A 123,700-nucleotide genomic window follows, 5' to 3' on the forward strand; every position below is an offset into this window, starting at 1 on the left:
AAAATTAAAATAAAATGTTAGTCTTTATTAAAAGCTGCACAAAAACACATACAATCTGAGCACCGATGATCAAACAACGAAAAATGAAAAGGAAGAGAATCCGACTTAAGGAAGTGTTCAGGGCGTGTGCAGTTTCACTAGCTTGGATCATGTCGGGTTTTATTCCGGTCGTGATGTTAAGTGTGAGCTCAGAGCTCTGCTACTGACAGCTGAGGTTGAAATGGTTAGATCTCGACTTTTTGCTCCCCCAAGCCTGGAGTAGCGTCAGCTAAAAAAAAGTCGACATGAACGAAGAAACTACGGTTATGAGTGAAAAAAAAAAATACTGCAGCTTTTTCAAAATCTAGCTTCTTTTTTAAAAATTTTGAAACATTCTCAATATCCTTTTCATTCCATTAAACTAAACGTTCAGGATTGTTTACGGGTCCAGACTTTGCGTTTCTTACACTCTTCACTTAACACCGTACTTTTAGCTTTACTGGAGTTACTGTAGTTAATACGTTATGCTTTAAAATAAATAAAAGTATAAGACCGAGACGATGGCTCAGCGAGACAGCTGGTTAAAATGCTCACATCACATCTTTTTTTTTTTTCTTCTACTCAACAGGGTTCGTGTGCTCAGCTGTGCCGTGACTCTTCTGCAATTATGATGTAAAATTATTAACCAAAGGAGGAAAAAAAAAACTTAAAAGATTTGGGGCTGTATTTAGAGATAATTATCAGGCATTTACTCCGCAGACTGAACTCACTATTAAAGATTCTGAACTTGCATGGCATCGACTCTGTATTTGTGTCTCAATGAGCCATAGGAAATAAAACACAAATACTTTATGGGAGTCTGAATAGGCAAAATAAACACAATACAGGCACAAAAAAGATACATTTTAGTTTCAAAACACGCATGACTTACGGTGTATAACCAGACTAGAAGTATTGGCTAAGATTTATATATGCATTAATCCTATTTGCTTGTGCCTCTGTACTCTCAGCTGTGCACAGAAATAAATACTAGAGATGTGACTTGCAGGTAAACAGCTGATTTGATTACATTTTTCGCCACTGCAATTTTGATTTGATTCAATATTGATATATTATTAAATTATTACAAGCAGCTACAGTATATTTCTTACAGGTTTTTAAATGCTGTGTACGTTGCTGATTATTTAAATGTAATGTATACAAATAAGAATAACCTGTTTTTTGGAGCACAAGATTGTCTGTATACAAAAAAAAAAAGATTATTCTTATTTGTACAGTAAATGGTGGTATTGTACTGTACCTTTCCCTACCGCACATAAATGGGAAAAAAGAAGCGATATTTTTCGCAAAATGCGAGTATGAGTGTAAATTGATTTAGAAATAAAAGAAAACCAAGAAAAGATGATTCTAAGGTGATTGCAGACATTTTGTCTGGTTAAATACTAAAGAAGGGAGAAAGAGTAATGTATTGCGATTCTTTTGTTTGGTAATTCATGTATTATCGCCACACTAAATCCAATACTGTTTTTTTTTAAATACATTTTGAATTTATCCGTGTTCGCATTCGAAGCTGAAAAATGTTGCAGTTTGTTTAGAATCCTGCAGGTGGAGCTCTTTAAACTATTAACATGGCACAGCATCCTGTATGGTAGGAGCAAATTATCCACCAAGTTTGTTTAGAATCGTAGCCAAATAAAGAAAAAAAAAGACACTTTTCATGCATATTTGCACACATAAAGCCATTTTTCTTCATTTTTCTTATTTACACTAAATTTCTATATTTTTCTATATTGTACAGAATGTCTTTATTTGTACAGAATATATCTATTTTTATCCTAGGTAAATTTATTTTCTATTTTATTTCTTTTTTATTCATATTTATTTCTTATCTATAAGCTTTTATTTTTAAGGTCACAGACGGACGTATAAGCATTGCACTGCATATCGTACTGTGTATGACTCTACGTGCCAAATAAAAATTTAATTTGAATTAATAATATTGAATCTAGACTTTCATAAAATCGTTTTATTTACAAAATCGCAATATAAATCGAATCGTTACCTAAATATCGTGTTTATTTATCTGGTTTATCTATCTGCTGATGCCCTTGATTATTACACAGCACACACACAAAAAAAAAAAAAAAACATACACATGCAGTCACATTAGTGTTTAAATCGCACTGATCCGGTCAAGTAAGAGAAAAAAATACACGTGTGATGTGAGCCAGCTAGATGCTGATTTCCAAGAACACCGAAGTTATGTAGTGATGATGGAATTGCAATTCAAATTCTTTATATCTGAGTCAGTTTGGTGAGAATAACAAAAAGAGGGAAGGGTTTGGGAGGTCAATAAGTGAACCCACAGTAAAATCAGCGAAACAGCCCAGACTAACAGTTGCCTCTAGTTCCTCCAGTTTTGAATCTGCAGCTGTTAAAGGAATTCTCCTACACGGTTTCAACCAAAACTCATGGACATGTCATTAGAACTAACTAACTTTTTTTTTTTATGTTTACTCACCACTCACTTATAATAGAACAAATTCGAGCACTGCAGTAAATATTATAAATGCACAACTGGATACCGCGACTACAGCGTAGGACCATAAATAACCTGAATATATCTGTTTTGTGAAAAAAAAATTTAAGTGTGTTTTTTTAAAGAATGCTTCAAAAACAATTCTAGAGTGAAGGATCCTCATGAGTCCTCATGGTTTCATGGTTCCCAGGTGCCGTCAAATACATTAACGACAGCTCTGAGACGGTTCTACTGTACGTGAACCGGATTCCCTTTAAAGCACCGGTCCTGAAAGGTTTAGTGCTCTAACAAATGTGATTCAATTAGTCAGCTAATTAACAGCCCTTCCTGCGTGGAAGAGGCAGGAAAGACACGGAAACATGCAGAATTCTTCAGGACCAAGGATGGGAGCTGTATAGAAAAAAAAGAAAAAAGAAAAAGAGAGATAACATGTAGAACTTCTAATGTGTGTTAATTACATTAGAGAGAAGGTTGAAAGATGCTGGAGATTTCCTTTAGGTTAATTCTGCTAAATTTGCTATAATTCCCAAGCAGCCAATCCGCTTCCTGGAGGTCGACTTTCCGAGCGTAATGTATTTGAATAATCTCTGATTTCTCAGTACCTTCAGGAGGACATGATTAGCTGAATCAGCTGTATTCACACTACACCGTGTAGGAAAGTCGATCTCCAGGTCAAGCGTTGGTGCAATTACTATACAAGTACAACACCCTTCCTTCATCATTTTCCCTCCTTCTCTCCGTCTCACTGGCCGAGGAAGTCGATGCTGGCCTTGACGGTGCGGTTGGTAGCCACGTCAATGGCCATTGCTCGGATCTCGGTGTCGCCGAACTGCATGAGCGTCTGGATCTCGCGGCGCACCCCAGGCGCCGGACTCTCCGTGCCGCTGACGTCGAGACGCAGGGTGCCGCACTTTCGCACGCCCGCATCCGAGATGAAGCCTACGCGCTCCCGCTCTGAGCAGTACACGTGGATGACGATGACCTGCTGCGAGGGCTTGGCCGGCGTGTAGCTGCGCTTTACCGTCTCCCCCAGCGCCACCGACTGGTCGGCTGATATGAACGTGTCGAAGACATCGGTGCACCAGCGTGTGCCGTCGCGGACCAGCAGCTTCTCGGGCGGGTGCTTTCCCTCCACGAAGCGGTTGAGCACACCCACGCCGTAGGTGAGCGGCGAGCGGCGTACCTTGATCACGCTCGGGTCCAGGCCGAATAGCACGGCTCCCTTCAGGATGGTCAGACCCACGTCGTGCGGGATGATGATGCGGCTCTGGCCCTGCAACATGTCCTGCACCGCCTTCTGCAGGAGCGGCGACTCGGCGAAACCACCCACCAAGAACAGGAACTTGATGTCTGTTACTTCAGGCCTCTCAAACAGCTCCTCTGTGATGAAGATAAAAACAGGAATTTACAGTTTGTTTGTTTTTTTGTTGTTTTTTTTACAGCTAAAGCTAACATGGAATCCTTCTTGGATTTATTTCACCTGTCCCTAAAACAGATTAGGAACAAACAGACTTTAAATATGCATCATCGCATATGGATTACAAGTTAGAAAAATGCAATGCAGTGGTGCGTCTGTTTTAGTTTAGTTAAAGCCCAGTGAGAAGTAGAGTGACCCATATCTTGACCGACTTACTGAACTGGATGATCACACACAGCGAACACATGCATTACACAGTGTAAATAAAAATAGTGCATTCATCTGTTGTATGTGGTTGGAAACAAAAACCTTTATTTTGAATATTTTAACTCCAACTTGATCTATCCTCAGCAGAAACGTTCCTGAAAGTGGAGAAATTTGCTCAGTTTAATCTCTTTGTACGATAAGTCGATAAGCAAGTTGAGGCAAAAAAACAATCGACTCCATCTAGGATAAAGGAAAAAAGAAAAATCCTCTTGGGCATCTTATTAACATTTTTCCTAATAGAGAGGTTTAATAGAGAGGTTTCCAAAACCCTTACATGTCATTAAATAAATTGAATGCAATTTATTTAATTGAACATAAAGCTTTTTGAAGCAATGAAAAATGCATGCTCATGGAAACCTTTAGTAAAGACAGACTAGGAAAAGTCAGTGCCGGTCCCAAGCCCGGTTAGTAAAATGGGAGTGTTGCATCAGGAAGGGCATCCAGTGTAAAAACCTGTGCCAAGATGTGTGCGGATCAGATGGTCCGCTGTGGCGAGCCCATGAGGGGAGCAGACGGAAAAAAAAAGGATATTATTGAAATGATAATACTGCTAGTACAAAATCTGCTTTTCTTCAATGGGCCTGTGTGTCCCCTTCAAAGGGACTGTATCCTTTTAAATCTGATTAAAGGATCGAAATCTGAATCAAATAGTTAGTCAGTCGTCAGCTCTCTCAGGATGGATTTTCTAGCACCTACCCAAAGATTTCTACCCATCATCTTGCATTAAATAGTTTTTTCATAGCATAAAATTATAATGTTTGATATTGTGCACAATTAATCGCATAAAAATGATCACAAAATGATCACAGTTATTGACCTGTGCAATTATTTTGTTGGCAAAATGGTGTAATTTATTACAGGTAAAATATGCATAGTCAGGGATATGTGTAGGTGGAAATTTAAACAGTGTGAGAATTATTTTATATATAAAGGAGTTATTTCTACTCTCTTGCTCTCTTTCTCATAGATCTGATATTAACGTGTTAAATCTTTCCTGATGCAATCTTCCCGTCTCCTCCTGCATCTGCTCTTAAAGGTGTGAACGCTCCCACGCTCACCTTCCCATTCTCTCTCTCTCTCCCCCCCTCTGTCTCCTTGCCCCTCTCCCCCTAACTCGAGCCAACATCTTGTGATCTGTCTCTGGACGGACACCTCTCTATCTTCCTCTCCTTTGATTCTTCAGGATCTCACCAGGACATTTACAGTGGTTCATGTTCTTTGTAGTAACATATGTCTACGGCACAGGCGTTTGGTCAAACCCCATCTTTTGCTGTTAATAAACAGAGAGACTTTTCTGCCAGACAACATGTGTGTGTGTGTGTGTGTGTGTGTGTTTGACTGAGTCTCTCCTGGCGCCAGAACAGCTTACCGAAGCACAGCGGAAAGACCGAGCAACTCGCCTCTTCAACTACGCAACTTTAAAAACTTTACAAACAGTAATTTAAGATTTTTTTTTAGTTCTTAAAATATTTTTGCAAACATCCTCTTAATGATATGCAATTATTTGATCGCAAAATATATGCATAGTCGAGAATGTGTGTAGAGTTTGTCTATATCTTTTTTACTTAAATAAATCCTCTTAATGAATTCATCTGTCCTTCTTTTTTGTATTAGTGTAGAAAAATGTTTGCAAACAAACATTCTTATTGCATTTTTATTGCATTTAATAATTCAATTGCATTCGTAATAAGCGCCAAACTAATCTCAATGTGATTTCTTTTTAATCTAATCGTTCAGCCCTACTTTGGCCAGGGGTAGCTCAGTGGTTAAGGCATTGGACTACGGTTTGGAAGGTCCCAGGTTCAAACCCCACAACCACCAAGTTGCCACTGTTGGGCCCCTGAGCAAGGCCCTTAACCCTCAACTGCTCAGATGTATAATAAAATAAAAATGTAAGTCGCTCTGGATAAGAGCGTCTGCCAAATGCCTAAATGTACTCTAAATCTTTCTCATCAGTAGTGGATCTCTGAGTGCTGCCAAATAAATAAAATATATTCAGCTTTAGCGCAGTACTAGCCCAAGTACTATTTATAGATATTGATCTTGAAAGCTGTAATCCCTTAAAAGTAGTCACTGCACTATTGTTCACACTAAATGAGAAACCACTGGGCTTATAAAGGCAAGTAGTGACTTTTTTTATAAGAAGGAGTCTTTAGATGGAGACTTACTGAGGTGCTGGATGATGTGGTCGATGGTGGGCTTGAACAGAGCGTTCATGGCATCAGGGCTCATCCTCAACATGCCCTGAGACGACCACTTAACAAAGTCCACACTACACACACAGACAGAAATATTCACTTAACTGTAATTAATGTTACATAATTTGATTAATGAAAATTCTTGGATATGTAATAGAATGCTGGATCTGTGCACATCCTCAGTTATTAAGGCTGTATTAAGGTGTTATACCAAGATAGTGATCTGACTGCATGTTATTATTCCAGACGCTCACTGGATTTGCATGAAATTGTTCTGTTTCTGACTGTAATTAAGCTGCCTGTTTATTTCCTCTTTATATTAATAGTCAGATTTGCAGATAGAAGTCAATCAGACCGTTGAATTTAAATAACATGAATCTCACTAACCTTCAGATTGTATTTTTTTTATACAATATTACAAACTTTATATTTTCATTTTGGATATTTGCGCTGATTTCTTTTTTTTTTTTTTTCCTATTTAATGCTCCTTGAAGTCAGATTTTAAACCTTCATTATTCTTCTTTCCAAAGCCATTATCCCAAACCTCCTTCGTTAATGGTTTAAAACTAAAGGGCAGAAACCCATGCTGCGTTATCTTTAAACGCCTGAGCAGAGCTGCTTTAGACGCAGCGGGGCCTGACACAGCTGACCGCATCTATAATCATGGAGCATTTGACAAACTCATTTGCCACGCAGCCCACGAGTCAGCAAGAGAGGACAGCTGTGATCACACGCTTTGGACAAATTGTCTGCAATGAAGCAATTTTGGAAGTGTGGCTGGGAGTGGACACTTTATCTGAGACAGAAAACAAGGAATAAATTTCTCATTTAATCCCATTATCGTGATGAATTTTTTTTTTAGATGGTTTTCACAGCAGCGTTCCTTTAATGCACCGCTGAATGATGATTGCATCAAACAACTTAAAGTTAAAATGTTGCAGCTTGAGTTACTTATTTGTTCAGACACAATCCACGGATTTTAGACCATTTACGCAAATGATACAAGTGATGACATAATCGCAGAGACCCCGTGACTCCGCCCACTCACTTGCTCTTGCGCAGCGCGTGCTCCACGCTGTGGCCGCGGAACTTCTTGTAGTAGTCGATGAAAGAGAAAGGCAGGTTGATGTTGAGCGGGTTGGAGCGGTCGGGGGCTGCGGCTCTCTTGCGCGACTCGAACGCTATCATCAGGTCCACCCATGCAGCCGGTCTCTTTATCTTGAACTGATCGATGAAGTCCTGACCAAAGATCTTGTAGAGCAGCATCTCAAATTCGTAGTCCACGCCGATCGAACCGTATGGACCCCCTGCACCCAGAGACAGAGACAGAGACAGATCAATATTAACCGTCTTATAGGCACCGCTCGGTGAGGGCAATGCGTCTTTTCCATTTTTCCTTCACCAAATAGTGTATCCTTACTATTTGCTGTAAATCAGTCATGCAGTTTGCTTTAAAACTATTGGCACCCTCAGTACACATGGCTTTAAAAAATGTGGAAAAAAATGTCTGTTTGATTACACAGTTTATGTTTAATCTCATACTAAAAACACAAAAGAACTCTAACCTTTTCTGAAAAATTATTATTATTATAGATCTCAGATGATACAAAGAATTATTTGGACGGTTTATGATTTAAGAACAAATGATTTTATAAGAACACAAACCCACGAGCTCCGACCAAGTACTAAGTGCATAAATGAACATAATTCTGTTGGACATTTCTGTATAATAAATCCCTTTTTTTGCAAGCCAAAATCAATTAAATTAAAATAAAAAAGGCTTGAAATATTTAACTTTATGTGCAATAAGTCTAGAATATCTGAGAGTATCACTTCAAGTTAAGCTCTTATATATTCTAGATTTATTGCACATAAAGTTATCAATTTCTGTGCAATAAATCTAGAGATAAATAAAGAGATCATAAAGAAAATAAATAAATAAAAATAAGACCACGAAAAAAAGAAAGAACTTTCACAATATTAAAATATGAAATAAACAACAAGAACTAAACCAAAAACTTGCTAATAACCAATGAGATAAAAATGATCACCCATCAAGGTCACATAAGGACAGCTATGCATAAGGACCAGTTTTTAATAGTTGTTTTTAAGCCCCTAAATTATCCATTTAAATTGTGTTGTGCATTTGCGACTGCATTCCCTTTCTCCTTTGCACAGCATCCTGTTTGAGCTTGAATTCTTCAATAACACAATGTCTTTTGTTGTATACAAGTTAACAATTATTATTATTTTTTTATTGAACTACCGTTAACATTAATAAATTCAACCTTCTTATACCGCAGTCTACAGTAATATTTTTGTGACAGGTTTACTAAATAAACGTGACTCACCTGAGGCCTTATAGAGCTCCTTCAGGTGACCTTCAGGCATGCGGATCTGGTGCACCGTCAGGTCCACCGTCCCTCCTCCACAATCCACCACCACGTATCTGTCACCTGCGAACAGGAAACACAAGTCATAAGAGGTCGTTTGTGGTTATAAATGTCCAGCATAGGCCTGAAAGCACGCTAGATGTATCCAACAACAGTAAAATAAAGCATCGCGAAATCTGCTCCTATGACCAGTGTATAGTATTGTGTACATATTTGTCTAGTGTACTAAAGCACAGAATTTCCCATGTATCTTTAGATCATGCAAACCCGAGGCAAAAATGTATCATTTCAGCAGACAATTGTAATAAGTGATAAAGAAGATAAGCGCTAATTCTAAGAAAATTTAAACATTATAAATTGATGTTCAGCTAGGCCACGACCTTCTAAAATTAAAATATTGTCCTTTTAACCTTATCATTTGAATATTGGACTTGTGAAAATGAAATAAAGAAAGTTCAAATATTTAAAATGAGGATAAAAACGCTAATGTCAGAGTTCTCGGGGCAGTTCCCGAACCTGGTTCTCCTCATTTTAGGTGGTTAAAGTTAATTTTTAAAGTACATAGAGAAATAAATCATGATTTATTGGTGAATAAAGTGTCTGACTATCTGTGAATCCAACTGTCCATCCATTAACCTACTGTATCTTCCAGTCCATCTACCCATATCTACCACTTATCTTTAACTATCCATCCATTCACTAATGTGCCTGCGAGTGCCTTTAACAGACAGGTGGTGGGAAATATTTGATTTTCAAATGAAAAATACAAATCCTCCTCTTTACCAGGGACTTACATATTAAAACCATTTATTTGTGCCTTTTCTTTAGTTTCTTATCCTATGTGAAACTGTTTTATTCTGATGGGTGACTCCGCCCCCATCCACAGGGCAGGAGGGCACACCAGGATCAAAATCATACACTATGGCCTACATGTTCATCAGATCTCAACCCCTACTGGAGATTCTGGAGTGATACTTTTGCTTTCTCCACCACCGTCATATGAATATACCCGAGAGGATTTTTTTTTTTTTTGATGAATGGTATTGCTCTCTCCAGTACATTTTCAGAAACTCATACCGAAGCTGTTCTTGAGGCTTGTGCTGCTCTAGCACCATATTAACTCTAATATATTGAGGTTTTTTTTTTCATTTAATCTGTATGTCTGTTCAAATCTATATCATCCTGCCCAAACGGTCTATCACTCCCTCTATCTGTCTGACCTTCCATCCATCCACCCACTATACTTAGTGGACCTGTACTTAGTGGTCATTTTATTAGGAGCATCTGGTCATTCATTAAATCGTACAATCAAGAAATCATCTGGCAGGAGCACAAAATGAAATAACATCATGCAGATACAGGTCAAGAGCGTATGCAAATGTTCACATCAAACATCGAAAGGAGAGAAAATGTGTGATCTTGGTGACTTTGACCATGACATGGGTGTTGGTGCCAGATGGGCTGGTTTTAATGAATTTCTGAATCTAGGGATCTTCTAGCTTTTTTTTTTTTTTTACACGCAGCAGTCTATATGCTTTACCAAAAAAAAAAAAAAAATGGTAATAAATAAATAAATTAATTAATAAATGCATGGCATGATTGTAAGAGAAGACTGAAGAGAATGGGCAGACGTGTCCAAGCTGACAGGACGGCTATAGTAACTTAAATAACCACATTTTACAACTGTGGTAAGCAGAAAAGCATGTCCGAATGTGCAGTACTCGAAGTCTTGAAGCAGATTTGGCAATAACAGCATGCTGTAGGACTGTGTTAGGTTCCACTCCTGTCATCCAAGAACAGGAATCCGAGGCCACGACGGGTACGGGGTCACCGAAAATGGACAGTTGAAGATTGGGAAATTATTGACCGAATTATTATCTGTCTTTGTCCAATCTGGTCCGAAATGTTCAATTCTGTTGCATAAAATCATGCATGATATGAGTCACATGAGACCTCAGAATTGGGGAGAAAATATCATCTTAAATGTGACTTCAAACACTGCTGCCACATGGTAATGCGATGGTATGATGAGTTTCCAGATGTTCCTAATAAAGTGAGTGAGTGAGTGCATCTATCTGGGTTTATTCTGCAAGAGACTGGCATTAGGGAAAAACATTGTGACAGCAAGAGCGGGATTCAAATGAACATGAATGAAGAAAAAAGAGAGAAAAATCTAACAGAGAGAGAGAGAGAGAGAGAGAGAGAGAGAGAGAGAGAGACACTCTACCTTCACTGAGTTCGGACCAGAGCTCTCCTACGACATTTTCCACCAGAAAGGTGCGACTCTGCCGGTTGCGGCGCACGTGTTCCTTGGCTGGTTGTTGACATTGAGAGAGAGAGAGAGAGAGAGAGAGACAGAGAGGGAGAGAGGGAGTGTGTGTGAGGATGTGGTAGAAAAAAGTGCTTATGAAGCTGTTTATGTTGGTGTAACATTAGAGCAGCAAGACAACAGGATGGTGGCAGAGAAACAGGAGAAGCATCATCTGATCTACTGGAATGACTGTCCTGTAAACGTTCATTAGTGTCGAATCTTGTATATTCAGAATCGTACAGATTTCTTGTACAGGCAGCAAAAGTCACAAGGATTCCAAGTATAAAAATGGGTCATCTGTACCAAGCAAGCATGTCAAATAAACTGGGACCAGTACGAGTATCGGTGCGTATAGAAAGTGCCGTGAGCTGGAATTTCCGATCAGTTTAACACTCAGGGCTGCAAATGGAAATCTTACACAGGCTTTTCCATGAGCTCAGTAAGGAAACGGAAAGTGGATGACTTGATCACATGACACTACCTTTTCCACAGTTACACGTTTATATACAGTAAAGCGGAGCGACATGCTGCTCTTAAACCCGACACATCATAATAACACAGGAAAAAAACATAAGGCTGTCTGTAACTGTCCTGAGAGAGGAAGTGTAAACTGTAGGAAAAGCAAGGACTGATATTCCCGGTAACACAGTGTATATCTTTTCCTTCCTCGTCATGACGAGTCAATCAGGGGCAAAAGTACAGTACAGTAGTTCTGAGAATTAATTCTAGGATAAATATTTAATGTCGGGTACGACCCATGCATTCATTTACAATATCGCTCATAATGTTCAGATATGCAGCAGCTCTTTTTATTTAGTCTTTGAAATGGTAAAGTTTGGATTATGAGGACGAGGAAACCAGAAACTACAGTTATTGATTTTTTTTTTTTTTTTTTTTTATAAAATGTGCAGAGCATGGAGTCCTCCTGGACTAGCGTGAAGAAGGACAGTCATAGACAGCACTAAAATATTTGAGAAAATCCGAAACTAAGCTCCTAACCATGACGCGTACAAAATGTTAGCGATATAGTGAATAATTAACTGTTTATTTAGCAAAAACAAATGAACTAGTACGTATTTTAAAACGGCCAATTCTTTATGCTTGAAGGGGCTTTTGTCAGGATTTATACTGTTACAGCTACACTTTGTACCTTACTGTAAATGTAAATGTTGTTTAACCCGTTACTAAAGCCAATAATCGTGTTAGCTGCTTCTTAACTATACAATTCAAGTGAAACTGGGACTTTTTTCATAAGAGTGGGCCAAAATTCCTCCAAGGGTGTTCCAACTGGTTATTAGGTTTGGGGGCAATTACTTTTTCACATAGGGAGAGGGAAGCACATTTGGACAGATTTTTGACCTTAACCAATGAAATCATCATCTAAAAACGGCATTGTGTATTTATTCGAGTTATCCTTGTGTAATATTAAAATGTGTTTGATGATTTCAATTATTTAAGTGTGACAAATATGCAAAACAAAAAAAAGAAGGGGGGGGGGGGGTTACTTTATCACAGCACTGTATTCCGCTGCTACACTAATGCACTTATCACTTCAAGGTAGAAAGTTTTATCAGTACACCAGAGCCATGATCGGACTGCCTGCTTTACGTCTGAAACGCCGGCCTCCCAGGAACTCCATTAATGGCCCAAACATGTGGAAATGACCTGGAGTGAGGTCAGGACTGGACGGGGGATGTGGTGATAACTTCCAGCCGTGTTCCTGTAATGTGCAAGTGGTGTTGGTGAATGATTGTGTGTACAGTTCACACGGACAGATGCGTCTCTTCTGCACGACTGGTAATTCTGTAGTTGTGCAGGTCTAGGCTGTAAGTCACTTCTTAACAGTTAATGTAATAAAGCTTATGATTGTTTCCAGAGTCTTTCAATCACTGCTCTCTGTCCCTATATCCAGTCTAAATAATTACACTCTGAATAAGGAAGAAATTTCAGACTAATCTTATTTTGCTTTTTAATGAATAATCATTTCATTTTAATTTCTAACATTCTTAATAGATAACATGGCATTTTGCACTGATTTATCATTTTTCTATATTCCTGATTCATTACCCTTGCTATTGTGTGTGATTTATTATATTGTTCTGCACCGGCCACTCCTTGTGCACTTTATGTCAATAGAGTAGCTGTTCTGTAAACCTTATCAGTTTAGTTATTTGTGGTTCGCAACACCTCCACGCTCTCAAGTCAACCTCATGACACATCTCTACCAGGAACATGCCGTGTCCAGTGAACGCTGTCCGATCTTACCACCAAGGATGCATATCATCATATTTCGCGGATGCAAAAATCCCAGTCAACACTAACGAGATTCAGCAGCACTACACTGGATGTATTCTGAATAAATACTGTTATAGAGAAAAGAAAATCATTTCAATCAATGCCGTCTGGAAATCCGCACTTTTAGAAATGCACTTCAGGGGCTGAAGGCTCTCTCGACACAGACTGCCAGTGATTTGCTTCATCTGAGCCGTGTGTGTGTGTATGATTTTGAGCAGCATTGTGACATAAAGGAAGGAATCAACACTACATGAATATTTAACCTTCTTCACATCTCCCCTTTCTCCTTCCATTCTCTACATTAATACACTATTTTTGTTGAGTTTTTTTCTGCTCCGCTGCATCTGTAAAGTACATGTGATCACCAACAATGCATGCTTTTACACATTTCCTTGTTCAGAAATCTCTTTTCCTAACTCACTTATAACAGTTTAAAAGTCTAAGGGCAGTCTAATTTTAAAAAGTTGAACAGTGAATTACGCAAATCTCATTTGTTGCTTGAGCTCTGAATCTGTATAAATAATCTTCCATAGACAGAATTACGTTTTTTCAGATGGAAGAAGCTTTGGTTATTTTTCTTATTTTACACTGTTACACTCTATTACACATGTTATAGTACAGTGGCTTGCAAAAGTATTCATACCCCTTGAACCTTTACACATTCTGTCATGTTAAAACCACAAATTCAGTTTTTTACTGGGATTTTGTGATGGATCAACACAAAGTGGCGCATACAGTAATGGTGAACTGGAAAGAAAATAAAAGAAAAATTGTTTTAATTTTTTTTTTTTTTTACAAATGAAAATCTGAAAAGTCTGGTTTGCATTTGTATTCAGACCCCTTTACTCTGATTTATCACTTCCCTTTCACTTCACAATTATCTATCATTTTGTGTTGCTCCATCACATACAGTACAATCCCAATAAAATACATTTACTTTGGAGTTATAACGTAACAAAATGTGGGTATGAATGCTGTATATACTGGAAGGCACTGTATATTTACGGTACTGTGCAAAAATCCCAAGCCACTGCTCATTTCTTCACTTTAAATGAAATTAAATCACGTAGATTAAATTAAAGAAATGAGAAAAAATGTTTTTTTCGTTTTTTTTTTAAGAAGAAAAGTGCCCAAAAATACAGTCTGTTCCAACCACTCAGCATTCGGCATCAGCAGAAACTAATCATTATCTTATCATCTGTACCTGCCTCAAGTTAGATGATTTCCTTAATGCTTAAATAATTCATAGGTCACTGTGTGGCTTAACAAAAAAAAAAACATCGTTCCTCTCTGGTTCAGGGACTGGAGGGAAAATGAGAGACAAAAAAAAGTGAAGCTTTCCAGTGAAGCTTTACTCGGAGCATCGCTGTGTCTCAGTCGGCTCGCCCACTGTACATCTTATCAAAATTCATAGTAATTTCTATCTGATGCTGATATTAAGAACACTCCTACTCATGTCATACTGCTTAAATGTGTTGCAAATATTTCGAAGAAAAACTACACACGCTCTTAGTGATCTGTCGAGAGAACTGTGAGGGGTTTAAAAAAAAATAAGTCATCTGAACAGTAGAACATACACATTACATAATGTCACAACTTTTTAATTCATTTTATACCCAAAGATAAAAGGATAAATATTAACAATGTAACTTCTAAACTAAATAAATCAAATCTAAATCTGTTTTTAATTTTAAAATGTAAATAAAATATCATTCATTCCTAAATGACACAGGATATAGGATTTCCCCATCAACCCTCGCTCTTTTTTCCTTCTCTCTTTCTCCCTCTCTGTCCTGAGGTTTAGGGTGAATGTACGTAACGCACGGCTCCACGATCGATGAGCTCATCTCTCTACCGGGTGACACAACGTCTCTCTGAGGCAGTAAAAAACCCCTGGAGCTGCTGATATAATCAGGTTTCAGACATCAGACCTGACACCGGCATCTGCAGGGCAAACTGATTTACAAACCGTGTTTAAAACCGAGAAAGAAATGATGTCGTCCTTCACCATGCTGTATATTGTACATCCATCACCAGTACGTGTCATCAGGAGGGGGAGATCACGGTGTCACCAGGGTAATACATCAGCAGTAATGATTAATTGTTTAAAAACTTTATTTGTTAATCTTTCACATGGTTTAGTTTACTCTGAATACGAACATCAGAATGTCTGTTTCTACGTGTGTTTGGTTTAACAAACCTCTTGCATATACTTGCTTTTAAGCTTTATTAAGTAATGGACTCACGAACGCCCCAACTCACAAAAAAGGAACTGAAATTTTGCCAGAAATTTGACTCAACACACGACGCATTTTCGGCAAGAAAAGCAAATGAACCAGGCCAAACCAAACGCCAGCTAAGTCGCGCGGAAGTCCTGGAGCCGTAAAAAGCTTGTTTGCGTCAATAAAAAGTCAATCCGAAGCCGGTTTCCATATTTTTAGGTTGTTTCATTTTTTTTTTTGCCTTTTGTGCAAGATTAAAGACAGAGCACCACAGGTTAAAGACCTGTTAGGTTTTTAAAGCAGCCGGTGCCGGAGAAGAATCATTAATCAAGGTTAAGTGAAGTATGATGTCTATTTATTTTATATTTTATTTTATTTACATGTTTTTTCTAATTGTTTCGATTGTTTTTATATGCAAAAATATTGATTATAGTGTTAAAAATTAGTAATATTAATGATATTTTTGCATGGCTGGAACGGATTATTTACATGCATTTACATTTATATGAGCATTTAAAGTGCTCGCTCTATCATCCGGAGATCGCGGGTTCGATTCCCGGGTGATGCTGTAACCTCTCGCAGCCGGAGGTCTAGAGAGAGCTGATTGGCCGAGCTCTCTCAGAGGGGAGGGATGAGAGGTACTTAGTGCTCCCACATTAATCACGGCAGTCAATCAGGGGCGCCTGTGAGCTCACGCACGCGGAAGGAGCGGATAGTGCTATCCTCTGAGTGTGTAACGCCGCCCCCAACGGTGCATTTCGAAAAGATGAGGTTGGCTGGGGTCACGCGATTCAGAGGGAACAAGGATAGTCTTCGGCCCTCCCGACTGAGTGGTAGTAGTAGCCTAAATGTGGGAGCCCCCTAGTGACGGGGAGGAAGTGGAAACATATAAATTAAGGAAAAAATAGAAGAAAAAAAAAAAAGGAAAAAAAAAAGGCTAAGGTACCACTTTTATTAAGTTTCTGGACTTATATCCAAGAGAAAGAAATAACTAAAATAAATAAATAAATAAATAAATAAATAAAAAAAACTGTGGTGAATTGTACAAAAAATTTTAAATAACCCAGCATCCAACTTTTAAAAATGTCTAAAACTCAACAGTTCTGTAAGCTAAACGAGAATTTTCTAGCAAAATAATTACTTAACAAATGTGCTTTTAAACATAAAATATGATTCTAAAACTTTATTTTAAGAGCAATACTGTACAATTCATCTTTTGCTTTTGTCTGTCGATAAATGATGCTATATATAAAATGTTCTTACTATTAATCTAAAATGTAACTAGGTGCACATGTGACTTACTGACATCCTTAAACATCCTCTCAGGGTTTATTTAACACAGGTGTGTAAAGCAGGAGGTACAGACCTTGTCCCATACTGGCCCCGACGTTCTCGGGAGGGTTGTAGCCGTTGATGGACGTCTTATCGCCGAGGTCGACCATCTGATGTAGGCGGAGCTTGCGGCAGTAGATGGAGGCGGCCTCGGGTTCCAGTGAGATGATGAGCTGTTCGGGGTTGTCTCGTGAAGCCAGACCCGCCTGTACACACCCACAAGAACACACGCAGGAATAATTATATTATTATTTGCCCTTTATTTCATTGGTGTGAGCGGGTTTTCTGCGCTGTCTATGTGGGATTTAAATCAGTGTGATCTGGCAACCCAAATCACTTGTGGGGAATTTTCTAGTCGGCCCTCCATAAGTTCTTCCACCATAATGTTCCACTTCATGCTGCTAACTTTCCCTCCACTAATCCACTGCTTTTCCCCCCACACACATTCACACACACACACACACACACACACTGTATGGAGCAGCTACAGTGCTCTTCATTATAGACAGGCAGAGTGCGAGAGCTTTACACCAGAGTGCAGTTCTCACTTTCCATCCCTCTCTCTCTCTCCCGTTCGTTCTTTATCTCCTTCTCACTGCAACACCCTCCCCTTCCTCTGTGCAAGCATCTAGGACACGGCCACGCCTTACACTCCTCTACACACGGCATGATCTTATGTTTTGTCCTTCCATACGTCCCTTTATCCATCTGTCCATTCGGTAATTCACCCAATCTGTCTTTGCTTCCTTCTTTTTTTAATCTGTGGGACGATTTCTCAGTGAGTCAGTGAGGCTCTGTGTGTGTGTGTGTGTGTGTGTGTGTGTGTGTGTTTTCTTTATTAATATGGCACAAAAGAGATTTTAGCACCCCTCCCTCATCCTTTTGTCTTTCACAATGATACTTTTCTCTTTTCTTCCCCACCACTCATCCTTCCTCTTTTGTTCTCTCATTCAGTCCAGCATACCCTCCCATCTTTTCCCTCTCATCCATACCTCTCTCTCTCTCTCTCATGCACTCACCTGCTAATCATCCCTTTATTTTTCTTCCTTTATTTACTCTTTTTTGTCCATACCTGCTTAGTATTCCCTTTCCTCTAACTCTGTCTCCTACCCCACCCCGCCATACACACATAGCAGCGCAGCCCGACAGTGTGTGCATGTGTGTGTGTGTGTGTGTGCATGTGGAGGAGGGATGTTTCCTGTCTAAGAGAGTGTCCCAAAAGGGTGAGATCACTGTCTATTAAACTCCTTATCCCGCTCATCTCGTCTTACGTCTTTCTTTCCCTCTCTATTTTATTATTATTATTTTTTCCTTTGGATCACTCCATATCTCTCTCTCTCTCTCTCTCTCTCTCTCTTTTAGACATTTACTCTCATATCTCCTCTAACTCCCACGTTTAAAAGATTAGCGCACTGTAGCGCTTTCACTCAACAGCTTTAAAGAATCCTACAGAAAAAGCTACAGGGTGGCTGCAATGCCAAAACCCTCCACTAGGGAATGTATTTGCAACAAATGCAGCGCTGACAATACAGATAAGATACGAGATACCTTATACGCAGCCTCTCTCATGAACTGCTTCGCCGGCATTTTCCAGATGGCCGGAACAGTGATGACCCATCTGACGTCAGCGTTATCGAACTCCGCCCCCGCCTGGTCGCTCAGCTCCTGCAGCCAATCGGAGCACAGTGTGTGACAGACATTAGGAAAATAATGAACAATCCCTGCGGACGGATAAACGGTACAAGGTGAATTACTTTGAGAGCCTGTTCCTTGAAGAAGGCCAGGGCGTAGGCGAATATATCCAAAGCCTTCACTTTCTTCCCGTTGGCTGCGTGGAGGTCGGTGTCGATGGACAGATTCTGGGGAGGAAAATAAACAAGTAAACACACGGACAAAAAACAACTTATGATGATTCAGGGTCAGTCAGGATACAGCGCCCCCTAGAGCAGACCGGGTTAAGAGCCTTGCTCAAGGGCGCAACAATGGCAACTTGTTAATATCATCATCCATCCATCCTGTATAAAAGGTCGTGGGGGGCTTGGAGCCTATCCCAGGGAACTTAGGGCACACGGCGGGGTATACCTTGGGCAAAAGGCCCAATACATCACAGGGCACACACACACACACACACGCTCGTGCACTCACTACGGTCCACACTACGGGCAATTTGGAAACACCAATTAGCCCAATCTGCATGTCTGCATGGTGCTAACCACTACACCACCGTGCCGCCCTTATTAATATCTATACGTTACTATTATTAATATGTATATAGGTTATTTTCTAGAAGGGAACTAAAAATTTGATTAAAATAATATTTTTTCTCATAAAAACCACCTGAATTTGATTACGTCAAAATTAAATGTCATGACTTGAGGGGCGTTTAAGTCCAACCGGGACTTTTGAACACAGCTATGAGAGTAAAATCTCCCTTTATTTCTCTATATAATCCCCTGCTACACTAATGCACTTATCCCAGTAATGAAGCACTGGCCCCCCAGGAATTCCAGACATGTGGAAACTGTACAGGGGTCGTGGCACTACCTCGCAGTCGAGTTCCTGTAACGTGAAAGTGGTGTTGGTGAATGATTGTGTGTAGAGTTCAGACAGACAGATATCTGTTGATTCTCAGGGATCAGGCAGTGGATCAGGAACATCTGATCAGGGATGTTTGTCTCATCACTGTAGTGTGCTTGAAGTTTTCTGTAAATGCATTTCATTACAAGTCCTGGTATGACGTGAACTTCCCATAAAGCATTTTTTTCCTGTGTGTGTGTGTGTGTGTGTGCATGCGTGCGCGCGCAGGCGTACCGCAGTCGTGTGAAGTTTCATTTTAAACTTCTCCAGGTAGAGCCACTGCTTTGACTCGGTGGGGTCCAGGTCGTGGTAGAAGTCTCTCGCCGCGTAACCAAAGCTGTGGAACTTCTTGTCGGGACTCAGCAGAATGGTGGTCGGCGTCTTCTGATTGGACACGCCCGGGTCTCCGCCCTCCCAGCGCCTAGCAACAGGAACACATCCACCGATCGGAATCAGTTTGGAACCGATCGGAATTAGTATTTGACTGTTTGTGTGTGTGCAAACATTTTACAACATTGGACAGAAGACAACGGGACAATAAGTGATGCAATAAATAAAGATCCTGAAATTACAGTCAATAATTGTGTGTATTACCCATAATGCTTCAATCTGGTTTAAGTTTAAAATAAATATTAGAGATGCTATTTACAACCTATAATTTTTAACCATGTTTACTTGAATATAATACATTAGTGACACACACACACACACACACACACACACACACACACACACACACACACAACCAGGCTCTGAATTATTCAAGGCTTTTGCCTTGGAGGAAGAGAAATCGTTTCCATCTGAATGGCCACTGCAGCATCCAGTCATGACAGAACTGTAAATTCATCATCATCTGAACCTACATGACAGCTTTAACGCCTTACACATCGTATACATCATATACTGTACGTTAGCACCTAATGGATCAGAAACACTTTCTAAAAACAATACTGTAATAAATGAAATACGAAATCATGTACAATTCTTCTTCTCACTCACTGACACTCATCATCTACACCACTTTATCCTGTATTCAGAATGGCGGGGGGCCTGGAGCCTATCCCAGGAGACAGGAGGCATGAGGCAGGGTACACCCCGGACAGGAAGCCAATCCATCACAATGTGGGAACGCCGATTAGCCTAATCTGCATGTCTTTGGACTGTGGGGGGAAACCAGAGTACCCGGAGGGAACCTAACTAAGCACTGGGAGACCAGGCACACAGATTCTGAGGTGGGAATCAAACCTGGAACCTGAAGCTGCAAGTTGCCACAGTGCTGCCTAATGTAATTCGTATTCTAATTTATAATACGCTTGTTTAAACCACGCCTTCCTTAAAAGCTATATATTTGGGGAACATCCTGTTCCCACACTGTTTTAAAACTGTGAACACGTCAGATATTTTAGCAGACGTTCCTGAGGAAGGATGGATGATGCCACGCCGTTGAACGAAGCGATGTTTCCTCTACGATTAGTCCGGATTCTGAACCTCTAGTCTGATTCTGGGTCGAGTTCCTGGTGAACCACAGAAAGTCCTCCTTAAAAGCTCGAGGAAGAAACGCTGTGATTTAGGGGTCAGTTTGTTTAATCTTCAGCACTTCAGGAGCTCCAAGCTCTGCGTGTGTGTGTCTGTGATCCGTGCCAGCTTTCTGTCCTCTGAGGGAGAACTAAAGACTCGGGGCAATAGACGACTGAATGAGCATGCTGTGTTTGTTTGTGTGTGTGTGTGTGTGTGTACAAGAGAGGGAATTTGTGTGTGGGCGTGCACACACACACAGTTTTGACTCAGAGCAGGAAACACTTTAACTGACCTTTTGTTGTGATGAATTTTTGATGTGCTACTATTTTTTCTTCTTTTCCTATTTTCCTGCAAACTGCAGCTCATCACATCTGTGTTCTGTTGGTGCAGCGGAATCTTTAAACCCACTGTTACACGATTCTGCTCGTTACCGCCACATTGCATCCTCTTTCGTCACAGCCAAACACTAAAATGGAATTTTATTACGCAGAACTCACTTTTTGGTCAGGGTTAGACATTCAGATGGATCTCCAGTGTGTGTACACTAATGAAAAAGCACGAGAGAATAAACATCTCTGGCATTTTTGGATTAATTGAGTCTTAAACAAGCTAACAGACCACCCCTAATGTAACCTCATATAAGAAGATCGTCCTTCCCTAAATTACTCCTCAGCTCTGGGGTTTGTGGAGGGGCGCGGCTCAGCACTAGTACACAGACACTGAAACAGCATGTTCTTAGGACAACTGCAACAGAGTATCCTGTGTTAACTTGTTAAAGAAACAGTATCATATGGGACCTTTAAGCAAAAAGTATAAAAATGTAATTATGACATCATTTTGTGGATGTTTCAAATTTATGACGTTAAACTTGCTGTATTTCATTTAAATGCTAACTAAAAAAACATTGTGATTTACTAAGTCTCCGACTGACTAAATCACAAAAGGTGTTCAAGTCAAACCGGAACTTTTGGTTGCGTAGAATAAACAAAAACAAAAAAACTTCATTGTTTTCTCTATATAATCTCCTGCTACACCAACGCTCTTGCTCAATGCCACTAGTGCTTGGACACCATCAATGTAGAAAGTTTTCTCCATGATCGGACCATCTGTCTGATTCATGTCTAATACTCTGGCCCCCAGGAATTCCTTTAAGGCCCCACACATGTAGAAATCTTGTTAAGTTGTGCGGTGGGCAGTATGACGTTGTCCATTGTCCTGTAAAAACATAACACCTTGGGTGAGCAAACTAGGCTATATTTTTTTTTTTCCCCACTACAAGGATAAAGCTGGATAGGTAGTTCCTGGGAGGCCGGCGTGATCATGGCTCCGGCGTACTGAGAAAACTTCCCACCTTGATGGTGTCCAAGCACTAGTGAAACACTGGGATAAGTGCATTAGTGTAGCAGGGGATTATATTGGGAAATAAAGGAAGTTTTTACTCTCAGAACTGTGTTTTGTGCTCGCCTTATCATCTGGAGATTGCGAGTTCAAATCCCGGATGATGCTGTACACTGTAAAAATTAGCCGAGCTCTCTCAGAGGGGAGGGATGAGAGGTACTTAGTGCTCCCACATTAATTAAGCTCTACAGCCAATCAGGGGGGTAAGCTGTAAAGCTCACAGAGACGTAAGGAGCGGATAGCACTGTCCTCCGAGTGTGTTACGCCACCCCCAACGGTGCGTGAGCGAGCAGTTCGAAAAGACGCACCCGGCTGGCGTCACGTGGTTCGGAGGAAACATGTGATAGTCTTCGCCCCTCCTGACCGAGTGGTAGTAGTAGCCTTAATGTGGGAGCTCCCTAGTGCACAGCGAACATCGTATAATTAACAGACTGAACTGAATAGCGGAAAAAATAATGAAATGTCACAAACAGGAAACGTATCGCCCTCTCAGTAGAACATGAATCAGAAGATTCGCCGTACGTTCCTTTAGCCGGCTGATTATTTCCACCAATAAAACATCCATATAAAATCTGGAAGTAGAATCTAATCTTATGATATATCACCAGGAGGACGCCAGTGCGCTGAGCTCGGAGCTCACGCTGGGGTGTTAAAGGGAAGGAGAGGAGCCGACTGAATCGCGGCGGCACAGCACAATCTCATCTCGTACTAATGTACGTTTTATTTTAACCTGCACATTTCATAATTACGCTGCTCTTCATCCAGTGATCATGCCCTGAAGATGATGAGTAAATGGAAAACAATTTATCCACACCCACTCACTCAATCAAGTGCTTTATTTTATGGATATGCAGTCACTAGCTTAACCCTGGAAACTCGAATCTGTTTCTTTATTTAACCTTTTTAATGAGCCAATCGGGATGTGATCACTTGTGAGATATTTTAATTTTAAAACATAGTTCGTTAAACCTTTTCAATATGTGGTACATGGAATAGTTCCGAAAATTCTGAATAGAAAATTCACTTTGTCTTCAATTATATATATTCGTTCAATTGTAAAACATCTCCCTTTGTACAAACCTTACACATGACTTACAGAACAAACCTAAACTATTTGGGCAGATATACAGTAGGCCCCTCTGTGGAATTTACTTGAATAAATCAAGACCTGACTTTTTTTCATTTTCTTTTTATGTACACTACCCTTTAAAAGTTTGGGGTCACTTTCTAACTCCATGATGGTTCCTGATTTTTATTTCTTTCTACATTGTAAAGGAATGCTGAAGGCGTCTAAAAATGCATTAATCTCCTTTGAACAGTTAATGGTGAGATGTTTCTGCTACTTCTGCTCTGTAAAGACTTCATAACGCCTCTAATCTGAGGTGCTGGTTGTTAATTGGTCATTTTTCAGGCTGATAACTCTAAATGAACCTCTCGTCTGCAGCAGAGGTAGGTTTTGGTCTCGCCCTCCTGGGACGGCCTTCATGAGAGCCAGTTTCATTATGGTGCTGGACGGATTTTGCACTTGACAATACTGTTCTTGCAAAACTATTACAGAAAGGCTGACCTCTGTGTCTTCAAATAACAACTAACTGTTGTTTTTGTTGTTGTTATGTAATTACCTAATTCCATATGTGTTATTTTATACTTTTGAAATCCCCAGTATTGTTTTAGAATGTAGAAAATAAATCACTAAACAAAAACCAAGACATTTGCCCCCAAGTGACCCCAAAATTCTAGTGTAGATTTAAAATGGCTGAAGCTTAAACAAGCTAATTAGAATTTCCCCCCTAATGTGACCTCATATAAGAGGATAACCCTCACCTGCAAAGTGAAGGGGTTAGGGGCCTTGTCCAGGGGCCCAACAGGGGCAACTTTGTGGTTGTAGGGTTTGACCCTGAGAGCCACAGTCCAATGAATTCTTTCCCATATTTTTTTTCTTTTCCTGGACTGTCTTGCCTTTATATTGTAACTCTTTCATATTCACAATATACTCGTACTGCTTACTGTATTTAAACATCTGCTGTGGGTGGTCTTTTGTATATTAATCTTTTGTTTTGTTTGATAAGTGCTAATAAGAAATAAATAAAATATACAATAAAAAAAAAGCAACTTTGGTTTGACTCAATGTGATTTAACTCACTGTTCATCAGATCACAGATGACACAAGCAGGCAAAAATACGTTTCTAGAAATAGAGAATTCCAAACATTATTTACATTCCTGGCTAATGCCAGTTACTGGAATGCCATCTGTCCATCCGTATATAACACCTCGTCTCTTTATTGTCCTGTTCAGCTGTTTGTTTATCTGTTTGAGGAAATTCACTGGTGCCAAACTGACCTCTGCAGGGCAAAGGGGGCAAAGGTTAGGTGAACCTTGGGGTGCAGATGATGGGCTGATTCTGGATATGCACGTCCTCCACCCTCTCTCTCTCACACACACACACACACACACACACACACACACACACACACACACACACACAGGTGTCTATAAATAAATCTGTAATAGAGTGTGCAGGTGCTTAAAGAGACAAATGAGAAAGACTGAAATAGAGACTGAACCAGAAGCTGGGTTAAAATGTTACAATAGTGCAATAGAGAGAGAGAGAGAGAGAGAGAGAGAGAAACACGGAGAGGAACTGAAGAAACTGCATGAAAGGAAGACTGAACTGAATGAACAGAGTTAAGCGCCATCCTAAACAACTGCTGATTTATTCCTGCCTTATTTTATATTTATAGCAGCCGCGAAATTAACCCAAACTTGTCTTTGTCGTCATGGTGACAGAACGAGGTCATCCCAAGACTCACTGGTTCTTGATTCCAGACCAGCAGTATTTTGTTCTGCATCCCGAATACCGGATCAGTTTTAACTAGAAAAGGATGGGAAAAGCGCCAGACTGAACTGGTTCCTGTAATCGAACCGCCGCTATCGTCACCTGCTTCTCCTGGCCGGGTTTCTCTCACCTCATGGTGTGGATACACTCCGGCTCTTTGGTGAAAGCGTAGGCATAGCCGCTGGACGTGGTGCCGAAGTCGATGGCTACTACCACCACGAAGGAGTGACTCGCCGGCTCGTTCTGCTCCGCATCCTGCTACAGAGAGAGAGAGAGAGAGAGAGTTAATTCTCACACTACACAAGGCCTTATAAAATTCCTCTCTGCAAACGTTACTATTCTATCATCTTAAAATTTAGACCAGAAGTCTCACTTGCAATAACACGTATTACAAATGTGTGCGCACGTGTCTAAAAAAAGCTCCCGTTAACTACTGTTATTATCACAGCCCCAGAGAAAGCAGCTCACCATTATGTGTGTAGGAGAGAGAGGCGTGATGCCTGGGTCGCCAATACTCTTTGCTGGCGACGGGGCAGCCATTGCATCTGAAAAAACAAAACAAAACACACGCATAAATCAGATTAATGGTCGAGTTTGTCTCCGAGTGTGACATGCAAGATGTCGGCTGAACCGATACTTGTATCGACCGATCAGAAAGCAGCTGTGTGTGAATGTGGTATCACGCTGCATGTTCTATCCATCCATACTGTAAATATCCATCCAGCTAACAATCCACGTCTATCTGTTCATCTGTCCACCATCTCATCTCGATCAAGCTCATTATCTCTCTATATTTGTCTATTTATCGATCTATCCATCCATCCGTCTCCGTCCCTATCCATACACCCGTCTAGACGCATCTACAGAGGCTGCATGTTAAACCCCCTGATAATTTCACTTGATGTTCAACACGTCCTTGTGAAAATGCTCCACATTCATCAAACATTCATCAGTCATTCCACAGGATTTGGACAGGATTTAGATCTGGGCTCTGACTCGGCCATTCCAGAGCGCTGATCATCATCTTCTGAAGCTGTTGCTTTGTTGATTTAGATTTGTGCTTTGGATCGTTCTGCCAAAACAGATGATTCCCCCCACTGTTTCTTGCCAGCTGAAAAGACGTAGCATCAGAGCAAGCACAGCTGCTCTCACCATGGGTATGATGTTCTTTGGGTAATATGTTGTCTTTTTAGTTTTAATAAGATTCCGAAAAAGTTACACCTTGGTCTCATCACAATATATAATATATAACACATTTCCACACATGGTTTGGGGTGATTTAAGGATCTAAGGATTTGGATGTAGTTATAGATGTTCCAGCTTCTGTCTACAAACAATTACAGCCAGTCTCTTGGTCGAGTTTGACTTACGGACAACTCGGACGTACTGTATGGACGGGCAGTAGTTAGTTTACATGCAGTTGTTTGTAATAATGAAAAAACGCACAATTTTGTGACGTGCATGAAAACCCTGTACAGCTTCAGCGGTTCATTGGCTCGCGGAAAGAGAACGCTAATCGCCGTCACTTTTAGTCGTATAACATCTATCCGCTGATGGAGCAGCAACGAAAAACCTTAAAATAATAAAAAGATCAGACAGCCTGATGATGATGATTATTATTATCTTTAGGAGCATATTTGCTAACGTTAAGTGTTTTACATTGAAAAAAAGTAAAATACGTACTAGAGATTGTTAAACTAAATTAATTCTGTCATGTATCGCAGTTCAACTCCCAGATCGCTTTTTTAAAATTCATTTTTAATTCATGCATGTTTTAATTTCCTCCATGTGGTGCACTAAAAATTATTTGCACCATATTGTCCTGTGTGGTAGAAGCGAATTATTTGCCAAGTTTGTTTGGAATTGTAACAAAATTGTGAAAAAAATTATATTAAACTGGGACATTTATAAAATCCTGATACGTACAGAATCGCAATACAGACTGCATCGGCTTCTGGGTATCGTGATCATATCGTATCTGTTGGCCCCTGATGATTCCCATCCCTAATATTTACCACATGCTCGGAGAAACATTCGGCACATTAAATATAAAAACATATTTCAAATTCGACTTAGTAAAAAAATATCGCTCTGACATCTTGTGTTGTTTATTTCATTTTTTTTATTTTCAAATTATGGAAACTCGATCCTTCCTCCGCTTTAATCTGTCTATCAGTGTTTTCCACAGGCGTGAAACATACCTGTGATGTTAGCCAGCGGTACGGGCCGGTGTTACATTCCAGCACTACATACAACAAACATCAAATACATGCATACATACAAATACATTTAACACAATGTTTTTAATTATTTGATATTTGTATTCATTTTCCATTTCAGAGATCCAGCCTTCAAACCCTCCCATCCATCTACCCGTATGCGTAGAGTACGAATTCTTAGAATAGAAAAAACTTTAGCAGAGCATTTTAGACGTTTTTTTTTTTTTTGTTGCATTAATATGTTTTAATAATTATATCTAAGGGTCAGGATCGTGCAGTAGAGTTATGCATTTTTCAGCAACACCAAGGCAACATGAAATACAAACATGCCTGAGCAAAACCAAATAATAATAAGAATTATAATAATAATATTAATAATAATAATAATAATATGCTCATTCCTATATTCCAGTGGCAGTAAAATTTACACGTTTTAAAAGTAATAAAAACTTCTTTCTATACGTCAAAGCCCAGTGTGATGTCTGAAGCCTGCTCCGTCGACACACACTGGCAGGACGTCCGTATAAAAATTTATTCATTTATTCATTAATTTATTTATTTTGCCGTGTGATTGAGCTGTGCTGTGTTGAGTTTTAAGGGCTGACCTTCCTGGGTTTTATAAAGAAGAGCCGATCACCGTGTGAAACCGTGTGTCTCTGCAGAGCACGTCTGTCAGTACAGCCTCCTTATTCTTTTGCCCTCGTACTGCTCTCGCGGTACTGCTCTCGCACCTGATCACTCTGCTAGCGCGAGAGCCGTGTGCTGTCCGCGTCTGATGATTTGATCGCGGATGATATATCGTTATATCTCGGACGGATTTTTAAAAAGGATCGGGAAATATACTATACCTGGGAAGTCGTCAATATACCCGAGGGGCCCGGCCAAGAATTCTGTACTGTATGTGTGGGAAATGCTGCAAATGCACAATTAATACAACTATTGGCACCCCTATAAAGCAGGTTCTCAAAATTGAATATGATTTAAAATAAAAATAGATTTTAGTGTGACAGGCTGAAGTATAAGCATCAAAACAACACACACACACACACACACGTGGCAATCCTTCATCTTCACATTTTATATTATCTGACCACCGAAAAAAAAGCATCAAATCTTTTAAAAGCTTTATCCAGCTAATGCAGGCCCTCTTCTCGCCGATGACATTTGAGTCGAATTAGAGCTTGTATTTATCCCAAAGCCATCATCCTCATTAGTGTGGTCTAATAGAAGCAAAGTGAGTCACCGCGTTTTTATCGCTCGCCAGGAGGTCTCCTAATCTCCTCGGGATTTTTTTTTTGAAACCCTAAACACTTGTCCTTTTTTTTTTTCTTTTGGCACCCCATACTGTGCTAAAACGTGCTCAGACGCTCTTCGGTTTGTAATTACGGCCTGAGTGACTGGCTGCCTGTGGCTTAACACTCTCACACACACAACTCGGGTACTACGGCATCATCGATTTAAAAAATATATATATAATAAATCAACACAGGAAAATGACTGTCTGTAATGACAAACACCTGTAAGTGGAGCGTTATTCCTCTGACGTCCGCTTCGATACCTCCCAGTCTTCACGTTTGCGGGTTAAGAAAGTAGAGTCTGTTTATACGGAGGCGATGTCGTTCCAGCTGATTGAGTGCGGCTTGATTAGTGCGCTCATTACCGACTATTTGTTTGAGCAAATTATAGCCGAGCTTCTATTGAAGACGCAAGTTTTCACCTCTTGTTACGTAACGTGAGGCAGAAAACAAACATATTATCACCAAATCTCCCGTACAGTCCTGACCTCGCTTCAAGCCATTTCCGCACGTTTGGACCATTAAAGGAGTTCCTGGGAGGCCGGTGTGTTTCAGACTCGAATAAAACACCCAGTGTGATTATGGCTCCTGCGTACTGAGAAAAACTTTCTACCTTGATGGTCTTCAAGCGCTAGAAACTTTTTAACTCTTACAAGTGTGTTCTGTTATTCTGCGCCCAGGTCCCGGTTTGACCTGAACACCCGTTGTATTTTATCAGTAATTTATTTCATGACGTCACTTCTTCCTCATTTGTTTCATTTCAAGTTTTGTCTGCAGTTTCTTTTGTTTCGTCGTCTGTCTGTTATTTATTTCTTTCTGTATCGTCTTTAGTTGGTTTGTTGATGACTGAAAACATTCACCTGTTACAAATCAGCACGACTTTACATTTCCATTATCCTTTTTAAAGTATAATATGCATCTTATACAAATCTCAGTAACTTTTTACCCACAAATAAGGGATCTCTGGGGGCAGGAGGGTACATCAACGCTTCGACAGGCAGTGAAGTCTGTATCTACATTTATGAATTTATGATGGACAATTAATTGCATAAAAAAACAAAATTGTGATATGGGCGTGTGCAATTATTATCCATGCAGGAACCTCTGAGGTCCAACTAGGAACCATGGAGGTCAATGATGATGACGATGGTATTTATTACCATTTTACAACCGTGCTCGGACCTCCGGTTGACCCTCGTTGAGTTTTATGCAGAGTTTGTCAATAATTTAGGCATTCGTTTGTTTTATAATCATTATTAACATAAATTGAGCTTTATTATAACTGTAAACATCCTCTTAATGAGATCATACGTCAAATTATTTGCTGTTAATAAAATAAATGTTGAATGAATAAATAAATGAATACAAAATGTTACATTTAATAGTTAAACATCACAGTTTAAATCACAATTACATCTCAATGTGTGTTAAAATAATAATGTATGTCTATCTGAAATGTGTTTAAAAATGAATTAAAAAAAATAATAATCCAGATTCCAGACAATAGTAAAAATAAACCGTCATTTTTCAACTCGTCTTTAAAATGTGGTCGTGTCCTTGGCTTATTTCCGTCTGTAGTTTATTTTATTCTGTATTCGGCCTGTAGTTCGTTTTCGTCTCTAATGTGTTTTATTCTGTGTTTTTTTTTTTTTTCTACTCTGGATTTTGTCCAACACTTACCGCCTTCTGTGTTTCATCCACAGCTTGTGTCATTCTGCATCGTTTCTGTAATTATTGCAGTCTGTGTTTCTCTACATTTCAGGTTAGATCTTGTTCATGATCTATTGTGACCCGTATTTAACCTGTTGTCTGCGCCGTGTTGGATTTATTTTGGTCTGTAGTTGATTTTGCATTTTCTCCATGGGTTATTTCGGACTATAGAGCCTTGAGTTTCGATTAAAAAGGTTTTTGTGTGGGCAAAATGTGAACAAATCACATGATTAACGTCAGACAACAAGTAAACAAGACAATACGGACCAGCGATATTCCTTACAACAGGGATGATGGAGTCATTATACGAATCCTAACAGACGTGGAGAGACGTAACGTTCCGGCTGGCAGGTAGAGCAGACTGAGGATGTTTTGTCTGGATTTTATTTATTTTTTGCTCTGTAGAATGAAAAAAAAAACAAAAAAACATGGTTCTTAGATCCTGTGCGAGAACACACGTGCACAGACGCACATGTGCACAATCCTGGAATGTGACAAATTCTCACAGGACGCAGCAGAGGTCAGAGGTCAGACCTCCAGTAAGGAAGTCTACGGAAATACAAGCAGCATGAAATGCATTTCAGAAAGGTAGGAGCGGCGAGTCTGTGTCTCTCTCTCTCTCTCTCACACACACACACACACACACACACACACACAGAATTTATACTCAAAACCAAAAGGTCTGCAAACTATTATCTGTAAAATGTGAAACATGCTGCAGTCACGCCCATCACAAATACGCCGTATATTTCTTTAATATATAAAAAAAAGATCATTGCATGATTTATAACACATCTCGATCCTCAAGTTTTTTCTCAGACTACACCTACACACATCTACACACACTCCATTATTCTCCCAATAGCGTTTGCTGCTGCTTCATCAATCCTGCTGCGTTTGTCTCCTCATACTGATCCAGGGTTTTATCCGGATGACTGACGCACCCCAAAACAAAAAGGACAAATTTGATCAAATCATCAGCGCAACACAAAATAACGATCACACCTGCCTAAACGGGGTGGAAAATGGCACCAAAATTTCTGACGAATCCCTTCGTCCTTACTTTTCAGTCTGGTGGAGGTGGGGGACGCTGGAGGGGAAATAACTTGATATAAAGTTACAAAGAATATTCTCACCATGTGTGTGTATGTGGGCAGAGGGAGAGAGAGAGAGAGAGAGAGAGAGAGAGATGGGGGTGGGAAAGGAAAAGAAAAACGAGAGGTCAAAACGAGAAAGAGATGCAACGACGAGGTCACTGAAGCGGCTCTCTTTATAGAAGCGTTTCGCATTCCAACCAATTTCCACCAGCGTCTCTGAGCGAGCGCGTTTCCTGAAGTGCAACGTGAAACTAATAACAGCTGAGGATTGATTAGAACTTTCATGTTTTGCTTCAACTCCTTACGGACATTCTTCAGGCATCAATAAAAGCCAAGTGACAAAAAGAAAGAAAGATGAGCTGTGGAGGGAGGATGAGATGATCTCGAAAGAGAATTCGACTACATTTAATTAACCTCCTACTGCATGTTCTGCAACTCCCAATAACCATCCAGGCATATTTTATATATATATATATATATATATATATATATATATATATATATATATATATATATAATGTGCTACTGCGTTCATCGCACGAACGCTTCCTGTACTTCAACGCCACCTATTATGCAAAATGTTAGGGTTAGATTAGCCAGTTAGATTACCGCACTTAATTTGATCTCATATAAAAAAGAACCTCCCCCGGCTCGCTTCTCAACTCTGCTGTTCTCTGGACGGGCGTGGCTCAGCAGTAGCTCATTTACATAAACACTAAAACTGCATGTTTGGAGGAGGAGTGAAATAAAATGTGTTTGACATGTAAAAATTTCAATTGGAGACTTAACACACACATTCGGATGAAGCTCGGAGAGCCGTGTTAACTTAAACTTTAACCTGTGTAGCCAAAAGTGAAGGCTTTACAGAGCATACATCTCAATATCGACTGTTCGTAGGAGATTATTGCATATCTCGGACGCCTTCAGAATTGTTTTATAGTGTGCATAGAAACAAAAATCAGGAAAAGACACCAGCTGTAGTTCTAAATGCAAACAGAAAACTTTAGAAAGACATTTTGTGCAATTAAATTCCAATTCCAAACTTTAGGTATTATATTTTTGCACACAACAAGCTCACTAGTTATTATTAAACATATAACATGACCATAAATGACCTTCCACATCCCTTAAAATAGAACGGATTTACTGTTGAACAGATATGGTCTACACAAGAACTGAGCTTTATTTCATTTTATGCTACTAACAATCACGCTTCACGTGACTAGCATGACATCAGTCACGACAACAGACGGCAGATTTACGTGAGTCTGCTATGTATTTTCATCGATAATTACGTCTTGGATGTATTTAGGAGCCAAAAAAGTAACAAAGTTTGCCTGATGACCTGATGCTGTGTCACACAGATACGCGTAACCCAGTGATCGCACCTGGACTCAGTGTTTGCTAACATTAGCGTTAGCGCACTCAATGCTTCTGTTGCGAACGAGACGATGCTATGTGCCTTACGCTTCATAAAAGAATGTGCACGTAACGTTGACTAATACTGATAGCCTAATTAATATCTAACCAGCTGTTCCAGCTGTGTAGGGTGTACGTTCCCTTATTCCACACACCAAGTAGTGCCTTTTGTTAAAAGCTAGTTAGCTTTGAAGCATAACGCGGACGCTTCATAGGCGATTCAGAGCAGTTTAAAAGCAGACAAAGGGGACAAGGTGTCGTTTGAGATGACATCAGATGTTTTGGCGCTGGTATCCGATAAATAACCTTCCTTCAGCAATCAAGAAGTAGACAACAGAAGTTGAGCACCACCCGACTAACCCCACTTAAGATCATGAGATAAGATGTCATGATCTTAAGTTAATGAGACAGGGAAAAAAAATATGATAACTTGACCTCTGTCGGTTCATGGAGGGTCTCAGTGCAGACGTTTTTTATGATTATTACAGGAATATATCCATAATGGTATTAATATTTAATCTAGCTCACTGATATAAAACTCCACAGGGAGAGAGAGAGAGAGAGAGAGAGAGAGAGAGAGACTGAAACGCAATTAGAGAGAGAAAAAAAGAGCAGGGAATCAACATGAGATCATTTCAACCGTAACTCGATACGCTTCTCGTACATTTCCTTTTTGCCCCAATTACTCCACTGGACGAAACCAAAGCAAACCCGGAATAGCGTCCTGACTCCCACAAAAACGATAAATTCCAATGATGAAATTTCTAATGATGATTTCTAAAGACATGGTGTGAGGAGAAGATCTAAAGCCAATGAGCATGAAGAAAATACACACACACCCATGTATATATATATATATATATACGACTTACGGCTGGCCCTATTCTTACACTCTTTCTCTCTTTCTCTCTCTCTCTATTTCTCCCTGGCACAGATAAAAGTGCCACTCAACAGCTGGGGCTGCCTCACTCTTAATAGAACATCCATTCTTTCATCTCTTTTTAGCAACTACACACATCCTTTACTGCGAGAAAAACAAAAAAATACATCAATAGAATGTCACAAAGATAGAGCTAGAGAAGCTGAGAAAGCTTAAAGGAGGGAACGACAGAGACATAGTGCGAGTGATGGATAGAGAGAGATAAACTGGAGACAGAGATGTAGTCAGGCTTGACAGCTTTCCATCAGGATTAGGCTGAGAAGCTGTAAAACACTCAGACTCACACACTCATGCTGAATGTGCCAGTGCGTGATCGTGCCGTTTACAACAGACCATATGTCAGACAAGAAGCTTTAGAGGATTTCACAGGTCTGGACGGGTGAGCTGACTGCGTACACCCCTGCTGACCGCACATCTGTCTGCCGATACACCGGAAAAGACGTATGATATAGAGGATTTGTACAGAACAATTAGATACTAAATCTAGCCTGTGGTGTTCAGCCCTTGACGTGATGATAACAGTAGCCAGCTAGGTTACCGCGACAACAACGGTTAGCTGGTTATTTAGCAAAGCATGTGTGCGAGATGCGATGGTGTTGAGTGTGTAGAAATAGCTCGCAAGCAAAACAAAACTGCAAGTCAGACTGATCGGCTTTCGCATTGCTTTGTTAAACATCTGTTTTATCCCCTTCATCCTCCTCTAAGAAGAAAAATGTGGTCAACATTACTGAGTGTTTTTCTCCAAACTCACTTAATCCCAGATACACACCTGCGGCCTTCTATGCAGCCATGCTTAAGGAACAGGGATTGGACTGAGGTGAAGTCATTTCTCTGATGAATCGCCTTCACGATTGTTTCGAAAAAGTGAGCGCTACCATCAGTCCTGTGCCATGCCAACAGTAAAGCATCCTGAAACCATTCATGTCCGGGATTGCACAGCCATGAATAAAGAATGGTCCAAAAACATGCTACGAGAGCAACTTCTCCCAACCATCCAGGCATAATTTGGGGATGAACAATGCCTTCTGCAGCATGATGGATCACCTCGCCCCAGACCTTAACCCTATTGGGAACTTGTGGTCAGTCCTTAAAAGGCGGATGAACAAACAAAAACCCGCAAATTCTGACAAACTCCAAGCATTGATTATGCAAAAATATGCTGCCATCAGTCAGGATGTGGCCCAGAAGTTGATTGAGAGCATTCCAGGGCGAATTACAGAGGTCTTGAAAAAGAAGGGTCAACACTGCAAATATTTACTCTTTGTATAATCTTAATGTGATCATCAATAAAAGCCTTAGTCACTAATGAAATGCTTGTAATTATACGTCAGTATACCAGAGTAACATCTGACACAAAGATCTAAAACCACTGAAGCAGCAGACTTTGTGAAAATGTATATTTTCTTTCTCAAATCTTTTGCCCATGGCTCTACATCAGGATATGATAAGCACTGGACTCTGCTGCAAGAAATAAATCTTAATAAAACTGAGGGGAAAATGTGCATCTGGTTCGACAGTAACACCATTGGGGTGGAACGGGAGAGTCACGTAATTGATGTGCAGCCGACAAATCCGCAGTAACTCTGTTGATGTTCTCAGGTCAATATGGAGCAAAATCTCTAAGCAACATTTCAAGCGATAAAGAATTAAGGCAGTTCTGAAGGCAAATAGAAACCAACCCAGGGCAGTTCTCTGGGTGAAAATGCCTTGATGATGCCAGGGGTCAGAGGAGAATGACCAGACTGGTTTGACAGTAACACTCTCACGTAACACATTGGTTCCTTCCTACCAATTAAACAAAGGTAAAAGGTAAAATCTGCTGCTGAAATTGGTTTCTTGGACATAACAATGAGGTCACTGTTCTCAAATGGCTTCCACGGTCACCAGATCTCAATCCAATAGAGCACCATTGGGGTGGAATGGTGCAGTTAGTTTAGGAGTAAAATCTCTAAGAAACGTTTCAAGCAATAAAGCCAGTGCTGGAGGCAAAAGGGAACCAACCAAGGAACAGTTTGCATCTAAAAAAGTGGCTGGTTAGCTTTCACTCACTCACTTACTCGTTGTCTATATGGCTTCATCCTGTATTCAGGGTCGCAGGGACCTGGAGCCTATCCCAGGAGACTTAGGGCACGAGGCAGGGTACACCCTGGACAGGGTGCCAATCCATCACAGGGCACACATACCCATTCACACGCTCACATTCCCATTCACACAATATGGGGAATTTGGGAATGCCAATTAGCCTAACCTCCATATCCTTGGACTGTGGGAGGAAACCGGAGTACCCGGAGGAAACCCACCAAGCACGGGGAGAACATTCGGTTAGCATACAATTGAGTGTTAATGTGTTAAGAAAAATGTTGCAAAGCACTGGCACTGGAGACTCCTTCAAAGATTTCCTAATAAGTAAACATTTACACATGTTCCTCTCCAGAGCAAGAGCCTTAATGTAATCCTGTGGAGGAAAAGTGCCAAGAAATCAGTGATAAGCAGTAAAGGGCTAGGTCTAAACAGAGCCTAATCTGCAGCTGACCAGATTGTCCAGAGTGCTTGGGTACAGCACAGCAGAAATCCTGAAGGACAATAGAGAAAGCCTCGTGAGAGGGACGGGGTGTACGCATGAAACCGTTTGTGTCCTTAAGGATATTGTTAAAGCCTCTCAGGATAAGAATAGCTTTCCTTCCTGAGGGTCTGGTCTGGGATTCTCACAATAGGGTGAGACAACTTCGCAGAAAACAGTCCAAACACCACCACCACCACCACGAAACCCCCTCCCCCTTTCATCCAAGAGCACAATCTCACCCTGAGCACTAGGAAGGGGAAGAAAATGAAACACGACCAGAGCTAGTGCTGAGATTCAGATGTGGATCTTATCCTTTTTAAAGCCATATTTAACCCTGGACTTTTCTTGAGCAGGTCAGGTTGTACTGGTTACATGTTTCCAGATCTGTCTCATGGACAGTCACTCACACAATACTGTTCGATGCAACGATCGACATTAAGGAGGAGTCGGCTTTCGCGTGTCCTTTAACAGAGTCCACTGGGAATCCGCTTAAAATAGCGCATGAGGAATCTAAAGCACGATTGTTCTACTTCCCAGGTCTTTCTACATACTCTACTATATCGGATTTCTTACCTTACGGGATGTCTTAACGTTACAACCGAACATCAGTACTACTCTGGAGCTTTCCCAGCACGCTCACAATTAATGTTTTTTGGTAAGCGCATCACTTAAAAAGGCTTGACAGCCTGGAAATGACAACAAACTCTCATTTATGTCATAATGTGCCGTATTTCCAAAATTTCAGTCCAATCGTCATAAATAAATGGAAAGCTAAAAACCCAGCAGAAGGCTAAAAACCCTGTACGAGTAAAAGCCTCTTTTCATTCTATAATAAGGCTGTAGATGGCTTTAGGACAGGAATCTGAATTATTTAAGAACTGCAGAATAATTCAGGTTTTCTTCCCGGCTGTGTGAGGAGCGCTCGTGAAGTACAACACGCCTGAGATCTCAGTGGTCAGATCTGGGTTGGAACTGAGCCACGAAAAGTGAGTCCTCGGCTGCCTGATGGATGCGAGTAATTATTGCATCAAATAAACACGAAGATCAGGTTTGTATGAACAGTGTCGTAAGGGATCGAGGCACGCAGTTGTTCAGCGAGGCGAGATGTGAACAGAAGATGAAATGATAAGTGATGATGTTATGTTGAAAATGACGCTTAAGCAGGAACAGACATGGAGGGAAAAAATTAGCAATGATCGGTAATGATAAGCAATTAGCTTATCTCACATGTCAAATCCTGAGAAAGTGAAAAATGCGTACACGCGTAAGCATTTAAAAAATTAGGGCTTGGAAAATATGATAATATAATAATACTCATCACACATCTTCTATATCACTTTATCCTGTATTTAGGCTCGCAGGAACCTGGAGTCTATCTCAGGAGGCTTAGCTCAAAAAAAGTTGTGAGATCGAGCTACCCTTAAGGGAAACGATTTTAACAAGAATACAGATAAAAGGATGCATTAAGGTTAAACCTCTTCTGCAAGTGGTTGATCAGGTGTCTAAGGTTCTAAGTTGCTGGTTTTCGGATCTGAGGTTCCTGGTTCGAACCCTGCCGTCGATGGGTTGCCACACCCCCATTCTAAAGATTATAATATAACATTTGTTAAACCTCTTGTTTGTGATGTCACACCTGGTCCAGAACCAAACCAGCTGGCAGTCTGACGTCATGTGTGTCTACGGTTTTGCTGAGGGACACAGACACCTGGTCAGCAGGGGGGCCTTGCACCTCCAGGGCAGTGGGTTTGAATCTCATCTCTGTTCTGTGTGTGTGTGTGTCAGTGTTTGGATTTTGCATGTTCTCCCAGTGCTTGCTGAGTTTCTTCCGGTTTCCTCCCACACTTTGCAGATATGCGGTGTGGGCTGATTGCCCATAGTGTGATTGGGTGTGTGTGTCTTTCTGTGTGTGTGTGTGTGTACTTGACACCTCATGCAGGGTTTTCCTTGTGCTCCGAGTTTCCTGGGATAGGCTCCAGTCCCCCACACCCCCCTGAGGATAAGCGCTACAGACAATGAAAGGATTTACAATGATTGTTGTGCATGGTGATGCCAAAACAGACGAGGTCAAAACCCTGGAAGACGAGTTTATCTGCTTCCCACTGACAAAAAGAAAAGAGATTTGTAGTTATCAGCTTTTCAGTGGGAAAATGAGGCTAATCCCGGTCAAGGATTAGTCCCTAAACTCTGGTGCTTGTGTAGTGACCATTTTATCTTTGGGAACAATCACGGCACAAATGTTTAATAAATTGTACACAATAAAAATCCAATATACATGACGGACTTGTGATACGTTGGCACGGTGGCATAGGGATTACCACTATCACCTTGCACCTCCAGGGTCAAGGGTTCGATTCCTGCCTCGGGGTCTGTGTGCATGGAGTTTGCATGTTCCCCCCGTGCCTTGTGGGTTTCCTCTGGGTACTCCCGTTTCCTCCCAAACTCCAAAGACATCCAGATTAGACTAATTGGTGTTTCCAAATTGTCTGTAATGTGTGTCTGGGAGTGTGTGCCCTGAGTCTTGTAGAATAGGCTACAGCATCGCTGTTGGCCGAGCCAAGCGCTCTCAGCAGGGTGGGATGGGAGGAACTTGGGGCTCTTGGATCAATCACGGCTTTACAACCAATCATGGGCATCTATAAGCTCACGCAAGCGTAAGAAGCAGATATCTGTCCTATGTGTGTTACGCCGCCCCCAATAGTGCGTGAGCGAGCAGTTCGGAAACATGCAGTCGGCTTGCGTCATGTGGTTTAGAGGAAAATTGATAGTCTTCGTCCTTAATAAGTAGTAGCCTTATTGTGGGGGCCGCTAGTGACGGGTGGGAATTTGATACGACTAAATTAGAAAGGAAAAAAAACCTTGCTACTTTCAGAATCAAATCGGCACATTAGTATCATGATAATATTGTTTTGCATGGTCCCCGTCTATGGTGTAGATGATTTCCAACTCTAATACGCATCAGTAAGATCCACAGACTACAACATACACTGTTACCTGGTCTCTCGTCGGGTTGTTGGTGTGTATGTGCGTTGTTATTTCACTAGGTATCATCATTTGGCCTGGCGTTATTATCTGTAGCGGGTATGATCGCCAGACAAAATGGCGGGATGTTTTGATTTGGGATTGCGTTATCGCAAACGCTCTATATATTTATGTGACTGTAAATATTCCCTATCATACGTCCCCACCACATATATATATATTTCCCTTGTATTTTCCTCAAAAGTACTACATGGTCCCTTCTAATCACAGCAGCCAAACAGCTGTTTTGTTTACTGGACTAACGGGGGGAAAAGTCATTTTTTACATTTCAGCACATTCTGCAGTGGAATGAAAAGAGCCAAGAAACAAAGTGCGCTAAAAACAGCCCAGGAACAGAGATTAATATGATCATTAAGCAGACTATTTCGTTCAACACTACACCATCTAAAGGTTGTCACTGTTAATGAGAGTCGTAAACTCATAACTGCATCAGCATCAGAACTGAATTTCTGCCACTGAGCTACTAATGTACCAAGAATGCATGAAAAAAATGACTAAAATGATGAAGTCGGTGCCTTGAAGAAAGACAGACTGCTGCTACCCGACACCCTGAGCCGGCCACATCCTCGCCTTCAAGTGGAAAAGGTTTGGCATTAACGAAACGCCCAGCCACTCCTGCTTCTGCGTAACCTCGTTCCCCTTTTCTCTCCGCCTGTCCCTTAGGGAAGGTTGTCGTCTCTGGCCGATACCTAAAGCATGAAGTAATGCTGGAATCGAATTTTTCAGGAGCGCCCTTGAATCCTCCGAAATCCACATGCTTTTCTTCGTTCCCATTTTCCGCCCTGGAAATATTCATTCTGTGCAGAATAATAACCGTGCAATCCAACAAGCGGTAGGTGAGTTACAGGATCTGCAGGATTTCTTTGAATTCTGATTCTCAGCATTGCTTGACTTTTATTTTTCTACACTATAATGATCTGCAATCTCACGCCATGGAGTCACCCAGGAGCAGGGTTTTTCTCTTAGGATTTATTCTTCATGAAGTTTCTGGGTGTTTTCCATGGCCATTCTCACCTTTGACCTGTTTATCACTAATCTCAATCTACTTCCAGATATCTGTAAATCGTCTGTCTCAAGCCGCTTCAATAGCAAATATTCAATTAGAAAGTTTTACAGCAAAGCTGCGCGTACAGATTTCCTTCTTAAGCGTGAAAAAAGCCAGCAAGCGAGACACAGACCTTCGGCTGACCTCAATCTGACACGAATGTTTCTCCTCAAACCCACCCACACAAACGCACACGGAGAGTAGACCGCTCCTTCTAGATCGACACCATCCCTCGCAGAATTAAAACATGAACTAACATGAACTACTGCTGCTGAGCTTTTCTGCTCTTATTCGAACACCGAGCCCTTTTTACTAACTGCCTGGGCATCACGCACACACGTAGCCATGACAGGATGATTTAGGAGGATGGAGGAAACCAAAATACTCAGTTAAACCTCAAATACGCAAGAGGGACGTGCCCAAACCGAGCACAGGTGGAGCAGATTAACCCAAGTTCTACTGAAGTATGCGCAGAGCAAACCACTGCGCTTTTTTAGGGCAACTCCAGACTGTGCAAGCTTTCCCCAAAGTAAATATTTCTCCTACACGTCAAATCCTGCAATGACCATCTGCACACAGAATTTCTCGCAAGCATGAATGTGTGTGTGTTAGTTGTTAAAGCATATGGATTTGATACAGCTGGGATAAGAATTCTCTAAAAACATTGCTCAATATGCACATGACTTTTTCTTCCCCTCCATATATTAAATCATGATGCTGCTCGAAACAGAAGCCAGAGGTTGGAGATGCGGTTCATTTCTCACCGACGCGACATGGAAGCGGTTCCCGGATCAGCTCGGGTCAAGGTCAAGGCTCAGGCTGGCTCCGTGTTTGGTTTTTGCATCTCGTCTGATAATAAATCAGCTCCTGATGAAAAAAGTATTCTGTGCAGCCCTGAACTTCTGAGCAGATGCTTTTATTCAAAGTTAAAGCAACATAATTTAAGGTTGCCAAGGTGACAGTTAAAAGCTGCGGATCATTCCCAGACTCTCGACTTGACTTTTGCACACTGTGATTTTCAACTTTATGAGTTGTCTCAAGCAGCTTTATTTCTTGCAGATTATGAAGTATTAAAAAATACCAACTGTGCTGTTGATTGCTTTAGTGTCATGTCTCATACTAAGCAATATCTTTTTTCCTTCTAATTTTTCTATGTTCTTATTGTATCTTAACTTTCCTTTTAGGTCATGGATGGGGTGTATAAGACTGTCACTGCATGTTATACTGTGTACAGATGTGTATGTGATCAATTTAAATAAAAGATAAATGTAATAATCCTCTGCTCCACACTCCAGTCCAGTAGGTGGCGGTAAAAAAAATGTACCAACTGTTATAAACTCAAAGGAAGAAGAAGAGAATGACTTTGCAAAATATGAGTGTTTTGCAAATGTTTAGCAGAAGATTTTAGCAAGCAGTTTGCATTTTCTATAAACTTGTCAAGGAATTTCACTTTTACAGCATTTTATGGTTGTAAGATGACCTTAAAAACGTTACAAGTGTGAATCGAAAACACAACGATTCTCTACTATATAACAGGAGCTAAAACTTCTGCCGAACAAACTGTATCATGATTTTATAGAAAAAAAATTCTGATTTTCTTACAAGTCTAAATGAACTTGCCACACAGGATTCTGTTCTGCTTGCCTATTGGAATAGTTTAGAGTGCACCACCTGTAGGATAATAGAGGAACTGCAATAAATTAACACCTCAAAAGCAAACATACATTAAACATAATATCTATATAAATACACAATCACGATACATCTTAGAAATGTTAATTCCCCCCATACAGGTCAAATCAACTGAAATGTTCACATTCCTCAGTCTAGATTCTCCCCCACACACTCACACTATGTAACCCATTAGCAGACATGACGTCTGATGACCGATAACCACTTGAACACTGCACAGTATTCCTGACATGAACCTAGTGATTATGACTAAGCATCCAGAAATGTGTTTTGTGAGATCATATAACAGAGTAATATTACTACATGCTTAGTGCTTAGCGGCTGCTTTAGTCACAAATCAAATTTCCGACAGATGAGCAGTTCTGAGAAAATGCGACGTTTGCACTCTCAGCCTCTCAGTGTCTGCACACACTTAGCATCAGCAAAACGCTGCATTTGTTGTCGATGTCATTTGTTCCAGAGAAATATCGCAAATCATGAAAGAAATTCAACTGAACACAAAATAACAGCTGGATCATTTTGGGTTAAGCATTACAGATGGTAAATAGCGCATGTTTGTTCTCATAAGAGCAAGCTCTTGTGCAAGAAGAATGATCTACAGTACCAGACTGGCGCCTGACCTCTGACGAGTGGGGAAAATGAAGGACACGTTGATCCGAGACATTAAAATGCAGATCGTGAAAGAACGAAGAGGAATCGATTTGCACTGCCAAGTCCTGGATGTTTTCACGTCACTAAATGTTATTTATTATTTGCAAAATCGCTGGACTAACACGGGATGAAGCAATTACTCTACAAATCATTCCCAGTCCTTGCGCTAGCACTTGATGGGGTTTTGTGATGTTTTTTTATGGAGAGAATCAGGACCACCAAGGGATGGGGGTTTCCTCACAACCGCACCCTGACAGCATGATGTCCTTCTGCACGGTGCGCTGCCGAGTGCATGGACGTGGCCGCACCCTACCACTGAGAACGTGGACCATATCTCGCTCACTTACGACTTTGTAAGTTACGTTTACGCCCATAACCTATTAAAAACATAGTGGACCTCTGACCGTGTGTGTGTGTATGGTCTATACAGGCACCTGTCCATGTGTGTGTGTAAGAGAGAGTGAGCTGCATTGCTGCAGAGATGATCCCTCTTACACGCTGACTCAGCAGTCATTACACAGCCATTGTCCGGACCACGTGCTGCCTTCGGTGCACGTTCATCACAATGCTTTCAGGCATCCTGACGGATTAAACGCAGCAATCGTGTCAACGTAAAGGGCAACAGAACAAAAAAACTGCAGGCTCAACATGCCAAAGCTACAACATGCTTAGCTTTGTTCAGATCAAGTCATTCACACCATCATAACTGCTAGGAAACTGCAAACTCTCAGAGGAAACATTTCTCTTTTTTCAACATGGCTACAGAAAACATTTTCAACATTAACACTATGAATATGCAAATCAGAAACTTCCCTCTTCCCCTGCAGAAAAGTGTAATAAAAGACTATATTTGCATACTCTAAGCGGATTGGAGCTTTTGGAGCCTCGCTTTTATGATGAAACAACACTAGGTGTGTTTACATGGGCCATAAAATTCCACCAGTAATAGGAAAAATAACACAATCAGAATAAAAATTTTAATAAACTACCACAATTAGAACAGACTGATCCAATCCAGCACAGTTCATTTTACAATTTTAAATCCAAACACTTGATTCGATTGGATGCCTCATGTTGAGGTGACAGGTTTCCCAGAGGAAGGTTTTAGCAGTGTAGTTCAGCTCTAAAGGTCCATTGCACTCAAAATCGCATTGCTGCTTAATTGAGAAAGAACAGCGGAAAATCAAATACTGTTCCTATAACATGATGTGGATTCGCCTGGGTCATCTTCTTCTATTAAATAATTTGAATTATCTTAAACAAGGTTGCCAGATCTCACAGTGAAATCCTGCTTAGGCAGTGCAAAGAAAAAAAAAGAAAAAAAAACACACTGCAGTTTAAAAGAAACAAACAAAAGAAATAATATAATTAATAGACCTCATACAGTAGCTCAGGTATATATGCACACACTTTGTTTTGCAAAAAATGCTTCTTTTTTTTTTTTTATTACCTGTGCAAAAGATTTTTCATGCCCAAGCTGACCTTGATACAAACAGTCTAACTCACCATTAAATTATGGAAAGCAAGCCATATATATATGCAAAAGTGAAAGATTTTACATCCCATCCCCATAAAAGAATTGTATTTTATCATGAAGTCACGTGACGTAACAGCTGTCAACCTGCCTAGCTAATGTTAGAAGTATGTTTTTATATTATATGGTTTATATTCTATAACCAAGAAGTCACATGATGTAAAGGGAAAAAGTTTAAGTTTACCGGTGCAGATGATGTCTTCTTCACTTAAATTAATTCTGAAAATTTCCAGTCATAAGTGTAAATTGACATTTATGGCATTTCGCAGATGCCCTTATCCACTTAATTACTTACATTTTTATATAAGAACCAGAGCAACACCCCGAGCCTTAGAGCTGCCTCCAACTTGTCACTCAAAGAAAGTGACAGACGTGGTGGCTATTTATTTCAGGTACTATGACTCAGCTGAAATGCTCAGTTATATGAAATGGTTTGTATCTATGGAAGTTCCTCTGCACACGTGAAACATTACTGACCTGTCTAACGAAACAAAACTCAGTGTACCTCTCACTCAACTCACTATGTGAGGATACACACCGCCTCGGAGGCCATCCTCCCCCAAACCCCCCGGAAACAAAGAGGGCCTTTATGCCCGGTGGCCAAAAGTGCCACTGTGGGAAACGGGGCTGTTTTTCTCCTGCTGGCGTCTTTATTTAGGCCGGATCCCAAATGACTCCCGTCTCCCTCCCTGCATCGCTGTATTACACAGAAGAAGGTATAATGGCTTTTGCATCACCCTGGGTCAGTGTTTTCCATTCTAGTTGACATCCCCAACACTGCCCTAGGTAGTGCACAACAGGAAGGCATTTGGGATTCAGCCTCACCAGTCAAGGTTATAAAGGGGCATGACGGGTAGGTGACAAGGACTCGCAGGCGCGTATGCAAAGAGTCGCAATTAGCGCGCGGGTGTCAGCTTGTGAACATTGCCATGCAACATCTGGAGAGCTGGAACGACATGCAGATGCGCAGTTCATGTAACATGCAAAGGCGTCAAGGTTGCCTCAAGGTGCAAAGCTTTTACAATGTGTCCATAATGAATAGCCTGTGTGTGTGTGTGTGTGTGTAACATGTTACCATCCTGACTCCAACATGTTCCGACGCCGGCTACGTAACGCACGCGCAAGGCATGATCCCGCGCGCCGGACACGCGCGCGCCCCTCCCTCATTCCATCAGATTACACCATTCTGGCTGCCTCCGAAATCGCCCCCTAATAGTGAACTACATAGTGAGCAGACCCTATTCCAGACGAAATTTGGGATGCGACCCGTGCGCCCTGAAGGACAGACGCGTTTGCCGCACCGAACCGAACCGCACCGCACCGCATGCACCGAACCTGAACCTGCAACTGTCACAAAGCATCACAAACAGAAGAACAACTGCACGTTATTCCTACCGAGCAAGAAGTCACAACTGTTTGTTTGTTTGTTTGTTTGTTTTCCGCGTGAGAGATGCAGAAGATGCAGCCCAGTGTAAAAACAGTTACCTCCCATAAAACCAACGGTCTCAGCTATGAGGAAGCGGCCGCTGCGCCATGCGTTTAGCTCGGATTCGGGCTCTGATCCTACCTCTTTGCGCTCTCGCCGGGGATGAGGATGATGATGATGATGGAGGTGACGGCGGTAATGAGGCACGCGGACTTTTTGCTGCATTGACTCAGCGCTCTCCTGCACTGTACCACGTGACCCCCGCGCTGCGCCGCTCAGGGATGGCCATCACGACTCACTCACAGAACCGACTCTCACAAACAAATCCGAACCGAATCGTTTGATTCATCGCTAAAGCATCGTTGAGGAAAAAAAAGTGTTAAAGCAGGACAGTGAGAGGTTTCTGAGGATAAAATCATGAGGTTTGATGTTTCAGTTTTGAGACAGGACTAGTAATCTGACTGTGCTTTATATAAAATCACAACATATATTTCTCCATCAATATTTAGGAACCTCTGTAGTCCACTGGGCACCGTAGAGCCCAATGGTGTTTACCATTGTATTTATTCCCATCTTACGATTATGTTAGAACGCACACAACCGGCAGTTTGGGAACATGGGAGAACACACATGGGAGTGTAGGAGAAAACCGGAGTACCCTGAGGATATATATAGATATTAGGGCTGTGCAAAAATATCGATACATCTAACTATCGCGATAATTTCTTTTACGATAGTGTATCGATAGTCAAACCTCAAGTATCGGTACTACACTTAAGTTTCTAATAGTTTGGAGGCAAGAGAGTTTTCGGTCTAACAGTTTGGTGACATTGAATACCTCATATTAGAGCATTATGTTCCAGTTTTATGTTTACTTGATGAACTTAAATTTTTTTGCTTAAATTTATTTTAGTTTTATAAATTGTTTATTTAATTTATATGTAACTTTAGTGGCATATAAATTTTAGTTGAATGTTGAAGTGTTAAGTGTTTTATAACAATATGGACTTCAATCACACTGTGCCGTTCTAATGAATTGGAATGGATGGAAAATAAATTGGAATAGGAATTTTAATTCATCTGCCTACACACATACTAATACAAACTATTGCAATATATCACAATATGTATTGTATCGCAATATATCATGATTTATCGTATCGTGACCCATGTATCGTGATACGTATCGTATCGTGAGGCCCTTGCCAATACACAGCCCTAATAGATATATATATAGAGCATGCAAACTCTCCGCACACAGACCAGAGGTGGGAATCGAACCCTCGACCCTTGCAATTCATTCATCTCTTTTCATCTTTCATACTAATTAAATTAAATTTTATTTGTATAGTGCTTTTAACAATTGTCATTGTCGCAAAGCAGCTTTACACAATCAAAAGAGTTATGGATGTTTGTATGAAATGTGAATGTGTATGAATCAAAATGATCAAATCTGTGTAAATCGTCCCTGATGAGCAAGCCAAGGGTGACGGCGACCACTTATCCCATACAGCCTGGAGCCAATCCCAGGACACTTTGGGCACAATGCCAATCCGGACAAATTTTGGGACCAATGCAATCCTTCACAATCTGTGTAAATCTATTGCAGGGCACACACATACACACGACGGCCAATTTGGGAACGCCAAATTGTGTGTGTGTGTGTGTGTGTGTGTGTGTATAAAAATAATATGTATACATACTACAAAATTTTTAGAAGAAACATAATACTACACATTGCTGCCATAATTAAATTCGAGTTTTAAAAAAGGGCATAGATAACAACTGTTGATGTGTGTTTCTATTTTGGGCCCCATGGGTGTGCATATGTGTATGTACTTGTTTTTGTGTGTGCCCTATGACGGATTGGCATACCTCACCTCATGCCCAAATCCTCCAGGGACAAGGTCCAGGCTCCCACATCTTCATCATCTTGAAGAATAATATCTCACATTATATGGACCTTAAGATTTTCATCAGAGGACAAAAGAACAATTTTTGTTGTTTATCTTATTTTATTTATTTATTTTTTGTTGTTGTTTCTAATTAATAACATTTTATTTGTCGCATTGCAATGCGTCTTTGTAGATTTAAAAAAAGCGTACAACAGTGCAGAGAAAGGAGCTGGGGTGTTGTATGAGGAAGGCTAGAGTGGCAAAGAAGTATGTTAGAGTGGTGCAGGACATGTATGAGAGCTGTAAGACAGTGGTGAAATGTGCTGCAGGTGTGAAAGAAGAGCTCAAGGTGGAGGTGGGTCTGCATCAAGGATCGGCTCTAAGCCCCTTTTTACGTTTGCTCTGTTAATGGACAGGATGACAGATGAAGTAAGACAGGAGTCTCCATGGACTATGATGTTTGCAGATGACATTGTGATTTGTAGCGAGAGCAGGAAACAGGTGGAGGGAAATTTGGAGAGGTGGAGGTACGCTCTGGAAAGCAGAGGCATGAAGGTTAGCCGCAGCAAGACGGAATACATGTGTGAATGAGGGAACCTAAGTGGGACGGTAAGGCTACAGGGAGCAGAGGTAAAGAGAGTGCAAGACTTTAAGTACTTAGAGTCAACGGTCCAGAGCAACGAAGAGTGTGGGAAGGAGGTGAAGAGGCGGGTACAGGCAGGTTGGAACGGGTGGAGAAAAGTGTCAGTTGTGTTGTGCGAGTATCAGCGAGAGTGAAAGGAAAGGTGTACAGGACAGTGGTAAGACCAGTGATGCTCTACGGCTTAGAGACAGTGGCATTAAAGAAAAGACAGGAGGCAGAGCTGGAGGTAGCATAGATGAAGATGTTGAGGTTCTCTTTGGAAGTGACAAGGGTGGAAAGGATCAAGAATGAGTTCATCAGAGGGACAATGCCCCTAGATTAGATGTTTTGGAGATAAACTCAGAGAGGCCAGATTGAGGTGGTTTGGACATTTTCAGAGGAGCGATTGTCAATATATCAGCAGAAGGATGCTGAGGTTGGAACTGCCGACAGGAAGTCTAGAGAAAGACCAAAGAGGAGATTTATGGATGCAGTGAGAGAGGACATGAAGTTAGTTGGTGTGAGAGAAGAAGATGCCGAGGATAGGGTTAGATGGAGGAAGATGATTCGCTGTGGCGACCCCTGAAAAGGAAGAAGAAGATGCATATCAGGCCATGCATATTGGCTAAAAATCTCATACTGGGGAGTTAAATCTCATCTCCAGTCTGCGCTGTGTTGTGTGTCTAGTTTGCCTGTTCTTTCTGTGCTTTGTGGGTTTTTTCCACGTACGCTACTTTTACCCACAGTCCAAAGACATGCATTGTAGGCTAACGTTTATGTCCAAATTGCACAAAGTGTACAAGTTCCAGAAAATATATGAAATCGATGAGTTTCTTTATATTGATCTTTATACTTTAATCATAGAGGACAAAAAGTTCAATGTCTAATTTTCTCTGATTCTTTATCTAAATAATTTTTTTTTCAAAAAGGTTTTGTCTGTACATTGGGCTCTTGTATCAATCACTCTTAATTATATCTTTATGTTTTATACATTGGAGGACCTGAAACCAGTCACAGAGAAATTTCTTTCTGACTGAATGGATGTTTGTGTGGATGTATGTCTGTTCAGTCAGATTTTATCACAGGATCATGCAAAACTGGCTGGACAGAATTTAATGAAACTTTGCCAGTCCTTAGGTATTCGCCTAAAGTTAAACCTGTGGCATAATTGAAATCAAAATGTTGAATAGAAGGAAAGTTATGAGCAGTTATGTGCCAGATTATAAACCGCACATTTTGACAGTGTACTGGGCATGCCTCGACTGTAGGCGCGTCTTAAAGTCGACTAATGGATAGAATTTAGTGAAACTTTTGCGGTCTTTTGTTGAGTAAAAGTGATGTTATGAACAGTTATGTCGCAGATTTAATAATCTACTTTTAAATAAGCTACTAATGCACTACTTGCTCAATGTAAACAAACACTTAATAGGTATTAATTAGAAAAGTATTATTAGTTGAATATTTGTATTGGGATTAGTTCATATTTTCACTGCTGAAATAACAGCACTGAAGTGGAATAAGTAAATTTTAACACACTGGAGTCATTTTAAGACAAAACTTTATCTTTATTCGATCTACTTTTTTGATTTCTCATCTGTGATTCACTCTCCGATTACGTAACAGGGAGTGTATTTGACTGACGACGAAAAAAGTACAACTTAGTGTAATCAAGGCGTAAGATATTCAACCTTACAGAATGTGATTTTTTTTGTATTAATAAATAGACAGAGAGTTCTGCTGTACAGAAAGACAGACAGACATGTATGTAGGGTTCAACCTGAAATAATAATATCACTATTACCTTAATGCTCATCAGATTATTTTTAGATTTAACATTTTAACTATGGGTGGCATGGTGGCATAGTGGTTACCACTGTCGCCTTGCACCTCCAGGTTCTTGATTCTGTGTGTATACAGTTTGCATGTTCTCCCTGTGCTTGGTGGGTTCCCTCCGGGTTTCCTCCCACGGTCCAAAAACATGCAGATTAGGCTAATTTCTCATTAATGCAATTATCTAATCAACCAATCACATGGCAGTTGCTACAATGCATTTAGGGGTGTGGTCCTGGTCAAGACAATCTCCTGAACTCCAAACTGAATGTCAGAATGGGAAAGAAAGGTGATTTAAGCAATTTTGAGCGTGGCATGGTTGTTGGTGCCAGACGGGCCGGTCTGAGTATTTCACAATCTGCTCAGTTACTGGGATTTTCACGCACAACCATTTCTAGGGTTTACAAAGAATGGTGTGAAAAGAGAAAAACATCCAGTATGCGGCAGTCCTGTGGGCGAAAATGCCTTGATGATGCTAGAGGTCAAAGGAAAATGGGCCGACTGATTCAAGCTGATAGAAGAGCAACTTTGACTTAAATAACCACTCGTTACAACCGAGGTATGCAGCAAAGCATTTGTAAAGCCACAACACACACAACCTTGAGGTGGATGGGCTACGACAGCAGAAGACCCCACCGGGTACCACTCATCTCCACTACAAATAGGAAAAAGAGGCTACAAATGCACGAGCTCACCAAAATTGGACAGTTGAAGACGGGAAAACCGTTGCCTGGTCTGATGAGTCTCGATTTCTGTTGAGACATTCAAATGATAGAGTCAGAATTTGGCGTAAACAGAATGAGAACATGGATCCATCATGCCTTGTTACCACTGTGCAGGCTGGTGGTGGTGGTGTAATGGTGTGGGGGATGTTTTCTTGGCACACTTTAGGCCCCTTAGTGCCAATTGGGCATCGTTTAAATGCCACGGGCTACCTGAGCATTGTTTCTAACCATCTCCATCCCTTTATGACCACCATGTACCCATCCTCTGATGAATATTTCCAGCAGAATAATGCACCATGTCACAAAGCTCGAATCATTTCAAATTGGTTTCTTGACCATGACAATGAGTTCACTGTACTAAAATGGCCCCCACAGTCACCAGATCTCAACCCAATAGAGCATCTTTTTGGGATGTGGTGGAACGGGAGCTTCGTGCCCTGGATGTGCATCCCACAAATCTCCATCAACTGCAAGATGCTATCCTATCAATATGGGCCAACATTTGCCACGTAGAATTAAGGCAGTTCTGAAGGTGAAAGGGGGTCAAACCCCGTATTAGTATAGTGTTTCTAATAATCCTTTAGGTAAGTGTATATATACTGCAGGTTGGAGGGGAGCACAATCCAAGAAGCCCTTAAACTTAATATAACAGCATGTAGAATGAGATAAGGAGTAGAAATTGCATCTCAAGATTTGAGTAGTTTAAAACGAACCGAACAGCTCACGAGTCGCTCATCATCATCATCATCATCATCATCACCACAGCTGGAAAGCACTGCGTGTTTGCTCTTTTAGCCCAGTCCTGCTCAGGAACCAAAGTTAAAGGCTGTGATTGAGCCACGGCGCCAGGACTCCAGGAGTTTAATAAGCCGTATACAGCATGTTCAGAAACTCCAACCCAAAACAGGGAGGAGGAAGTGTTTAAAGTGTAACTTCATTTCCGCTCACATCTGTATCCTTTCCAGGAAACACAGCCAGAACAACCACTACTATAAACACACACACACACACACACACACACACACACAATAACTAAGTGAACTAAACACACTGCGTCCTAAGCCACAAACTACTACAGAGTGAACAGTAGTGGCGGTTTGGGACGCAGCCCACAGTCTGATACACAGCGAGTCGCATCTCAGAGCAACTAAAGGAAAATGTAAGCAAGTGACCGTTACCGCGTTTCCTTACCTGCTGCGATGTCGTCCGTTACTTCTTCTTTATCAAACATTGTATCCATTGTATCCTCGTGGGAGGGGTTTTATCTTTTTTTTTTAAATTCTAAATCAAAAGATCACCAGACCCCACTTTCTACTTTGAACACAGCAACTCATTGAGTGTTTTTTTTTGTTTCTTTGTTTTAAAGTCCTGTTTGAGATTTTAAATGCGACTCTCTTTTTTTTTTTATTCTACTATTAAACCACACATTCAAAATAGTTCCGGACAGGACAGCAAGCTTGTTTTTTTGCCGACTTTCCCTCCTTCCCTCTCCCTCTCTCTCTCTCTCTCTTTGCCCTGGATATCTGGCACTTTGAAGAGAGGAAGTGTGGACTCGCCGTCCCGCCCCTCACGCGACCCTCCCGGTGCTCCACTGACCTAATGAGCGTTTAATCTGCGCAAATCGAGCGCAGCCACACTGGACCAGGCGAACATCTGTACTGCAGAGTGTAGAGGCAGGAAACATGATACTTAACTCTTAAACTTAAAAAAAAAAAAAAAAACAATAAAAACAGCTAATTTACATAAGGCAGGATTAACTCTGTTTAATTTTCATCAGATAATCACGAGAAAAAAAAAGATGATGTCATTTAGTGAGCGCCCCACACACACACACAACTCTGGTCCATGCTCTAAGAGTTGACTTTAATGCTGATACACCTATCAGCCATAACATTATAACCAACCCATCCATCCAGGAACCTTGGTTCTCCCACTAGGAAATCTGGAATCAACACTCATACACACATTCACACACTACAGGCAATTTGGGAACATTATGCCCAGCTGCCTAATATTGAGTCGGTCCCCCTTTTGCCACCATAACAGTGATGCATTGTGTGTTCTGACACCTTTCTTTCACAACCAGCATTAATCTTTTCCTCAATGTGATTCTATTGAATCACTCCCCATGTGCATCAGTGAGCCTCGGCCTTCCTTGGATCACTTTGGGTACTGTACGTCCTGAACACTGCAGACCGGAAACAATCCCACTAGAACTGCAGATTTGGAGTTGCTCTGACTCAGTCCTCTAGCCATCAAAATCTAGCTCTTCTTACAGTAGGTACTGTACATTTTCAGTAACTCTTTACAGTGGCAGCTGGAAGCTAAGCAGCAAATGAACCTTGTTTGCCCTGAAGTTAATGTGTTGGAAGCAGGAAAAATGGGCGTTTTCTCATTTGGGAGATACCAGTTAGCGCTATCACTGTATGCTATATAGTCAAAAAAGGCAATTAGCCTATATTAAAAAAAATCATGTTCTGTAGCATAAAGTCTGCTTTATTGAGGTTACCAAGTATTAATGGATGGAGGCTTGGTTGTAAATTTTTATTTAGTATTTTACAAATACAGTTTCTACCTTCTGTGGCATGGTGGCTTAGTGGGTAGCACTGTCTCCTTTCACCTCCAGGGTCTGGGTTCAATTCCCAGCCATATTCGATTCCTGCCTTTGTGTGCATACGGTTTGCATTTTCGCCCTGTACTTGGTGGGTTTCCTCCGTGTACTTTGATTTCCTCCCACAGTCCAAAGACATGCAGATTAATATCATTCATGTTCCCAAATTGCCCATAGTGTGTGAATGAGTGTGTGTGCACTACACTGGATTGTCACCCCAACCAGGGTGTACCTCTGACTCATTCCCTAAGCTTCCTGGGATAGGGTCCAAGCCCCCCATAACTCTGTATACAAGATTAAGTGGTATAGATGATGAGTAAGTGAGTGAGTTTCTACCTTTCGTACAGCTACATTCCATTGCATAAGGGATATTTTCATAACTGGGAAGCTATTGGAATTTGGGATATTTTGTTAAAAATACAGTATGCATAGAGAAGTAAAAGATTTTTTAAGGTGTCCTTCACAACAACCTCTGTGCATGCCGCATATAAAAATGTTTTAAATCGTAAATAAACACTATAAAATCCAAAGCATTTACAAAAAAAAAGGATTTGGTGTGCCTCAATGTCCTGTTATGACACGTAACCTTGAAATATAGGCTAATAATTAAATTATTAATAACAGTTATTATGTTTAACATCTCATGCTTGAAACACTATTTTTACAAGTTTAGTTCACTTAACCCTTTCATGTCCTGGAAAGAATCTTCAATTTCTAAAATTGTCTATGAAGTCCTGCAAGCATAGCTCTATTACCGAAATGATAAATAAATAAAAAAAATACATTTCAACAAACAATGCTAATACTAATTTATGGTAAAAGGTAGCAGGAATAACAACAAAAGGTTAAAAAGTAACAATGTATGTTACTGTATCTGCAAGTTCTTTTTTTGTGAACTTGACTTCCAAAAGTGATTGGAAAATATGGGAATAACATCACATTTTCCATCACATTGCCATGATCAACCTGCCTGCTTCACGTCTGAAATGCTGGCCTCCCGGGAACTCCTTTAATGACCCAAACATTGTCTTGGAGTGAGGTCAGGACTGTACAGGGGATTTGGCAATAACTCCCAACCGAGTTCCTGCAATGTGCAAGTGGTGCTGGTGTGTACAGTTCCCACAGACAGATTCGTCTCCTCCACAAGTTATCTTGTCGATTTTCAAGGATTCTCCACTCGCTGAATGTTCACAGGAACGACTGCATTGATCTAATTTATCTACACACCTTAAGCAAGGATACAACTGGTCATGGCATTTGAGAGATGACGAGACATGTCCAGAGAGGATAAGACACTATAAGTCAGCTTTTTACCCCATCTAGTGGTCACTTCTAACCTGACCCTCTTTGTAAGACCCTTCACTTAGCAGAAGAACAAAACAGGAACAGAGAATTTCAACAAAGTGGTCAACCCTGCTACCGTACATACGGTAAGCCAGAGTCCGGGACGTGATTAGTCCTACTGCGGTCTGTCCATTCTGCTAAGGTGTCCCGCAACATACTGAAGTATAACTGATGTTCACGCAGTACTAAGCTCAGCTCTGCACCAGACCTGAGCTTCCACTTTAAGCTTTCAGCATGACTCAACCTTTTAAAATAAATTATAAATTATTATAAATAATTACAAAAATAATAAGAAATGTTGCACTAACTGATCTCTTACAGAATGTTTGCCTTTGAAATAATTCCTTGAATGACTCCAAAAGGATGTGATGTGGTTTTAGGTGAATTGTAAAGGCATTTAGACCTTGCAAATTTTAAAGATGAACCTTAATGCTGTGGACAGCACTGCTTCTCACACTGTGCAAGGCGACACTGCTAACCACTGAGCCACTGAACCGCTGAGCCACAGTGCTGCCATGTATAAAGCCTATGTCCTGAAGTATGCACATAGGATATTTTAACACCCTACCTGTGTTTTAAATGTCTTTTATATGTACATTACATATATATTAGTAAAAACAATAGTAACTTAGATATCACCCAATTATGGAGTCCACCTTTCTTTATGGAGATTACAATATGCTTTAAAAAGAACTGTTAAATTTTAGGGTACAAAAACATTTCCGAGATCCTGTAGTGTGTAAGTGGTGTGGGTGAACGATTGTGTGTACAGTTCACACAGATAGATGCGTTTCTTCTGCAAGTTGGCGACAAGTTATCCGTCAGTATACAAAGATCAGGCTCCGGACGACTCTCGTCATTCACGAAAGTATGGCCTTCTTTTTCCATTTTACTGGTTAAATCTTTAAAATGACATGTATGTAATAAGACATAATGTACATCATAGGACCACAGTTGTTCCTTTAAAGCTACTTAGACCGATACACTAAACTCAGATTAAAAGATATAAAAAAACAAAAAGAGGCACAAAAAATGTACTCTTAATTGTAGCACCCTATAAACAAGACAATGCACAGTTTATTACCTTTATTTCTAAGAGTTTATTGATTGATTGATTGATTGATATATTTTCCTGGTTTGTGTTTGTCACGTCCTAGCAGGTAGCATCAGGCATTAATAGTTTCTACATTGTATAAGCTAATATACAGCCGCAAGACTAGACATCTGAAATAAAATCATTTCTGTAAACAGACGTGTGTTACGCATGCTCTGTATGAATCGGGCCTTGCTGCAGCCCAGGTGGTGACAGAAATCCTGAACTGGAGTCCACAAGGGGGGAGTGTGGATACAGAAAGCTGGAAACCGGCACCAGACTTGCGGTTTGTACTTGTGGATTTAAATTTTGATGTTTGTTTCCCTTTATGAAGTTGACAGGATTAATCATTTAAACGAGAAACAATAAACAGTGAAGAATTAATGAAACAATTTGGCTGACTTGCTGGATTTAGGCCTACGGTGAGAAAATAAATGAAATACTTGATAAATAACTCATAGCAATGTCGTGCAAAATAATAGTCAAAAATTTACTTTTGAAAAACTTTTAATGTGGTTTAATTTTTTTATTGGCTGGTGTAAAGCATATTATTATTATTATTATTATTATTATTATTATTATTATTATTATTTTCTGAGGACAATTTTGACACCTGCTTTATCCTATAATGCATATCCATTAGTTACATATATTCCTGAAGGATATAAAAAGAGAATAAGTTCTTCCTAAAATGTTGAACTTTCTAACCAATCCACATATTTGTTTGAACGGATCAGTGTGGTTAGTGCTGTATAAACTAACAAATGCAAATCAGTTCGTTCAAAATAATTAATTTTTCACTTGTATAGACTGAAAGTCAGTTATGTCTTTTGTACAAACTATTATATAAATAAAGTGGAATTTAACTTTAATAATATTTTTAAAGACCAATGTTGCATTATGATCAATGCATTGACATGTCCTGTAGTAACCTACCTCTGCAGTTTTCTTGTTGTTGAGATTTTAGGATTTTGCACGGATATTTTATCGACAATTACTAATCTGTCCATTCTTTTTGCCTTTTTTTTTTTTTTACAGCTTGGCTATTTCCCAACAGACTAAAAGCCACAGTGTTAAAATTAGCACCAGATGGTCTTGAACAAACTCGAGGTGTTAATTCAGCACTTGGGATCTAACTGCTTGTTTAAACACTGGAATCCATCAGGATCCTTCTTTCCTTAGTCACTTTGCCTTATGTAGGCTATTAATAAAAATTCTTGCAAACTGTACTGTATAATACTGTCCTGATGCAATCTTTGTAATCTTTTTTCTTTCCCTTTTTTTTTTTTACCTAAAGCTTATACCTTAAAGGGGTTAAATGACACTTGCCACTCACTTTAGTGCTCATCTCAGCAGGAGAATTGCACCTACTCATAATATGCAAAGGTCAAGGGTTTGCACTTGCACTCACGCATTAGCCAGATGGCCACAAGCGAAGAAAAATTCCGCACGCCGCGCTCGACCTGTCCGTGAACTCTCTTAAAGGGCTTAAAGCAGAGAGAGAATGCCTGAAAAGCGAAAACGGCCCAAAACATTCATTAAGAAAGTCTTAAGAGAGTGCTTTAGTCACGCTGCTAATCTTCTGGTTTTTATATGAGAGAGCAGCAGTTATGTTCAGGGCAAGCCTGCTCTCAGTCGACTCTATTCATGCTGAAGCGTATTTAGGTCGGCTACAATAATCTGATTAATGATATTAGGATTAAGGTATGGGAGATTCGTGAAAAGTCAGCGGAAAAGACAAAAACAAGGTCGTATTCATTAATTTCTTTTCCATACCGCGCCTTCTGTGTGGGGTCACAGAGGGACTGAGGGAACTCAGGGCATGAGGTAGGGCACAAGCACACACACGGGCAATCGTACAGCCAATTTAGAAATCACTCTATGACACCGAAAAAAAAAAGAACGACCCAGAGTGAACCTGTAATGCACAGGGAGACAATGACATCAGCGTGCACATAGACCAGAGGTGAGATTCAACTCACCCCCAACCCTGAAGGTGCGGCATGACAGTGCTAACCGCTGAGCCAACATGCCCTCCCAGAAGGCCTTTTTCTTAGCCTGGAATTCCTTAACAAGCTTTATAACATATTCCACATATCAATAGGCTGGTGTAGGATGAACATAGTGAAAGTTATTCGGCATTAACGATATGCATAAAAGGTTCAGTACTGAATGACAATTGTGTCTCAGTGTGTCTTATTAACTATGCATGTGTTTCTGGCTATATGCAATTACAGTGAGTAAAGAGGCGAACATTCTTAGTTAAAGTTATTAAGACATTAACTTATTTAATGGAAGAATGGGTAGATGAATGAGTTTGGATTTGAATGAAAATCATTTGCAGACAGTCAGCAGGCATTCCTCCCCGGGCCCTCCTCACGCTGCAGCTGAGATGAAGCTGCTGGAGGTCTCGCATCCTCCTCCATTCATCAGACACCTGGTCAAGTTTGAAAACACGAGCGGACGAGCGCGAGCCTCCGGGCCAATTAAAAACCCGCTCAAACACTCCCGCGCGCATCTGGGCGCTTCAGGCTCGGGAGGAAAAAGCCGTGCTAATTAGGCCCAAACGGCGGCCTTTCTCTCCCTGCCGTGACCCGGTGCGACCCCGGGCTAAGCTGTTTAACGTTATTATCTGAGCACTTAAAACGCGTGAATGCAAATGTGCACACATTATATCCGCGAGCTGCTCGAGCGCGGGTCACAATGAGCGCGAAGGCGAATTAACATTAGCATTAACATCAACACGGCGCGGACGGGTGGCTAATTGTACGTTAGCTTTACTGACGAGGGGTGCAACAAGTGCGCTCTCGCTCTCGCTCGCTCTGTGTGTGTGTGTGCACACAGCCTGTAAACACTCATTAAACTGCTTGTGCTTATTATTGTCTCTTATTCACTAGCAAACGAACTTTCACACCGTGCTCATTTGTGCTTTACGTATCAAAGAATTTAAACATTTCAGTCAGCTTATTTTTTGCAACTAGTGACAGATCCGGTAGCGTAAGCATGCAATGATTCAGTGTGCGGGTTAAATGAATGAAACGTTTTTTTTTTTTCTTTCATAAAAAACTTATCAGATAATTCAGTGCATAACGCTTTAAAATAATTAAGACGACAAATGAACTGGGCGTGTCAGATTCTCCTAATAAAATGAACGATGTGTTGTTTGGCCTTGGCATGAGCCACCTATACAGAGGGATGTTGGTGCACATGGATGCTCTTACTAATGACTATTTATAACACTTGTACCGGGCCCCACATTCTTCTTGACGGTCTTCACTGAAGAATGCTCCGGAAATGTAAGTGAACATGTCGGTTTGTATAAACTAATTGCTTAAATGCATGTGCCAAGTTTAGTTTTATATCACAGCAATTCTCAAATGCATTGTTTCATCAGAAAAATAATGAAACAATGCACTTAACAATTTGAAGTTGTATAAGCTCTATTCATGCATTGCAGTCCACTGTGGTAGTGTAGAGTTTCACAATTACAGTCATGACCGGATGGTGGCGACTGTGTTTCAGCTCTGGTGCATTAGGGGAGTTTTTCCCCATGCGTCACAAATCACGCAGGAGCATCAAGAGTCGTAAATCCTCTAACTTAAAAAAAAAATGCTAAAACAAAAACTATGCATAACTTTTTTTTTCTCTAAAAAAATTTAAATAAAAAGGTGTCACAAATGAAGACTGCTCCTAAATCATTCTGATTAAAATGGAATCTGGCAGGTATAAAATATACTCTGTGTGTGTGTGTGTGTGTGTGTGTTTTGCTCCACCCTGTTTTAAGAAGTAAAAAAAAAAAAAATCCTGCCCATGATATCAGTTATATCACTTATTCCTGTTTGCGCCGTGCAGACTGCGGTGCGTTTGCTTTGCTCTGTTTTGTGCGATATTATTATATTATAAGTGCACCCGATCGTGGGCATGCGCACCAATACGCGTGTGTACTCGAGTGACGACACTCCCTCCCGGTAACGTCCTGTCCCGGAGCGACTGACCTCCGCGTGAACCCCGTGAGCGCCAATCTGAGCAAACGCGGCTTACAACTAATAAACTCACACAGCATGTTTAGTTCAGGTGAAGGTGCAAATAGATGCAGAAAAAATATATATAAATAACGTATAAAGCTGGAAAATACAGTATTATTCATAATGATAATAATAATAATAATAACACATATTTATTTATTTTAATAAATGTGTCTGTTACTAAGTATAAACCATAACGAGAGTTGAACATTTAATTTTTTTTAGATTTGTATTCCTGTAAGATTATCTTTAGTTTTGAAAATGTTTATTTATTTTATTTGAATGCTTAAACTATCTTTGCATTCGATATTAATCGCATTATTCCAGTGTTCACCTGCCGCACACTCCTGTACTCAAGACAATAATGTAAAAACAAAACTAAATATCTTTAGTTATTTTTTTGCATATTACTGCATGGATGTTTTATATTATTTTAAGTAATCTCATATTTTGAAGAAGGTAAACACAGGACTAATTAAAGTATTTTTGAGTATGAGTGACAGCTGGAGTGAAATGATCGCGACATTATAATTTAAACGTACGAGAAAATACTAAACAGCTTAAAAAGAAAGAAAAATAAAGCTCATAGGGGGAAAACAAAGTCTAACCGGACTAGTGGGTATTTATTTATTTATTTATTTATTTATTCCCTCCAACATGGGGAACATTAGAACTTAAAAACTATTTATAAAATACACTTTGTGCGTGTACACAAAACAGCCTGAAATTACAATCCAGTGTTGCTTATTTCATTTCGCGCTGAAACGCGTCTGAAGTGCATTTTATACACACCTTAGCATTTAATCCTGCATTGGTTATTTTAGATATCACATATTTCCAGATGTGCAGTAACACTAATATTATTTTGCAGCAAAAAGATAAATGGGATCAAAAACCAGAATAAGTCAATTAAATGTATTATTATTATTATTATTATTATATTCTTTTATATAATGAAATAAAATGTATTTATATAATGAAATAAATATATAACTTAATAAAAAATAAATAAAATGTAAAAACTATTTTATAGCCTAATCATTTAAAACGACAACAACAACAAAAACAAACAAAAACAAATGCTATTTGTATAGATAAAAGTGTTCAATATTATTAAGAGTTTGATGAGAGAGGTGGTGTGTATCATCAAAGTAAAAGTGAAGACAGCTCGCGCGCGTTGGGGCCTCTCCGCGTGCTCATCAGCGTCTTAGAAATTAAAATAATATTATCTTACAATTATATTATCTTAATTATATTGTTTCAGACTATTGAAACAGTTTGCAGTGATTTACAAATATTGAAAAAAATGCAAAAGTATTTAAAAATTTGAATAATTATGACAATATTCTTAGTCAATATTCTTGACTCAATTTATTCTCAGTAATTAATCTTAGTCGTGGGCTAATAAAATTTGTCCACATATGGAAACAAAAACTTGAAACTGAAAACTATGAAATCTATCTATCTATCTATCTATCTATCTATCTATCTATCTATCTATCTATCTATCTGAAATCTGAATTCGCTCTATCCATTCATTTCAATGTGCTTTTCGTTAGTGTGGATATTTGTCCTTCCTTTACATCGGAATTGTATTGAAAGCAGATTCAGATTGAACACTACAGGCTCAAGGTCGCTAAAAATCTGCGTCTGGCCTGAAATTATGTTCTTTTTTCTGCCTTGAAGTAAATAATATTCAACAAAAATTAAACTTAAATATTTATGAATTATATAATATAACTTTCTCGCCGTTTCGTATTTTCATTTCTTTCATTTTTTTTCTTATATTTCTTTTTCTGTGTTTATTTAAATGATCTAAAGATCAACCAAGCAGTTCTTTAATTAATCGGATAAATCAGAGCGAGATCTGTATCTGACCAGGACATGAACTTCACACGCACACACGCAGCACGGCTGATCGCAGCTCATCTGCAAAGCCATGGACCGACTGTCTTTAACCAAAGTCGTGTTTAAGGAGGAGAGACACGATGAGCTCAGGCAGCCATAGCGGGATCACACAGCACGTGACCCCAAAATAATATAATAAAATCACCAGTTAACGAGTTATAATAAATGTATTTTTCTTTAAATATGTTTTAAATATTTGATGTATTTAATGGATTAATGCAAAAACAAATGGTTGCTGTAATCGATGTAGGTTTTATACGCACACAGTGTGGGATGTTAACAGTGTACGAGTTTGTTTTTAATAATTTGATAAATTAATTCGAAGCCTATATTTGGCCTCAAAAAATAATCATAATAATAATAATAGTAATTAGCCTAAATTAAAATTTATAATTATTATTTTAGTATTATTATATTATTGTTATTAATATAATGTAGCTTGTCGATAAAATAACTAAAAGGCCTGCTTATATTATTTGAATTTAGATCGCATTTATGTAATTACTTTTAGCTACTTTTTCAGTACTAATAATTATTAGCCATCACAGTTATAGTTAATAGTTGTGAGTTGCTGTGTGCCACTCTACTCAGATACATGTAATGAATTCCAGCAGTTTCTGAACAGAATTGAAATGTTTACAAAAATATTTTATGCCCTGATTCATTGTTTACTGCGCTGCATTTAATTAACATACGTCGTATAATACACATATTTCTTAATTTTAATTATATCAAAAACATTGGACAGGTTTCAATAAAGTGTATTCATATAGAACATGCTTTTTATGTAATAAATTAAAAATATGCAAAATATTTCATTAGAAATATTATTTAAAGCGTGTATAATAGGCAAAGAAATCGCATATTTATTACCTGAATGTTTATATTAACTGAAAAAAAATGTAATTAACCTAGATTTTAGTTAAACGAGCACGCGACGGGGTTTTTGTTTAGAAATATTTGAACACATTGATTAAGAGGAAGCCATGGAAACCAATCAGAGAGCGATTACACAGAACGCGTTGCTATGGAAACAACGCGCGCGTAAAAAAAAAAAAGAAAAAAAAATAATTAAATAGGGTAATTAAAGAGTTGAATGACACACAGTTGCTCGTGCACTTATAGATGACCTTATATGGACTCTATATAAGAGAACTATAGTCAGTAACCAGGTTATATGAATATAATGTTATTTATAAATAAAATAGAACAAACAAACAAACAATACAAACGGCTGTACGGTATAAGACTACAGTAGTATTTCGACTTATTATATTCAAACATTCTGGCTGACTCCAAATCTCGCGATATTACAGCAGAAGGCATGTGAGCAGTACTGTGACGTGACCAAAATCTCGCGATGTTACAGTCAGCGTTGCCAAGCAACCACAGTACATAAACGGCACTTCTTCCACCGAGGGCTGGATGTAAACCGAGCTTATTAAAAAAATATATACTGGATGTAAACCGAGCTTATTAAAAAATATATATAAATAAAAAAACACACACACAGCAGCAAAATGTCATTTAAAGACTTTTTGAGCTCCAAAAGTAAATTATGCAAAGAGGATAAAGAGTTTTATGAGTTGAAGAACAAAGCAGCGGAGTTTTACCGAGCAAACGGCATGCCTCAGAAGCTAGAAACTGTCCTCAATGAGATGTTTTTTGCCAAGCCGAATGATCTGTATGGATCTCTGGTAACGTTATGCCTGCAAGTCTGTTTGTCTAAGCTGGTTAATGAAGTCGTGTTAACGATTTGAATTAGCATTTATCTGTGGCATCAATCGGAAATTCTAATTAAATCTAATTAGAAATAATTACAAATAATTTAATTGCCTAGAGAGAGACACGTAAAGATGAATGAGAAACTGCTTTCCACTAAACAGATCAGATCAGCTCGAGATCCAGGAAATACTTAGTGTAACTTTAGTTATTATATTTTAATAGAATTATTCCAAAAGTATCCATACTTAGTGGAAATATACATAAAACACAATGTATAATAATAATAATAATAATAATACTTTAAGCCGTCATAACTTAGTTTATGGACTGATTACTTTTTTAAAGGTAATCCCAAAAAAAAAGAGAGCTACAGTATAAAGAAAGTTTTTTTTTTTTTCTACACAATTGGTCAGACCAAAAAACAGTCTCAGAAAATATTTTGTCACAGGATCATGCAAAACTGGCTGGACAGAATTTAATGAAACTTTGGCAGTACTTAATACTTAAGTTAAACCTGTGTCCTAAATAAAACAAAAATGTTTAGTAGAAGAAAAGTTATAAGCAGATATGTGCCTGATTAGAAACTGCCAGTTCGTACAGCATACTGCACATACATCAACCTGAAACTGAAACTGACCCCTAGACAGAATTTAATGACCCTTTTGCAGTACTTAGATACCTGCCCGAAGTTTAACCTGCATCATAAGTGAAATCAAATTGGTGAATAAAAGTGATGTTATGGATGTGGCAGATATGATAATCGAATTTAAAATAGGCTACAGTACTAATAAGTTTCTTGCTTAATGTAAACAAGCATTAGATATTAATTAGAAAAAAATAAACTGAATATTTTTACTCTGATTAGTTCATATATTTTTTTTACCGCTGAAATAACAGTGCTGGAGTGGTATAAGTAAAGTTTAACGCACTGTGATCGTTTTAAGATGAAACTTAACCTTTGTCTGATCTACTTTTTCAAATTCTTACCTGTGATTCAATCTCCGATTACTGATGAAAGAAGTACAACTTACTGTAAATAAGGTGTAAGATAACAAACTCCAACCGTCAACGATGTGTACTTACTTCAGTTTAATGTAAAAATACACATGAAAACTTTTTGGTGAACATTTTGCTTAAATGTTCCTCTTAAAAGTATCCGCTAAAAATGGATATGCCCTGTAGTTACAGCTGCAAGAGAAGTTGCTAATCTAAAAGATTTTGTCTTAAATAAATACAGTGGAAACAATTCCCAAACTTTTGCTGTAGCTGCCGATCCCACTTTATTTAGTTCATACAAATATGTTGAGGATCACTATTTCTGGTATTTCATAAACAAACACCTATCTTCAGGCCATGCCATCGCATTATCATTTTGTTAAGCCATGGACTTAATCCACTCACAAGCTCTATGCTTAATCAGGGCTTGTGTAACAATGAGTAAATTAGTTAATTTGTACTGATCTGTACTTTTCTATGTCAGGCAAACTACTTCTCCAGCTTTTCACACACACCCGTGATTAGTGCAGTGGTGGGCAGGGAGGTGTATGATGGCAGGGCGGAAGCGGCCTTACAGGTGGATGTTTACTGCATCGTCAGGAATGAGGAGAAGGTACAGTAGGCTGAGATTTTTTTCCTATCTAAGTGTTTTCCATGCTTTGAATGGAAATGTGATAAAGCAAATGATGGTGATTACTTGTGTGTTATTCAGTTTGTCGGTAATGCAGTCGTTACTGGTGTGTATGGCGATGACACGGAGACAGGGACTGTGGTCGCCAATGGTAACCAACATCAAGCGTCTGTAAGGGTGGCGATGGAGTGGATCAAAGATAAGCTGAACTCTATGTTGCATGGGTTTAACCCCGCCCACCAAATACACCTGGACAAACTGCTTAGGTAGACAAACTCACCCCCCAAGCCACCCCGCCCTTTTTGTGAAAAGAATTTAGGATGATCTTTAGGGTGTGTCTTGCAGTGATTTCTACATGGCCCGTTATCTTGAGGACCAAGATGTTCGTAACAGTGAAGAGAAAGTTGAAGAAGAGGAGAAGACTGAAACAACACCTGAAAGCACGATGCCTCACGTACCTGAATCAGGCAAAAACAAGAAGGGTGGAGAGAAAGGTAAAGTGAAGATAAACACAAGCTGGTGTTAATGCTGATGTAGGGGTATTGATTCTGTTTGTATTGGTGTTGATGCTGTTGAATTGACATTGACTATTATCGTGCTGTTGTGTTTCCAGGTAAGAAAGGCGGCGCCCCCGAGAAGCCACTCCCTCCTCCCGAGAAGCCGGAGCCCGTGTTGCCGGGGGCGATGGTAGTGGGCGCTCTGTCGATGGCAGCAGCCAAATCTGCAGCGAGTCTCACATCCATGCCCCTGTATAAACACATCCTCAACTTCAGAGACCCACAGGTTAGCACACACTGACACACTCTCTGTTTTTTCTCTTTATTTCTACATCTCGACTGTGATTGTATTTTCTTCTTCTTTTTTCCACTGATCTTTCTCAGGCTCTAAAAGTGTTCATGCCCGTGCCGCTGGTGTCGGTGTTAAGTTCTGGAAAAGCGTCAACTGGAAAGCTCAACCTGCTTGAGGAGGTCATCCTGCTGCCGACTGTACCACGCAAAATCAGAGAGGTACACACACACACACACACACTCAGATAAATGCTGTACACACTTCTGTTATTACAGTTTTTATTGTATTAGTTCATTTTCTATTCGCTTTCATTGTTTTCAATGATCCTCTTTAGCTTTTACAAATTAAATATTGATTTTCAGTTTTAGTCATTTTCTTTCACTTCTGCTCTCGTGTCTCATCGTTTCGACTCAGGAGAGAGTGTTAAATTGAAAGCTCGGCCTATCAGATAGCTCTACAACTGTTTGTGCAATAACAATCATAATAATCATAATAATCATAACAGCCCAGATTCATGGTCAGCTATTACCTTCATTTCAAAATAACCATACGTCCTTTTGAAATCCTTTTGAACTTTAACCTTGCTTCTACTCACATAGTCCATGAATATGTAAGCAGGTTATGTTTGTCCTTGAATTACTCAAGGGATCATTTAATGCTGTATAGCTGTATGTATTTAAATCTGTTTAGATCATTGAGATGTGCCGTGATGTTCAGAGAGAGATAAAGAGAATAGCTGCTGCTACAGTGGGGAAGTCAGGGGTGAGTTTTTACTTTTGGTGAAATAAGAAAAAGCCTAAAGAAAATCCAGTGATGTATAAATGAATCCAGTATCAATGAAGTGCAGTCAAAGATCTTAATGTCGCTCTTTCTCTCTCAGCCTCTGTTAGCGGGGGTTTCAGAAGGTGGCGCTATTCAGCTCGGGGTGGAAAACGCAGAACAAGCCCTGGATCTGTTGATGGAGGCGTGCTCGAACCTTGGCCTGCCGATCGGCACAGAGCTCCGGCTGGTGATAAACTGCGCTGCTCATTTACTCATCGACTATGTAAGTGTAAGCAGGGTCAACGGTCAACCTCATAAGATACAAGAGATACGAGAGATACCCGTCTTTACAAGAAATTAAACTAAAATGCAGATCAGCTGCAGGTTTCCTCATCCACTGTAAGATATCTTCAGGTTGTCATCATTATTAATATTAATATTTTATTATACACAATAAAAAAAAAAATGAGGACGAGGACGACGGCGACAGTGGCAAGGAAAATCTCCCTGAGGTGGTAATAGGAAGGAACCTTGAGAGGAACCAGACTCGACAGGGAACCCATCCTCATTTGGGTGAAAACGGATAGCAGGGATTGATAGCATGAAACTATGTGAGACTGAAAGTTCAGTATAACAGGAGATGTGTTCAATTAAAAGGAGTCCAGTTTGTTCCTGGACGCTCGGGTAGACTGTAGGAAATTCCAGTCCTGAACTATTGAGCGACTGAAGTCACAGGTCCTTAGAGAACAGCTGTCCGCATCAGTCGAGGACAGGACCGTCTTCGTGGAAAAGACGTTCTTATGCTCGTTGGGTTTTCTCCCACAGTCCAAAGATACACAGATAAAATTGATTGGGATTCTCAAAGTGTGTACGTGCCTTGTGATGGATTGGCACCCTGTGTATCCCGCCTCGTGCCCAAAGTATCCTGGGATAGTCTCCAGGCCCCCCCATCACCCTGTGTACCGGATAAAGCAGTATAGACAAAAAAATTAAGAGACTTACTTGTTTTCTGGGGGTTCCACAACATTAAATGTAGAGTATGATGTGTGGTTCAGCTACTGTTGAATTGGAATGAAACACCTGTAAGAACTGTTGACTTGAGAGTAGAGACCCAAGTCTGGTCTGAGGTCAGTCATACACATTTGGTGCATGATTTCATAACTTAACTAATTAGCACCAAAATGATTAAATTTATGAAAATAATAATAATAATAAAAAGCTCTCCTATCACAATCATGTTTCAGTATGAATAGTAACACTTCTTGATTCTCTATAACTGTAAGACTGTGTCCTTAAGTAGTTCAGTACACACTGTGTAAGTAAATTCATACTAAAGATCTTTAGTGGTTCCCAGCTCTTATCAGTTCATCTGAGTTGACATTAGATCTTCTTTTTTTTTGTACCAAAGTCCAAAGGAAAGTATGAGGTGATGACAGGGACTCTGAAGTCTCCGGATGAGCTGGTGGACATGTTTGTGGGTCTGATCAGTAAATATCCAGCTATCATGGCCCTTATTGACCCCTTCAGGAAAGAGGTAAAATTCACTTCCAATAAAATAAAATTCAATATTCCACTATGCATCACTTCATGCGCTTCCCTTCTTACCCCGACACGCCCATCTCTCTGGAATAGGCTCAATCTGGACTCATCAGGTCACATGACCTTTTACCATTGCTGCGCCTTTTTTTTTTTACCAACAAGTGGCAGCTCAGGCTTTTTACTGTTTTTTTTTTTTTTTTTTTTTTTAGCATGGAACGTCAAGTGTTTAAGTAATCCTCATTCACAATTTCTTTTCTGACCACATTTCTTGCACAAAGTTGACGGTTTAGCACTATCCTTCCAGGTTTGGATAATGTGTTAAAAAGTTCTTCAGGAATTTTATATCTTCTTAGTTGTTTTTTTGCTTCATGCAGCCCAATAACTTGACCCATATGAACTTTTTTTCATATGGAACCCAGTGATGTCCAGTAAGGGATAGGAAATTAGAGACTGTACAGAAAAAAAAAAAAGACGGGTCTTGCAGAGAGCCTTTCTTTATGGGTAAATTAAATCTGTTTCCTTTCTGGTAACAAAATCTGGCAACCTGGAGGTCATTTGCCATATAATTTATCGATATTTTCCCACAATTTCTAACTCTATAAAATCAAATCTGACGCCCCTTCTCCTCTCTCTTTGTACAGGATGTGGAAGAATGGCAGAAGCTGAGCTCTCTTATTGGCCAGTCTTGCTGCCTAATCGCAGATGCAGCGTACAGGCACCGCCCTCGCTGGAAGGAGGCCAAGCCCCTCCCCCCAGGAGTCACATGGGTCACATTTAGGCACAGAAATGAGATGACGCTCACTGATCTCCTAAATGTTGTTACAGAACATACAGGTAGACGCTAGATCCTGATCTCAGTCTGATGATTTCCATAGGGATTTATTTACCTGGTTAAATAATAGCATGTTGCTTTCTCCATGCATCTGTTTTCTTTTTACTTTTAAGTTGCACAAAGGAGAAGTTATTACTTTCATTTTGTGGACAAAAATGAAAGACGTGTCTTAACCCAAACGTCTGGCAGAGCAAGATGTCTTTACAGTATATAGTGACTGCCTGGTCAGGGTTGCTAAAATAAGATTACTAATATTTTCTTTACATTTCGAGACATATTTATAAAATAAATACACAGGGATAAAAGGAAAAAAATTGCATGAGTGGGATGCAGAAGCTTTGGTATAGATATTATACTGAACAGAAAATGAAATAGGTTTTCCAGGCAGCTGTACTGCGAATTAATATGTCAAGTTAAATGCATCATGGGGTTACAAATTCAAGCTCAAGAGTGGTCCAAAGCTACGCTTGTGCACGGACGTATGCACACACACATTCTCAACAGTAGCTGTTAAACAGCTCACACTTACTGAGCTAAACACACATGACTTGCATATCCACAGCATGAATAATTCTCATGGCCACAGTACTGGGAGAGAAACAGTGAGAGAAAAAGACACTGAAAGAAGAAGAAGAAGACATTTTAATAGACATTAGCTCAGTGAAAAGCTTAGGAAGGACGGAGAGAGAGAGAGAGATAGAGCTATTGAATGCATTATGCAAACAGAGACCTTCATCTAAATGTATCATACAAAGAAAACATGCATGTATGTGGCTACAGGCTACAATATACCTTTTGTACTTCAGTGAGGGTAAAACACCCCAGAGTTCAATTAAATATGACTCCTAAAACTCACCTCGAGAGTCTAACAAAGCTACAAACGTGTAGCGAACATTGAAAATTTAATTATAAAGACCAGACTTACCTCCAGACCAGAATTTTGCACGAAAATGCAACAAAAGCATCAAAAAGGGGAATTTTCGAATGCCCTGTCCTGCGAATTTTTCGCCTTAAGAACTGAAATATTTTCGGCATACGAGTGACCGAACTGGTCGCTCGTATTTCCTGTTGGTGATGAAAACTTGTTTGATTGAGTAAAAAGCCCAGTAAAGCGAGTAAAAAAATTTTTGGTGGTATTTTTTTTTGCATTTAGCCGGTTAGCCTGTTTCAGTTTGGTTTTTAAAGCAGCCGGTGCCAAAAAAAAAATCATAAATTAAGGTTAAGTGAGGTGTAATGTCTATTTATTTCATATTTGACTTTATTAACATGTGTTTTATAAATGTTTTTATTGTTTTTATATGTAAAAACATCATTATAATGTTAGAGATTGGTAATATCAGTAATATTTTTGGATGGCTGGAGCGGATCATCTGCATTTACATTATTTCCTATGGGAAAATGTGTTTCACAATACGAAACTCTGCCTTAAGAACTCACCTCCGGGGATGGATTAAATTTGTAACGCATGCAATTAATTATGCACTAGATGGTTAGGCCACGCCCACTCAGGCGGTTTCTCAAAGCATTAGCATTTTAACTAGGACATGCTTTCAGGAAACTCAGTTTAAAAAAACAGAATAACCTTTTCTTGTAAGCTTTACTTTGCAGCACTCCGGTATTAATAATATGATACACAAATCTGGTTTGATACAAACGGATAAAACATTTCCCACCATTTTCTCTGGATATATATTAGTGCGTGTGTGTTTGTGTGTTTAGCAGAAGGAGAGGCCATTCTAGCCGTGAGCAGTGAGGAGATTGGTGATGAGTCTATCATAGATGTGGTGAGACGTTCTCTCTCTCTTTCCATGTGTGTTTTTGTACAAAGAATGTTTAAAACATTAAGGGATTTCATCACTATGTTGCATATATGTAACTTGTTAAGTAACAGTGATTGTGTGTGTGTTTGTGTGTGTGTAGGCTGTAGGCCTGGGTGTATCATTTATTAAACTGGGTGGGCTGGCTGGAGGGGGAAGGATGAACAAGTACAACCGTTTGCACCGGATAGAGCAGGAGCTGGAGGAACAGGGCATTCTGGGTAAGAACATAACACACACACACACGCAGTTAGTACGTTAAGACATTGAAATATGTTATTTATCACTGATACTCTTTTGGATGAGCAGTGCATTCTGGGTCAGATTCTGAGTGTTACCAGTTTTCCACACAAATATTTTATCGAAAGCAATTTGTCAAGCATCCACACACATTTTGCAAAATTGTCTTAAGCTAAATTCTTGCATAGTGTTTGTGTGTAAGTGCTCAGGGCATTGGTGACTCAGTGTTAGGGTTCTCGTCTGCTTTGCGGAGGCCTTGGGTTTGAGTGCCAGTCAACGCCTCACACCCACACCTAGCCACACTGGGATTGCAGGGCACCTTTAGGGCAAGAGCACTTGCTTTTGACATTTTTTCCTGAAATATCAGAACTATTAGGTACATAGCGTAAAGGATGACTTCCTTGTTCTCTTGATCTCCTTGTGTTTTTGGGCAGCTTGCAAACCAGCTAGGTGCATACTACAACCTGCTGTACGGGTGTACGAGTTCGGACAATAAATGTAAATGTAAATGCTGGCAAGAGGGAACGTGGGGCAGGGGGCGATCACTCCTAGACATGGTATGAACCGATTGTAAATAGTGTGAAAGCAGCCTTAGTGCCAGTCCTAAGCCCAGACAAAAATGGGAGCGTTGTATCAGGAAAGACTTCCAGCACAAACCCTGTGCCGATAATAATGTGCGGACATGGCGATTTTGCTGTGGAGACGTCCAGTGGGGAGATGCAGAAAGATGAACAACTTTCGTGCGCAAGTGCTCAGGAAAAAAAATAAAAAAGCAAAAAGCAACAAAACTCCCAATCAGTTGTCTGCAAAAGTTCCCAGTGACTTTTATACTACTTTTGCACTATATTTGAACAAAGGTACTGTTCTATTATCTTTATGGCAACAATGTGAACACAGTAGGTTGAGTTAATCAGGTGTTTTAGTAGCTCTTTCCTTTCCTACAAACCAATAAAAAAAAGTCAAATGTTGCTTGGATCCCGAATGAAGCAACAAAACTTGCCATCTTCCATTTTTCTCCTTAAGTCTTTGTTCAGAATGACGTACATACACGAGTGAATAAAACCATGGAGAACTGAGGGGACCTGTTTGTGTTTTTACTCAGTAGGGATGCGGGAGGTGAAGCTGCCAAGCATCAGCAATCCCGAGGAGGAGGAGGAGAAGAAGAAGGAGGAGGAGTTAAAGGAAACGGAACAAGTGACCGGATAACGCAGACCAAGTTCCAACTTCATCAACATGCTGTAAGAAATTCATTTATCGTGGATTGTTTTTGTGTGCCAATTTTAATTAGCCGTTTAAATATGTAATTTGAAATGTAATACATTGTTATTCACAGTATAAATGTGTAATACAACATGAAAAAAAATCATTCTGTAATTTTATCATCACACACAACATTCAGGGTCCTTCTCTTCAAAATACACACTGCCGGGCCAAAAACTAAAGTCGCCATTTCAGAAAGGGGCCAATTATTGGGCTGAACTATCAGCTTTGTGGAAGAAATGTGGTCGGAAATAAATCATAAATGGAGATGACCTAAACACTTGGTGAAGTTGCATGATAAAAAAAATCAACAGTAAAAATTAATGATGTGTTTAATAGTGAATAGTGAAAGCATTTCCAAACACACACACAACAATGTGATACGAACCTACTGGATTGGGACTAAACAGCTGTGTCTCCATAAGAAAACCACTTGTTGGTGAAACTCATCAGAGAAAAAGGCTTCAGTTTTCTACAGAGCATAAAGATCAGACTTTGGAGCGATGGAAAAAGGTCATGTGACCTAAAGAGTCCAGATTAAGCCTATTCCAGAGTGATGGGCGTGTCAGGGTAAGAAGGGAAGCGCATGAAGCGATGCTCCCATCAGCTGACCATCTGAATGTACTGAATGACCAGGAATATGAATTATTTTTTATACATGAACTGGACACCACAGTGTGTGTGTGTGTGTGTGTGCTAAAGCTAAAGGTGACACATTCTAGCATTTAGAAATGCTAGAATGTGCAAATTTATGATTATGTTTTGACCAGGCAGTGTACAGTTTATAGTAAACTTATTAATTCTATACTTCTTTTGTAATCTGAGAAGGTTTTATACTTTTAGAAATCACCTTTACGTGACACTATATCAGTGACAAAAACTTTGATTAACAACGAAATATTTTTAATTCTAAATAAAATGTATAAATAAAAGTATCATCTTTTTTTTTTTTTACCGCTCTGAGTAGCTGAGCACAGTGTGCCTTTGTGTGTTTATTATTCAGTCTGTTTCATCAGTCTGTCTCTGTTCCAAAAGGTCCTACAAGATGAAAAGAGAGAGAGAGAGACATATTATAAATCAACTTAAGGACACTTTCACTTCATTCATGGCACTAATTTAGTTCGAGACAATTCTCAGCTAAATCTCAGTGAAGGTCAAAATCACCACGGAAATTATTTCAGATATTCAAAATGTTTTCACTTACGATTCAAAGTTTAAGGAGAGGTGATGCAATCTGTGTATAATGTCTGAATAAACGTCTTTGGATGAGACACGCATAAGGAAAAAGTTGTTTAAAAGCTGTTCTTATGAACTCATATTCGAAATTTTGAGCAATACATGATACAAAACCTCTTTCTTGTTATTTATATGCTCAGGAAGCTTTTGCAGTGTTCGTGTGTCATCAGGCTGGGACTGAGCGCAGCCTTCGCAGAGCTTAATGTAATATCTAAAAATGTCAAATTACATCTAAATGTCGTTGGCTGACAATGTTTTCAAGATGTTGTCTATTGACACCCCAACATCTGGCCTTAGACATCCATTATCAGTGAGTTTGGAGTAAGCAGGTTTCCTTTTCACAGGAAAACATATTGAAATTTGGCTGTAGTACAGTAATTACTCATTCGCTTCCAACATGGGAAATAATTATCAGGCTGAATAAAACACCCCAATCAATTAAAGGAACCTTTTTTAGATTTAATTCACCTGCAAATCACTTAAGAATCTTATTGAGATGCAACTGAAACGATTTTCCAGATTTCTAGTGATCTCTAGTTTATTTGCCATTTTTCACAGCATCATATGTTTTGGCTGTTATAAATTATATATATAAACTGTTTGCAATTATAAATCCTATAAAATTATTTTAAAATTATATAAAAATTTTTTAAAGCATGTACCAGACTCTGATTAACATTGCATTTTATTTAAACCAATTTGTTTTTCCTTTAAATATTTGTATCAGATATCAGCAGCAATAATCTATCTATCCATCTATCTATCCATCCATCCATCCATCGATCTATCTATTTATCCATCCATCCATCTATCACTTACTCAATATAATGTAAGTAGATGTAGTTGTCTAGTATTTGTTAGGACCCTATTAGTTAAGGTTGACCTTTGGATGGATTTGCCCTACAATCAAACTCAACTAGACTTCAGATAGTCACTGTGTGATTTTAGGGTTATAGATGTGTACATCTATGTGGATTCACATTGGTAACCCAAAAGCCTCAGCATGCACAAGCTTAGTATCAGTGAATTCCTGCAGCTTAAAACTAACAAATCCTAAATTTTCATATATCATGTACATAGAAGTGTTTTATCTGTGTTATGAATGTGACAATAAATAAACAAGCTTTTATGAGAAAACACAGGTTTTCTACAAACTGTGAATTTTAAATGCAACTGCGGAAAGAGTTATATATATATATAAAAAAAACTTAAATAAATACCAAAAATGTGCAGATATGAAAATATTTACCATTTTTGGAATAAATAATTCACGTCTTACGGATGTGACGTGCCTGAATTAGGCCCTCTACAAACTATATAAAAGACATAAAGATAACTTGAAACATTTAAAAATAGTCATTATGAAAAATGCTAACTATGAAATTATTAAATCAGTAATTATTGCTGAAATGTTTTTACCTGGCAGTTTTTTAATCTTTTTCTTTTCTTCTTTGTAGTTTTCATAATTTTTTGTGCCTTTTTGATACTCAGCACTGGAATTTACAAGTTAACGTTTAGTCAAAGAGCAGTAAGCAAGTGCACTTCCTAGTATTTTTAGTCCATCACTACGGTTTGGTGAAGCCTATTAATTACGCCTATTTTTCTCTCTTGGTTAAAGTCAACCTTTTCATGGAATTGGCCTGCAAACAAACTCAACTAGGCTTCAGATAATTTTATACTTATTTCAGAAATTTAACAATAAAAAATTCTGTATTACTATATTATTAATACTATTATTGTTATAATTATTATAATTATTATTGTAATACCATGAGAAGCACCAGTCATCACTAACACCATGGTAAAAGATCCCAAATAAGTTTGTGGAAAAGCTCTGCATCTGTGTCCATGTGCTCCCAAAATGGCAAAGGATTTTAATTAAAAATGAAAAAAAAAAAAACATAAAAAAAAAAGTTTCTTTTTTTTAAACATTCTTTTCTTAAAAGAAAGAAGATATATTTTACAAGTATTTGTTACTGCCAGGAAAAATCATTAAGAACTAAGATAAATATTGAAATATAATCCTGTTTAGATTTTTGTCAATTTAGTTAATGGGGGGAAAAATCAGCTGTGAATCTCTTTAGAGTGTCAATCAGACATAGAATTGTGTACCAACATTAGACTTCCTCTTCCGAATCCTTTCTGAAACACACACAGACTTTTCTTTCTGTCTGTCCCTGAATGGAGACATTATTTAGGCAGCTCAAAAAGGGCGACTTTAGTTCCTCTTAGTTGGATCTGCTTGAGGATGTTGGTATGTGTCTGTCTGTCTCTGTCTGCATGTTAAAATGAGGCAGGAAAAAAGGGGGAAAAAAGCACAGTTGTGTTACGACATTACAAAACACTTTGAGACTCCAAGCAGGGCTGCGCAGCTTTTCAGTAGGCGTTCGGATTGATTATGCTTTAAGGTTTATGAATGAAAGACGTTTAGTATAAGCAAAGGTGTTAATACGAAAGAGACTTGCTGGGTTTTTTAGAGCTTGAGTTGTGATTTTATTTTATTTTTTTGCCTACAGACCTGAGGTTGGCTGTCCAAACTTTGCTATAAAAAAGGTTATGAAGGATAAGAGATGCATAACAGCAGGAGAGAGAAAAAATAGACAGAAATACATAAATCCACTGGCAGCGCTTCAGGAGTGCTCTGATTCCCCGCCAGGCAATCATTCTGTTTGGAAAATAAACAAAAATGACTAACAAAATAGGCTAAATGAAGTGCTTCCTGAAAACACACACACACACACACACACACCCACACAAGGGTACCTCCAATTTAAAGCCGCTTCAGCAGAAACGATTGCTTTGTGTTGACTGGCAGTGGAAAAGCTACAAAAGCTGAAGGACTGACAAGACTAAAGCAGGACAATAAACTCAACAAACTGCCATAAATGTTGTGTATGTTTAGTATTTGCAAATACTAAACATACACAACATACATACAGAGTCATAAATACTAACAGCAAATATTAAAAAATGCAAATACAAATGTACAGCATCATAAACACTACCTCCATATACTAAACACATGCACAACACAAACAGTCATAAACACTAGCAGCCAATGCTAAACACACAAATACTACTTACTGCACCATAAACACATCTGCAAATACCAAACAGTACACACACAGTCATAAACACTGGCAACACTTATTAAAAACAGAAATACTGCACACAGTGCCATAAACACTAGCTGCAAATACCAAACACACAAATACTACACACAGTTAACACCAGCATATTAAAAGAGAATAAATACTACACAAACATAAAAACTACCTGAAAATACCAAACACAAATTCAAAAACTTGAAACTTTCAAATCCTACACACAACACCATGAACATACCAAACACATATAGTACACACAAAGTCATCATTTAAATAAGGAATATTAAAAAGCTAATTTTAAAATCAGACACACTACTTACACATAAATAACACACACAGTGTGCCAATACTGAACACACAAATATTAAAAACAGGCACATTACTTATGGCATCATAAAGACTACCTGCATATACCAAGCACGTACAAACTACACACAGTCATAAGTATGCATATATATATATATAGAGCATAGATTAAAAACAAACATACTCCACACAGTGTCATAAACACCACCAGTAGCAGGTAGTATTTATGCCTGTGTGAAAATACTACATACAGACAAACACAACTTGTAAGTGCTATACACAGCACCATCCACTATCTGCAAATACCGAACACAAATACTACACACAGCCTCTACCACCATATTAAAAGACTAAGCAATAATACTGCACAAACATAAACACCACTTCCTGCAAAGTACTTTCAGCGAATTCTCTGCATAACACCATAAACACTTCCTGGCAATACCACAGACAAATACTATCCAAATACTACACAAACATAAACACTACCTGAAAATACCACACACAGCTATAAACACTGTCTGCAAATATTAAACCCATATTAGAGTCTAACACCAAATACTAATGTACTAAAAACTAATACTACTTACTGCACCATAAATATTACCTGAAAATACAAAACACATAAATGCTAGTCAAATACTACTTAAACATGAACACTACCACCAAATACCACGCACATGAATACTACATACAGCTACTGTATAACCACTGCCTGCCAACATTGAACACATACATATTACACACAGAGTCATAAACACTAGCAGCAAATACTAAAAACATAAATACTATTTACTGTATGGCACCACATATTAACCACAGACACACTGCTTAAGGCACCAAAAAAAATACTTGCAAACACTAAAGACTTCCCTGGACTAAACACTATCCATATATTACACAAACACTACGTACAAATATCACATTAATAAATACTACTCACAGAGTAATAAACAATAGCAGCAAATATTAAAAACATTAACACAACTTACAGCACTATAAACACTACTTTCCAATAATCCCTGAAAATACATGTATATTAAAAAATACACCAAACAAAAATACTACACAGACATAAACACCACTTCTTGCAAAGTACTTTCTGCGAATCATACAAATAACACCCTAAACACTATCTGCAAATACCATAGACAAATACTACACAAACATAAACACTACCCGAAAATACCACACAAAGCCATAAACATTGATATTGAACACATAGTCTAACACTAGCAGCAAATACTAAAAAATACGAAAGACAAAAAGCATAAATGCTACATATGGCACCATAAACACTACCTGCAAAAAAGAAACACATGAATACTATCCATATACTACACAAACACTTCCTGAAAATACCACACACATAATTGATACTACACACAGCTATAAACACTGCCAGCCAACATCGAACACATAAATACTACACACAGAATCATTAACATTAGCAGCAAATACTAAAAACAAATACTACTTATGCTACCATAAACCCTGCCTAGAAATATATAAATACTATACAGAGTCATAAACACTAGCAGCAAATATTAACAGACATTGCTTAAGGCACCAAAAACACTACTTGCAAATACCACACTCATAAATACTACACACAGTAATAAACACTAGCAGCAAATATTGAAAACATAAATACCACTTACGATACTATAAACACTCTCTGCCAATATTCCCTGCAAATATATTAAAAGAATAAGCACAAATACTACACATACATTAAACATAAACACCACCTGAAAATGCTAAACACAAACGCACAAACACAAATGACCTGGAAATACCAAAGACATAAATATACACAAACACCATCCGCAAATACCACACACAAATACTACATTCAGCTTTACACACTACCTGCAAATATTGAAAACACACATATACAAATACTACACAAACAAAAACGCTACTTACAAATACTAAATGTTTAAATACTAAACACAATCACAAACAATACTGGAAATATACTTAATAAAAACACAAACATTTAACACGTCATGAATCCTGATTTAGAAGAGCTCTGGAAGTTTACAGTATAAGCACCTAATTATATACAATTGACTCATTTGAGCACTGTTCACAGGTGTTCAGGTTTTGAAATGCTGCTCTCTAGGACTTTTAAGCCACTGTAACATCCACATCCATAAACTTCAAAGATATCACATTAGCATGTGAGCAAATGTGGCAGCTTTCTCAATTGTCACGGTTAAGAAGCAAAACAGTGTTGAACAGTGTCTAGATGCAGTCCCAGCAAAGCATTTTAGTCAATCAATAAAAAATGTATCAACAACTGTATTCCGATCATATGCGTTTGTGTAAATGGTTTTAGCTAAAGGCCTTAGACCAGACACTGCACCACGTTCAAAATACGATAATCTCATCTGTTCAGAGTGCACGGTGTGAATTGAGAGCGGTCGAAAAAAATGGCTTATTTATTTCCACAAACTCGTTAACAACAGTGAAGCAGTAAAAGCTGTCCATTGTTACCTTTATGTCATGTGAAGTGATTACTCAAACCTTTGTAAATTTATGTAACTGGAAATTTACACATTTTACTTGAATATCCATGAAAACGGCACCGAAACCAGTTTGCTATATTCGCCACACCATCATTTTAAACATGCTGTTAAGTTTAGAGGGATGAGAGCTAGACGAATAAAAACAGTAATGAACTTGTCACATTATCTATATTTTGAGAAATTCACTTCTCGTCATGATTTTAATAACAGTTTTGTTCAGTAAAAATATTCACAAATACATTTTGGCTGATGCTGATTTCACAGTTCATATAATTGACAAAATATGTCAAATTTATAAAAGAAAATCTGTGTTGCAAAACATACCATGCATTTGATTTTTTTTTTTATGTTTGGACAGAAAAAGTTATAATGTATAGCCAAAAAATCTAAAAAAAGATAAAAGAAAGACATAATACAGTATTTAAGGATGTTTAAGTTCAACTTACATTGTGCTGTAAGATAAAAACACTCTTTGTATTTCTGTTTACATTAATCATTTAAAATATTCTTCAAATTCCCCAACAGGTTTATTTATTTATTTATTTTTACACACAGATTTATGTTTTTCATTTTTAACATGAGAGCAAAAAGAATGACTTTTGTAAACATAAAAAAGCCAGCCATTGTAACGTAAAAGGCATTGAACAAAACTATAAAAAATGGAAAACATCACGGTTGACAAGACTACAGCAATCATGAGGGTGAGAGATAGGAGAGAAGAAAGGTGTCCAGTACTCTGTAATTACTGATTGGGTGTATACAGGGTAAATAGTGGTCTAGACATAGCCATTCAGAATGCACGCACTTGGCAGGCGTTCAAGGCTAAGCTCCAGTGGCCGTCTTCAAACTCTCATCATGCACACAAAGCATGTGTGAATAACTTTGTCTCAACTGGCAGCGCAAAATAACCTGAACAATCTCCAAAGTTCCTTGGAAAAAAATGTGATTTTATTTCACCACCATTAGTCCCACTATTGCTGAGGGACGAACTCTGTTGGACGTTTAGTAATGCTGGGGAAAATGACCTCAAAGATATGAAAAGATGAAAAGACTTGTTCATGTATGGAATGTAATTTGGCACGGAAATCTGAAATATTTTTGATTTGAGCATTTGTTAATTAATTATGGAATTCATTGTAAGACAATTTTACATCATTAGTCTAAAATAGATTTTTTTTTCTTTTCTGCATGGGGATTCGTGTAGGGATGTGCCAGTATTCATATCATGAATTACTGTATTACTAGGCAGCAGTTAGTACTTACACTCGCCACCTAGCTGCACATATTAGATTTAATATTGAATAAATAAAGTTGCTCATGTACGCAAGGTTCCAGTCATGATTTAGACAAACAAGAAACAAACCTCAATAGGTAATGCCCTTAATGGCAACGTTACAAATGCTATTTACAATAACACAAGGCATTTAATCTTAGGGAAGTTTTTATGCCTTTTAAATGTTGATGCATTTAACGTAGGATTATAAAAATGATGCCCACAAATGCAACAATGTAGCTTCTGAGTTAAGACGGTACAAAATAGGAAGCAAAAAAATGTCAACACTTTGGCAAACTCCAGCCAATTTTCTACCTTTCATTTCTCAAAATCCCTCTGTTTCACTCCTCCCCCAAACACTTCATTTCATGTAAATGAGCTACTACTGAGCCACACCCCTTCAGAGAACAGCAGAACTAAGCTACAAGTCAAGGAGTGGTATTTCCTTATATGAGGTCATACTGGGGAATAAATATAAATGGCTTGTTTAAACCTTGACCAATAAAAATGTGGACAAACAATGGAATGTTATTTAAACCACATTTTTTGTACACACACACACTGGAGACCCATCTGCTGTCATGGGCATTGCAAACTCCAGCTGTTCTGATTTCTGGATAGATTTCTGGCTTACTGGTTTCTTTCTTGGGTTAGCATGGCAGCTCCTGGTTGCCCATGGTTGATGCCATACCCAGTTTTATTATCTGAGCATTTAATTATATGGAGAAAGAGGAGAAATAACAAACTTGATATTTAAACTATGTAAGAAGGCAGATCTTCAGAAACATGACTTGGATTAAACCTTGCTTTATGACATGATTAGCCCCAACCCCTAAAATAAAAACAAATTTGTCAGTCACAGGACAAAAAAAATGCACTTTACTCTGCAGTATACGCCTTCAACCAGCACAAATATATGTTACTAACATTTCAGTTTTACAATAATAATAATAATAATAATAATAATAATAATAAACCCTTGACTTTGTCTAGAACAGCATCAGACAGCGGCCTTCTCTAATACATCTTACTACGTATACCTGCACCCAAAATACTCACAGCTCAAGTGTGTTTAGGTGATGAGGTATTAGTGTTGTGTGTTGTGATTGTTGGCACTTTTATCAGCACCGGTGGGAGCGATCTTAACCCGGGTCAAGTCCAGAACACTGCTGGGAAACGGCTGAGCTGGGAAGAATAAAGGATGCACCGGAGTGGTTTCAAAAAAGTGTACTAAAATGGTGAAAGTAATAAAGGAGTGTGTTTTGAGACTTACTGCTATCGTTTGTTGTTTTCAGCACACCTCGTCGTTTCAACAGGACTTTCTGGAGTTCAGACTCTGGAGAGGAGGGTCTTCCTGGAGGGGAGGGGCAGGGCGAGGGGCGTTTCACAGTAGTCTGCATAATTAATATGAAAAGCGGGGGAAAAAAAAAAAAAAACTTCTCAGGTTCTACTCACAAATTACAATTTGGACCACCCACTTGGACCACCACAATATGCATTATTATATTCAATATCTTTAGAATTTTGTAAGCCTACACTTAAAAAAAGTTGATAAGTTAAAATTATGTTACATGAGGAGTAGTGGAGTTTTAATTAGCTTGAAATGCACCTATTTTGAAAATTCCAGCATATGTTCTTTGACATCGAGTTGCACGAAACAAAATGTCTGTCCTATTCCTTTAAGACAAATTTTCTGCAAATTCATTCTTTCATTCATTTTCATCCTAGTTACGGTTGCACTGGATCTGCATTAGAGTCAGTGAAATCCTAGTGCAATACAAATAATAAATCAGGAAAATGGAATACATGGACTGGATGGGGGTTTTGCTTATTCGAGCAGGAGAAAGCCTAAAGAACAAGATGAAACCCACACCTAAAAGAGGAGAGCTCAGATAGTAACCCAAGTTCAGACAATTAATGTTGTGTTTAACAGTGTCATCATATTTTATCAGCTGTTAGTGTTGATTATTACATTGGACTAAGAGAGTTTACAATTTAGCCATCAGCGTACTTGTTGTTATCGTACAATATTATACATTACCTGGTCAAAATAAAAGTTGCACACTTCATTATTTTGTTCGACCGCCTTTAGCTTTGATTACAGAGTGCTATGTGGCGACCAGTTCATGTGTGAAAATGATTCTTCGTGCTCCCAGAACCACTTTTGGAGTCCTGGAATATGTCCCATGCCAACAGGGAAGCAAGACTCCATAGATTTGATAATCTATTTCAGTACATTCAGGTCATCAGCTGATTTAATTTTATTGCCATGTAATGTTGCTGAGCCTAGACCTAAGCAACTGACACAACCCCAGATTATAACACCGCCTCCAGAGACTTGTACAGTGGCCATGTCCTGATGCGTGCACCGCTTTACGCGCTTCACGGCCAGAGATGGCAAAAGTAAAACAAAACAAAAAAATCTATTAAAAGTACAAGTATTTACCGAAACATGTACTCTCCTACAAGTAGAAGTACCACTTCATTTTTTAACTTAAGTACAAAGTATGTGATCTTTAATGTACTTTAAAATATCAGTAACACTGTCGGCTGGGAGCACTTTTTTTCAAGTGTTTTAACACAACTAAAGTTGATGCCATTGATTACATGAATGTGTAGAGTTTAGGTTTCTGAAGAAATCTAAAATGTTTATAATTTTTTACTAAAACAACAGTATAAATGAATAATGAACAAAAAAATTTACCCTGCATTAGCTGTGTTTAGATTCTAGATACACTTTCATGACACCTTGTAAGCGTTACAAGAAAGAAAGTGTTTTTGGCCAATTAAACATTTTTAACACAAGTTATATTAATTATTTGACTATCTCGTTTAAACATGGCTGAGCAAAGAACAATTCAAGTAGCCGCTCTGCTGTGCCTGTAGGTTCATTTCGAGGGAGCTGTGACTTTTATAATGTTAAAATAAATTGGTGTTTCTGCTTCTGATAATAATCTCTGTTATTTCTTTTGTTACTGAAGCTATTCTAAAGGAGGCCCTGGACATGATGCCATGATTTGTTGATTACGACAAAATCTGCTAATAAGTAAATGAGCATTGTTAACATCTGTCATTACTTCGGTGGTTAAATTAGTTCGTTTTTACCATTGCTACTCTGTATAAGGAATGCAGTCTACTCAATTAAACACAGGCAAATGGAATACAATAATTTTAAAGGACTTGTTGGAATTGTTTTGTTTCTGTCCTTCTCACGCAGGGTCATGCTGTGATGTGAGTGGCAGTGTGAATGCTTATGCTTAGACTAGAAAAGCAAAGCACTTTTGTCTGATTGTCTTTTGAAAAGTAATACGTCCATTTAAAACATAATTAATAAAAGTAAAATTTTTTCATCAAAAATGTAGTGAGTAGAAGTAAAAAGTATCCCATATGGAAAATACTCAAGTAAAGGTCAGATACACACACACAAAAAATACTTAAGTACAATAACAAACTTTTATACTTTGTTACTTGCCACGTCTGTTCCCTTTTTAATCTGATTGCATTAGACAATGTGTCCTTTTCCCATCGTTCCAAAGTCCAGTCTTTATGATCCCTAGCAAACTGAAGCCTTTTCTCTGATGTTGCACTATTCTTAACCTACAGTAATTCTAGAAATTTTAATGTTTCCTTTGTTTGATGTGGGCCAATAATTTTACCCTTCTTAAACAGCTACTTAAAAAAAAAATCCAGGCAGTTTACAATAACAAACTGTAATCGCTGAACTCTATAAACTATAAAGGTGGTCAATATGATTTGACTAAAAGATTTGCTAGTTTTCTAAAAATTTTTATTTCTATTTACATACTTATAAAACTTCTTGTAGATAAATATATACATACAGTGTACTTTGCAAGAACGCGTTTTTCATATTAAGGAAAAAACTAAGTATTAAGACATATATTTACCAAAATCCCTTTAAGTTCCTGAATGGCAGAACCAGACGGCGTTTGTTCTTTCTGTGGCAGAAAAGGAACAACAAATAATCTGTATCAATACCAATCAGACAGAATGATCAAGACTCATCTTTATGTATACTATATAAGTTCTAAATGATCAATTTTGATTCATTAAAAACTGTTCCTTTATTTTCCAAATCAGCTTCATATTAATGCCTTTGTCCTGATATGGTACTGTTTTTACGGAGATATAATTTTTTTAAATTTTTTTAAGTTCTAATATACTGTAGATCCACCATAACAAAATCCACAAGAGGTAAATTATAAGGGAAAGGATGTGCTTTGTAGTTTCAGTGACAAGCTAAAAGATAAGAAGAACTAATTTGTTTTGTGGATTTTCCCCAATATTACTTTAAGCAAACTGCAGTGGTGTAATAGGATTTTTTTTTTTTAATGACACACTTTTAAACATTATCGTGACAACCTGCTGCTGATTATTTTCAAATTCAAACTTTATTTGTCACATACACAACCACATAGTATAATATTAAGTAAAATGTGTATATGATTGTCCATGACCAAAAACAGAAAAATGACTCTGAATGAAAATTAGAAATAAAAAAATATATATAATAAAAATTTACACTACAAAATGCAACTAAATTAAAGACTGAATTTCAACTAAGATACATTTTAACTGGTAATTAAGTTATGAAATAAAATAGAATTGTAATAGGGATTTAAATTAGACAGGGACATGCTTTACAAAATAAAAGTACAAACTATGAAAAGTATAAAAATGTAAAAAAAAAACATAAAAAAGTTATACATATTTTTTAAATAAATAAATTAAAATGTAGCATGCAGCATGTTCTCAGATGTTTATTCAAAACACACGTTTTAAAGAGTTTTAAACCCAATATTGTTATCTGAAGCAGGATCACATGCAATCTGTTTGAAGAAGGCAATTATTTACTTTCGCACAAGTTTCATGAAAAATGTAAAAACCTCTATGTAGAGATACTTACCACTGAGACTAAAAAATATTTATGTACTCGTTATAATATAATAAGATTATCGTTAATATGCTGCCGGATTTGTACAGGTATCTCTACATGGTGTCCAGTTAGGATAGTTGTAAAAAAAAAAGGAATTATTATTATAATATCTATGTGTGTGTGTGTGTGTGTGTGTGTGTGTGCGCAAATGCGTCATACCTGTTGTGGTCTGGCCTTGTTGATTGTCTGGCCAACTGGACGGAGTTGAATGCCTTTTTTAATTCTTTCCATCATCTCTGACACAGCCTGCTGCCTAATGTCCTTCTCTATCACACACACATACACACACACAGATAAAATGAAAAGTATTTGAATGCTAACCACATTTAAAGGCAACAATTCCGTACAGAAATAAATAGTATGCATATCTTTAAAGCAGTTTAGTCGTACTGCTACAAATATTCAACCAGACGAAAATGCCTAGAGCGAAAGATTTCGGAAAATAATAATAATTGAAATGTTTATTTTAAATTATTTATCATGCATTAAAATGCCACTCATGACTGCAGTTTATGAGCAGAAATTACAATCTTCTATTAAAGCAGCATTCAGCGATCGCCATAAAAAACAACAACAACAACAAAAAAACAACAACACTGAGATAAAAAATAAAAAATAAAAACGTCAGGAATTCCCATCAAATCAAATCAGCCAAGAATGTAGCCTTGGTCATGTTTGCCCCATCGCTTACATTCAATCCTGCAAATGCAGTCATGCGACGTACGCCGACTTCACATTCTGTTGCAGGTCGAAATGTTTTGAACTTGGGTGAAAATCAATGGGAAATTTATTAGCATTTTATATCTGTGAATAGAGCACATATTTCTGAGCTTAATTGCAGAACTGGGTGGTTTTATGTAAATGTCAAGGCCCAAAATTAGCTGATTAAACTGGTGGTAAAAGTAGCTGACCAAGGTCATTTAAAATACACAAGTGAAATTATTTTAAAACGTTACTCCTAAATAGAATAAATGCAGAACTTTGAAAAGCAGAAGGTGAAGCAAGTTCCTATGATTTAAACATTTGGTTTCTTGTTTCTCAGCACTGTTCATTTTTTTTATTTTTATTTTTTTTAAGAAAAGCACTAACACGATTGATACACATGGTACAACATTGACCAGAAGCAAAAAAATAAAAAAAATTAGGGAATAGAAGAGCTGCTCTTAATATATCACCAAGGTGGATTAGTAGTGGTGGCAGGGTGGATTAGTAGGGGCAGGGTGGATTAGTAGGGGCAGGGTGGATTAGTAGGGGCAGGGTGGATTAGTAGGGGCAGGGTGGATTAGTAGGGGCAGTGGTGGCTCAGTCGGTTAAGGCTGTGGGTTGCTGGGTTACTGATCGGAAGGTTGGGGGTTCGAGCCCCAGCATCGCCAAGTTGCCACTGTTGAGCCCTTGAGCAAGGCCCTTAACCCTATATGCTCCAGGGGCGCTGTAAGCTGGCTGACCCTGTGCTCTGACCACAGTTTTCTAATTGGCATTTGCGAAGAAGAAATTTTACTGTGCTGTAAAGTACATGTGACAATTAATTGAATATTTAAATTATTTTTTTATTTTATTTGCATCAAGCTTTCTTCTTTCTTGGGCTTTTATCCCTTTTGTACTAGTGGTCACCAAATTAGATTGTTTGATCTAATGTACCTAGGCCTTGGACTGGCACAGCACGCAGTGATCGGGTTGTATGGGGGTGTAGGGTTAAGGTTCTTACCAACAGTGACAAGGCAGTGGAGGCCGGGCTTAAAGACCATCCAATGAGCCTTAACGGCTTGAGTCACCATTGCCCATTATTTACATCAACACTACTATATATTAATCACTATTCTTCTTCATCACCTTCAAAAACACATGAAAGAACTATATGAATTTCCGTTAACTAGTTTATATCACTTCAGTTTTTATGGGGATTCCAGTATCTCAGTAATAATAATAATAATAATCATCATCATCATAATCATAATAACAATAATAATTATCATTATTATTATAAAAAAACCTGCAAAGATTTCCAACTGGATTAGATTCATAGCTGTAAGAAAACAGGCCTTTTCCAGGCCCTAGTGACATTTAAAAAGCATTTAATAATAATTGAAATCTGTCCTGCTCACATTGCTAATGGTGCTGTCATTTTGAGTGCACTTTCAAAAAAATTGTTATTTTTGGAAGAGGCCTAAAAAGTTGATGTCACAATCCTCCTACATATTAGAGGCAGGAAAGAGAAGAGTGCTTTAAAATTATAAATTGATTTCTTTCGCATGCATATTGCTGAATGCTGACAGGCTGCTAAAAACATCTGTGGCAAATCAGGTAAAACAAATAGTTGGCATAAAAATTATTTCTCAGGAAATCTTTTATAATGTATATGTATAGACAGACATTCCTTACTACAGACATTTTTTGCAGAAATTAAAAAGTCCAGGAAGGTCAGCAAACAGAAATGAGAGTCTTTCTAACCTTTTCTTTTACTTAAAGGTATGCAATTTATTTGAAAGAAAAAGCCACCGGGGAATGTAATAAAATAAGTGCTGAGATTGAAACAGGAAACTTGGTATTGCTTTATCTATTTAAAAAAAAAAAAAACTGTTCCCATCATTATTTTCATGGTTTTTTATTTATATGATTTTTTTTGTGCCTCAACTAAGTGTAAAAACTTTTTTTTCCCCAGCAGTATGGATAAATGTGGAACTCGATTTGGGTTTCTCCGCTGCATTTTTATTATGTTCTTTTCACAATCTGCATAAACACAAGGTGCTAAAACACTCCAGTGAAATTATCGGAGTTACTTCAAACATGTGGAAAAGTGTGACGGGGGCCTTGGGGTAAACGTACTTAGTGTTTGCTCAGAGCTTGTTCGGAACGGCTGATGGCCGTTCCCCTTCTGTCTGTGGAATCCCCGTAACTCAAGGATAGAGATAAGGTGGCACATCATATCAGTAGATGATACTGGAGTAATACACACTATCTAATTACACTTCCTTCACTTGTCTTCTTACCTGGATCTTTCTGCGCTGCATCCTTCTCTACTAAAGAAATGTCAGTATTGGCGCCTTTTTTCTTACGAAGCAATGACATAAGTGAGCTGGAAAAGTGAGAGATGATCGGGAAAATCAAAATCGAAAAAGTGAAAAACGCAAAAGACAACAGTATTGAAGAGCATCTGTTCATTACGGAGAAGGATTAGGGCCACCATTAAGAAAATATTAGAATATTAGAATTCTCAGAATTCCGATTTCAGCCTCATTAAAGTAACAATTAAGATTGAATTAAGAATAAGGAGGAAAAGTCTGAACTAAATTTTTTTTTTAAAGGTGGCCCTAATCCGCTTCCATAGTTTATGAGTGTCTTTCCACAAAATAATAATAATAATAATAATAATAATAATAAGAAGAAGAAGAACAACAACAACAACAACAACAATAATAATAATAATAATAATAATAATAATAGCAATAATAATAATAATAATTAATTTGGTAATTAATGAATGCCTTTAAAGCATCCCAATAATTCTAGCCCTAATAAACAAACAAACATGTTGCACTTTGGCCTGTTCATATGATATTGTTTGTATACAGATCCTGTACAAAAATGAAGGATAAAATGATCTGCTTTTAATGCGCGTCTATAAATGCTATTTTTAAAAGGTGTCCGGAAAAGATCGCACTACCAGAGACATCTCTGTAAATAAGTGTTTATTATACACAGCACTGTTTTTTTTTTTTTTTTTTGTACAGATATTTCAACACACAGTCACAGACACACACTTTTACCTGAGCGGGTTGGCTGAGGCTGAAGGTGGAGGTGGAGGAGGAGGAGGTGGTGGGGGTGGTGGAGGGGGAGCTGGGGCAGGTACAGGATTTGATACCTGCTGCAGTTTTTTCTGCAGTTCCTCCACTATAACACACACACAATGATACATGCTACAAAGTTTTACATGCAGTGAAAAGCCGTAATAAAATATATAAGGTATAGTAACCAAGACACACACAGATGGGCAAACAATGACACACACACACACACACACTGAAAAAAAATGGGTATGTCAGGTTTCCGTGCCATCATTCTCGCAAATAGACGCAATTTATGTTACAGCATTTATTGATCATATCTAGAGTTCTCTATTTTGAATGTGTGCATGTAGCATTAGCGTTTATTTGTTTGTTACGGCCATTATTTTTGGGTGGGGCCGCTTGAACATAACATTTTAAAACATTCCTGGAACGATGGTTCTCACCTATCCTCTAGTTTCTACACTATGTTTGACTAACATGAAAGGCCACAGGGTTAGGGGTAGGGTTAGTTGCACTGCCAACTTGGTGGTCCTGGGGTTTAAACCTGGGACCTCCGATCGGTCCCCCAATGCTTTAAATCACTAAGCTAGGGTAACTGACCTCTTCATCTCTTTACACATATGACCAGTTGAGGGTTGAGGGCCTAGCTCAAGGGCGCAACAGTAGGGCTAGTGTTTGATTTGATTCACACTGCAGTCTTTAAAGAGCATTTTGTGTTTTGAAGCTTGTTTTTGTGTCAAACGAGTGGTGTTTCTGCTTAAAACTGTTTGCAGATTTGGTCTGAATGCAGATCTAGGTGTGTATAGGTACACCCACTCAAAAGTAAGTACACCCATCTTCAGCGAACATTTAGTATATCTTCTCAAAGAACAATACTATAGAAATGAAACATGGATATATTTTAGTGTAGTCAATGTGCAGCTTGTATAACAGTATAGATTTAATGTTCTCTGAAAATAACTCAACATAAAGCAATTACTGTCAAATTAGCTGGCAACAAAAGTGGGTACACCCTATGTGATAACACCTACATGCAAAGTCACTTGTCCTATTCTTCATCATGTTTATGTGTTTGTCAGTGGCCGAAGCGCCATGTGTCTAGCAGCTCCGTGATATCATTATGGAGGATCCCAGCAACATGTGCAGCTCTTGTGAATTCCATTCCAAGGAGGATTTTTGACACTTTGGACACAGTTTTGACATTATTTTCGTTGCCAGTTATTTAGACAATAAAGTCTGCATGTTAAGTTGTTGTTAGAGAAAATCTGTACTGCTGTACAAGTTGCACGTTGACTTCTCCAAAGTATATACAGTGGAACCTTGGATTACGAGCATAATTCGTTCAGGAAGCGGGCTCGTATTTCAAAACACTCGTAAACCAAATTGAATTTTCCCATAAGAAATAATAGAAACATAAATGATTCGTTTCACAGCCCCAAAAAATAAATCCATAAAAATAATTAACACAAAATATAAAAAAATAATAAAACAAATTAACCTTCACTTTACCTTTTAAAAAAAAATCCAGACAGATAAGTTTCCATTTGTGCACGCAGGCGCTGTGTGTGTATGTATAATTCTAAAGTATGGAGCCCACCCCCCTCCCTCCCTTCTCGTCAGTTACACTTCCTCCACTCTTTTTACACACATGCGTGCACACAATGGAAACACTGTTTTATCGGAAAAATTAAAAAGTCCCTCTAATGACACTCGATTAAGCGACACTAACGGAATCACTGCTGTAAAATAAAATAAAACAAATTAACCTGCACTTTACCTTTGAAAAGAATCGCGACAGAGCAGTGTTTCTGTGTAGAGCAAAGAGAAACAGTGTGTGTGTCTGTAAAGGCTAAAGTAGGAGGGGTCTGTGTGTGTGTGTGTGTGTGTGTGTGTGGCATAGGCTGATACAGAGGGAGAATTTTTAACCTCTCTAATGAGCCTTGCTTTTGCTTTAAACACACGCTGTACTGCACACACACGCAAACACACAAAATAAAATATGTTTTACGCACACGCACGTGGTCACAGTGTTATAGTAAACAGTACACGCGTGCACGGGAGTTAATTATCTTAGTGAGAGACGCGCACTTAGACCCAACAGGGGAGAAAATTACCCACATTTCCACAGCGCAAGAGAGAGAAAAAACGTTGGCTCAGTTGTAATCACGTGACGCTTGGCATCAAAACAAGAAGCGCATGCGTGATACATAATACTCAGTATTCGTTAACCAAGACTTGTTGGTTTTTCAAGTCAAAATTTATTTAAAATATCACTCACAAACCGTGTTACTCGCAATCCAAGGTTTCACTGTACAATTTTCATTTCTATAGTATTGAGAACATATAATATAGTGGTTTGCTGAAATGTGAGGAGTGTACTCACTTTTGTTAGATACTATATGTGAGTATGCGCGTTTATGCACGTGTATACCGGTAAATCGAAGATCCTTTGCCTCAGTCTCAGATCTGGAACATTTCTCCATAAACTCTTTTCTCTCTTCCTCCAGCACCGCAGTCTTCCTCTCCAATGAAGTCAGCTGCTTCCGCAACTCAGAGCCGTGAAGTTCATCCTCCAAACGCTTCAGCTGAAGGCACGTAAACACACGCATAAACATACCTTTTATTTATTTTTTGTGTGTTTGTACGGGTTTCTGCTTGGTATAATTATAGGATACATGTATACATTTACAAAATTGAGTATGTGAAAGATTTTATATTTTAGTGAAGAAATCAAACAGGCCTTAAAAACAAAACTTTTTTAATCAAAGCTTTTGAGATCTGGTATAGGCTCAGTATGAATTACCATTATAACACTCATCTCAATGCAAAATCCTCACAAGGATGCGCGTGTGTGTGCGTGTGTGTGTGTGCGCACCTGTTGCTGGTGCTCCAGACGCTGTGATTCCAACGTGTGCGTGAGCGCAGTGATCTCTTCAAGAGCATTAGCCAAAGCTTCAGAAGGTGACACACTCTGCATCAGGGCCTGACTCTGTCTCTTCATCTTCTTCTGCTCCACCAGCATCTATACATCATCACACATTCACAACAACAAAACACACTTCCCCTTGTTTCTGGTTTCTAAATGGCTGAACATCCAGTTTAAATGTAATCCCACTTCGTACCATGTAACCATAACAACAAGTGCAAATTACATTAAAGGCATAACATTATAGTAATAAACATTATTGTGTAGTTTCTCCATTGTGCCACCATGGCAGGTCTGGTCCCTCGGGGTGTGGCTCCACAGAACGTCTGGGAGTGTGCTGTGGCGTCTGGCACCCAGACTTTGGCAGCGGATCCTTTGGGTGCTGCGGGTTACAAGTTGAGTCTTCCCTGGTGCATCCCATGGCTGCTTGATTGGATTGCGATCTGGGGAGTTTGGAGGCTGGGTTTGTGGCCTTGAGGTTGTGCTGGGCCTCATGAGATGAGTGGTGCACTGGTGCCCTTCTTTCATGGCAAGCACTGACTTTTTTTTATAACGTGTTGTGCTGCTTTGTCTTTTCCTTGGGATCGGATTGGACGGGCCGGCTGTAGTTCATGAGTGAGCCATGCGTGCCCATCATCCCCTCACCAGTTTATTGGTACGTAATTGATATTAATGTCTTCAACTTATGGCTGATCGGTAAATATGAATACTGTAGGATGTTTCTTTAATAATATAATGACAGAAATTCTATAATATAATGACTAGATTGATATTCAGTTACAACTACTGTATGCTCATAAAGAAATCTGCAGTTATTGCTTTTCTGCCTAATATAAATGTATTTAAAAAAAAAGATTTTCCCTCGTTTTCTCAATGTGGTCTTTTCTTTTTTCATTTGTGATTGACAAGAGATGAAATGTATGCCCTATTCCCCTTGATGATACAATGAGATGCATATCATGTTTTTTTTTTTTTACCCTTTAACAACATCTACGCTACAAGAACGTGTGTATACATCTCTATAAACCGACCCCAAGAAGTTAATTAGCTATCTATTGTTAATATGTAGTGGGCATGATGACTCCGAGGCTGCGTGGCATTCCTGACTGTGAACAAGACATTAATGTCAGGCGATAAATAGAAAAGCGCAAACGGGTACAGATCAGTGAAGGGCTGAAGGTCGTGGGTGAGACAGGATCACGAATCTATCACATGAAAGCAGATGAGTAATAAACTAGGACCATGATGAATTATTCTGCATTCCTCCAACAGATAATAGATACAAGGCCTCTGGAAAACTCTGAATAAAACATATATAACTGTATACTCTATATACATATTCCTTGAATGTTGTCAAAGTTTTTTTTTTATTTTTGTTTGTGCTTCAGTTTAACCTTGCTGGGCCAGTTTGTTGATTAAATATGACAAGCATATTACACCAAAGCGAGTTATTGAGTTACTATAGTCCTTCTGCCAGCTTCTGCTAATTCCGTCAGAAAAACTATTTTCTTTTTCTATTTTCCTGCATATTTGTCACACTTAAACGATTCTGATGATTAAACAAATTTTACTATTACACAAAGATAACCCAAGCAAAAAACTGTGCAAACCTGATGTGAAAAAGTAATAGCCTTGTTGCTAAATCAAGAATTAACTGTTTTTTCAATGGAAAGTTAATTTTTCCCTGCCACACCCAGGCTTGATTACTGCCAGACCTGTCCAATCAAGAAATCACTTAACTAGAACCTGTTGGACAAAGTGAAGGATGATAAAAAATCTCAGAAAGAAACACAATCTAAAGATATTTTAGAACAGATGAGAAATAAAGACATGACATGTATCAGTTATACAGCGATTTCTTTTCTTTGGGACTCATCATGGCTAATCATGGTCAGAGCCATCACCCACAAATGGAGAAAACTTGGAACAGTGGTGAATCTTCTCAGTAGTGGCCGGCCTACGAAAAAGGGCACAACGACGGCTCATCCAAGAGCTCATAAAAGAAAAGATTGTTCAAGCTTAGGAACATTTTATCTGTATCTGTGATAGAAAAGCTAGTTCATGCATTCATGACCTCCAGACTGGACTATTGTAATGCATTACTAGGTGGTTGTCCTGCATCCTCAAAAAACAAAACGAGTTCTCACCAGATCAAGAACATATGATAATTCGTACACACTCGGAGGATAGCGCTATCCGCTCCTTGCGCTTGCGCAAGCTCACAGATGCCCCTGATTGGCTGTAGAGCCGTGATTAATGTGAGAGCACTAAGTACCTCTCATCCCTCCCCTGTGAGAGAGCTCGGCCAATCAGCTCTCTCTAGACCTCCGGCTGCGAGAGGTTACAGCATCACCCGGAAATCGAACTTGCAATCTCCGGATGATAGAGCGAGCACTTTACCACTGAGCCACTCGGATCTCATTCCCCGGATCTCAATCCAATCAAGCATTCATGGGATGTTGTGGACAAACAAGCCAGATCCGTGGAGGCCCGACCTTGCAGCTTATAGCACTGGAAGGATCTGCTGCTAACGTATTGGTGCCAGACTCCACAGCACCCTTCAGAGGTCTTGCGTAGTCATGCCTCAATGGGGCAAAGCACTTTTGGGGTCAATGTTTTAAAGTTTTAATGGTTGATCAGAACACATGCAAAAGAGAAAGGTATTACAGTTCAGTCAAATGTTTGCAAAAATAAATATAAATTACATATCGATCATTCCATCCATCCATCCAACCATTATCGATCTATCACAGAGAACTCATGAGGTTGGTGACACCCTGGATGAGGGGCTGCAGATTAGATTGTTGGAGGAAAGCAGAGTACCCGGTGGAAACCCAGAAAGTACGGTAAGAGCCGGCAAACTTCACACTCGCACACATACCGGAGGCGAGGTTAGTACCCCACATCCTGGAGGTATCAGTGCTAACCACTAAGCCACATTGTCACATACGGTAAGTTATGCGGCAAAATATGCAGTACTGAAACTCTCGGGTCTCGGACGTGCAAGTGCCGCACGTGTTCCCAGTAGTGAAAAGGAAGTTGTGTTGTGCAGTTGTTGAGGCAGAAGGAAAAGTATTCATAGTCGAGTATTATTTCCGCTCATACAGAAGCGGTCGTGAATGGGGACCGTGTTTGAAAAAGGTGGCAGAACAATTCCGAGGGAGATTTAATAAAACAGCACCAAGTAACACAGTCATGCCGTCTATTGTTAGCGTTCTGGTAGCGTACTGTGCCAGGATTACGCGAGCAAATCGTCTCCTTTTGCAGCAGGTCTGCAGCGACCTTTGTTCCGGGATATGTGTGTAAACGTGAACGATATGAACACTGTCTACAGCGAGGCGGTGCACACACACACTTTGAACACTCACATTACGCAAACGGTCGTAAATCAAGATGCCGATCGTGTGTATGTTAGTTTCTTTCAGGAGAAATGAACTCACAGGTGATAACCAGGTTATATTTTCATTCCAGTACTGTATATTTGGGTGCAGACTGTGCTTCATGTGAAAAGCCTCCAACACAACTATCACTGCTTGTACTAATTCTATGTGATCAGCCTTTTTTTTTTCTTTTCATGTGTATTTTGCCTACCTCTAACCCTTTATGCTCCTGTGTCCTACCCGGCCTACGCTACTGATGCTCCGTGTCAGGGGCCCTGCATCTTTGTGATACTCCGCTAGATAAACCATGCACCTGTGTTGTGTATGTGTGTGTGTGTGTGAGCTCACCTTGTGTGCAAAATTCTCTGCCTCTACACGCAAATCCTTCTCCAGCTCCAGATCAGCCTGCAAGGCCTCGTACTCCTCCACTGCATACAGAGACACTACACACACAGACACACACAAACACACACACACACAAAATTTTGCATTACTGTCTTTGTGAGACTTTAAATTCCTCACAATATTGAAAATGTCTTGTATATCACCATGAGGGTATTTAATCACCTAGAAAAACCAAATATAAACCCACTTACACACATACAGTGTGTGCAGCACCAACAACACACACACACACACGTGCGCACACGCAGAGAAATAACGAATGGCACTAGTGTCTGAATTGTAGCATCCACAAACCGCAAAATATTGCAGCACTTAAGGATAAAAACGCCTGCATCGAATTGCTGGTGTAATTATGATACGAGTGTGTGTATTGTCTTAGAGATCAGAGGTGACGCGCCGCACGTGTGTGTGCAGGGTTACAGCGAGTGGAACTGACCTCTGTTATACTTCCCCAAGAGCTTCTTTTGTTGGAGTGTTTCAGCAATCAAAACAGTATTATCGTGTTTTTCTCGCAAGAGCTGTGAAAGAGAGAGAGAGAGAGAGAGAGAGAGAGAGAGAGAGACAGAGACAGACAGACAGAGGAAGAGAGAAACAGAGAGGAGGGGAGAGAGAGGGAGAGAGAGAGAGAGAGAGAGAGAGAGGGAGAAAGAAGGAGAGAGAGAGAGACAGAGAGAAGGAGAGAGAAAGGGAGAGAGAAGGAGAGAGAAAGAAGTGCGAGAGAGAGAGATTTTGTCTGTGAGACTTTGAAAAGGAACAGAGAGTTCATGACAGATATTTTCTTCTATTCAGTCCTTTTACTTCGACATTTATGTTTGTGAATTGTGAACATATATGTGTTTGTGTGTGTGTGTGTGTAGTCAAGGAAACTTTAAACTTGTTTAAAACTTTAGTTATAGCGTAACAGAATGTGTATGTGTGTGTGCGTGTGTGTCTCAGTGTAAGGTGTGCGCGTGTGTGTCTATGTTGGATGTTGGAATTTGTAGAATGTTTTGTGTGGGCTTGTGTATGTGTGTGTGTGTGTGTGTCACATTATAATGTTTGTAGTATGTATGGTGTTCTGTGTGTGTGTGTCTCAGTCTCAGCCTGGGCGTGAGTTTGTATAAAATTTTGTCTTTTTGTCAGTGCAAGGTCAGTTTGTAGGATCAAATGCTTCATCTGTGATGTCACATTAGGGGGTGTGGCATAGTAAATTGTAAAACTAGGATCAAGAGAATTGATGGGAAGTGAAATGTCAAATCAAGTAAAAAAAAAAATAAAAAATTGAAAAAAAGTTTAACTGATGCCAGGAAAGGCACAAAGTGTGTGTGTGTGTGTGTGTGTGTGTGTGTGTGTTGGAGAGAGACAGAGAGCTTTGCGAGTGTGTGTGTAACTCAGTGTCAGAACTCAGATGAAAGGCTGTCAGGCGTACTTCCTCTCGGGTTTTGTGCAGCCGATCCTTTGTCGTTTCCAGATCGATGGATAAACGCTTCTTCTCCTCCAACGCCGACTCTAATTTATTCCTCAACTCTGATTCGAACACACAAACATACAAAATTATTCTCAAACATAAACAGCCGAAGAGACACTTTAAAATCAAACTGGGAGAGTTCATTAGCGTGAGGCATTACATGTAACAAACACGCTATCAGTAGACTTACGAATTATGCTGGTGAGCGTTTTCAGTATATTTGTAGTCAGAAACTAATATCTTCAGATAACTTTTTGTGAGATTGTGAAACTGTCCTACAGTACCAGTGAAGGGGGCGTGGCTTCTCCATGCTAGTCTAAGTTAACACGTTTGTTAAAATGCTTTCCGTAGAAGTGCCATACCTGAGATGAGATGGCGACAGTGGGAGGAGCTACACGTTCCAGGCTCCTCCCCGTGATGATTTTCCTCATCCTCGCTGTCATCCAGGTTGATTTCAGCGATGACGTTGGCATCGAGATGAGCCATATACATCATGCTTTTCCTCTTTAGCGAGCGGTTTTGTCTGTTCAGCTGCGCACAAAAAAACGTTTATTTATTATTAAAATGTAATGATTATGTAATATTTTAAACAGAGCCATCCAGCGAGGCACCTTACGGTTCACGCATCGCCCCGGTTCAGTCCTGATATCTGTTTGGGGTTGGACATATTTCTTTGCGTCTGTCTGGTTTTCCTTAGTTAGTAAGTTCCTTAGTTAGTAGTTAAAGTACTCTAGATGTGTGAAGCAGGTACTGTGTGCACCATGCAATGAGTGGCATCTTGGGAGCACACCTGCATTGCACCTAGTGCTACTGGGACCGACTCTGGATTCACTGCAATATACTATATAAATACAGTGAAATCTACTACAGTGGTGGCCAAAAGTATTAGGACAAAATATGCCATCACTAATTAATTCTAGCCTATCCAACTGAAGAGTTTTTTGCCCCCAATATGTTTATTGAACCTTTTTTTGTTTTATAAACCCACATCAATTAGACACGTGGTGACAGAATATTCTAATAAGCACCCGAACAAATACACAAGCATATACCCTTTCACATACACTTACAAAATTTAAATAAATACATTAATTAATCAATTAATAATAAATAATTAAAATAATAAATAAATAAACAAAATAAATAAGTTAGAAAAATTATTTAAAAAATAAAAATAAAAATAATAATAATAATAATAATAATAATAATAATAATGGTGAAAATACTAATAAATAAATGAATAAATAAACATAAGTTTACAAATAAATTAATAAATAAAAAGGAGTCTTATTGACCCTATGCCCAGCCAGATCCAGCAGCTTTAGAGAATTTAAGACATCACGCTAAATATTGATGGTTGCACAGCAATTTTACTGCATAAAATAAATTATTTCTACATGTCTTATAATCATTATTCTATTTAAAAAATAAATAAATTAGAAATGCCGTTAAAACATTGAACTTCACTTTGGTCTCAATGCTTTTGTGTGCCACTGTGCATACTTCAATTAAGTACAACTGTCAGAAATATATAAGTCTAATGACAATCTGACTTTTTAGTAATAAAGAAATTAAAAAAAAAAAAAGAAAAAAAAAAACCTACAGAAGCAGCACGTCTCCCTAAAATGCCAGTCTTCATACATCCTTTTTTGGCTTAATCGAACAGGCACACACACACACACACACACACTGGCAAAAAGAGCAACAATCAAGGGTAAAATAATATAGTCGCACGGGGCGGAGGAAGCTGAGCAAGAAAGATAATTACAGTACTTTATCAGATCCGAGCATGTAAATATCATTTGTGTTCACTATCACGTCCGGTCATACAGATTCCCTTCCGCGCCACCCTTTTCCACTCCAGCATACCTGCATGCTTTCTTTAAGGTTAAATTAACATCCTTAAAGACTGCCCGTACACTAACAGAAATCCGAGAGGCTGCTGAGTGGGGACAGAACCAGCCAATGGCATCGAAGGCATCTGAATGAAATAAATGAGTCCTGAATGACATATTGGTCGAAGCTGCGTGCTAAATTGCCCGTCTATATGCCACCTCTATTTAACGAGCATTTATTAATGATGGCTCCGTCGGGACCAGACGACACACGAAGCCATTTCCTGATGATGTCCTTTACTCTGAATGCGCGTATTAGAAAATACAATCAACAACACATAATGTGAGGATAAACACACACACTAAGTGATAATCATCCAGCATTGATGAGAGAGCGTGAATGTGAAATTACACATTCGCAGAAATCAGTCACAAACACACACACACACACACACACACTTGGAGGTCGCTGCGTCCCCCCCACCACCACCTCGTCCCCGCTACACTCCCCTCAGTCATCACCTCTGATCTCGACATCAAAACAAAATGTCATGTACTTGGATAGCACTTTGATTTGACCGGCGCCGCCTGCTCTTTCCTCGGTTACGGATTTTTTTTCTTTCTTTCAAATTCAGGATGTTCCAGAGTTTAAGAAATTGATTATGATATTTTTTTTTTTTTTCGTTTTCAGCCGCCAGCGACGAGGCCAGGTTGGCAGACAAATTACAGGCATCGGAAACAAAGAATCAAATGTGTGAAATATGGTGGTTATTAGAGCTGATTCGCTCTGCTCTCCGCCTGTGTACAGATAGAGAAATTGTTTTCCCCTATTTAAATGTAAATTGAGAACAGAGCAATGCTGTAATTTTTTTAACCGTACCTTTATATTTTTAAGTAAAGAAGAAAATAAAACATTATTCAGGACTGTGTGTAATTTCTTTTTATATAGTGTGAAGTTTTTATATCATATGTATATATTTTCATGGTGTCACTCAGATTAACAGTTCATGAAATATCCTTCATCGAATCTTGTGTTGTTCTTTATGTATGCATGTTTTACTGCTTTGACCTGAGAACCTGAGGTCTGAGATACTATACCTGAGGTCTCGGCCCATAGGAGGAATACACATCACAGGGCTGCGACAAAAAACACCCGCTCACACACTCAATCACACCTAATAAGACAATTGATTGATCCTGGTTTCATGTTACCTCTTGCTTGTACAGTATATTAGGGAACGAATCCCTTAACTGCCATTCTATAAATCTGCTTGTGATAATGTCTATAGTTAACCGTACCATATAAACAAATGGGAATTGATTTAATGGCCAATTGAGCATAGACTTTTTACCTAAAACCATATTATCTAATCTGGGTGGGATTATCAGAATCAGGGACAACGAACAACAAGACCCCCTTGTTTAACTCTTGTTATGTTCCATATTTGTAGAAATCATGGACTTAAACACATTATAAGAAAGCAGTTCTTTAATCTGATTACTTCTTTTGTAATTTTGAATGTGGTCTAGAGAAAAAATTCTCCAGGCTTCCTGAAGGACTTGTTTTTTTTGTCCCATTTTTATTTTTATTTCTTTTACAAGTCTCCAATTTTCAGTCTAGTCCCTGTTACTGAGTAGTTTCTGAGGAACGTTTTTGTCTGTTAAGCCACACAGTGAAGTATAAATCATTCCAGCATAAAAAATAAATTATAATCTAACATAAGGCATGAACCAGTGAGAAACAGGTGCAGATGATGAGGGATGATCGGGCCGGTGATTATAACATACTGCTGTTGCTCAATCACGAGTAGTTAGAACAGACGAGAGGGGAAATGAGGTCGCTGCTGAGGTTGATACATAAACAACCCATTTTAAATTCTATCTTTAGGCACTTTGCAGCCTGTCACAGTAAAATGTTTGTCCAATTGTTTTTTTTTTAACCTTTTTCGTTTAATTGTAGAAATTTAGAAGAGGGGGCAGGCGCTCAGGACTTTTGCACAGGACTGCAACTAAAGCCAAAATAAATACCAATGTGGTGCACTAACTCTACTGCAAACAGACTTGAATGGTTTCTATCCAGCCTTAAAGTCATTCCCCTTCTTCGCAGGACCAACAGAATTGCTAGAGTGGTTAACGCTAAAAATGGTTTATCGGTGAGGATAAAATGAGATGGTTTAGTGTGACAGTGTTGGAAGGAGACAGCTCTTACAGGGGCTGTTAAAGCCTCCTGCTGCGAAACCACAATTCATCAGGCTGGCTATGGGGCTGTACACAACTAGTGATGGCCCAAAGAGGGACCAGAACAAAGGACTAGAGAGACACACAGAGAGTAAGAGGGGGTTTTCAAGCACAGTGGCCACCAGCATTAGCAGGACACACCAGCATCTTCTTTAATGGCAGAGAGGAAGCATTGTGATTGGCCAAATCAGGCTTTTCTAAAGCACATAATGCCAGAGCACTACACTGCTCAGCTGTGGGGCTATTTCCTGTTTGATGGACAGAGCTGAAACGCCAAAAGCAGTTGTAGGAACAAGCTGTGAGAAACGACCTTAGACGAGCCCTCCCTGCCAGTCTAAATCAGAAACACAAGTATAAAATATTACAGGAAACCTGAAACATGTGCTGTAACAACATGTCTTCAACTGTTTTATTAAATGACTTTCTCACAGACTGACTAACAAGTTGGAAAATGAGTCGAGGTTTGGTAGTATGGAAATATTAAATTATGAATCCTATCGAACATCGCTATTCATTATTACAGCTCAGCCATATATAATGCCTAAAAAAACATTGCCAAAGAAATAAACCTGTTATACTCACATAACAGGTTTATTATATGTATATATGAATATGCAATATTCAACACCATACACGGTAATGATCATAATATGCAGTACATATTTACTAGGTAAGTCTTAAATTCAGAGCAAAGCTTGCTTTAGATCTTGAGAGAGCAAAGCGTAGGGTGTATAAACAGTGTTAGGATCCATAAAAAGAACACCTGAGCTCAAACACACAGGGATGTTGTATAGGTTGTTTTTTTTAAAGAAAAAATAAAGCAAGCGACGTATTTGTGAAAAACAGCCAAAAAACCAATAATAAAACCTCCTTTGAATCGTGAAACAGAGCAGATTGAAAAGAGAATAACGCGGATTACTGGGTCCATCGCAGCTCAAATCTCATGTCTGTTTCTCATCCTCCTTTCACTCCAAGCACAAAACGCAGTGGTGCATCACCTTCCCACCTCCCTTTCCTCTCTCTTTCAATCTTTTCATCCTCTGCTCCTACCCTCCACGCTGCTGTTCTCTCATCGTGCTCTCCCTGCATGGGTCTATCAGGCAGTAGGGCAGTAGAAAGCTGATTCATCCATCAAAAAAAAAAAAAAAAGCTCAGAAAAAGAGGCTATGATCTCCGTCCACAACCCGCCTCACACACCTGGCTCACCCTAACACTGTTTATACACCCTACGCTTTGCTCTCTCAAGGTCTCAAGAGAGCTTTGCTCTGTATTTAAGACTTACCTAGTAAATATGTATGCCATATAATGATCATTACCAGGTAATGTTTTTTTATACTGCATAAAGTCATAGTAATATGGGTCAAGTAGAGGGCAAAGACGGCTTCTGAAATAGTGGCTCATGATATAAGGATTTAGTGGTGTGCTTTTCTAATTAGCTTATAGAAATTGCAATATAAAGAAAATAAAAAAAAAAAAAATAAAATATATATATATATAAAAAAGATCCATGCAAGTTCTTGTTGATCTCTGCATGTTTAAAGGCTCTCACTAATAAACACACTATGGATTTTTTTTTTATGGTGCAGCTTTACCCCATGTTTAAACGACCTCCAGTCACTCATTCTTTTGCAAAGTTAATGGTTCAGCAATATCCTTCCAGGATTTATTAAAACACTGGATGGTTGTTAACCCGATTACAGTATATTTAGTATTTTCTTTGCTTGATGCAGGGAAATAATTTGACCCCTTTGAAATCTATTATTTAGTTAATTTAAATAATGCACTTTTGTTACACTTTAAACAAAACGTTCCTAAAGAAAAGAATAGAATACAATAATTCACCCAAATAGACGAGAATAGAATGGGTAGGTGATGTTGTGGCAAGGTGTTTAGCCTTGTGGCCTTGCACCGCCCCATGGTCGAGGGTTCGAGTCCCATCTTTGGGTCTGTGTGCGGAGAGTTTGCATGTTCTGCCTTGTGCTTGGTGGGTTTCCTCCAAGTACTCTGTTTTTTTCTCGCACATTTTAAAGACATGGGATTAGGCCAGTTGGCATTTCTGAATTGCCCGTAGTGTTTGACTGAGTGTGGGAGTGTGTGTGATTGTATGCCCGGCAATGGTTTGGCACCCTGTCGGGGGTGTACCCAGCCTTATACCCAGAGTCTCCTGGCACAGACTCCAGGTCTCCCACGACCCTGAACAGGATAATCAGTATAGTGAGAGTGAGATAAAAAAAAGTGATTTCAGTTTATTTCCCAATCTAACAGAATAGAATGAAATGAAATGGATCAGAGCACATTGTCTTTCAGATTTGAATAGAATAAAACCGAAGAGCAGAGAATATTAAATTATAAAACAGAATAGAACTGAAACACATACAGTAGATCAGAGCAGAAAAGTATACAGTAGGTGAGTGTATTACAGGACCAATACAACAAAGCAGAATAAAGTTTAATCAAATAGAACCGAGCAGAAGTTTAATATACTGAAGCTTATAGAATATAATAAAATAAAACACAAGAAAATGGAATAGGAAAGTGTTAAATAGAACAGAATAGAGCAGAATGTAATATTACAGCATGGAACATTATAGAATAGAATAGAATAGAATAAAATAATACAACATTGAGTATTACAGTAAAGAAAAAAGTAAAATACAACAGAATAGAGTGCAGAATAAAATGTAATGGAAGAAATATTGCAGAAAAAAAAACGAGAAGCTAAATAAAATAGAGTAATAAAGCATAAAATAAAATGATATAAAATTTTATAGCATTATTATAGAATATTGAATTATTACATTCTGTACAAAAAGTTGGAGAATACAATGAAAAGACAAGAAAATAAAAGACAAGAAATGGCAAGAAAAGAAAGGACAGAAAGGGATAGGACAAGACAACAAAAAACAGACAAAACAAGACTAAACAAGACAACAAAAAGACAGGTTAGGACAATGTAAGAAAAGACATGATAATGTAGAACAAAAAAAGACAGTAAAAGAGGAAAAGATGACAAAAGAAAAATACAAGAACACAATGAAAAAGAAAAGAAACGACAAGAAAAGAAAGTATATGAAAATAAATAATGGGAAAAGAAAATACTAAATATAAAAAGAAAAAAAGGACAAGCAATGGCAACAATAATGACAAGAAAATAAAAAGACAAGCCAAGACAGGACAAGAAATAATAAGAAAAAAGAAAAAAAAGACAGGACATGACAGGACGGAACAAGACAAGAAAAGACAGGACATGACAAGACAGAACAAGAAAAGAAAAGACAGGACATGAGAGGACAGAACAAGACAAGAAAAGACAGGACATGACAGGACAGAACAAGACAAGAAAAGACAGGACATGACAAGACAGAACAAGAAAAGAAAAGACAGGACATGAGAGGACAGAACAAGACAAGAAAAGACAGGACATGACAGGACAGAACAAGACAAGAAAAGACAGGACATGACAGGACAGAACAAGACAAGAAAAGACAGAACATGACAGGACAGAACAAGACAAGAAAATACATGAAAAGATGTAAACCTTCGTTGCCAGGGCCTCCACCGTCTCCCTGCAGGTCTTTTCAACCTCCAGGTTCTCCTGCATACTGCTGACCTCCTGCAGCACCATATGTGACACTGAGAGACACACACACACACACACACACACACACACACACACACACTAAAATTATATACCAAACAAATATTTTTTGCTTTTATTTCATTTCCTGTTTTCATTTCTATATAATGCAACAAAGCAGCATTAGAAAAACCAAGATGGCCGTCCAGATGGCCAGACTTTCCCCTTAATCAATCCACCATGATGCTAATCCCAATGCTGACTAATAAAAAAAATAAATCCTAATGGATCTCCATCTGTTGCTGTCTATCTGTTCATATCTGTACTTTACTCCAGTGCCTGTAATGCCTTTTGCTTTATTTGCATGTGCCTCACTTTATTATTATTATACATGAAGGCTATCAAGAGTAACAAAAGAACATAGCATTGCCGACCAAAACTAAACCAAATGATCCGTTTCTGCAGCGTTATAAAGATTTTTTTTACAACCACTTGATGATGACTATGATGGAAAAAAAGGGAAGGTCATTCTCTCTCTCTCTCAGTCACTCATTCTCTACAACGCTTATCCTGGCACAAAGTGAAATATACCTCGGGCAGAGTGCCAGTCCATCACAGGCACATGCATGCACATATTCACTCACTCACTAGGCCAATTCGCCTATGTCTTTGGACTGTTGGAGGAAACCTGAGTACCCGGATGAAACCCACCAAGCATGCAAACTCCATGCACACAGTCTCTGGACTCGAACCTCTGACCCTGAAAGTTCAAGCCCACAGTGTTAACCACTACGCCACCATGCTGCCAGGGCATTCTCAAAAAAACAAACCCTTTAAAAAAAAAAAAAAACACTGGGTTTAATCTTACCAATTGACAGCAAAAGGATGTACAGGGTTTAAAAAAATACAAACGTATTTTTTCATTTCATTCCTTCTTTTATTTGGACCATCAGCTCGTGTGTTTCTTAAGTGGGTCTTTATTAAATTCTGTTCTACAGTGAACCCATGCTATTTTCAACCACTGATGTGTAAACACAGTACATTTGTGTCCTCATAGACAACTGCAGCCTTCTTATGATTTGGCCTTGCGATTAGCTGATAGGAGCAAAAACTTAGACACACAATGCTATACAGGAGGCTGGATATATTTGATGACAACCTTGGACTTCAAACATGTCTTGGCTGACCCGAACACCGGTTTAGGGATTTGCCATTTTTTGTTAGTTGTGAAAATCAGAACCACTTTCTTTTCAACATCAAGCACAGGAAACTTTATTCTTAGAAATAAAGGAATGTTAGTGTGTGTGTGTGTGTGTGTGTGTTGGTTCCATTCCCCAGCTGTCTGTACCACCCTGACTCTCTGATCAGCGTGCAATCGGAACAGACCCAAATCGCACGGTGCTAAAATTAAAGCTGGCTATGTTACACGTGCCAGTAGCTCTGGCATTAAAATCCCCCCGGTTTGACTGATGAGTTGTTTTAATTGAACTATTTTCTGAAGGAGGCACGAGGCGGAGCATGACTCGTAATGCCCGTGGCTCTGCCATGATTCGTGTCAGTAATCACGCGGCGACACCGGCTGCAGCCCAGATCGCTGTCACTTAACTAATTACACATTGTGGATGAGAGGCGAAAACACAAATTAGTGCCGTGGCGGACAGCGCCTTGCTCCCGATGACACCTAATTAAAAGTTGATGAACAGTGGTTTCCCTCCATCACCCATTAAACTCTATTGAGCTGCCAGTTCGAAGTCCCTCCTGTCCTTCACTCACTCACACAATCTTACTTTATTGCTCATTATCTTCTATATCTTTTCTACATTTCTCTCCGTCTTCCACTGTACTCACTTACTGCAGTTACTATCACAGGTCTACTGCAGCCTGCCGTGCGTGCCATCATCCTCTGGACTTCATCAGTGTCGGTTTCTGACCACAGCTGGACATTGGCTGTCGGTGGAGCGGTTTTTAACGCAACAGTTGTGTCGAGGCGGTTAAAAACACACGCAACACTGTTTTATGTGATGCACTTGATGGTGCCAGCACCACATACCCACAGCCACCCTGATAATATTCGGACCATGGTGGCATGACTGACACAATGAGGGACAATAGTTTTGTAAAATGTTTTAATTATTTATTTATTTATTATTTTATTTTTTATTAATTAATCATTATTTTTATAATATTCACCATTACCAATACCAGTTCACAGACTGAATATGGAAAAAGTGATTTTCTAATAATATGTACGAGAGGCGTTCGAGTCAAACTGGGACTTTTGATTCTGCAAAATGACAGAACAGTTATAACAGTAAAAACTGCCACTACAGTTTCAACAGACAGATGTCTCGATTTTCAAGGATCAGGCGTTCCCCTTGCTGAATGTTTACGGGAACGTCATTCACAAACGTATAACCATCTTTATAACGTTTGCGCGGATCAAATACTTTATTGCGGCTCATTACCGTATTGTGCTTAATCTCTTCTGAATTGGAAACCTCAATCGGTATTGCACCCTTCATTTATGAGAAATTTCATCACAGGTCCCAGTTTGACTTGAACACCCGTCATATACTATATAAAGTAGAAGAGTATGCAGAAAAACTTCCCATCTATCTTTATGCATTGCGCTGTATTTCACCCTTGTCTTTCTCTCTCTTTCTATCCTGCCCTACCACATTTCTCACTTATTCCCAGCAATTTTACCTTCCTCTTCCTACATTATTGTTTTTCCCCTTTCTTCCTTTTTTTTTTATCTAAAAAAAAAATCATCTTCCATGAAATAAATTTAAAAAGTAATAAATAATTTCAATTACTTTACTTAGAGACTCAACGGGAATTAGGACGAACCAAAATCGCAAGGACTAGAACACTAGAGCAGGACATTAAGGAAAACATTCAGCACCAGTGAATTTTATCACCTCAATTCAGGAATAAAAAACATGTAAATATAAAGAATGACCTGACAAAAGTCCTTAAACGCAAAATAAATGGAATCATAACTCACCTTTAAATAAAAATATATCACTATTATATAACACTATTATTTGGATCTACAGTATTTCACTATCAGGACTTACAGTATATTAAACAAATATTTAATACATCTTAATGCCACTCATGATGATGAAGGAAGATCTGTAGAACTTTAACATTCTTTAAGGGTGTATAAACTTTTTCCCTAAGTCGTATACATGCCCCCAAGTTCTCTACAACCATACGTGTACCTACTGTCTCCCCCTCATCTTATTTTCCCAATTCCTCTCTTACTTCTCTCTGTAAACATTCACCACGGCCTCACTTACCCTTCTGTTTTCCCATCATGCTCTTCTTTGATCTCACTACTCACACTGTATATATATTTATAGCTCCTTGCCAACCTGCAGTCTCTATCTCTCTCACCCACCTCATTCTTATTCTCGACCTTTCCATCTTTCTTCACGCTATAGCCTCTTCCCTCACTTTTTACTCCAACTGCTGTATCTCTATATACATCTTTGCTACCCTACTCTGTCTCCTGTCATACTCCTATGCTTCCCTTTTCTTTCTCTCTCTCTCTCTCTCTCTCTCACTCTCTAGCAGTATGCCATATCTCCTGTGTGACAGGTTAATTGTGCCAACTGGTAGGCTTAAACAGCGTTCGCTGTGACGGTTCGGGACATCATGCGTTGGAGCTGACAGTCTTAATTGTGAGTTTTGTCCTCCTCATCATCACCACATTTCAAAATCTCTTTTCTTTTCCCCCCATTTCCCATGTTTCCCTCTCCCTGCCGTCCCGCGTGGAACAGGCCAGCGATTGGCTGCGTGTTTGGATGCGCGATATAACGCTCCGGGCCTTGATGAAGGGGGCAGATGCCTTTGTGGTCTTATCATTAGAACACAATGGCCGTGTTGTCATCAACCTTGCCATCTCCTATTGAAAAGGCATGATTGTGTGTCGGGTCTCTCTCTCTCTTTCTCTCTCTCGCCCACCCCACTCCACCCCGTGCTGAATAGAAGCAATTTTCCAAGAGCTATGAAATCACGTAATGGCTCCCAAAAAACGCCGCGGCTCCGCCATTATTTAAGTGGAAGTCGTACACAATGTGTGTTTTGCGGGCTGAGCAGTACTGAGAAAAAGCATGAGCAAAGGCCACACTATTCAGCCTCTCTTTGCCCACATCTAATAATAACCCATTTCATGCATTAAAATGAGAATGCTGTTGGTTCTCTCCCTCTCTCGCTTTCTGTGTTGACACATAGCTGTTGTGCTTTTTGAAAAAAAAAAAAAAAAAGAAGAAAAAAAAAAAAAAAATCGGCAGCAATTCAATTCACGCGTTTCAATTCCCCCATTTTGCGTGGAGAGCGAGAGCGTGGCTTTTCCGCGTGTGGCGCCGAAAGGTGAAGTGCAGGGATTTAAACTAAAAGAGAAACAAAAGCGCGTGAGCCACGGCCTCTCGTCTACTGCCTGAGAATGATGAGAGAAACTTCTGACACCAGTTAAATGCACTGAAGGTCACTGAAACTGAACATTTAAAACTATTTCACTGGTATGAAAAAACTAAGAGCTGATTATAAAAGAAGTAATTTGTGTACACCTGCTAGATTTAATAGGAATGGCTCTGCCAAACAAAAACATACACACTTGTTTACTCCCTTTACATCGAATGCAGTCAATCAGCCAAGACATGTCTGTGCTAATTAATGTCGCTGACAAAATATCTGAAGCTTTTATCTACCAGTTTATCACTGTGCGAACTGCATGTCTAATTCATCACATATGGACCTGCAGGGCTGTCACCTTGGTAGATGATAGAGTTTTCTTTTTCTCTTCTTTTTTTTCCCTCCCAATCGTGGGAAGAATATACCAGGCCCTCAATAAAATCACGCTCGTTATCTGGCCATTCTCACCATGCCAAGTGTGATAAGTGGTTCTCCATTCAGTCATGGAAGCATGGTTATATACATAACCGCCTGTTCCTCTTTCCTTTGTGACTAGTGGGGAGCTGTGGCTTAAAGTCTTCACAAGAGTTCGGAACACATCCTGATAATAAAATAGACCACTTGAATCATGCAGATTTCATTTTTTAAATCTGAGAACGGAAATAACTTGGATTAGTACGCTCTTCTTAATTAAAATCCTGAAAACAATAAGAGGCAAGTAAGTCATTCACTAAGTAGGAGCAAAGAAACAACGGTTTATTGAAACTTCTGCAGAACAACCTGTAAGGGTGACTTCTTTCTCCTAGCATTTAAATTTCATACACAAACTTCTCTGCAAACATACTCTACATCAAGTTTTCACACAGAAAGAGCTGACTTCCATATCTGTCTCAGAACAGATGTCTTCACCTTATCATCTTAGTGGCGACTACAATCAGTTTGTTTCTGTTTTATCTTTGGCCTTTTCCTTCTACAATCCAGCAGGCAAGTTTTAAAAATCCATCACACAATTAATACGCATGTAAGATGTGAGTTTTCCACAACAGGCATCTCTTACAGCTCTGACACTGTTGCTTCCACGATTTTGGTTTCCTCCCAATTCACACCTGCTTGAAGGTAAAGACAAACTTCTGCTTTCTCTGAGACACACAAAACCGGCCAACATCATCTCTTCATGCTGTATCTTAGTGCTGTGTATGCGATTGCCCTTATTCTCAGATAAAACTGAGGATTAAAATTTCAACACTGTTCTTCACTGGATAGAAGATATGTGACTTGAAACTGGCTACAGATTTGATCTGCAATGATGCAAAACTCGGTCTGTAAAATCCAGTGAGCTTCATGTCTCTGCTCCGCAACTGTCTGAAACTCCTGTCTCACTCCTCTCAGTGCCGCCCAGGAGGTAGCCATAGTGTGCATGAAACGGCAGCTAATGCTAAAAGACTCACATCACAAAGACAATCAAAACCTCTCTTTTTACATCCTGCTTTGTTATTATTTGCAGTAAGTGTAATTTAGCTGCCAAACCTTGCACCAGATGCAGTCCTTTTCTAGACCAATCATGTGTCGTTTCTTAGTCTGTCGGACAAAACTCAATATTGGTGATGATTTTATTTTTTTATGTTATACATATAATACAGAAAATGTGTGTGCCAAAGAAGCTACTTCTGAAGTTTATGCAACATGGAAGTGCTTACCTAAATATTTAAAGTTGTTAACTTCAGCCATTTTGGAGAGATGCTTTTATGTGTGTCCCAAAAATGGCCAGTTTTCAGCATTACACTGTCTCACTTATATATGTGGGTGGAGTTATATCATTTAAAATGCTAATTATTCATATTTCTTAATGAGTATTGGTACTAAAATTGGTGTAAGCTTCTAGAAGCATATGCCCTGCAAAAATTAATTAAAGCATTCCAGTTTTTCTTAAAAAGCAAAAAAATCTGTAGTGTCCGTAACCACGTCAAATTCATGTTGCAATTTAATTTTACATTTTATAATAATACATTTTTTTTTAGGTTTATGTCTTTTCATGTGAAATCTAAATTGGTCAAGTTTCATCTGAATGACAGTTAAGATCATTGAAAGAGTTGAATTCAAAAAAGTTACAGACGCGACAGGCATAAAAGGGCATGAAATTGTATTTAGCAAATGTGTTTCTTTTTATCTAATAAAAATATACATGTGTAGGCTTATTTATAAAAAAACGAAGCATGGATAGGGAGATAAGAAGCATTGAGTATTCGCAAAAATGGTGTTATATGATCCACTTTTAAAACACTTCTTAGCCCCAATACCATGTTTAGGCCAAGTAACGATTTTTACACCATTTTTCTGAATCTTTGCTTAAAGATGTTCATTCTGTCTGAGTTAAGACTCCCTGTCGGTCTTGCCACCTGGGGGTAAGAGCTCCTTTTTTTGACAATTTCGTTCTCCAATGGGTTTCGGTGAGTTTTTTTTTGTCATCTGTGACTCAAACTTTAAACAAAAAATCCCAGGTTCATATGAAACTGCTTTGCAACATTAGGCCTGTCAGAACAAATGACTGTAAATGGTGTGAAGCCTAGATCAGTGTCCAAACTATTTACAGTCAGATTTGGATCACTTGCTGCAGAATTATATATGAAGGACATGGCGCATGTTTGAATCTAAAAATATAACTTTATATGCGTAATAGAAGTGATGTTACAGTACATGTAAGTAGTTTCTAATTTCCAAGTCACATTTTTGTGCAAATGCATCATAATTATATATATATATATATATATATATATATATATATATTGCACTTCTATTCCATTATAAAAATTAATTTAGCATAAATTTCAATTTAGTTTTATTTGTACTAGACTATAAAAAATTGACATTGTCGCAAAGCAGCTTTACATGAATAAAGAATTATAAAAAATAAAAAACATTATAAATTTGAGCTTTATCACTTTCTTCCTAATGAGCAAACCCGAGGTGATAGTGGCAAGAACAAACTCAGAGAGCATGTCGGGAAGAAACCTTGAGAAGAACCAGACACAAAAGGGAACCTATCCTTGCTTGGGTGATACTGCACACTGTGACCCTGAATAAATCCCTTTTGTAACTTTGCAACAGGAAATGTGCTTAAGGTAACGTGAAGGCCATTTTGCTGAAATTTTAACTGTTCACTATGTAAAATATGGCATAAGAAAAATAAAACTAATCTAGCTCAAGTCAAACTGGGACTTGTGATGGATTTTTTGGTAAATGAAGGCATAAAAGTGATTGACATTTAGAGAAGACTTTAAGCACAGTACAATAATGAATAACTCTTAAATGCAGTAAAATATTTGAATGGTGCAAATATTTTAAAGAAGGCCATACGTCCGTGAATAATGATGTGTAACGCCTGATCTTTGAAAATCAACAGAAATCTTACATCATCTTGCGAGCAAGACGCAGCTGTCTGTGGAAACTATACACACAATCATTCACCAACACCACTTGAACATTACAGGAACTCAGCTGGGAGTTATTGCCGCTTCCACCGTACAGTCCTGACCTCGCTCCAAGACATTTCCATGTGTTTGGGCTACTGAAGGAGTTCCTGGGAGGCCACATTACATTACATTTTTATCTCATTATATATCTGAGCAGTTGAGGGTTAAGGGCCTTACGCAAGGCTCCAAAAGGGTCAACTTTGTGGTCGTGGGATTTAAACCTGGAACCTTCCGAACCATAGTCCAATGCCTTAACCACTGAGCTACCCCTGACCAATGTATGCTAATGTATGCCATGTTAATGTATGCTTTGTTTAATAGTTTTAGTAGCTCAAAATTTAATACAAAGTAATTTGACAGTCCAATTACATATTGCACATTTTTTCCATTGCCTGAGTACATATATGCAAACATAACAGACATAATTACACACGGCCATACTGCTTTTATGCATTAGGATTCAACTATTACTAAATATAGGCCTGTGAGTTTGTGCTGGCTGAAAAGTGTGTGCGTGTGTGTGTGCGCGCATCGCTGAGACGTGCCTGAACAACGCCCACAGAAGTGCAGAGTCCACAATGTGCCTAGACGTGAAGTGCGCTGATAGCTTATAAAGAAAAGCAAATGTTTCTATGGCTAAAGAGCTTTCACATTCAGCACACTCTTTACTGTTTTATCATTTACTGTGTAATGAAGCCTGTGCAGACGTACACTCATTCACATTGTGTGTGTGTGCGTCTGTGTTTCAGTGCGGTCTGCCCCCAGCCCAAACACTCCTTGAAATAGACTTGCTTTAATAATGGTTTTAGACACGGCTTATTTAGTGATGAAATAAAATGAATTAGCATTGATTAAAAAGGACAGGAAGCAAACCTCTTTCAAAATCTTCGAGCTTCTGCAAGGCCTCATCTCTCTCCTGTTTTAGCTGCTCACACTAAAATAACAGCAACACAAACATACACAGACAAGTAAATAAACAACAACAACAGTTCATAATTCTCTTAGTATGGTGTAAGTGAAACTAGATGCGAGATGCTGAAAACCTTAATATAAAGCTTTATTGATTTAATTCAGAATTTTAGACTAACACTAAAAGGCTTAAATATTTCAAATTGCTCTTTTCTTTTTTTATATATTAGGATAAATAAAATATTTTTAAAGATGTGGGTGGAGTCTGTGGATGTGTAAGATAGAGATATGGACGAGCTCAGTTTAAACTTGTAAAAAGGAAAGATGCAGATGTGGGCAGAGTCAGTGTAAGATTTAGAGTGAAAGAAGAGATGCAAATGTGTGTAGAGTCAATGTAAACTTTAGAGTGAGAGGAGGCGTACAGATGTGGGCGGAGCCAGTGTGATTGAGAATGAGAGGAGTTGTTCAGATGTGGGCAGGCTCAGGGTAAGCTTTAGAATGAGAGGAGTCATACAGATGTGGGCGGAGTCAGTGTGCGAGAGTTGGAGGACTTGTACAGATGTGCGTGTAGTTGAGGTAAGCTTTAAAGTAAGTCACTCAGTCATACAGACGTTGCTGGAGTCAGAGAAAGCTTTACAGTAGGAGGAGTTGTACCAATGAGGATGGAGTCAGGAAGCTTTAGAGTGGGAGGAGTCATATGAATGTGGGCGGAGTCGTAGTAAGCTTTAGAGTGGAAGGAGTTGTATAGATGTGGGTGGAGTTATGGTAAGCTTTAGAGTGAGAGAAGTCATACAAATGTGGGAGGAGCCAGTATGTGAGAGTGAGAGGAGTTGTAGAGATTTGGGTGGAGTCAGAGTAAGCTTTAGAGTGGGAGGAGACGTAGAGATGTGGGTGGACTTAGGGTAGGTTTTAGAATGAGAGGAGTCATACAGATGTGGGTGGAGTCAGAGTAAAATGAGGTTTAACATTAAATAATTAATAATAATAATTAAATAATTATTTTGATTGTGTAAAGCTGCTTTGCGAAAATGTCTATTGTTAAATAAAATTGAATTGAAGTGTGTGTGGAGTCAGAATACGCTTTAGAGTAGGAGGAGTCCTACCGATGTGGGAGGAGCCAGTGTGTGAGAAGAAGAGAAGTTGTGCAGATGTGGTTGGAGTCAGAGTCAGTTTTAGAGTGGGAGGAGATGTACAGATGGGGTTGGAGTCAGAGTCAGCTTCAGAGTGGGAGGTGACGTACAGATGTGGTTGGAGTCAGAGTCAGCTTAAGAGTGGGAGGAGACATACAGATGTGGGAGGAGCCAGTGTGTGAGAAGGAGACAAGTTGTGCAGATGTGGTTGGAGTCCGAGTCAGCTTTAGAGTGGGAGAAGATGTACAGATGTGGGTGGAGTCAGTCAGCTTTAGAGTGGGAGGAGACCTACAGATGTGGGTGGAGTCAGAATAAGCCTTAGAGTGAGAGGAGTCATACAGATGTGGGTGAAGTCAGCTTTAGAGTAGGAGATGATGTACAGATGTTGGTGGAGTCAGTCAGTCAGCATTAGAGTGAGAGGAGTCATACAGATGTGGGAGGAGCCAGTGTGTGTGAAGGAGAGAAGTTGTGCAGATGTGGTTGGAGTCAGAGTAAGCTTTAGAGTGGGAGGAGACGAACAGGTGTGGGTGGAGTCAGATTCAGCTTTAGAGTGGGAGGAGATGTACATATGTGGGTGGAGTCAGAGTCAGCTTTGGAGTGAGAGGAGTCATACAGATGTAGGGAGATGTAGGGGTGTGTTTAAGAGTGAGAGGAGTCATACAGATGTAGGGAGATGTAGGGGTGTGTTTAAGAGTGAGAGGAGTTGTACAGATGCGCGTGAAGTCGAGGAAATCTTCAGAGTGGGAGGCGTTGTACAGATGTTTGTGAAGCCGGTGTAATCTTTACATTGAGGATGCAAGCGTGGGCAGAGTCAGTGAACAATTTAGCATGAGAGAAATAATACAGATGTGGGCGGAGCCAGTGTACATACTGGAGTGAGAGGAGTCATATAGCTGTGGGTGGATTCAGTGTAAGCTTTATGTGAGAGGAAAGATGCGATTGTAAATGGAGTAAGGGGACAGTTAGTTTAGCATAGGAGGAGTCATGCAGTTGTGGACAGAGTCAGTTAAAGTTTTAACTGTTATTCTGAGCTATAATTAATGTAATTTCTTAGGCTGGAGAGGTCAAAGCATAGACACAACATTGTGTGTTATAAACTGTTGGCCCAAAAAAAACAAAACAAAAAAAAAGTACTAAGTGAGAAGATCACTAGACCAAACTTTACTTAAACTACTTTATAGTCATAACTGATAAAAGAGGTGCTTGGTGAAAAGCTTGATAAAAGAGGTGCTTGGTTCTGTATCCCACACCAGCTTAGATGACTATAATAAACTGAATAACACACTGCTATTTAAAAGAAAAACAGTGAATATTCACCATTATTAAAGTATGCAATCACAGCTTCAGCTTTAAACTTGCTGATTTGCCTAAAAATCACCCCGTAACACAGTGATGATAAGAAGCTTAGTAAATAAACACACTAACCTCTTTTTTGGTTTTCTCTTGCTCTTTTCTCAGGCTCTCATAATGCCGAATTGCTGAGGAGAAACACGGAGCCCAGTAAGCCATCTTACCAAAAACTGATCATCTCACACTATTTAGCTCAAAAACACAGTGGCACATCTACAGCTTCTTACGTTCCACACGTGTCAGGAAAACATATTTTCATCCCGTGTGTAAGTGGAGGGGGTTGATGAGGAAACTATGAGTTCTCTTTTGCATGTGCATCTCTCCGTCTGGGAAAACCGACTAATCCGAGTGTCATCGGGTTACACAGGAACATGGACTGTATGAGTGTGTGCCTAAATATTGAACTTCCTTCATTTAAACGGATGTACAGAATTTCCACAGAAACACAGACTACATGGTACAGGTCTGCTCGAGACCGAAAAGTTCACTATCTTAAAGACATTTCGATGAAGGTTTATGATGGAAATTGAAGTAGTGAATAGGGAAACGTTTAAGGCCTGGAAATCAAAAGTACGGTGGCCGAGAAGGACATGACAAATAAACAAAACCTAAAATAAAAAAAAAACAAATCCAAAAACAAAATAAATCAGAATTCTTAGAATAAATTCTAAGAAAGGACTTCTGGTAAGACGCATTCGCAAACTATACTGTACCTACCTGTTCCGGTAGGTCTGAATTGTTGTGTTTTCTGGTTTGGTATTTCGTTTTTTGGATTTGTCTTTGTGTTTTCTGATTTGTTATTTTGTTCACGGTTTTGTTATTTATTTATTTATTTTTTATTTGTTATTTTGTGAAATCCAAAGAGACATACTGTAAAAAGCTCCACATGGACTGACCTCAGGATTGAACCCAGAACCTCAAAGCAGTTGGGCATATTTTTAAACCTTTGAGCAATATTTTCATACAAAACAGCTTCTCAATGCTTCTTAAAGCATATGTAGGGCATTAGTCATTTGTGCAGACTAAAATATAATTCTAAGATCTTATCTTCAACACTATGTACATTGAAGAAAACATACTTCTATATTGCATATCGTACACTTCCTATAGAAATACAGAGTTATTAAAAACATCTACACCATCAGAACTTACACTTAGTTCACTAACAGTGCCTTACTGAGGGAAGGTTTGGCCAATTTATATTCCTCTCTAAAAGCAGAAACCTCACAATGCACTGCAGCAGGTCAGTGTCCGAATAACGTAGCCTAAGGCAGCCTAAGCCTGAGTGTGTGTTTTTTTTTATATCTTATCTCTGACAGATCAGTGGAAGTGCAGGTTGCTATTCCAGACAAACAGGAGCCATGCTTAAGTCATTTAAAGCCTTGGATGAATTGATTAAACGTGTGAAACCGGGTGTAGCTGGAATGAAAACCTGCAGCCACACTGGTCACTTCTGGATAAAACCAAAGACCCTGGGGGATGTAGAATACCCAGAATGCACCACATTTTTATTAAGTTATATATCAGCACTTATACTGTACAGACCGGCTTTCTATCCAGGGTGTATTCCTGCCTCGCTCGTAGTCCTCTTAGAAGGTCCAGGATAAAGAATATAAATATAGTATAAATATATATTTAACTACACACTTTTCTTATCTCATCTGTTTCATATATTTTATTTTATGTGTCATGTTTCACTGTTTCTGCTGCTGTCATACTCACAAACCATATCTTTATCTTTTTATAGTTTTTTATATTCTTCTCAGTATACGTTTAATTTATGCGATTTCTATTTTAAAGATATTTTATTGTAACTTTTATAAATCTGTAAATTCATAGATTTGTACATTCCATGCCATTTTTTTTTATTTGACATTTTTTATAAATCTTTATTGTAAATTCTATCTTTAGTTTAATTGTATTCTTTTAGTGCATTTTTTCCTTTTACTACAATGAAATCTTGTATTCCATCTTCCTATTCTTTCCATTTTACGTCACGGACAATCGTATGAACATTTCACTGCATATCATACTGTGTATGGTCGTGTATGTGGCAAATCGAAATCAGAATTCGAATTAGTTGTATGTTTAAAATGCATATATTATATAGAAATGTGGATTTCTTCTAATAAGAAAATTTATAAAGTCAAACCGTGACTTGCCATTAAATGTCTGGTGAATGAAGTCGTAAGAGCGATTGACATTTACAGAAGAGTTCAAAAACAGTACAGTGATAAGACTCTTAGCCACAATAAAACATTTAAACGGTGCAGACGTTTTAAAGAAGGCCATACGTCCGTGAAGGACGATCACAGCCGAGGTGGCTCGGAGCTCACTGCAGTCGTTCCCGTGAGCATTCAGCAAGTGAAACAGCTGATCCTTGAAAATCAATGGATAACTTGTCTTTAGTTTGTGAAAGAGACGCATCTGTCTGTGGGAATGACATTTCCACGTGTTTGGGCCATTAAAGGAGTTCCCGGGAGGCCAGTGTTTCAGATGGGAAGACATCTGAAAAGCGCATTTTTCCTTTTCTAGAATACAGCTTGTAATTTGTAATTGGAACTGTTAAAGTAAAATCAGTAAGTAATGCAAAACAGGAGGATTTAAAACTTTAAAAAATTTGTGTGGTTATTATTGTGCTTAATGTTATTATCATTATGAGTATTATTATTATTATTATTATTATATACACGTGAAGTTTTTTAGTTGTTTATGATATAACTTTTGATCTGAACACTGATTCTCAGTCCCTCTGTGTGTGTGTGTGTGTGTGTGTGTGTGTGTGTGTGTGTGGTGTCAGAGCATGACACATAGTAAAGTGTGCAGGACACTTCTTGGGTACAAAGTGCAGTCCATGCACGCTCCTGCACGCGCCGGATACTTCCATATAAGGAAATAATCAACAACAAAAACAACAACAACAACAACAACAACACCACCACCACCACCACCACCACACTATACTGTTTTACACACATGTAGTAGTTTAACCCCAAAGTAACTACAACAAAAGAGATTAAACTTTCCGAAGTCATTATTTGTTAATAGTTGTGTTTATTTATTTTCTAACTAAACGTGATAAATAAAACCCCGTGTAAACACGCTGCTGTAACGCTGCTTTTACTTCAACAGTAACGAACTTTTCTCTTTTTCCCCTTAAAGGCGGTTATTAAAGTAAAACTCGGGCGTTAAACAGTCGGCTCACCTCGGTCCGAAAGTTCCGATATAGTCCTCATTTGGGTTTCTTCTTCAGTCGCAGCCATTGGAGCAAAAGTACAGATACTGTGTGTGTGTGTGTGTGTGTGTGTTTTCTTTTCTTTTTTACCTGACTTTACACCGGACACTAGCGCGCGCGCGAGAGAGAGCGAACCCGGAAGTGGCCTGTAACACCTGAGAGAGCTGAGTGCTGAGCTCATAGTGAAACTACAGGACATGGGATAGAGATGGGTGAGGTGAGGTCTAAGACAATTTATAAGGGTCACCCAACTAAATATTTTATATAATAATAATAATAATAATAATAATAATAATAATAATAATAATAATAATAATATTAATTTATTAATAATAAAAGAAAATAATAATAATAATAATACTCATAATGATTAAAGACTCATGTTGCTCCTTTTGTAGAAACTCACAAAGTCATTTATTTTAATATCTTGAATATAGTGCAAAGTTTTTTTGGAAACATACTGTATGTTCTGATTTATTTGCAATACTATATAATTTTATTTTATTTTTAAAGACCTTTTTTTTTAGGTATTCATGGTTATGTAAGGGTAGAAGGGAGGGTAAGGGACAATTGCAATTTTTTTCCTTAACGTACAGTCAGCCAAAACACATTTACATTTAGGCGTTTGGCAGATGCTCGTATCCAAAGTTTACATCACTGGATAGATACTTACACTGGGTTAACTAGGTTAATATTGGTGATGATTTTATTATTATTATCTTTTTTTCCCCCATGTTTATGCAACATGGAAGTGACCAATCTTGTTTCCCTAAAAATGTCAAGTTGCTAACTTCAGTCATTTTGGATGAATTTTCAGAGTTATACTGTCTTGCTTTAAACAATAATCATTTCAAATGCAAATTATTCATATTGCTTTACAATGTTAAATATTATACTGAAATTGTGTACGTTTCTAGAAGCATATGACCTGTAAAAATTGTTGCTTAAATTAAAACATTCCATAAAAAGGTAAGGATTTTTGTCCCCCAAAAATTTGTAGTGTCTGTAACCAGGTCTGATTCATGTTGCCATATCTTAACAATTTTGCATTTTAGAATAATACACTTTTTCAGGTTTATGTCTTTTCCTGTGAAGTATAAATTGGCCAAGTTTCATCTGAATGACAGTTAACATCATTGAAAGATTTGAATAATAATAAAAAAAACTTACAGAAACATTGATAAAATGTCTTAATATTTTAATTGATATTAAGGTGTCTGTATATTTACAAAAGAAGAAAGAAAAAAAAACAAAGCAGGTTCGGGAGATAAGAAGTATTAAGTATTATGAAAAATGGTGGTATATGTTCTCTTGAAGAAATGTTATCTTGAAATTCACTTTTTTTTTACATAGGTAAGACACTTTTTAGCACAAATACCATGTTTTGGTCATCCTGCATTTACAATATTGTGTAAGTCACCATTGTGCTTCCAAACAGCTTTTACGAGTTGAGAGGTAGGTTACACAAGGCCTTAGTTTCAAGGTGGGGCTTTTATGGATGAAACAATCGGATTGAGATCTTGGAAATTTGGATGCAACACAATGAACTCTTTGTCGAGTTCCTCAAACTATTCCTAAACAGTAATGTTAGGGAGGTGGTACGTGTCGAAGTAACCAAGCTTTTCCAACACTGCCTCTGCTGGTTTGCCTTGTTCCCACTAGGATTTCCCCTGGTGCCATCTCTTTCCCAGGAAGGCAATGCACACACACCCCACCATCCACATGATTTAAAAGAAAATGTGATTTGTCAGATTAGGCCACTCTGCATTACTCCATAGTCCAGTTCTCATGCTCATGTGCCTGGTGTACAGTAGGTGCTTCTGGTGATGGACACAAGTCAGGATGGGCACTTTGACCAGTTTGCAGCTACACAAACTGGTGTCCTTTGTTGGACCGCCCTGGGCAGGTATTGACTATTGCATATCAGAAACATCCCATAAAACTTTTTCTTCCCCTACAGATTTCCTTTAAAATCATATCCTACTTCCAACACATTTACTTTGGGAACTAACTGTTTACTTGCTGCCTAATAGATCAAAACCCATGACAAGAGTCACTGTAACAATGAGATACTCAATGTTTTTCATATCAAATGTCAGAGGTTTTAATGTTGTGGCCGATAAATCCTCATCAATCTTCAGGGTTGCAATTAAGCCATTACGTATTTATCTTATACACTATATGGCTAAATGACCATCTCACTCATATGCTCTGTTAAGCATCTAACTCCAGATTTAGCCCCTATCCACTGTTATAATCTCCACTCTTCAGGAAGGGCTTCTTCAGGAAAATTTTGGAGCGTGGCTGTGGGGATTTGTAAATGAATCAGTTACAATAGCACTAGTGAGACCTGGCACTGATGACAAATGAGGAGGCCTGGGGTGTGATTAGTCGGTGTTCTAGTTCATCCCAGGGGTGTTCAGTGGGATTGAGGCCACACACACACACACACACACACAAAAAAAAAAAAATAGGTTACACGACTCTTAAATAGATGCAGATCAATTAGATCTGTAATAAAATATTATTTTTTTAGTCTCAGTTTCTAATACTTTCTTCGCTTCCTTTTCTGTTTAATATGTAATTTATTTATTTATTTTTCTTTTTTTCTTTTTCCGCTGACTGGCTGTTTTTTTAAAAAAAAGAAAATTTAGCTTAGCTTTTTTGTTGTTGTTTGTTGTTGATTTTTTTGTGGGGTGGGGGAGGGGTACGATTAGAAAATAAAAAATAGTGTACTATGTATGTATGTATACATAACTTGTTTATATTTCCAATAAAAAGACTTGGATAAAAAAAATGGGTTAATTAGATTGGAGAAATTCTACAACGGCAATTCCTGAATGCATTAACAGAAACAGTTCTGAGAATCGGTGTGTACATTGGACACAGAAGAACCTATCAGAATCCAGTGCTCTCAGGCCTTTTACCCAGGATAATAGGCCTAAGAGCACTGGATCTTTCTGCCTGACTTTGATGACGCACTGGATTAATCTGACGAAAAGTCAGATAAAATAGACATTGGTGAAGTCACAAACATCAAGTTAGCATTTTAGGCTTTATGTATGTCCAAATGCAATGACCTAACTCAATTATTTTCCTGAAGATTTTCCATCATAACAAATTCTTTTGAGGAAAGTAGATAGAGGATTAAAGAAGATGTTAAAATATAAGGGGTGTTCTATCAAGATAGAAAGGTTTCTCAATACACTGAAGCCATGATCAGGCTGCCTACTTCCTGGCCTCCCAGGAACTCCTTTAATGGCCCAAACATGTGGAAATGGCTTGGAGCGAGGTTGGGACCAGTTCCTGTAATGTACAATTGGTGCAATGGGCATTATCAGGTTGTGCGCTGTCCTGGAAAAACAGTACGCATTAGGGGGTCAAACCAGGCCTGTTTTCCACTCACTGGGAACGACTGCAGTAGGCGCCATGCCTTCTTAAAAAAACGTTTGTACCATTGAAATGTTTTACTCTCATCTCATAACAGTGTGCTTCTGTTAATGTCAAATAAGTTCCAGTTTGACTTAAATGGCCCCTGTATATTACATATGTACGTACCATGGAACTGTACAGGCCACACCACTGCTGCATATTGCTGTAAGTATGATAGTTTATTGTTTATC

At 38.8% G+C, this 123,700-nt stretch overlaps 3 protein-coding genes across 6 annotated transcripts; 1 reads left to right on the forward strand and 2 right to left on the reverse strand.

Annotated features, from left to right (window-relative positions):
- Positions 1–1,753: 1,753 nt before the first annotated feature.
- On the reverse strand, positions 1,754–52,467 carry hspa12a (heat shock protein 12A). 4 transcript variants are annotated; one of them, XM_053509704.1, is made up of 12 exons: positions 52,178–52,467; positions 25,753–25,829; positions 25,415–25,539; positions 19,765–19,951; positions 18,708–18,812; positions 18,502–18,618; positions 16,988–17,159; positions 11,021–11,107; positions 8,752–8,856; positions 7,449–7,707; positions 6,371–6,474; positions 1,754–3,898 (listed from the first exon to the last, which is right to left on the reverse strand). In XM_053509704.1, exons 1-12 carry the CDS (start codon positions 52,224–52,226, stop codon positions 3,261–3,263), a joined length of 2,025 nt encoding a protein of 674 aa, XP_053365679.1. In that variant the 5' UTR covers positions 52,227–52,467; the 3' UTR covers positions 1,754–3,260. The 4 variants fall into 4 exon arrangements, with proteins under 4 accessions (XP_053365679.1, XP_053365678.1, XP_053365680.1 ...); XM_053509703.1 differs by having other exon boundaries at positions 25,415–25,542; XM_053509705.1 differs by lacking the exon at positions 52,178–52,467 and adding an exon at positions 46,056–46,141 and having other exon boundaries at positions 25,415–25,542.
- A 10,984-nt stretch (positions 52,468–63,451) lies between these two features.
- eno4 (enolase 4) lies at positions 63,452–73,244 on the forward strand. The gene is made up of 13 exons (XM_053510117.1): positions 63,452–63,664; positions 65,173–65,301; positions 65,401–65,585; positions 65,665–65,813; positions 65,933–66,102; positions 66,201–66,326; positions 66,799–66,870; positions 66,989–67,153; positions 68,279–68,404; positions 69,051–69,243; positions 70,964–71,025; positions 71,162–71,279; positions 72,401–73,244. The coding sequence occupies exons 1-13, from the start codon at positions 63,488–63,490 to the stop codon at positions 72,502–72,504; spliced, it is 1,776 nt and encodes a 591-aa protein (XP_053366092.1). The 5' UTR covers positions 63,452–63,487; the 3' UTR covers positions 72,505–73,244.
- A 48-nt stretch (positions 73,245–73,292) lies between these two features.
- Positions 73,293–120,171, reverse strand: shtn1 (shootin 1). Its single transcript, XM_053509314.1, has 17 exons — positions 120,048–120,171; positions 116,918–116,970; positions 114,327–114,387; positions 105,523–105,617; positions 98,274–98,442; positions 97,873–97,970; positions 96,901–96,982; positions 96,408–96,502; positions 92,629–92,775; positions 92,185–92,338; positions 89,733–89,856; positions 88,956–89,041; positions 86,128–86,234; positions 84,920–84,970; positions 82,288–82,408; positions 82,074–82,199; positions 73,293–73,596 (listed from the first exon to the last, which is right to left on the reverse strand). The coding sequence occupies exons 1-16, from the start codon at positions 120,103–120,105 to the stop codon at positions 82,102–82,104; spliced, it is 1,599 nt and encodes a 532-aa protein (XP_053365289.1). The 5' UTR covers positions 120,106–120,171; the 3' UTR covers positions 73,293–73,596; positions 82,074–82,101.
- Positions 120,172–123,700: the final 3,529 nt, after the last annotated feature.

The sequence above is a fragment of the Clarias gariepinus genome, chromosome 13 (genome assembly GCF_024256425.1).
Source record: "Clarias gariepinus isolate MV-2021 ecotype Netherlands chromosome 13, CGAR_prim_01v2, whole genome shotgun sequence".
Classification (NCBI taxonomy): domain Eukaryota; kingdom Metazoa; phylum Chordata; class Actinopteri; order Siluriformes; family Clariidae; genus Clarias; species Clarias gariepinus.

What these genes read in the sequence shown, in the direction of transcription:
- hspa12a (XM_053509703.1), bottom strand. Translation starts at nt 52,226, where the DNA reads ATGGATACAATGTTTGATAAAGAAGAAGTAACGGACGACATCGCAGCA. An exon ending in TGAGAGAGGCTGCGTATAAG is followed by an intron (nt 17,160 to 18,501) that starts GTATCTCGTATC and finishes GGGTGTGTACAG; the next exon opens with GCGGGTCTGGCTTCACGAGA. An exon ending in CCACATCATCCAGCACCTCA is followed by an intron (nt 3,899 to 6,370) that starts GTAAGTCTCCAT and finishes TCTTCATCACAG; the next exon opens with AGGAGCTGTTTGAGAGGCCT.
- eno4 (XM_053510117.1), top strand. Translation starts at nt 63,488, where the DNA reads ATGTCATTTAAAGACTTTTTGAGCTCCAAAAGTAAATTATGCAAAGAG. An exon ending in ATGATCTGTATGGATCTCTG is followed by an intron (nt 63,665 to 65,172) that starts GTAACGTTATGC and finishes TTTCTATGTCAG; the next exon opens with GCAAACTACTTCTCCAGCTT. An exon ending in TCGTCAGGAATGAGGAGAAG is followed by an intron (nt 65,302 to 65,400) that starts GTACAGTAGGCT and finishes TGTGTTATTCAG; the next exon opens with TTTGTCGGTAATGCAGTCGT.
- shtn1 (XM_053509314.1), bottom strand. Translation starts at nt 120,105, where the DNA reads ATGGCTGCGACTGAAGAAGAAACCCAAATGAGGACTATATCGGAACTT. An exon ending in TGCACAAAACCCGAGAGGAA is followed by an intron (nt 96,983 to 97,872) that starts GTACGCCTGACA and finishes TCTCTTTCACAG; the next exon opens with CTCTTGCGAGAAAAACACGA. An exon ending in GTCTGGAGCACCAGCAACAG is followed by an intron (nt 92,339 to 92,628) that starts GTGCGCACACAC and finishes ACGTGCCTTCAG; the next exon opens with CTGAAGCGTTTGGAGGATGA.